This window comes from Erinaceus europaeus, chromosome 7 (genome assembly GCF_950295315.1).
Source record: "Erinaceus europaeus chromosome 7, mEriEur2.1, whole genome shotgun sequence".
NCBI lineage: Eukaryota > Metazoa > Chordata > Mammalia > Eulipotyphla > Erinaceidae > Erinaceus > Erinaceus europaeus.
In genome coordinates this window covers 26022910-26167088 of record NC_080168.1, presented here as the reverse complement: position 1 = coordinate 26167088, position 144179 = coordinate 26022910, and the positions used below count along the sequence as shown (strand labels likewise).

General features: G+C 41.8%; 5 protein-coding genes and 1 pseudogene across 13 annotated transcripts; all 6 read right to left on the bottom strand.

Annotated features, from left to right (window-relative positions):
- Positions 1-795: 795 nt before the first annotated feature.
- On the bottom strand, positions 796-3441 carry LOC103110971 (gamma-crystallin D). The gene is made up of 3 exons (XM_060193424.1): positions 3338-3441; positions 3009-3251; positions 796-1131 (listed from the first exon to the last, which is right to left on the bottom strand). Exons 1-3 carry the CDS (start codon positions 3344-3346, stop codon positions 859-861), a joined length of 525 nt encoding a protein of 174 aa, XP_060049407.1. The 5' UTR covers positions 3347-3441; the 3' UTR covers positions 796-858.
- A 7213-nt stretch (positions 3442-10654) lies between these two features.
- On the bottom strand, positions 10655-13183 carry LOC103110969 (gamma-crystallin C). Of its 2 annotated transcripts, none has more exons than XM_007520178.1 (3): positions 13175-13183; positions 12745-12987; positions 10655-10930 (listed from the first exon to the last, which is right to left on the bottom strand). In XM_007520178.1, exons 1-3 carry the CDS (start codon positions 13181-13183, stop codon positions 10655-10657), a joined length of 528 nt encoding a protein of 175 aa, XP_007520240.1. The 2 variants fall into 2 exon arrangements, with proteins under 2 accessions (XP_007520240.1, XP_007520242.1); XM_007520180.1 differs by having other exon boundaries at positions 10655-10927.
- A 7191-nt stretch (positions 13184-20374) lies between these two features.
- Positions 20375-24831, bottom strand: LOC103110968 (gamma-crystallin B). The gene is made up of 3 exons (XM_007520177.1): positions 24823-24831; positions 24484-24726; positions 20375-20714 (listed from the first exon to the last, which is right to left on the bottom strand). The coding sequence occupies exons 1-3, from the start codon at positions 24829-24831 to the stop codon at positions 20439-20441; spliced, it is 528 nt and encodes a 175-aa protein (XP_007520239.1). The 3' UTR covers positions 20375-20438.
- Positions 24832-47781: 22950 nt separating this feature from the next.
- Positions 47782-49942, bottom strand: LOC103110989 (gamma-crystallin A-like; annotated as a pseudogene).
- Positions 49943-50926: 984 nt separating this feature from the next.
- C7H2orf80 (chromosome 7 C2orf80 homolog) lies at positions 50927-85998 on the bottom strand. Of its 5 annotated transcripts, none has more exons than XR_009550650.1 (9): positions 85842-85998; positions 82439-82520; positions 80018-80100; positions 76747-76834; positions 74482-74547; positions 73580-73704; positions 56928-57015; positions 56266-56387; positions 50927-51539 (listed from the first exon to the last, which is right to left on the bottom strand). XR_009550650.1 is itself a non-coding variant. In XM_060194025.1 (8 exons), exons 1-8 carry the CDS (start codon positions 85692-85694, stop codon positions 51531-51533), a joined length of 582 nt encoding a protein of 193 aa, XP_060050008.1. In that variant the 5' UTR covers positions 85695-85815; the 3' UTR covers positions 50927-51530. The 5 variants fall into 5 exon arrangements, 3 of the variants coding, with proteins under 3 accessions (XP_060050008.1, XP_016042369.1, XP_060050009.1); XR_009550649.1 differs by lacking the exon at positions 85842-85998 and adding an exon at positions 85654-85815; XM_060194025.1 differs by lacking the exons at positions 56266-56387; positions 85842-85998 and adding an exon at positions 85654-85815.
- A 29059-nt stretch (positions 85999-115057) lies between these two features.
- IDH1 (isocitrate dehydrogenase (NADP(+)) 1) lies at positions 115058-142030 on the bottom strand. Of its 4 annotated transcripts, none has more exons than XM_007520176.3 (9): positions 141910-142030; positions 136849-136986; positions 130116-130407; positions 126957-127062; positions 124823-125000; positions 122340-122491; positions 119970-120110; positions 117170-117332; positions 115058-116000 (listed from the first exon to the last, which is right to left on the bottom strand). In XM_007520176.3, exons 2-9 carry the CDS (start codon positions 136968-136970, stop codon positions 115910-115912), a joined length of 1245 nt encoding a protein of 414 aa, XP_007520238.1. In that variant the 5' UTR covers positions 136971-136986; positions 141910-142030; the 3' UTR covers positions 115058-115909. The 4 variants fall into 4 exon arrangements, with proteins under 4 accessions (XP_007520238.1, XP_016042380.1, XP_060050006.1 ...); XM_016186894.2 differs by having other exon boundaries at positions 141852-141987; XM_060194023.1 differs by having other exon boundaries at positions 141801-141954.
- Positions 142031-144179: the final 2149 nt, after the last annotated feature.

The window sequence follows — 144179 nt, the reverse complement described above, 5'->3', positions numbered from 1 at the left end:
TCTTCCTCCCTCTCCCTTCCCCCTCAATTTCTGGCTGTCTCTATCCAATAAATAAAGATTAAAAAATAAATAAAAAATTTAAAAATGTCCTTTCTGTCATTCCAGTTCAGAAACCCTCCTTCAAAAAGTAGGTCACATTCAGTCAGATCTCTGAGTGTCTGTATCGTTTCAATTTTAGTAGACGTGTAGCCGAAGTGAGCACAGATCTCTGAGTCTCAATTTTCATTCCTCAAAGGAAAGCTAATATCTAGACAAATTTCTAGTAGTTTGGTTTGAATCAGAAACGTGTTGAAAGTCCAAAGAATTAAAGGGAATAATGTGTTGGTTGTGTGTTTCATACTATAAACTCCTGATTCCTGTAAAGGCGTATTTCCAGAGTGAAAATTTTATTTGTTACCAATGGATCACACTCTTTTTTTTTTTTTTTAATTGTTACCAGGGTTATTGTTGGGGCTCTGTGCCTGCACAGTGCTGCTCCTGGTGACTTTTTTTTTTTCCTTTATTTGATAGGACAGACAGAAATTAAGAAGGAGAAAAAGATGAAGAGGGAGAAAGACAGAGATATCATGCAGTACTTGCTTCACTGCTCATGAAGCTTCCCTCCTGCAGGTGGAGAGCAGGGGCTTGAACCCAGGTCCTTGCACACAGTAACATGTGCACTTAACCAGGTGCACCAGTATCTAAACCCTAGATCATACTTCTTATTTCTATTTGCATGGTGTGTGTGTGTGTGTATGTGTATGTGTGTAAATCCCAAAACAAAAGTAAGGTGAAAGAAAGGCAGAAGCAAACCAATGCCAGGAACACACAGGGAATATTTTATTAATTTCCAGATTGAAAAATGGTGAAGAACATACTTCAGTAGAAATCCATGACTCTCCTCAAAGAGCCCACCCGGGCACTCACGGCCCCCCAGTCGTGGTAGCGCCTGTAGTCCCCTGGCCTCAGCAGGTACTGGCGTCCCCGGTAGTTGGGCATCTCATAGAGGATCCAGGAGCCCTCGAGCACGTTGAAGGAGTGGATCTCACCAAATTGGAAGCGGTCCTGGAGTGAGGAGCAGTCCTCTGTGATCTCCACCATCTGGCCTCTGTAGTCTTCCTTCTCATAGAGTCTGATCCTGTGAGAGCCAGCCTGGGAGACAGGGAGTTGGAGAGAGGAGAAAAGCAAACTATGAAGACAGCAAAATCACTCATTTGACCCACTGGAGGAAGCTTAGGTTCTCTCTCTCTCTCTCTCTCTCTCCAGGGTTATAGTGGAGGTTGCTGCCAGTACTATGAATCTAGCACTCCTGGTGTCCATTTTTTCCTTTCTATTTTATTTGATAAGAAATTGAGAGGGGGAGGAGATAGAGGGGGAGAGAGAAAAATAGACACCTGAAGACCTGTTTCATCTATCATGAAGCACCCCTCTGTAAGTGGAGTGCAGGGGCTCGAACCTGGATCCTTGCATTTTGTAAACTGTAACTCAGCCAGGTATACCACCTCCTGGCCCCTCTCTGTCTCTATCTCTATCTGAAAAATGTCCTCCTGAACCAGTGAAGCCTGTGATGACCAACAAACAACAACGAAATCATGAAATGACTCTACCACATTTGTGTAATTCAGTCTGGTGAGGGTTAGGTTATGCCATTTTAAGATACAAGGTAAAATCCAATCAACTCTTTTTTATTATTATATTTATTTATTTATTGGTTAGAGACAGTTAGGAATCGAGAGGAAAGGGGAAGATAGGAAGGAGAAGAGACAGAAAGATACCTGCAGCACTGCTTCACCATTTACAAAGCTTTCCCCCTGCAGGTGGGGACGAGGGACTTGAACCCAGGCCCTTATGCATTGTAGCATGTGCACTCAACCAAGTGCACCACCATCCGCCCCTTGATCAACTCTCGGTCTTTACATACTTTCCATTTCTGAGGATGGATATCCATTACCTTTACAGGTCATCAAGTATAACTGAAATACTTAATATAGATGTAATATATTCAAATGTTTAGTATAGTCAAACATTTTGCAGGATGAAGCATATTAGCCATGCTCAGTATTCCACACCACAGAGAGTTAGAGCTCCAACCGCTTCTGAGTGTTCTTGCCAATTTAAAGAAATACTTGGAATTCATAAGCACATATCTTTTTGAATAACTAGGTCCATTTGTGAACTTAATTATCCAACATTGAGTTTAAAATGCATATTTCTTTTCTCTCTCTCTTTTTTTAACTGGAGCACTGCTCAGCTCTGGCTTATTGTGGTGCAGGGGATTGAATCTGGGACTTTGGAGCCTCAGGCACAAGAGTCTCTTTGCATAACCATTATGCTGTCTACCCCCCTCCCCAAAAAATGCATCTAAAGGAATACACCAAGGACTTAGATATTTCTGTTTCTATGGAAAGCTAAGTAAACCATTTTAAGTTTCCTAGACAACAACTGATTCTCATTCAGTGATTTATGCACAGAATGTGGGTAAGTAGAAATGAAAAAATCACTTAACCCAAGGACTCATTTTGTCAAGAATGTTATTTAACACACATATATATGCATATGTGACACAGATAATCTTTCTATATTGCTCTCTGCTGAGGGAATATACTTTTTTATTTGTATAGGTTGAGAAAAACCAAAATATGCAGGGATCAAGCAAAAGAACATTAAAAAAAAACATACCCTGATAAGTTTTCTTTTCAACTACTGTGTGTAGTAACTACCATACAGCCTAGCTCTACAGAAGAAGCGAATTACTCCTCTATTATCCTTCGGTGGTTTTCCTACACCACCATTTTAACTAATTCAAGGACAGGATCTATATCTCAAACATATCCAGGGCAGATTAATAAATATCTGTTGACTAACCTTAGTTGGTGGTTCTTTATTCTCGTCTATAAAAACTGGATAGAAGCCATCTACTGCAGCTTATCTTTCTTCCAAACTCTTAACTACTCTGAAAGGTCCCAACTGCAAATAATAAACATTTGCCTGAAACCATTGGTTCAGGTTCTCTTAGGGCCTGAACTCACGTGGGGGATGAGGCGGCAGGAACGAATGGAGTCACTGAGCCCCATCCACTGCTGGTAGTCAGGGTAGTCCCCGCGCCTCAGGAAGTACTGGCAGCCCGAGTAGTTGGGCTGCTCATACAGCATCCAGCAGCCACTGTCCACACGCACAGAGTTGCAGCGGCTGAGGTAGGGCTGCAGGTTGGAGTGGTCACTGCTGCACTCATAGTGGCGGCCCTGGAAGCCGCGCTCCTCATAGAAGGTGATCTGCAAGGCAGGCAAGGAAGGGGCTCAGAGGCCTGTCCCCCACCCCTGCGGGCCGCGGTTCCCCCAGGCTTGGGTGCTGGGCTCACCTTCCCCATAGCTGGTGGCTGGTAGCTGGTGGCTGGAGTTGTGGAGGGGCGGGTAGTGCGCTGGGCTATATAGTGGGAGGGCTGCTGCGTTGGCAAGAACCACACAAAAGGGGCCCCCGCAGGCGAGGAGGGGAATTTCGTGATCTGTTTTCTCTATTTGCTGTAGTAGTCCCTGGGGTTCATTGTGGGGTTTGGTCCCATTCTCTCTGGAGTTTTCGATTTGCTATCACTGGTTGATGCCATGGAGATCAGTAATTTGAAATAAAAGTAATTTGGGACATTGTCTATTTAATAAAAGAAGTAGAGCCTCAGCCATTTTATATATCGTCCACATTTATTTATAAAGGTGTAGGAAAAACAATACAGTGTAAATGATGAAACAAAAAAAGGCAGCCTACTATACTAAATATAAAATTGATCTGTAAGAACTAGTACGTTACTTATGTGCCACAACGTTGAACACTAAGTGTTATTAAGATGGAAGTAATTTAACCGACTTGAAAATCTCAAATGAAAAATGTCAGATGTGCTTTACGACTGATTACTTCTTCATCAAAAGGTTCAGAAAACTGGCATGTTTTGCCCCGGGGAGGTCGCGGGCAGTCACCTCATCAGTGTAGTCATGTCATAGCAAGTCTGATCTTCAGTCTTTACCTTGATTGTTGCTGCAAGCATGCAGGTTAGTGAGCTAGCAGACCAGGGAACTGATGTTTGAATTTTAGCTCATTCTAATTCAAAAAGGAGAATACTTATTAAATGTTCAGTCTTGGAAAGGAAAACAAAAAAAAGAAAAAAAAGATGAAATGTCTAAGTTGAAGGAAATAAGAAAAGTAATACAAGCAAAACAGAAAAATAGTGTTCACTTCAACTATAAATATCCTAAAATAGAAACTATACTGAGTCCTGTGCAAGACTGGCATGCAGGTTCACAGGGAAGATCATATATATATATATATATATATATATATATATATATATATATATATATATATATAATTTGCCTCCGGGGTTATCGCTGGGGTTCAGTGCCTGCACTAAGAATTCCACAGCTTCTGTCAGCCATTTTTCCCCATTGTTGTTGCTCTTACTATTTTGCTGCTGCTGCTGCTGCTGCTGCTGCTGTTGGATAGGACAGAGAGGAATTGAGAGAGGAGGGGAAGGGGGGGAGAAGAAATACACCTGCAGACCTGCTTTACCGCTTGCAAAGAGAGCCCCCCCATGCAGGTGGGGAGCCGGAGGCTTGAACCAGGATCCTTGAGCGGGTCCATGAATTTCGCACTATGCGTGCTTAACCTGGTGCGCTACCGCCCCGCCCCAGGAAGATCATATTTTTTTAAATGACTTTTTTAGAGTATGATAAAACCAAATTCTAAAATTAAAAAAAAATTGTGTTAGGACCTAAATAAACCATTGTTCCCTGGTGGAACAAGTACACGTAGGGTTCTTGATGCAGAGAAAATTGATCGTGTGATCACAAAGAGGAGTTAACTAAGTAAGTCGAGAAGCTGACACTCAAGGAAAACTTTAGAAAATGTTTACCAGTTCAGAAGAGAAGATACCAGTGGACCGGAAAGAACAATGGAGTGGAAATGACCTGTGCCTTTAACCTCTTTCCTCTTCAAAGAAATATTTCTAGCCCTGGTGTTGACTCGCAGAAATAATTTGGCTTGATTTAGGGATGCAAGTCTTTATTATAAATTCTTTGCGAATCAGATACCAACAGCACACATATGATGATTTCAATTCCTTAATTTCTGGCTTTTTAAAAAATCACTGTGTGGAAGTAGGTGTTTGCACTGTTAGTTATATCCACTTAGTGGAAAATAAGCAGTCAGACTTGAAAGAATAAAGACTATTGTTTTAATTATAAATTTCAGAGTGTGAGAATGATAAAAATTAATTTTATAAAATCATCATTTTGCTCAGTTGTTTCTTTCTTTTTAACATCCTCCTCCTCTTTTTTTTTTTTTTTTTTTTTTTTTTACCGGAGCACTGATTAGCTCTGGTTCATTGTGGTGCAAAGGAGGTCTCGAAACTTTACATCAGGCTCAACCTGACGCTGTTGGCTGGCTACGGAAGAAGGGCAAACGCTAGAAGAAGAAGAATTGTGGCACAAGGGATTAAATCTGGGGCTTCAGAGTCTCAGGTCTAAAAGTCTCTGCATAAACATTATGTTATCCACCCCTGCCCTCAGAGTTGTTTTTTAGGGAAAAGAGTCTGGTGGATGAAAATAGTAAAATGTGCAGCCTGGGAGTTGGCTCAGTGGCTACAGTGTTAGACCTGAAAATAGTGCAATGCTAGAAAGAACTAGAAGGCAGAAGAGTCCCAGAGATGGTGGTGGGAGGCCTGTGGCAGCCCCAGCTTACATGCAGCCGAACTGAAATTTCACGTGCATCTAGAGGACCAGGACAAGAGGAATTTGTGTTTTTTCTGATTGTTTTGTTTTCATTAACAAGGAAGAAAGACACCCATAGTTCAGCCTGGAAGAGGAAATAGGAATGGGAGAGAACCCTTCTTACAGAACTGAAAAGTGGATAACTTAGAGGGTCAGGCACACATTTCAGAAGCATGCATGCAGCCCCAAGTTCAATACCTGGCACTGAATAAGCCACAGCTGAGTTGTGCTCTCATATCTCCCTCCCTCCCTCCCTCTCTCTCTCTCTCTCTATCTCTCTCTCTCTCAAAAATGAATAAATAAGTTCAGGGAAAATATGTTCACACCTTACCATATGTGAAGCTAGGACTGAGACCTAGTACCACACAAGAGCACGATGCATGGCAGAGAGGTGCTGTGGTGTTTCTCTTTCTTTCTCTGCCTCTTTTCCTCTATCTGTATAAAATTTAAAATGGATTGTGGGAGGGGGTATAAAGTTCACAGTAACAGTATTGCACATATGGGAGGTTCTTGCACAGAAAGAAAAAAAAGTGAATAGCTTTGGGCCAGCATATGATATGGATTCAATTTTCCAAAGCAAATTGTAAGAGTGAGAAAATATGTGAGAAGAACTAAGGCCCCAGTTATACTTTGTGTTGGTATGTACTTTGTGTTGGTATATACTTTGTGTGCTAAGAGAACATAAGACTGTAGTACAGATGCAGAATGCAACATCAGTTGCTGGGAATGACTGATGGGGACTCGTTTTGGATGGAGAGCAAGGGTTAAGTTACAGATATTCTACTTCTCAGGGCTCTAGTTGCAGAAAAGCCCTTGCCACTCCTTAAATATTAGGGATATTTCAAACCAATGTGAAAGCAAACAAAACTAGTTCAGTTAGGAATTTTTTCCACATGGATCAATGAATTTTATAGTTGCTGTAAATGTCACATTACAAAATGAAACATACAGAGAGAGAGAGAGAGAGAGAGAAAGGGACAGAAGGGTGAGGGTAGATATCATAATGGTTATACAAAGAGACTCTAAGGCCTAAGGCTCCAAAAGTCCCTGGTTCAATCCATCATACCACCATAAACCAGAGCTGATTAGTGCTCTGGTAAAAAAAAAAAGTTTCAGAGAGAGAATAGTACTTTCTTTCCTTGTTTGTTTGTTTATTCATTTATTCCCTTTTGTTGCCTTTGTTTTATTGTTGTAGTTATTGTTGTTGTTATTGATGTCATCATTGATGGATAGGACAGAGAGAAATGGAGAGAGGAGGGGAAGACAGAGAGGGGGAGAGAAAGACAGACACCTGCAGACCTGCTTTACCACTTATGAAGTGGACCCCCTGCAGGTGGAGAGCTGGAGGCTCGAACCTGGATCCTTACGCCAGTCCTTGCACTTCACGCCATGAGCATTTAACCCACTGCGCTACTGCCCGACTCCCCCTTTCCTTGTTTTCTAAAACTCCAAGTATTTTTTCTTTCTATTTTATTTTGAGAGGATAGAGAGAAATTGAGAGAAGGGGAAATAGATAGATAGATAGGTAGATAGATAGATAGATAGATAGATAGATAGATAGATAGATAGATAGATAGATAGATAGATAGATGTTGCTGGGGGTTGTGGAGTGATGCAGACAACAAATCCCTGGTAGTCAAAAAAGTCCTTCTGAAAGTATTCCATAGTGGCTAGGTGGCAGCACATCTGGTAGGGTACATGCATTCCTATGCTCAACAACCTGCTTTCAAGTCACCCAAATTCCCACCTGCAGGAAGAAGGCTTCGTGAATGGTGGAGCAGTGTGGTAGCTGTCTCTCCCCTCCCTCTTTCCTTCTCTATCTCTTACCCTCTGTCAAAACAGAAAGAAAAAGACTATTTGAAGCATGTAGGTACTGAGTCCCAGCAATAACTGGTGGCAAAAAAAAAAAACAAAAAAACTCTAAGTTATTGCATATGAATTATTTAGCACTTGGGAAGTACTTGGTTTAAGAAAGTGATAATGTATTTATTTAGCATTAGTATTTAGTGTTATTTCTGTGTACAGTTCTGTGTTAATAAGACCAATACTTTTTTTGTGGCCCAGAAAGTGGTGCAGTGGATTCTTAAGCTAGAGGACCCAAGTTCAAGCCCCAGTAGCACATGTGATGCTCTAGTCTTCTCTCTCTTCTCCACCTCTTCCTTCTCTCTCTCTCAATAATAAATAAATAACTCATAACAAAAGAGTAACAATACCGTTAATTTTTTTTGTTACTTGATTGTGGTTTTATCTCAAGTGACGCATCTGTGATGAGTGTGTAGTATGTGGTTAATGAAGCTTCTAATTTAAAGAAGTTCAAGTCTCTGGTGGTTAATAACTGGGTAGTCTTGCCTTTCAGTCACCAAGTTGCAGATGCTACTATGATTCCATTCTGAACTCCCTGGGCAGAAGACTTTACCAATTTGCCTTGGGACCTCACCTCTCTAGAACACTATCCCACCACGGAAAGATAGAAACAGGCTGGGGTATGGATTGACCTGTCAATACCCACATGCAGTGGAGAAGCAATTACAGAAAAAAAAAAAAAAGTAAGTCAACCCATATCTTGTGAAGTGACTCCCTGCAGGTGGGGAGCTGGGGGCTGGAACCGGAATCCTGTACTTTGCACCATGTGCGCTTAACCCACTATGCTTACTACCCAGACCCCACTTTTTAAAACTAATTGAGTTTCCAATGGAAGGAATGGGAACACAAAACTCTGATGGTAGGAGTGGTGTGGAATTATACCTGTTATCTTATAATTTTGGAAGACAATATTAAATCACTAATAAAATTTAAAAAATTTATTTATAAAAAGGAAACATTGACAAACCATAGGATAAGAGGGGTGCAGCTTTGCACAATTCCCACCACCAGAACTCTGTATCCCATCCCCTCCCCTGATAGCTTTCCTATTCTTTAACCCTCTGATAATAAAAACTTTTAAAATAAAAATAAATAACTGGGTAGCCTTAATAAAATAAAACAAGTGCTATGAACAGGCAGTCTCATGTGTAGGTCTCTATTCTCTAGATACTGTGATTGTAAAGATAAAAGTATATGAACAGCAACAACCACTGCAGCTTCATCTGTATAAACAAATCGGAATTGAAATTGTATAAGCAACACTGGAAAAGTCCAATCACCATTGTTAAATGGAAACATAACCTGGGAGACCTTAAAGCTACAGCACACAATGCATCCATTCAAAAAAAATAAGGCATTGTGGTCTGGGAGGTAGCGCAATGGATAAAGCACTGGATTCTGAAGCATGAGGTCCTGAGTTCTACTCCTAGTAGCACATATACCAGAGTGATATCCGATTCATTCTCTCTTTTCTCCTGTCTTTCTCATTAATAGATAAATAAAATCTGAAAAACTTAAAAGAGAAGAAAGGAAAAAAAATAATAAGGTATTGTGCTGGGTATGTGTACATGTCACATGACATTTTAAAAGGATTTGCAGACTAATACATACATGATTATTTTTGTCAACATGCAATGCTGAGAAATGAATGGAAGGCTTCCGGCATGGCAGTACTGCTCAGTGGCCTCACTTGTTCAATTTTCATTCAATATTGGCAGGGGCCATTAAATCAGTCCTACAACATCCATGGAGTTCTGTCTGCTCTAGCCCTAGCCCTAGCACTCACTGTTCGTGGAGCTCTCTATGGAGACTCAAGGATGGGACTCAGGGTCTCACACGTGAAAGATAGGTTCTATACTACTGAGCTTCCTCCTGAGTTAGCATGACTGATTTTTTTTTTCTATAGTGAAAAACAAAACATGTTTTGTGAGATCTCTGTAGAGATGAAGGAAAACTTTAAGAAGGGTACTCATCAAGATGGATTAAGAACGAATAATGGGATTATTTGATGGACTATATGTGCATGGGAGGGTATGGGCAGTTGGTACAATGGCCATGGATGTGGTATGGTTACACATAGTTTGAAAAAAAATTAAAAAGGTGAAATTGTGGGCTGGAGAGATAGCATATTGGCTATGCAAAAAAATCTTATGTCTAAGGCTCTGAGATCTCAGTTTCAAATGCCCAGCACCACCATAAACCAGAGCTGAGTAGTGAGATCTTTGGTCTCTGTCTCTCTCTTTCTCATTAAAATAAATAAAAATAAAGTAAATAAAATTTTAAAAAGTGCAATTGTACCCCTACAACATATAAATGTATATGTAACTGGGATCCTTATGCTGGCCCTTGCACTTTGCACCATGTGCGCTTAACCCGCTGTGCTACTGCCCAACTCTGGGACGCTCCGATGGATAAAGATTTGAACCGCCCCGCTGCCACCAGCTGGATTCCTGGGTCATCTCTCTCATGTCGTCACTAGCCCGACACCCAGAGGCAAAGTTCTAGAATGCTGTTCCTCTTCCCTTCTCATGAGTTACCTTGTCTTGTTTCTTTTTAATTTTGTGTATTATTTTTATTTATTGGATAGAATCAGCCAGAAACTGAGAGAGAAGGGGGTGATAGGGAGGGAGGGAGAGAGACAGAGAGATGCCTGCAACCCTGCTTCACCACTCACAAAGCTTCCCCACTGCAAGTGGGGACCCAGGCCTTGAATCTGGATCCTTATGCACTGTAACATGTGCGCTCAACCAGGTGCACCACCACCCAGCTCCCCTTGTCTTGATTCTTTAGCTTTGCTATCCCTTTCTTTCCCAGTTTATCTCATCCCACCTACTTCTGAGCCTTGTTTAAGATAGGAACTTCCAGACCTGAATTTCTTCTAGACTAGACCCTCTCCTCCCTATTTAGCTCACCCCCTTAACCTTTAACAGAGAACACTGACAGATGAATTGTCACACAATGAAAGAAAATCAGAAGCCAGATTTTTTTTTTTTTGCCAACAATACAGACTAAATACTTTATTAGGTTCCAAATTGAGAATATGGAAGTTTTAACCGATTTTAGTATAAATCCACAACTCTCCGCAAGGAGCCTGCCTTAGCATCCATGGCCCCCCAATCATGGTAGCGCCTGTATTCTTGGGGTCTCAGCAGGTACTGGAGTCCCCGGTAGTTGGGCATCTCATAGAGGACCCAGCAGCCCTCCAGCACATGCAGGGAGTGGACCTCACTGAGGTGGAAGCGGTCCTGGAGGCAGGAGCAGTCCTCGCTGAGCTCCATCATGAGACCTTTGTGGTCTTCTCTTTCATAGATTCTCAGCCGGTGAGAGCCAGTCTGCTAGGACCACAAAGAGAAAGAGTGGAAGAAGCAACCAAACAACAAATGAACTCAGTGTGTTAATCTGTGGGACTGTTAATTGGTCAAAAACTGAGTCTCAGAAATAACCTCTAATGCTATGTGCTGTCCTGTGTTCTACTAGCATTTCACAGATACATACAGTTTCATATTCTGTTTATTTTTTATTATTTATTTTTATTATTGGATAGGAACAGAGAGAAATTGAGAAGGGCAGGGGAGATAGAGAGGGAGAGAGACAGAGAGACATCTACAGCACTGCTTCAACATTTGTAAAGCTTTCCCCCTGAAGGTAGGGACCAGGAGTTTGGACCTGGATCCTTGAACACTGTAGTGTGTGTGCTTAACTAGATGCACCACCACCTGGTCTCCTATATTCTATACAGGAGATGGACATTTTTTTTTATAGGACAGAGAGAAATGGAGAGAGGAGGGGAAGATAGAGAGGAAGAGAGAAAGAGAGACATATGCAGACCTGCTCACCGCTTGTGAAGCAACTCCCCTTGTGAAGCAGGTGGGGAGCCAGGGGCTTGAACTGGGATCCTTACGGCAGTCCTTGCGCTTTGCGTCACTTGCACTTAACCTGCTGCGCTACCGCCGACTCCCGAGATGGACATTTTTTTAAAGAGGTTGTGGGTTCAAAGTCCATCAAGAACTCAAATACCTTAATTCCCTAATACTTTCTGTTAACTTATGCCTATGTTTTGAGGAAAATGTATTGTATCAGCTTTCTTTGCATACAGGCAGCGCTGCCCAAATTTGCATACATAAAAAGTTACTACTAAAATAGAATTTAAAGATTATATCCTTCTTGATGATCACAGTGTAGTAGATTCAGAAGTCAAAGCATGTTTTACACTTGACATATACAGTACTACAATGTTTGCTTCCTAAAAATGTTTATTTTTAAATGGTTTTATTTTACTTTTTTTACTCTGGGAGAGGGTAAACCAGACCACTTTTCAGTTCTGGTTTATTTTCCAGGGATTAAACCTGGGATCTATTCTCTGATGCTGAGCTACCTCCCTAACTAAATTAAGTAAGTCAATAAATTTTAAAGCACAAATGTCAGCAGAGCATTGGTTTGAATAATGACTTGGAACTAAAAATCCAACCAATTTTCTTTTTTAAAAAACTCATTTTATTATTTATTATTGAATAGAGAAAGAAAGAAATTCAGAAGAGAGGAGGAGAGAGACAGAGAGAGACACCTGCAGCTCTACTTCACCACTTGTGAAGCTTTCCCCTTGCAGGTGGGGACCAGGGGTTTGAACCCAGATCCTTGTGCACTGGAATGTGTGCCCTTAACCAGGCACGCCACCACCTGGCCCCCAAATCCAACCAATTTCCCAAACTGATGCAAATTATCTTTTCCCAAAGGTAGGCACTACCTCTGACTACCCTATATGCTCTGACCATCCAAGGTTTACATTTTGATTTGTTTATGGTGGAACCCATCTACCTCAGTCATTATCAATTCCTTTGCTCTAGATAAAAAACTTATTTTGTTAGAAGTGCTGCTTTCATATAGGCCCAACCAACTCCCCATTTGCAAGTTCTCTTTTCATATCCTATTATCATATAAAATATTTGTTAAAGACAGCTTTTGATCCAATAAAGTATAGCCAGAATTAAAAAATAAAAAGGGTTCTTCCCCCCAGGTGAGTTGTTTCTTATAAATCTCTTGCTGTTTCTGTGCTTGTATCTATGTGGATTTTTAAAAAGGAGCCTGTTCCTCACTCTGACTCCCAATAGAGAGGACACTCAGGACACCAACAGAATCAAACCACACTCACGTGGGGGATGAGGCGGCAGGAACGAATGGAGTCACTGAGCCCCATCCACTGCTGGTAGTCAGGGTAGTCCCTGCGCCTCAGGAAGTACTGGTGGCCCTGGTAGTTGGGGCGCTCATACAACATCCAGCAGCCACTGTCCACGCGGATGGAGTTGCAGCGGCTGAAGTAGGTCTGCAGGTTGGGACAGTCGCTGCTGCACTCATAGCAGCGGCCCTGGAAGCCTCGGTCCTCGTAGAAGGTTATCTGCAAAGCAAGCAAGCAAGCAAGCAAGAAAGAAAGAAAGAAAGAAAGGGAGAGAAAAAGAGAGAAAGAGAGAGAGAGAGTGAGAAAGAAAGAAAGAAAGAAAGAAAAAAAGAAAATCACATCATTTGTGTCCCCCCCCCTCCCCCCCATAGATGTGGCATAAATGTGTTGCTTGTGTTCCACTCACCTTCCCCATGGCTGGTTGACACGGTGATGCGAGTTCACTGCGCTGGGCAGCATTGAGGCGAGTCTATATAGTGGGAGGGCTGCTGCGTTGGCAAGAACCACACAAAAGGGGCCCAGCGGATGAGTAAGGGGATTTTATAGATCCCTTTTATATGCAGCATTTGGTTACAATGCCTGTAGAGTTTGCCCTCATTCTCTGGTATATTCTAACGCTGTTCTGCATGTATCTAGATGAGTCCCGACCATTGCTTTTATCTGTATTCTTAGTGTTTTCAGATTAAACTTTGGAACTAAAATCCAGGTTTCTGCACAGATGACTCAATTATGTTCCCTGTATTTTTTGCGGTGGTGGTGGTGTGTGTGTGGTGGTGGTGGTGGGTGATCTATACCTTTAAAGAAGCATCCCAGTGTACTGATACTTCTAGGAATAGACATTGGTTCTCCACCCACCCACCCCCCTTCACCTCCCAAGTACTCTCCATGCCCCCTTCCAGGTGAAGATATAAGGAGACTTCTACAAATCAGGAAATAGACTTATAGACACTAGGTCTGTAAGCTCCCTGACCATAAACCGCACAGTCTTCAGAACTGTGAGAAACAAGTGTCAGTTGTTTTAGACATTTAGTCTGTGATATTTTGTCACAACAGCCTGAACTAAAACAGTCTCTCACCTGATTGAAACATTTTGATGACTTCTATCACCTCCAGAATCATGTTAGCATGGTCCACCCGTCCTGACCTCCACTCGGTTGCCACGCTTTTATGTCTAATCACAGGAGTCCGTCACCTGTTTTTTTTTTAACTATCTTTTTTTTAATTTGATAGCTACAGCCAGAAATCAAGAGGGGAGAGAGACCGAGAGACACCTGCAACACTGCTTCACCACTTGCAAAGCTTTCCCCCTGCAGGTGGGGACCAGGAGCTTGAACCTGGGCTTGAGCATTGTAACATGTACTCTCAACCAGGTGTGCCACCACCTGTCCCCAAGACTACCATGAACCAGAGCTAAGCAGTGCTCTGATAAAAGAAGGAGAAGGAGAAGGAGGAGAAGGAAGGGGGGGGCGGGCGGTGGTGCACCTGGCTGAATGCACATGTTACAATGTACAAGGACCCAGGTTTGAGTTCCCCAGTCCTCACCTGCAGGGGGAAAGCTTTGTGAGTGGTGAGGCAGGGCTACAGATATCTCTTCGCCTCTCTCCCTCTCTGTCTCCCCCCATTCTCTCGATTTCTAGCTGTCTCTATCCAATAAATAAAGATAATTTAAAAAGAAAGAAAGGAAGGAAGGAAAAGAAATTCATCATTGTAATGCTCAGCACATATGATTATATTAGACACAACATCAGCATTGTGTATGCAAAACTTTCAATGTGTAGGATGATACAAGGAGCCTGATCTACCAATTTTTTCCCTTTATAATAGGAGGGCCTTGGAGTAAGCAAAAAATAGAAATTGTAAATGTTGTATTGTATTGTCCCTAGACCTTCCACTCTCAGGTATTCTAGTGTTTATGCCTCCAGAGATGTGAAATCCACATTGCAACAGCAGGAGCCAGCCCCAGAGTTTACTAATATCTGGGGTTCAGTCACTCCCTTACTGCTTTCTAGTCATAACTGGATCATTTGCAATGAACATGTGTTTGGGTAAAGGAGAGGTCATAGATTGGCTGTGAGGGAGACCAAACTATTCCCAAGGGACTGAGTAAGAGACCACACAAAGGTCACCATCATAGAACCAGCCTTTGATTTTTCTTTCTCAGCTTGTCTTTGATGGTTGATCCATATGTGACAAGAAGACAGTTAGCAACAGATGACCCACCCCCTTAATTTTTTTTAAAGATTTTATTTATTTATTAATAAGAAAGATAGGAGGAGAGAGAGAAAGAGCCAGACATCACTCTGGTACATGTGCTGCCAGGGATTGAACTCAAGACCTCATGCTTGAGAGTCTGATGCTTTATCCACTGCACCACTTCCTGGACCACAATTTTTATATATATATAGAAAGAGAGAGCCAGAGAGAGTGAAAAAGACCACAGTACTGAAGCTTTCTTTAATGTAGTGGGACCTGGGCTCGCACCTGGGCCACACACATGGCAAAGCAGCCAGTGAACTATTTCACCAGCCTGATCCCCCCTTTTATGTCATGACTCATAAATAGACCTTGAACTTTAAAAAAATGATGCATTTCCTTTTGTTTAAGAAACAAGTGACTCTAATGGTTATTTTTGCTTTGACTGGTCAATCCATAGAGAATAAAATGTTAACTTCGAACATCCAGAAAGGGTAGGGTAAGCCATATACTGACATCAGATCTGATCCTGTGGCAGTAGGACAGAAAAACTGGGGAAGGTAACCGTAATAAGAACTCCCTGAGGTTGTTATTGTTTTGAATTTTTTCTTTTTTAATTTTTTATCATCTTTATTTATTTATTGGATAGGGACAGACAGAAATTGAGAAGAGGAGGGGAGATAGCGAGGGAGAGAGACAAAGAGATACTCACAGACTTGTTTCACCACTCGCAAAGCTTTCCCCCTGCAGGTGGGTACCGGGAGCTCGAACCTGGGTCCTTGTGCACTGTAACGTGTGCTCAACCAGGTGCGCCACCATCTAACTGCGGGCTTTTTTTTCTTTATCGGGGGGATTAATGGTTTATAGTCAACAGTAAAATACAGCAGTTTGTACATGTGTAACATTTCTCAGTTTTCCACATAACAACTCAGCCCCCTCTAAGTCCTCCTCAGCCATCATGTTCCAGGACCTGAACCCTCCTCTACACCCCAGAGTCTTTTGTTTGGTGCAATACCCCAAACCCAGTCCAAGTTCTGCTTGTGTTTTCTCATTTTTAAACTTTTTTTTATTATTAGTGATTTACTAATGATTGACAAGATGTAGGATAAGAGGGGTACAATTCCTACAGTTCCCACCATCAAAGTGCCATATCCCATCCCCTCCATTGGAAGCCTCCCTATTCTTCATCCTCCTGGGAGTATGAACCAAAGATTTCTATGGGGCACAGAAGATCAGATGTCTGGCTTCTGTAATTGCTTTTCTGCTGGATCAAGACATTGGCAGGCCAATCCATACCTTCAACCTATCTACCTTTCCCTAGTGGAGTAGAGCCCTGGAGAGGTGGGATTCCAGGACACATTGGTGAGGTCGTCTGCCCAGGGAAAGCAGGTTGGTGTCATGGCAGTGTTTTTCAACTTCTGTCTATGAGTGGTATCATCCCATGTTCATCCTTCTTTTTCTGACTTATCTCACTTAACATGGTTCCTTTCAGCTCCATCCAAGAGATGAAGAAGGTGAATTCATCATTTTTAATAGCTGAGAAGTATTCCATTGTGTATATATACCACAACTTTCTCAGACACTTATCTATTATTGGACACCAGGGTTGTTTCCAGGTTTTGGCTATTACAAATTGTGCTGCTATGAACATAGGTATACATAATTTTTTTTTGGATGAGTATGTTTGATTCTTTAAGATATATCCCCAGGAGAGGAATTGCAGGGTCATAAGGTAAGTCCACTTCTAGCCTTCTGAGGGTTCTCCAGACTGTTCTACCACAGGGCTTAGAGCAATTGACATTTCTGCCACATTTCCTTTGCCCCCACAACCTCTCCAGCATTTGTTGCTATTACCTTCTCAGGAGTGAGGTGGTATCTCATTGTTGTATTTATTTGCATTTCTCTGATAATCAATGACTAGGAGCATTTTTTCATGTGTTTGTTGGCCTTTTGGATCACTTTTGTGGTGAATATTCTGTTCATATCCTCTCCCCATTTTTTGGTGGGGTTATTTGTTTTTTTGTTGCTGAGTTTGCTGAGCTCTTTATATATTTTGGTTATTAACCTTTTGTCTGATGTATGGCATATAAAGATCTCCTCCCATTCTGTAAAGGGTCTCTTTGTTTGAGTGTTGGTTTATTTTGTTGTGCAGAAACTTTTAAATTTGATGCAGTCCCATTGGTCTATTTTTGTTTTAATTTTCTTTGTAATTGCATTTGTATCATTGAAGATGCCTTTAAAATTTAGACCGAAAAGAGTTCTGCCAACATTTTCCTCTAAGTATCTGATAGTTTCTGGTCTAACATCCAAGTCCTTGATCCATTTGGAATTTACCTTTATGTTTGGTGAAATATAATGGTTCAATTTCATTCTTCTGCATGTTTCAACCCAATTTTCCAACACCATTTGTTGAAGAGACTTTCCTTTCCCCATTTAGTGGTCTGGGCACCTTTGCCAAAGGTTAGATGTCCATAGGTGTGGGGCTTCCTTCTGGGCTCTCAATTCTATTCCACTATTTACTTTCCAGTACCAATCAGTTTTGATTACAGTAGCCTTATAAGGTAGTACCATCAGGTAGGTTTTTCTCCCATTCCACTCTCAGAAGCTATCTCTGATAGTACTGAGTTTCACTCCACTAAAACAAGTCAACAACTGGAGATAATATGTGTTACCCTACATATCCTATGCATACTAGCTTGTCCTATATATCTCACTTTGTAATAATGAGTCACAATTATTTTCTTCTTTTCTTTATTCATTTTTCTTTATTTTTTAAAATTTTTATTTATTTATTTATTCCCTTTTATTGCCCTTGTTTTATTGTTGTGATTATTATTGTTGTTGTTATTGATGTCCTTGTTGTTGGATAAGACAGAGAGAGGAGGGGAAGACGGAGAGGGGGAGAGAAAGATAGACACCTGCCGACCTGCTTCACCACCTGTGAAGCGACTCCCCTGCAGGTGGGGAACCAGGAGGCTCGAACCGGGATCCTTACACTGGTCTTTGCGCTTTGCACCACGTGCGCTTAACCCACTGTGCTATCACCCAACTTTCTTTATTTTTATTTTATTTTACTTTTATTATTTTTATTTTTTTAACCAGAGCACTGTTCAGTTCTGGTTTATGGTGGTGCCGGGGATTGAGCTTGGGACTTCGGAGCCTCAGGCATGAGAGTCTGTTTGCATAACCATAATGCTATCTACCCTCTGAATTTTTCTTTATTTTAAAAAACATTTTATTTATTTATTTATTTATTTATTTATTTATTTATTTATTTTCCCTTTTTGTTGCCCTTGTTGTTTTTATCATTGTTGTGGTTATTATTGTTGTTGTTGATGTTGTTGTTTCGGGCTAGGACAGAGAGAAATGGAGAAAGGAGATGATGGGGATGGGGAGAGAAAGATAGACACCTGCAGACCTGCTTCACCGCTTGTGAAATGACCCCCCCCCCCCCCCCCGCAGGTGGGGAGCCGGGGACTCAAACCAGGATCCTTATGCAAGTCCTTGAATTTCCCACCAGGTGCTCTTAACCTGCTGCACTACAGCCCGGCCCCCTATTTTTATTTTTTATTTTTTTAACCAGAGTAGGGATCAGCTCTGGCTTATGGTAGTGCCAGGGATTGAACCTGGGACTTTGGAGCCTCAGGTAAAAGAGTCGCTTTGCATAACCATTCTACTATCTACCCCCCACCCTGTTGTTTCCTTTATTAATTTCTCTCTTTGAAACCATAAGTTCTTCTAACCTATCTTTCCTAGTAAAAGTACTAACAAGTGAAGCAGCAGGAAACTATTCTAACATCTGACCCTTTCAATAATGTCAAGTTCCAATATGGGCTTTAGAGAGAGGAGGGATAAACAGGAAGGAACTTGATCTATCCCCTTGATCATGTCCCTGTGTTAGTTAGAACCTAATCTATCCCCCTGATCATATCACTGTGTTAACTTTTTTCTTTTAAGTTGAGCATAAATAAAGGATACCCTTCTCCTTGCCAGTGTCCTAAGAATGAAAGAAACTAATATTACTTAAGAAGAAAGACTTGATCAAGGGGTAGGGTGTTGGTGCACTGGGTTGAGTGCACATGCTACAATGCACAAGGACCCAAGTTCAAGTTCCAGGTCCTCACCTACGGGGGGGGGGGGAGGGGAGAAGCTTCATGAGTAGTGAAACAAGGCTGCAGGTGTCTCTCTGCCTCTCTGTCTCTCCCTTTCTTCTCAGTTTCTAGCTGTCTCTATCTAATGAATAAGTAAAGGTTAGAAAAAGAGACTTGATCATCCAGGGATGATATTTTTGTTTCCAGTCTAGGTGTTTAAGAATAATTTTCCCATCTAAAGTGCATGATTTTGTCCCTATTAAGATAGTGATGTAAAATGTCTGCAGTCTAATATGCTTTTGGATTTCGAGTTTGTGTTTAACTATTATTATTGGTAGACAGAGGACTCTTAGGTATTGCTTTCAGCAAGTCACATTAGCACTGGAAATATTAGTCATGAAGAACTGAGATTTAGGAATAACTGGCATAAAAACATTAAAGAATCTGACTCTGAGCAAGGAATCTTTATAAATAGTCTAGCCTTATACCAGTTTTCCAGAAACTGTTCTGGTTATTGTCTTTAGTCACAATATAGTCATTAAGAGCACATAGATTTAATCTTAAAAGTGACTCAGTTTTAGCAACATTACATACTTGCTCTGTTTAGAAGCTACTTTGCTGGCAAATATGGAGATCTCTAGACCAAGAGAGGAAAGGGGATCAGAAAAAAATGAACAACTGGGGCTTGGTGGTGGCACTCCTGATAGAGTTTACCAATTGCCACGTGAAAGCCCTGGGCCCAAGCTCCTGGTCCCCATCTGCAGGGGAGAAACTTCATGAGTGGTAGAGTAGTTCTGTAGGTGTCTCTCTCTCCTCCCTCTCCCCCCGCCCCCAAGAAGGAAAATTAAAAGAAAGTTAAAGAAGAGAAGAAAAAAACCACTAGAAGTTGTGCAGTCACCCTGCATGCACTGACCCTAGATAGAACCCTGGTGACAAAAAGAACAGAAAATGAACAACCATGTTGGTACAACTAACAGTTGAGGCACAATGAAAGGAAAGAAGATAAGGCTCTTCATCTAGAGCAGGCTCGTTTAGTATTTCACTTGCTATTGTTGTGCTTTCTTGATCCTTTAAACTTATCTCCTATCAAATCAGTGTGGTACTCTGGGTGAACTGGAGTTCAGGGTGTATTTCAGAGAGCAAGATGACCCGTGATAGGTAACAAGGCAGGAGCTGAAACTGACAATAATATCCAGTACTTTGTTCCCCTTCAGAGATGTTGTCTCCCATCTTGAAAGCACATCATTATGTCTCACCAAGTACCCTTATGGTTGGTAAGAGTAGTTAAATGTAGATGTAAAGAGAGGCAGAACTCTGTTAAGTGCCAGAAATCCAAACTAAATATTTTATTGGATTCTAAAGGAGAAAAGTGGAGAAAGTAAATATTCAGTAAAAATCCATGACTCGCCTAAAAGAACCAGCTTTGGCATTCACAGCCCCCCAATCAAGGTATCTTCTGTATTCTTGGGGTCTCAGCAGGTACTGCCTTCCCCTGTAGCTGGGCATCTCGTAAAGGACCCAGCAGCCCTCCAGCACATTGAGGGAGTGGATCTCATTGAGGTGGAAGCGGTCCTGAAGAGAGACGCAATCTTCTGTGATCTCTGACATTTGTCCTCTGAAGTCATCTCTCTCATAGATCCTCATTCTATAAGTGCCGGAGTGCTGGGTGGCAGACAGAAAAGATATAAATGAACATCCATAGATGGGAAAGTTCTAGCTCCCCACCTTCCTGGTCACACCCACCCTGAAGTACTTGCAGTCTGTGTTTGCTTTCAGAACCCAGCTTTGTTACAGTGTTAAAGAGCCTTTATAGCCTCAGATTGCCCACTGCAGTGAGTCTCATGATGGATGACTACAGCTAGATCAGAACTCAGCAGCCCTCAACTTCTTCCCATCAGCCTCAGGTCCTTGGAAATTAAGGTTTCACCAAAAAGAAAATGGGTTACTCCAGTGCTATTATTAGAGAAGATTTTTTCCAAAGGAGAAAAGTGAAAGTCATTGAAAAGTTAATTTATTAGCTGTATTTATTACTCTGCTTAAAAAAGGTATTTGATATGCGGACTCTCTCAAAAGCCTAGACCAACTAGATCAGAAGCATCCAATAGCACAGCTATATACAAGATACTGGGTACTGTACAGCAAACCCTAACAAAAGGACTTTTCAAAGTTAACCCAATTACCAAATAATGTGATGATAACGTTAACTATCGATTGTCTTTTTGAACCCTAAGACAGCAGGAACCTCACATCTCCACTATAGAGCCTCTACTTCCCCCAGTCCTAGAACCCTTGGATAGGGCCCATTTTCCCGCATGCCTCTCCCAATCCATATCAAATAATATTGCATCTGCCGATCACAACCTAATCAACACAACGATTGCCACCTCAACATGCTTCACTTCAGACTGTGTCCAGAGACTTCACGTGTGGAATGACAACCCTTCAGCTTCATTACTCGGGTGAGACCTTTCCTTTCATAGTATACTCTAATTTCATCTCAGGTGGTTCACTTTCTAACAAAGTCCCAAAACCTAGATATACACCAGTTTCTGTGAGAGAGAGCTTATGTTCACATGTATCCGTAAACTACTGCAAAATATATACCTGAAAGCAGAAGTACACTAGAGTTTGCAGTGAGTACCTCCCTAACACTTCCTCTCCACTATTCTAAGCTTTGGGTCCATGATTGCTCAACAATTTGTTTGGCTTCGTATGTTAACTCTCTTTTCAGTCACCAGGTTCCAGATGCCATCAGGATGCTGGCCAGGCTTCCCTGGATTGAAGACCCCACCAATGTGTCCTGGAGCTCAGCTTCCCCAGAGACCCACCCTACTAGGGAAAGAGAGAGGCAGACTGGGAGTATGGACCGACCAGTTAACGCCCATGTTCAGCGGGGAAGCAATTACAGAAGCCAGACCTTCTACCTTCTGCAACCCGCAATGACCCTGGGTCCATGCTCCCAGAGGGATAGAGAATGGGAAAGCTATCAGGGGAGGGGATGGGATATGGAGATTGGGTGGTGGGAATTGTGTGGAGTTGTACCCCTCCTACCCTATGGTTTTGTTAATTAATCCTTTCTTAAATAAAAATTAAAAAAAAAAAAGGTATCAACAGCTAGTGATTTTTTTTTTTTTTTTTTTGTGAAATGGGTGTTTTGGTTCCTTGTATATTATGAAAACCGGGGTTTTTCAGGCCTGTAAATACTAAGATGATGGGTTTTCTTTTCTTTTGCTTTCATAACCTCCATTTCAATTCTGTTTACCTCTTCAACTTTCTTTCTGGCTTCCTTTATTTCCACTTTATTTCTCTAAGCTGCAAGAATCATTTCCATTAAGTTCTGTTTAACATATTATTTATCTATTTTTGGATAGAGACAGAGAGAAATTGAGAGGGGAGAGGAGATAGAGATGGAGAGAGAGACACACACATCTGCAGCACTGCTTCACCACTTTCCCCCTTGCATATGGGGGCCAAAGGCTTGAACCTGGGTCCTTGAACACTGTAACGTGTGAGCATAACAAGGTGCGCCACCACCTGGCCCCTTTAAGTTCTCTTTAAAGAACACTATGTCTCATGCCTCCCACATTCCAGTCTTTAAAGAACTCTGCAGTCACTCACTCTCTGTCAAACTTGACTTTGGGATTTGGTCTTTCCTCTGTGAGCTAACAGGCATTTACCAGCAGGTTAGAGTAGACACCAGAAGACAAGGGTCTGTCTTCTCCAAGAAGAATCATCAAATAGAACAGTAAGCCAAGACTATGAAAAGAACCCTTAGATTTTTTTCCCCCAAATACTAATTTTGATATATTGAATTTCTGAGTTGGTCAGATTGATAACTTTAGGGAGTCGGGCAGTAGTGCAGTGGTTAAGCGTGGCTCGAAGTGCAAGGACCAGCATAAGGATCCCGGTTCGAGCCCCTGGTTCCCCACCTGCAAGGGAGTCGCTTCACAAGCAGTGAGCAGGTCTGCAGGTGTCTGTCTATCTTTCTCTCCCCCTCTTTGTCTTCTTCTCTCTCCATTTCCTCTCTGTCCTATGTAACAATGATGACATCAATAACAACAATAATAACTACAACAATAAAAAAACAAGGGCAACAAAAAAGGAAAATAAATAAATATAAAAAATGAAAAAAAAAGAATGATCACTTTAAGAAATTATATCTTGAACCAAAAGTGACTTGTCTTCCGTATGTCTTTCGCTTCCTTAATCAGTCATGCGTTACAATTAAAATATAAAATCTGGGAACACATATTCTCAAAATTAAACACCACAGAGCACATCAAGACTGGTCTTCCACCTCAAATAAATCCCTCTCTCCATTGTTACTAGTCATCTCCATCAGGAACAACACAATAGACCCCTTTGTGGGCCCCCATAGGAACTTGCCCTCAACTTGGGTCAACAATGGTAGAGAATGTTCCATCCTCCAAAGGGAGGCTGGACAATATACTCTATGTTACACCTGAGGAAGATGGGTCCTGATATTGGGGCAGCTTGGAACATTCCTATAGGAAGCTATAATCTATAGGGATGCAAAGGTCACATAGGCTCCTAGGCTGAATATGGGCCTCAGATCACAGCAAATCAATGGGGTTTACAGTAAATAATATTTATACATCTTTCCTATATTTGGGAGCTACTCTTCCCTGACCCATTTTTCTGGTCCTTCTGCCAGCCACGACATCATCTCCCCAGACAATAATTAGGATCCACCTGCATATCAGATTTCAGGCTCAGGCAAAAAACAAACAAAAAACACTAGTATAGCCACAGGCCCTTTGGAATATAACTAAAAATGCCTACTAGCTATCTACAAAACGGAGACCCCCCCCAACTCTTCATCTGCACTATTCCAGCCTTTAGGTCCATGAATGGTCAACAATTTGTTTGGCTTTCTGTGTTAACTCTCTTTTCAACTACCAGGTTCCAGATGCTAGCATGATGCCGACCAGACTTCCCTGAACAGACAACCCCACCAATATGTCCTGGAGCTCTGCTTCCCTAGAGCCCTTCCCCACTAGAGAAAGAGAAAGACAGGCTGGGAGTATCGATCAATCTGTTAATGCCCATGTTCAGTGGGGAAGCAATTACAGAAGCCAGACCTTCAGCCTTCTGCATCCCACAATGACCTTGGGTCCATAATCCCAGAGGGTTAAAGAATAGGAAAGCTATCAGGGAGGGGATGGGATACAGAGTTCTGGTGGTGGGAATTGTGTGCAGTTGTACCCCTCTTATCCTATGGTTTAGTCAATGTTTCCTTTTTATAAATAAAAAATAAAAAATAAAACAGAATGGTCTTCCATCTAGGACACCCTTCTAGAAGGACAGGAGACCCTTGGTTGGTTTCTGCCTTCTGCTCTGCAGTAAGGTTGACATTTTTAAGGAGACTCTTTTCCAAAGAGACCCAGGACAGAGTCAGAACTACACTCACTTGGGGGATGAGGTGGCAGGAACGAATGGAGTCACTGAGCCCCATCCACTGCTGGTAGTCAGGGTAGTCCCCGCGCCTCAGGAAGTACTGGTGGCCCTGGTAGTTGGGGCGCTCATACAGCATCCAACAGCCACTGTCCACGCGGATGGAGTTGCAGCGGCTGAAGTAGGTCTGCAGGTTGGGACAGTCGCTGCTGCACTCATAGCAGCGGCCCTGGAAGCCTCGGTCCTCATAGAAGGTGATCTGCAAAACAAAAGATAGGAGAACAAGGAACACTTGGACCTCCCACTGGAGAAGCTGCAAAGGAGCAGAAATGAAGTTTAGATATCCAGCACTTACCTTTCCCATGTTGGAAAGAATGAGTGGGAGGTGGGTGGTGCTCAGAGCTGGGCGCTGTGTGGGAAGTGGGGAAGCACTCTCAGTATATATAACAGTCCTGACTGCTGCCTCCGCAGGAAAGCACACAAAAGGGGCCCATTTTGGTGCGTAAGGGGATTTTGCAAGCTCCAGGCTCCCCCTCCCGCTGGTGTTTGGGGTTAGCTGAACGATTTACTCTCATTCATTCTGGTAGGTTCGGGTTGTTCTAATTCATTAAAGTTGTTGCTGTCACCAAAATTCTGTCTTTACTCATTGAGTTGAACGAAGGTATGAGCATAATTCTGCTCCCAACCTGCTTAGCTAGACCCCTCAAAGATAATAAAACTAAGATATACACACACATTTTCCCCCCTGGGGCCTGTGCTTGATTTTTAAACTTCTTAGAAGCCAGAATTTAAGGTTGGGAAGATAGAATGATGGTTATGCAAAAGACTTTCATATCTGAGACTCTGAAGTCCCAGGTTCCATCCCAGGACCACCATACCAGAGATGAAAGATGCTCTAATCTCCTTTTCTTTCTTTCTTTCTTTCTTTCTTTCTTTCTTTCTTTCTTTCTTTCTTTCTTTCTTTCTTTCTTTCTATCCATCATCTATCTATCTATCTATCTATCTATCTATCTATCTATCTATCTATCATCTAATCTTTCTCTGTATCACTCACTTGAAAATAAATAAATATCTTAAGCCAGAATTTAAATAGTAAGGGATCTTAAAGAAGAAGATAGGGAGTCGGGCTGTAGTACAGCGGGCTAAGCGCAGGTGGCGCAAAACACAAAGACCAGCATAAGCATCCCGGTTCGAACCCCGGCTCCCCACCTGCAGGGGAGTCGCTTCACAGGCGGTGAAGCAGGTCTGCAGATGTCTATCTTTCTCTCCTCCTCTCTGTCTTCCCCTCCTCTCTCCATTTCTCTCTGTCCTATCCAACAACAACAACAACAACAATAATAAATACAACAATAAAAAAACAAGGGCAACAAAAGGGAAAAAATAAATAAAATAAATACACAAAAAAAAGAAGAAGATAGAGTGGAAGTGCTTTGAGATGTGTTAGTTCAAAAACAAGATTCTGTCATCACTATTCTCTTAAAAAATTTTTACTTTTTACATTTTTTTGGATGGAAGCCAAGAGAAATCAAGAGAATGAGAAGGAGAGAGAGAGAGAGAGAGAGAGAGAGAGAGGAAGAGAAAGAGGGAGAGGGAGAGGGAGAGAAACCTCCAGACCTGCTTCACTACCCCTGAAGCTTTCCCCCTGCAGGTGGGGACTAGAGGCTTGAACCTGAGCCTTTAAGTGATGTTACACATATGCTCTAACAGGTAGGCCACAGCCTGGCCCCAATATTGTTCTTTAGGGGGTTAACTTAAGAAAAATTCCTTCCACCTTCTGCATCCCAAAATGACCCTGGGTCCATACTCCCAGAGGGATAAAGAATAGGAAAGCTATCAGGGGAGGGGAGGGGATACAGAGGGTGATTGTGTTATGTAGAAAACTGAGAAATTTTACACATGGACCAGTAATTGTACTTTAATGTAAATCATTAATCCTTCCCAAAAAAGCTCTGGAAGTACATAATATACTCCTTTGTTCTTTCAACATTAATGATTGCATTTTGTTGCCCCACAAATAGATGTGTGTTGTTTAATAGGGAAAGTTGATGCAGAATTTTGAAAAAAAGGTTTCACATTTCATTGGTTACTCAGCTAGAGTATGACACATTATGATTTTGCTAAACTAGTAGCAATCCCTCAGGTCTTCTGCATATTTGCTTTTTTAGTTAGAGTCAAATCTTTTTGTTACTAAGTGTAGGTTCATATTTATAGTTTATCCACATATTTCTTCAACAGAAAGAAATCTTTTTTTCAAAGAATTTTGCATAAGTTTCTGTACAGAGGGCAAGAAGGTAGATAGCATAACGGTTATGCAAAGAGACTCTCATGCCTGAGGCTCCAAAGGCCCAGGTTCAGTCTCCCATACCACCATCAACCAGAGCTGAGCAGTGCTCTAGAAAAAAAAAAGTCCTGTGCAGGCTTTAAAAAAAAAAAAAAAAACTTTATTGAGGTGTAATGCACACCTTGCACAACTCAGTCATTTAAGGTGTACAGTCCAGTGGTGAATTGTATCTATTCACATGTGCCATCATTGTGATCTTTTTTTTTTTTTTGCCTCCAGGGTTATTGCTGGGGCTAGGTGCCTGCACTACGAATCCACTGCTCCTGATGGCTATTTTTCCTTTTTGTTGCCCTTGTTGTTTTTGTTGATATTATTGTTGTTATAGTTGTCATCCTAGTTGGTTAGGAGAGAAATGGAGAAAGGAGAGGAAGAGAGAGAGTGGGAGAGAAAGACAGAAGCCTGCAGACCTGCTTCACCGCCTGTGAAGCGACCCCCACCCCCCAGGTAGGGAGCCTGGGGCTTGAACAGGGATCCTTATGCTGGTCCTTGCACTTTGCAACATGTGCTCTTAACCCACTGCACTCTGCACTACCACCCGGCCTCCCATTGTAATCAATTTAAGACATGTTCATTATGGCAAAACCTCCTTTTCTCTCTAGCTATCATGTTCTTATTTGTTGGGAAATTGTGCAGATGTGGTTGAACATTGGCAGGGCCCACAAACCACCATATTTCCATGCGAGTATTATTATTTACATATTAATCTTCTGCCTTGTGTTAAAAATGACTCCTCCACCACATTACCCCCTCAGGGTATCGCCCATTGCCTCTCGAGCTAAAACCCTAGCAACCATTGATACGGGAGCTTTTTTTTTTTTAATTTATTTCTTTATTGGGGAATTAATGTTTTACATTCAACAGTAAATACAATAGTTTGTACATGCATAACATTCCCCAGTTTCCCATTTAACAATACAACCCCCACTATGCCATTTATCATCCTTCATGGACCTGTATTCTCCCCACCCACCCCAGAGTCTTTTACTTGGGTGCAATACGCCAATTCCATTTCAGGTTCTACTTGTGTTTTCTTTTCTGATCTTGTTTTTCAACTTTGGCCTGAGAGTGAGATCATCCCATATTCATCCTTCTGTTTCTGACTTATTTCACTCAACATGATTTTTTCAAGGTCCATCCAAGATCGGCTGAAAACGGTGAAGTCACCATTTTTTACAGCTGAGTAGTATTCCATTGTGTATATATACCACAACTTGCTCAGCCACTCATCTGTTGTTGGACACCTGGGTTGCTTCCAGGTTTTGGCTATTACAAATTGTGCTGCCAAGAACATATGTGTACACAGATCTTTTTGGATGGTTATGTTGGGTTCCTTAGGATATATCCCCAGGAGAGGAATTGCAGGGTCATAGGGTAGGTCTATTTCTAGCCTTCTGAGAGTTCTCCAGACTGTTCTCCACAGACGTTGGACCAATTGACATTCCCACCACCAGTGTAGGAGGGTTCCTTTGACTCCACACCCTCTCCAGCATTTGCTGCTGTTACCTTTTCTGATGTATGACATTCTCACAGGAATGAAGTGATATCTCATTGTTGTCTTTATTTGCATTTCTCTGACAATCAGAGACTTGGAGCATTTTTTCATGTGTTTCTCAGCCTTTTGGATCTCTTCTGTGGTGAATATTCTGTCCAAGTCTTCCCCCCATTTTTGGATGGGGTTATTTGTTGTCTTGTTGTTGAGTATGGCAAGCTCTTTATATATGTTGGTTATTAAACTCTTATCTGATGTATGGCATGTAAAGATCTTCTCCCATTCTGTGAGGGGTCTTTTGGTTTGGGTAGTGGTTTCTTTTGCTATGAAGAAGCTTTTTAATTTGATGTAGTCCCATAGGTTTATACTTGCCTTAGTCTTCTTTGTAATTGGATTCGTTTCATTGAAGATGTCTTTAAAAATTTATGTGGAAAAGAGTTCTGCCAATATTTTCCTCTAAGTATCTGACAGTTTCTGGTCTAACATCCAAGTCCTTGATCCACTTGGAATTTACTTTTGTATTTGGTGAAATACAGTGATTCAGTTTCATTCTTCTGCATGTTTCAACCCATTGTTTCCAACACCATTTGTTGAAAAGACTCTGGTTTACCCATGTAATAGTCTGGGCACCTTTGTCAAAGATTAGATGTCCATAGGTGTGGGGCCTCATTTCTGGGCTCTCAATTCTATTCCACTGGTCAGTGGGTCTATTCATGTTCCAGTACCAAGCAGTTTTGATGACAATGGCCCTATAATACAGTTTGAAATCTGGGAGTGTGATGCCTCCAGTTCTATTCTTTTTTCTCAAGATTGTTTTGGCAATTCTAGGTCTTTTCTGGTTCCAGATAAACATTTGTAGCATTTTTTCTATTCTCCTAAAAAATGTGCTTGGGATCTTGATGGGGATAGCATTGAATTTGTGGATGGCTCTGGGTAATATATTCATTTTGATGATGTTAATTCTTCCAACCCATGAGCATGGAATATCTTTCCACTTCTTTGTGTCTTTTTCAATTGCTTTGAGTAGTGACTCATAATTTTCAGTATACAAGTCTTTCACTTCTTTGGTTAGGTTTACTCCTAGACATTTTATTGTTTTTGTTGCTATAGTAAAAGGAATTGATTTCTGGATTTCAATTTCTTCTAACTTAGTGTTTGCATAGAGGAATGCCACTGACTTTTGAATGTTAATTTTATAGCCTGACACATTACTGTATTGCCTGATGATTTCCAAAAGCTTCTTGCTGGATTCCTTAGGTTTTTGTATGTATGCTATCATGACATCTGCAAATAAGGAGAGTTTGACTTCTTCTCTTCCAATCTGTATCCCTTTAATTCCTTTCTCCTGCCTGATTGCTATGGCAAGAACTTCCAACACTATGTCGAATAGTAATGGTGATAGTGGGCTGCCCTGTCTAGTACCTGATCTGAGGGGAAATGCTTCCAGTTTTTCACCATTGAGTATGATGTTGGCTGTAGGTTTGCTATATATAGACTCCACTATCTTCAGGAATTTTCCATCTATTCCCATTTTTTGTAGTGTTTTGATCATAAAGGGATGTTGTATTTTGTCAAAGGCTTTCTCTGCATCTATTGATATGACCATGTGGTTTTTGGTCTTGCTTTTGTTGATGTGGTGGATCACATTGATTAATTTACGTATATTAAACCAACCTTGCATGCCTGGGATAAACCCACTTGGTCATGATGAACAATCTTTTTGATATAATGCTGTATCCGGTTGGCTAGAATTTTGTTCAATATTTTCGCATCTATGTTTATCAGAGATATTGGTCTATAGTTTTCTTTTTTGGTTGTGTCCCTGTCTGCTTTTGGTAGCAAAGTGATGTTGGCTTCATAGAAGCTGGAAGGGAGTATTCTAGTGTCTTCAATCTTCTGGAAAACTTTTAAAAGTAGAGGTATTAGTTCTTCTTTGAAGGTTTTGTAGAATTCATTTGTAAAACCATCTGGTCCAGGACTTTTATTTTTGGGGAGATTTTTGATAACTGTTTCAATTTCATTAGCTGTGATGGACCTGTTCATGTTATCCACTTCCTCTTTACTTAGTTTTGGAAGTTGGTAGGTATCTAGGAAATCGTCCATTTCTTCCAGGTTCTCTAGCTTGGTGGCATATAGTTGTTCATAGAAGTCTCGCATGATATGTTGAATTTCTGAGGTGTCTGTTGTGATTTCTCCTCTTTCATTTACTATCCGAATTATTTGGGTCTTCTCCCTTTTTTGTTTTGTGAGTCTGGCTAAAGGTTTGTCAATTTTGTTTACTCTTTCAAAGAACCAACATTTACTTACGTTGATCTTTTGTATGGTTTTCCTATTCTCAATGTTATTTATTTCTGCCCTAACTTTAGTAATTTCTGTCCTTCTGGTTGCTTTAGGGTTCCTTTTTTGTTCTTCTTCTATGTCTTTAAGATGTGCAATAAGGCTGTTTATTTGTGCTTTTTCTTGTTTCCTAATGTGTGCTTGTATAGCTATGAACTTCCCTCTTAGGACTGCTTTAGCTGTGTCCCAAATATTTTGATAGCTTGTATCTTCATTTTCATTTAACTCTCGAAACATATTGATTTCTTCCTTGATTTCCTCTTTGACCCAGAAGTTGTTAAGAAGTGTACTGTTGAGCTTCCACATTTTGGGACTGTTACTAATCTTTTGTTGATTGTTAAGTGTTAGTTTAATTCCACTGTGGTCTGAGAAGATGCTTGGGATGATTTCAATGCTCTTGAACTGGCTGATGCTCTTTGTGGCCTAACATATGGTCTGTCCTTGAGAATGACCCATGTGGATTTGAGTAAAATGTGTATTCCAGTTTCTTGGGATGAATGACTCTGAAAATGTCCAATAGTTCTAGTTTATCTATCTCTTCATTTAGCTCCTTTATGTCTTTATTGATTTTCTGCCTGGATGATCTGTCAAGTTGGCAAAGTGGGGTGTTGAAGTCCCCTACTATGATTGTGTTGCTGTTAATATATTGCTGTAGCTCTTTCAGTAAAAGTTTGATGTATTTAGATGGCTACTCATTGGGTGCATAGATGTTAATAATTGTTAAGTTTTCTTGATTGACTGATCCTCTGAGCATTAAGTAGTGTCCATTCCTATCTTTTTTAATCTTATCTATTTTAAAGTCTATCATGTCAGATATGAGAATAGCTGTTCCTGCCCTTTTCTGTGGGCCATTGGCTTGTATGATAGTTTTCCATCCTTTCACTTTAAGTCTGAGTTTGTCTTGTTGAGTTAGGTGGGTTTCCTGTAGACAGCATATTGTTGGGTTGTGTTTTCTGATCCATCTTCCTACTCTGTGTCTTTTAATAGGTGAATTCAGGCCATTGACATTTATTGATATCAAAGATTGAAGATATTTTAACGCCATTCTTGTAGAGTTTTAGAGTGTTCTGATATATGTCCTATTTATGATGGTCTGACTGTTTATAGATGACCTTTCAGAACTTCTTTCAGGGCAGGCTTGGTGATAGTTGAGTCCTTCAACTGTTGCTTGTCTGAGAAGGTTTTGATGCCTCCATCTAGTCTGAATGACAGTCTAGCAGGATATAGTATTCTTGGCTGAAAGCCTTTCTCATTGAGCACTCAATAGATATCTTGCCATTCTCTTCTGGCCTGTAGTGTTTGTATGGAGAAATCTGCTGCTAATCTTATGGGTTTTCCTTTGTAGGTGACTCTTTGTTTTTCTCTTGCAGCCTTGAGGATCCTTTCTTTATCCTTATTCCTTTCCATTCTAAGTATGGTATGTCTTGGTGTCTTTAGGTCTGGGTTAATTCTGTTTGGGACCCTCTGGGCTTCTTGAATCTTTATGTCTTTGATGTTGTCTAGAATAGAGAAGTTTTCAGCTATTATGGCCTGGAGAATGCTTTCTTCCTCTCCTTCTCTTTCTTCCTCTGGTTTGCCAATAATGCATATATTGTTTCTTTTGAAGTCATCCCATAGGACTCTGTTGTTGTTTTCAGCATCTCTTAATCTCTTTTTGAGATCTCTTACTTCTTTTTTAGTTGTCTCTAATTCATCCTCAATCTTGCTAATTCTGTTTTCAGCCTCATAGATTCTATTCTCTCTGCCCTATACTGTCTTCTGGAGTTCATCTATTTTGTTGCTCTGCTCTGATACTGTTTTAGCTTGTTCAGCTAATTGCATTCTTAGCTCAGCGATTTCAGCTTTCAGCTCTCTAATAACCATGAGATAATTAGTATTTTCTTCCATATTCTCATTTGTTGTTCCTGCATTTATGATTACATTTTTTTCAGATTCTTTACTCACTCCTGTTATTATTTCCTTAGCTAATGTTTGGATGTTGAACTTGTTATTTTGTGCTTCACCCTCTGGAGGACTTTTATCTGGACTCTTGTCCTGGTTCAATTCTCCAATATTTTTTCTTGTTGTTTTAACCATTTTATATATTATGTTATGAGTTCCCTTTATCAGTATTTTTCAAATTATTGATCACTATTGCCTGGATTGATTTGTGTCTAAGTAAGTTAATTAAAGGGTTCACAGTGGTGGAAGTTAACAGTTGTTTCAATCCCTGAGTTGGAGCTCAGTGGTTTAAAAGCCTCTTTTTTTTTTTTCTTCCCTGTAGACGATGGGAGCCTGAGGGCTTTTAAACTATCAATAGGCTTCTTAGCTTAATCACTGACTCCTGACCAAGAGATAAAGCAGGGTGTGGGAGAGATACTCCAGTGGTTATGCAAAGAGACTTTCACAGCCCTTCAGCTATGCCACTGAGGTATAGGTCTTCTCCTGAGTTTCCCGGTTAGATCTCTGTCCCCTGGTGTCCCTCCCTGTTGCTGCTCCAGATTCTGAGGGTAGTAGCAATGGAGACTCAGAGTTGCACTTGGTGAGTCTCTGGGGAGTCCTCTCCTCCCTTCAGCTGTCCCCTTGTTGGTGGAGCAGACTGGAGGTGGTGTCTCAACTGATAAACTGCTGAACTGTTAGCAGTCACTTAATCTCTCCTTAAGTTCCTCTCTCCTTTCTGTCACCAGCCACAGGTGTTTGTACTCACCGGCGATTTACTGGGTTACTGTGGTCATTCTAGTCCTGTCTTGTTTCGGTTCCAGGTGGTCTCCTTTGGTATTCCTAGTTGATCCGGGAGAGGAGAGGAGAAGCTTTCTACCTTCCCAGAGTGCCTTGTTTTCTCCACCCCCTTTTCTAGCCAATCCCATTCCCGACTTGCCACTTCCAGAATTCTCCTATAAAAGTCACTCCTGTTTCCTCTCTCTCTCTCTCTCTCTCTCTTTCTCTTTCCCTCTTTCTCTCTTCTTCCTCCTGACCTGGAGAAGGGCTGGCATGCAGAGTGGGAGGTGGCCATTTTGATAGCTCCACATGGCCTAAACCTGTTGTGCTCGCACCCAACTCTGGGGCTCCCGCAGCAATAAAGAATTGCATTACCACGCCGCCACTAGTTCCTGGTCTCTTCTCTCTCCCATGATGCAACTCAGCACTTATTTACCTCTTCCCCTCGCCCCAGTACTATCTATTCACTTTCTCTGTGCTGGACTAGCATGGGGGTGCCTCCTCTCGTGCGCATACTCTCTGGGTTGGAGAGAACTCAACTGGAGCCAGCCTGGGTTGCTACTTAGTGACATGAGAGAGATGACCCAGGAACAGAGCTCATGGTGGTGAAGTGATTCAATCCTTTATTTATTAGAGAGCCAAGGCTTCTTAGAGTCAGACCCAGAAGTGACAAGTTGGAAACAGAAATGGCTAGGAAAGGGGCAGAGAAAGGCAAAAGGGAGCTGGGAAAGATAGGAACTTCCTTAGCAGGGAGCAGGCCATAGTATCAGGAATGCAGGGTGCTTTGCGAGGCAGGGAGTCTGATAAGACGAGGCAAACCTTGGGGAGTTTTGTCCCGCCTTGCTCCACCTTTCAGTAGAGAGAGACTGACAGGATGGTTGTCCCCTCAAGTCAAGCCCTGCCAAGCTCAACCACATCCTCACAATTTCCCGACACTCTGTAGATTTGCCTATTCTGAGAATATCCCAGAAATGGAACCATATACTCTGTGGTGTTAAATGACTGGTTTGTTTCACTTAGCACGGTGTTTTCAAGGTACAGCCATGTTGTAGCATGAAGCAACCTATCATGCTTTGTATGATCAAATGATATTATATAGTCTACATTTATCACATTTCACTTACCCAGTCATCCATTGGTGGACACTTTAATTATTTCTTTTTATATATTTATTTATTTAATTTTATTTATTCCCTTGTGTTGCCCTTGTTGTGTTATTGTTGTATTTATCATTGCTGTCATCGTTGTTGGATAGGACAGAGAGAAATGGAGAGAGATGGGGCAGAGAGGGGGAGAGAAAGACACCTGCAGACCTGCTTTACCTCTTGTGAAGTGACTCCCCTGCAGGTGGGGAACCGGGGCTCAAACTGGGATCTTTATGCCTGTGCTTGTGCTTTGTGCTACCTGCGCTTAACCCGCTGTGCTACAGCCCGATTCCCTACTTGAATTATTTCTAACTTTTGCCTATTGTGAACATTGCTACTATAAAAATTTGTGTATAAATTTGTGTTTGAATGCTCTTCTCAATTCTTTTGAGTACATATGTGTAATAAGCATGGAGTTGATAAGTTTTTTTTTTTCCTCTCAGGGTTATCTTTGGGAATTGGTGCCTGCACTACAAAACCACTGCTCCTAGAAGCATTTTTTTCCATTTTATTTGATAAAACAAAGAGAAATTGAGAGGGGAGGAGAGATAGAGAGGGAGAGAGAATTGACCTGCTTCACCACTTTTGAAGCATCCCTGCTATAGGTGAGGATCTGGGGCTCAAACCTGGATCCTTACGTGGGTCCTCTTGCTTAGTTCTATGTGCACATAACCAGATGCATCACACTCAGCCACCGAATTGATAAGTTCTATGATAATTCTTTTTTTAAAATATTTTATTTATTTACTAATGAGAAAGATAGGAGGAGAGAGAGAAAGAGAACCAGATATCACTCCGGTACATATGCTGCCGGGAATTGAACTTGGGACCTCATGCTTGAGAATTCAATGCTTTATCCATTGTGCCACCTCCCTGACCACACAAGTTCTATGATAATTCTATGTTCAACTATTTGAGGAATTTACAAACTATTTTCCACAGTCACTACAGTATTTTACCTTCCCACCAGCAACTTGTGCAAGTTCTATTTCTTCACATCCTTATTAAAACTTCTCATTCTGTCCTAAAACTATTGTGATCATCCTATTGTGTATTAAGTTTATTCCTTTATGGTTTTGACTTGAATACACCTAATAATAAATTATACTGAACACCTTTTCATGTGCTTGCTGGCCACTATTCCTAAAAGTATTTTTCTTTATTTTCTTCCTTCTTCTCTTTCTTTCTTTCTTTTTTTTTTCCTTACCAGAGTGCTTCTCAGCTCTAGTTTATGGTGGTTCTAGGGGATTGAACCTCGGACCGCAGAGTCTCAAACATGAGAGTCTTTTGCATAATCATTATTGTATCTCCCCCACCCATGTTGACCACTTGTACATCTTCTTTGGATTGATGTATACTCCATCTTTTGCCCAGTTTTAAAATTACATCATCAGTCTAAGTCATACAAATCCTTTATTCTGGAAACCAGGACCTTATAATGTATATAGTTTGTGAATATTTGTTTCTCACTATCTGAATGATAGTGCCCTTTGGTTTGTAAATGGTTTTAATGTTGATAGAGTCCAATTTATTTTTTATTGCTTATGCACTTGGTGTTACAGTTAGGAAATTTTTGCCTAATAAAAAATGATGTACATGTATGTCTATGCTTTCTTCTCAGTATTATTGAGTTTCGTTATTTTTGTATGTTTGTTTTTGTTTGTTTGTTTTGTTTTGTTTACCAGAGCACTGCTCAGCTCTGGTTGATGGTGTGGGGGATTGAACCTGGGATTTTTGGAGCCTCAAGCATAAGCATCTCTGTGCATAACCATTATGCTATCTCTTCTGCCCTAATTGAGTTTTTCATGCTAAAGATTTTGACCTATTTCAAATTAAGTTTTATACGTGGTGTGAATATGGGGAACAACTCCATTCTTACTCATGTAGAGACCTGGCATTTCCAGAGTATCATTTGTTGAAACGTTCATCTTTCTCCTGTTGAATGGCATTAGCATCATTGTCAAAATTGGTTCAGCACAGACACCTGAATTTTTTTTCTAGATCTCAAGACTACTTTATCCTTTTATATATCTACCCACATGTCATTACCTCACTACTATCCTGATTATTATTACTTTGAAGTTAAATTTTGATCTTTAGAAGTGTGAATACTTCTACTTTGCTCATTTATCTTATGATTATTTTGGGGTTTTTTGTGATTACTCATATAATTTAAAAGCAGCTTACTAATTTACACAAAGATGTTAACTGGGACAGAACACTACTTCTTTTCTATTCTTTCTTCTTTTTTTTGTTTCTTTACCAGAGCACTGATCAGCTCTGGCTTATGGTGGTGCAGGGGACTGAACCTGGAACTTCAGAGCCTCAGGCAGGAGAGTCTCTTTGCATAACCAATATACTATCTACCCCCACACAAATTTTTCTTATACAAACTTGGAAAAGTAATTAGTATCTGGGGCTGGGTGATGGCATACCTGGTTGAGAGCACATGCTACAATTTGCACAAGGGCCTGAGTTCAAATCCCAGCCTCTACCTTCCAGGGGAAAACTTCCCAAGTGGTGAAACAGTGCTGCAGCTGTCTCTCTGTCCCTCTTCCTCTCTATCTTCCATTTCCCTCTCGATTTCTCTCTGCCTCTACCCAAATAAATACATAAAATATTAAAAAGAAAAAGAAAAGTATCCTGGGAGAGCTCTAATATAGAGGGAAATGGAACAGAAGTTTGCAGTATAAGAAATATTCCGGATTCGACTTCCGGAGGCAGAGCTACGAGCAGCAGATCACTTTCTCTCCTCTCCTCTCCTCTCCTGGATCAACTAGGAATACCAAAGGAGACCACCCGGACCGAAACAAGACAGGACTAGAATGACCACAGAAACCCAGTAAATCACCCGTGAGTACAAACACGCGTGGCTGGTGACAGAGAGGAGAGAGGGGCCTAAGGAAAGATTAAGTGACTGCTAACAGTTCAACAGTTTATCAGTGGAAACACCACCTCCAGTCTGCTCCACCAACAAGGGGACAGCTGAAGGGAGGAAAGGACTCCCCAGAGACTCACCAAGTACAACTCTGAGTCTCCATTGCTACTACCCTCAGAATCTGGAGCAGCAACAGGGAGGGACACCAGGGGACAGAGATCTAACCGGGAAACTCAGGAGAAGACCTATACCTCGGTGGCATAGCTGAAGGGCTGTGAAAGTCTCTTTGCATAACCACTGGATTATCTCTGCCACACCCTGCTTTATCTCTTGGTCAGGAGTCATTGATTAAGCCAAGAAGCCTATTGATAGTTTAAAAGCCCTCAGGCTCCCATAGCCTACAGGGGGAAAAAAAAAAAGGCTTTTACACCACTGAACTCCAACTCAGGGATTGAAAAAACTGTTAACTTATATAAAATGGTTAAAACAACAAGAAAAAATAATGGAGACTCGAACCAGAACAAGAGTCCAGCTAAAAGTCCTCCAGAGGGTGAAGCACAAAACAACGAGTTCAACATCCAAACATTAGCTAAGGAAATAATAACAGGAGTGAGTAAAGAATTTGAAAAAATTGTAATCAGAACTGCAGGAACAACAAATGAGAATATGGAAGAAAATTCTAATAATCTCATGGTTATTAGAGAGCTGAAAGCTGAAATTGCTGAGCTAAGAAGGCAACTAGCTGAACAAGCTAAAACAGTATCAGAGCAGGGCAACAAAATAGATGAACTCCAGAAAGCAGTAGAGGGCAGAGAGAATAGAATCAATGAGGCTGAAGACAGAATTAGCAAGATTGAGGATGAATTAGAGACAACTAAAAAAGAAGTAAGAGATCTCAAAAAGAGATTAAGAGATGCTGAAAACAACAACAGAGTCCTATGGGATGACTTCAAAAGAAACAATATACGCATTATTGGCTTACCAGAGGAAGAAAGAGAAGGGGAGGAAGAAAGCGTTCTCCAGGCCATAATAGCTGAAAATTTCTCTAGTCTAGACAACACCAAAGACATAAAGATTCAAGAAGCCCAGAGGGTCCCAAACAGAATTAACCCAGACCTAAAGACACCAAGACATGTCATACTTAGATTGGAAAGGAATAAGGATAAAGAAAGGATCCTCAAGGCTGCAAGAGAAAAACAAAGAGTCACCTACAAAGGAAAACCCATAAGATTAGCAGCAGACTTCTCCATACAAACACTACAGGCCAGAAGAGAATGGCAAGATATCTATCGAGTGCTCAATGAGAAAGGCTTTCAGCCAAGAATACTATATCCTGCTAGATTGTCATTCAGACTAGATGGAAGCATCAAAACCTTCTCAGACAAGCAACAGTTGAAGGAAGCAACCATCACCAAACCTGCCTTGAAAGAAGTTCTGAAAGGTTTCCTATAAACAACCAGACCACCACAAATAGAACATATATCAAAACACTCTAAAACTCTACAAGAAAGGCGTTAAAATATCTTCAATCTTTGATATCAATAAATGTCAATGGCCTGAATTCACCTATTAAAAGACACAGAGTAGGAAGATGGATCAGAAAACACAACCCAACAATATGTTGTCTACCGGAAACTCACCTAACGCAACAAGACAAACACAGACTTAAAGTGAAAGGATGGAAAACTATCATTCAAGCCAATGGCCCACAAAAAAGGGCAGGAACAGTTATTCTCATATCTGACATGATAGACTTTAAAATAGATAAGATTAAAAAAGATAGGAATGGACACTACTTAATGCTCAGAGGATCAGTCAATCAAGAAGACTTAACAATTATTAATATCTATGCACCCAATGAGAAACCATCTAAATACATCAAACTTCTACTGAAAGAGCTACAGCAATATATTAACAGTAACACAATCATAGTAGGGGACTACAACACCCCACTCTCTCAACTTGACAGATCATCCAGGAAGAAAATCAGTAAAGACATAAGGGAGCTAAATGAAGAGATAGATAAACTAGAACTATTGGACATTTTCAGGTCATTCATCCCAAGAAACTGGAATACACATTTTACTCAAATCCACATGGATCATTCTCAAGGATAGACCATATGTTAGGCCACAAAGACAGCATCAGCCTATTCAAGAGCACTGAAATCATCCCAAGCATCTTCTCAGACCACAGTGGAATTAAACTAACACTTAACAATCAACAAAAGATTAGTAACAGTCCCAAAATGTGGAAGCTCAACAGTACACTTCTTAACAACTTCTGGGTCAAAGAGGAAATCAAGGAAGAAATCAAAATGTTTCAAGAGTTCAATGAAAATGAAGACACAAGCTATCAAAATATTTGGGACACAGCTAAAGCAGTCCTAAGAGGGAAGTTCATAGCTATACAAGCACACATTAGGAAACAAGAAAAAGCACAAATAAACAGCCTGATTGCACATCTTAAAGACCTAGAAGAAGAACAACAAAGGAACCCTAAAGCAACCAGAAGGACAGAAATTACTAAAGTTAGGGCAGAAATAAATAACATTGAGAATAGGAAAACCATACAAAAGATCAATGAAAGTAAATGTTGGTTCTTCGAAAGAGTAAACAAAATCGACAAACCTTTAGCCAGACTCACAAAACAAAAAAAAGGGAGAAGACCCAAATAAATCGGATAGTAAATGAAAGAGGAGATATCACAACAGACACTGCAGAAATTCAACATATCATGCGAGGCTTCTATGAACAACTATATGCCACCAAGTTAGAGAACCTGGAAGAAATGAATGATTTCCTAGATACCTACCAACTTCCAAAACTAAGTAAAGAGGAAGTGGATAACATGAACAGGCCCATCACAGCTAATGAAATTGAAACAGTTATCAAAAATCTTCCCAAAAATAAAAGTCCTGGACCAGATGGTTTTACAAATGAATTCTACAAAACTTTCAAAGAAGAACTAATACCTCTACTTTTAAAAGTCTTCCAGAAGATTGAAGACACTGGAATACTCCCTTCCAGCTTCTATGAAGACAACATCACCTTGATACCAAAAGCAGACAGGGACACAACCAAAAAAGAAAACTACAGACCAATATCTCTGATGAACATAGATGCGAAAATATTGAACAAAATTCTAGCCAACCGGATACAGCAGTATATCAAAAAAATTGTTCATCATGACCAAGTGGGGTTTATCCCAGGCATGCAAGGTTGGTTTAATATATGTAAATCAATCAATGTGATCTACCACATCAACAAAAGCAAGACCAAAAACCACATGGTCATATCAATAGATGCAGAGAAAGCCTTTGACAAAATACAACACCCCTTTATGATCAGAACACTACAAAAAATAGGAATAGATGGAAAATTCCTGAAAATAGTGGAGTCTATATATAGCAAACCTACAGCCAACATCATACTCAATGGTGAAAAACTGGAAGCATTTCCCCTCAGATCAGGTACTAGACAGGGCTGCCCACTATCACCATTACTATTCAACATAGTGTTGGAAGTTCTTGCCATAGCAATCAGGCAGGAGAAAGGAATTAAAGGGATACAGATTGGAAGAGAAGAAGTCAAACTCTCCTTATTTGCAGATGACATGATAGTATACATGGAAAAACCTAAGGAATCTAGCAAGAAGCTTTTGGAAATCATCAGGCAATACAGTAATGTGTCAGGCTATAAAATTAACATTCAAAAGTCAGTGGCATTCCTCTATGCAAACACTAAGTTAGAAGAAATTGAAATCCAGAAATCAGTTCCTTTTTCTATAGCAACAAAAACAATAAAATATCTAGGAATAAACCTAACCAAAGAAGTGAAAGACTTGTATACTGAAAATTATGAGTCACTACTCAAAGCAATTGAAAAAGACACAAAGAAGTGGAAAGATATTCCATGCTCATGGGTTGGAAGAATTAACATCATCAAAATGAATATATTACCCAGAGCCATCTACAAATTTAATGCTATCCCCATCAAGATCCCAAGCACATTTTTTAGGAGAATAGAACAAATGCTACAAATGTTTATCTGGAACCAGAAAAGACCTAGAATTGCCAAAACAATCTTGAGAAAAAAGAACAGAACCGGAGGCATCACACTGCCAGATCTCAAACTATATTATAGGGCCATTGTCATCAAAACTGCTTGGTACTGGAACATGAACAGACACACTGACCAGTGGAATAGAATTGAGAGCCCAGAAATGAGGCCCCACACCTACGGACATCTAATCTTTGACAAAGGGGCCCAGACTATTATATGGGGGAAGCAGAGTCTCTTCAACAAATGGTGTTGGAAACAATGGGTTGAAACATGCAGAAAAATGAAGCTGAATCACTGTATTTCACCAAATACAAAAGTAAATTCCAAGTGGATCAAGGACTTGGATGTTAGACCAGAAACTATCAGATACTTAGAGGAAAATATTGGAAGAACTTTTTTCCACATAAATTTTTAAGACATTTTCAATGAAACGAATCCAATTACAAGGAAGACTAAGGCAAGTATAAACCTATGGGACTACATCAAATTAAAAACCTTCTTCACAGCAAAATAAACCACTACCCAAATCAAGAGACCCCCTCACAGAATGGGAGAAGATCTTTACATGCCATACATCAGATAAGAGTTTAATAACCAACATATATAAAGAGCTTACCAGACTCAACAACAAGACAACAAATAACCCCATCCAAAAATGGGGGGAGGAATTGGACAGAATATTCACCACAGAAGAGATCCAAAAGGCCGAGAAACACATGAAAAAATGCTCCAAGTCTCTGATTGTCAGAGAAATGCAAATCAAGACAACAATGAGATATCACTTCACTCCTGTGAGAATGTCACACATCAGAAAAGGTAACAGCAGCAAATGCTGGAGAGGGTGTGGGGTCAAAGGAACCCTCCTGCACTGCTGGTGGGAATGTCAATTGGTCCAACGTCTGTGGAGAACAGTCTGGAGAACTCTCAGAAGGCTAGAAATGGACATACCCTATGACCCTGCAATTCCCCTCCTGGGGATATATCCTAAGGAACCCAACACATCCATCCAAAAAGATCTGTGTACACATATGTTCTTGGCAGCACAATTTGTAATAGCCAAAACCTGGAAGCAACCCAGGTGTCCAACAACAGATGAGTGGCTGAGCAAGTTGTGGTATATATACACAATGGAATACTACTCAGCTGTAAAAAATGGTGACTTCACCGTTTTCAGCCGATCTTGGATGGACCTTGAAAAAATCATGTTGAGTGAAATAAGTCAGAAACAGAAGGATGAATATGGGATGATCTCACTCTCAGGCCAAAGTTGAAAACAAGATTAGAAAAGAAAACACAAGTCGAATCTGAAATGGAATTGGAGTATTACACCAAAGTAAAAGACTCTGGGGTGGGTGGGTGGGTGGGGAGAATACAGGTCTATGAAAAATGATGAATGAAATAGTGGGGATTGTATTGCTAAATGGGAATCTGGGGAATGTTATAAATAAATAAATAAATAAATATATATATAAATAAATAAATAAGAAATATTCCATGTGGCGCAAAGAGCAAGGACCAGCATAAGGATCCCGGTTCAAGCCCCCGGCTCCCCACATGCAGGGGAGCCGCTTCACAGGTGGTCAAGCATGCCTGAAGGTGTCTGTCTTTCTCTCCCCCTCTCTGTCTTCCCCTTCTCTCCCCATTTCTCTCTGTCCTATCTAACAACGATAACAACAACAACAATAATAATAACTGCAATAACAATGAAAAACAACAAAGGCATCAAAAGGGAAAATAAATAAATAAATACATTGAAAAACAAAAAGAAGTATCCATGAGGGTCAGGTGGTTAAGTACATATGGCACAAGGTGCAAAGACCAGAGTAAGGACCCCGGTTTAAGCCCCCAGCTCCCCATCTGCAAGGGAATCGCTTCACAGACAGTTAAGCAGGTCTGCAGGTGTCTGTCTTTCTCTCCCCATCTCTTTCCATTTCTCTCTGCCCTATCCAACAACATCAAGAACAATAATAACAATAATAATAACAACAACAAGAGCAACAAAGGCAACAAAAATAGGAAAAAAAAATGGCTTCCGGGAGTCGGGCTGTAGCGCAGCGGGTTAAGCGCAGGTGGCGCAAAGCACAAGGACCGGCACAAGGATCCCGGTTCGAACCCCGGCTCCCCACCTGCAGGGGAGTCGCTTCACAGGCGGTGAAGCAGGTCTGCAGGTGTCTGTCTTTCTCTCCTCCTCTCTGTCTTCCCCTCCTCTCTCCATTTCTCTCTGTCCTATCCAACAATGACAACAACAATAATAACTACAACAATAAAACAGCAAGGGCAACACAAGGGAATAAATAAATAAAATAAATATTTAAAAAAAAAAAAAATGGCTTCCAGGAGCAGTGGATTCGTAGGAGCCCCAGCAATAACCCTGGAGGAAAAAAAATCCAGACCTCACTCTGCAGAATTGAATTTCTGACAAATGATTTTCTTTTCTTTTCTTTTCTTTTCTTTCTTTCTTTCTTTTTTTTTTTTTTGCCTCCAGGGTTATTGCTGGGGCTTCTACGAATCCACTGCTCCTGGAGGCCATTTTTCCCATTTTGTTGCCCTTGTTGTTATTGTTATTGTTATTGTAGCTGTTGTTGGTGTTGTATAGGACAGAGAGAAATGGAGAGAGGAGGGGAAGACAGGGGGAGAGAAAGATAGACACCTGCAGACCTGCTTCACTGCTTGTGAAGCGACCCCCCCCTGCAGGTAGGGACCTGGGGGCTCAAACCTGGATCCTTATGCTGGTCCTTGCACTTTTGTGCCATGTACGCTACCGCCCAGCCCCCCCTTTTTTTAATAGGCTTTCCTTTTTAAAAAAATTATATTTATTTATTTACTGGATAGAGACAGCCAGAAATCAAGAGGGGAGGGAATGACAGAGAGGAAGAGAAACAGAGAGACACCTACAGCCCTGCTTCACCACTCGCAAAGCTTTCCCACTGCAGGTGGGGACAGGGGGCCTAAACCTGGATCCTTATGCATTCTAACCTGCACTCAACCAGATGTGCCACCATCCGGCCCTTTGCTTTTTAGTGTGATGTTAGAAATTAGTGGTGATGTTAGAAATTAGTGGTGATGGGGAGTCGGGCTGTAGCGCAGCGGGTTAAGCGCAGGTGGCGCAAAGCACAAGGACCGGCATAAGGATCCCGGTTCGAGCCCCGGCTCCCCACCTGCAGGGGAGTCACTTCACAGGCGGTGAAGCAGGTCTGCAGGTGTCTATCTTTCTCTCTTCCTCTCTGTCTTCCCCTCCTCTCTCCATTTCTCTCTGTCCTATCCAACAACGACAACAATAATAATAACTACAACAATAAAAAAAAAGGGCAACAAAAGGGAATAAATAAGTAAAATAAATAAAATTAAAAAAAAAAGAAATTAGTGGTGATGTTAGAAATTAGTTTTAGGGTCTCGTACACACAAAGCATACACACTGAGCTACATCTTGGGATGATAACTGATTATTTTAAAAATTCACATTGGAGTCCAACTAAGGGTAATATATAGTAGTGGATTTAAGGGAGTACTGAAGATATATTCAGTCATTTAATTGTGTAGGTGGGGAGACATTTCTGTTTTTTTAATGTGATATCAGGTATCAGAGCTAGGACTTCATGCATGTGAGAGATGTGAGAGACATGCTGTACTGCTCAACCACCTCCTCTGCCTAGGATGTAGTCATTTCTTCTCTCTTCTTCTTTTCTCTTCTCTTCTTTCTCTTTGTCTCTTTTCAATTATTTTTTATTAATAGTTTGTTTCTCTCCATCTCTTTTTCTTTCTTTCTTTCTTTCTTTATTTGTTTATTTATTTATTTATATTTTTTGTCTCCAAGGTTATTGTTGGGGCTCCGTGCATGTACTACGAATCCACTGCTACTGGAGGCTATTTTTTCCCTTTTGTTGCCTTTGTTCTTTATTGTTGTTATTGCTATTGTTCTTATTGCTGTCATTGTTGTTGGATAAGACAGAGAGAAGTCAAGAGAGGAGAAAGACAGAGAGGGGGAGAGAAAGATACCTGCAGACCTGCTTCATCACTTGTAAAGTGACCCCCTACAGGTGGGGAGCTGGGGAACTGGGATCTTTACACCAGTCCTTGAGCTTTGTGCCATGTGTGCTTAGCCTGCTGCGCTACTGCCTGCCCCCGCTTTTTTAGAGCACCACTCAGCTGTCTTATGGTGGTGATGGGGATTGAACCTGGAACTTTAGAACAAGAGTCATTTTGAATCATCATTGTGTTATTTCACCCCCTCCTTCTGCTTTAATTTCTGCAACTTTTTCTTTTTTAAAAAATAAGTATGTTGTATTTGTTTTAGTAATAGAGACAGATAGATTCATATATCTATGCTGGTCCCTGTTAGGGCCCCAAATGCTGGGCTAGCTTCACAGGCGGGAGATGACCAGGAACTCATGGATGAGCAGGAATGCAATCCAATGTTTACTGATTAGACAAAATTCCTTTTATATCTTCCCAAGGGGAAGTGGCAAGTGGTAAAAGGAAATGACTAGAAAAGGGGGTGGAACAAAAAAGGGCATGAAAGCTTAGCAACTGTTGTGAAGGTTCTAACCAGTTGGGGATTAAACCAATACCCTGCAGGCAGGGTGGGTCTCAGGCAAAACAGTGATTATGTAAATAGACCACAGCATCAAGCAATGGAAGGGAACCTGGCGTAAGGACCAACACAGATAGAAACAGAAGCAGAATTAGCCAAAGGAGAAATGATGACCAACATATCTATATTGGGGAGGGGGAGAGACCAGAGCACTGCTCAGCTCTGGATTATAGTAGGGCACTTTGGAGCCTCAGGTATTAAAAGTCTTTTTGCATATATCAAAGTGTGTGCACTAACTTTCCCCACATTATTTCATCATAACTATCATGTGATAATTCGTAAGGGCAGAGTTTATCATTGGTTATAGCTTTCAGTAACGTAATTTGGTAACTTGCTCAGAAAGTTAAGTTAATAAGCTAAGTGACCAACCATCTGGGCTTTTTAGGATATAGAGTTCTGAGTGTGAAAACTGGGAAAGTCCTTGGGAAACCGGACTATCATTAGTAACTTCACTGGTAAAGAGCAGTAAGATAATAACTCAAGCCCTTTTAGTTTAACTCTTTGTATCCGATATGCCCTTATCAAGTGGAAAATCTTAAAACTCTTCTTTTCACAGTTTTTCTTACTAATCCTGAGACTCCAGAAAATTCCTTGTCTTTGGCATCCTAGATACAACTGATTCTGATTCCATGTTCCCTTAAAATGTATTCCATGTCCTTCTACATTCAGATTGTGGGTAGAAGTTAGAACTTTTTTATTCCTTCCCATGACATGAGTGGGGTCTCTTCAGTACTGATGCCTGACCACCAGGAACTAAGTAGATATTTAGGAAAGCACCAAGGAACATTTCTGCTTAGAAGTACCATGTTCAGGGCCAGGCAGTAGTGCTGTGGGTCAAGCCGCACATGGCACAAAGTGGAAGGACCTGAGAAAGGATCCCAGTTCAAGCCCCTGGCTCCCCACCTGCAGGAAGGTGGCTTCACAAGTGGTGAAGCAGGTCTGCAGGTGTCTTTCTCTCCTCCTGTCTGTCTTCCCCCTCCTCTTTCCATTTCTTTCTGTCCTATCCAATAACAAGGACAGCAATAACAAGAACAATAATAATAACAATGATGGACAACAAGGGCAACAAAAGGAAAAAAACAGCCTCCAGGAGCAGTGGATTCATAGTGCAGATACTGAGCCCCAGCGATAACCCTAGAGGCAAAAAAAAAAAAAAATGAAGAAGTACCAAGTTCAATCCCCTGTACTACCACAAACCAGAGATGAACTTCACAACTTGTAAAGCTTCCCACTTGTGTGTATGTTTGTGGGGGGGCTATCATGCCCTGTGCAGGTCTTTGCACCTAATACTATGTGTGCTTAACTGGGTGTGCCACCATCCAGCCCCCTAAAAAAATCTTCATAAATTAAATTGTATTTATTTATGAGAGAGGGAGAAAGAACCAAAGCATCACTCTAGCATACGTGATGTGGGGGATCAAACTCAGGACCTTGTGCTTGAATGTCTAATACTATATCCACTGAGTCATTGTTTGGGCCCCAGATAAATAAACATTAAAAGCCCAAACAAACAAGTGTAGGAGACAGCATCACTGGTAGAGCAACAGACTTCCATGTCTGAGGCACCAGAGGTCCCAGGTTCAGTCCTTGAAACCTGGTACTCTGAGCAGTACTTTGGTAAGAAAACAAATGCTTGACATTCAGGGTTAGGTTAAGCTGGCTGAGGGGAAGGAGAGTGCCATATTGATGTCACTGTTGACTTGAATTCTGTTATAACTTAAAGATAAGCAGAAGTTGCTTAGTACCAGGAAACAACATGCATATTTATTTTCTTTTTATGTGGATCATGGTAAGAAAAATAGCTTAATACAAATCGATGACTCTTCTCAAAGAGCCCACTCTGGCATCCATGGCCCCCCAGTCGTGGTAGCACCTGTAGTCACCTGGCTTCAGCAGGTACTGGCGCCCTCAGTAATTGGGCATCTCGTAGAGGATCCAGCAGCCCTCCAGAACATGCAGGGAATGGAGCTCATTAAGCCAGAAGCAATCATGGATGCAGGAGCAGTCCTCCGTAAGCTCAGACACCAGGCCCCGATAGTCGTCTCTCTCATATAGCCTCATCCTGTGAGAGCTGGTCTGTATGATAAAAGGAAGAAAATAAATTTGTGTATCCTTGATGCCAGCAGAAATAATTCGCCTGCCTCCCAATGAAGATTAACGGTTAAACCAGCCTGGTTTGCTTTTCTTTTCTACACTCTCAATATTTCTGGCCTAACAAATTAGGATGAATACTAAAGTTAAATGGACCTGATTGAGGACTGTCTAGTGGAAGGAGAACAACATTTAGAGAAAGTAAGTTGTAGGTGTTCCTTTGTAAGAAATTATTTGTCACCACGGCATTTAATGACACTGCCTCAGGGACTTTAATTCCCTTTTCCATTCTGACTGTATTTAACCAAGTCCTGTCAAGTTTATATTGAGTTATTTTTATGCTCTTGGTTCAAAGTAATTCATATGCACAAAGTCCACACATCTGACATTCTGCCAAGTCATTTATGCCATTACTAAGTAATCTCTGTTTTGTCTGTATCTTTTTGTATCTACAAATTTCTCTGGCCCAGTTTTGGTTCCAATTCTGAAATCTGCTTGTCACATTTACATAACTTGGTGTTATCTAAAAGCAGAAGCACATATCACATGATCATTCACATGATCACAAGTAGTATGTCCCATTGAATCATCATTAGATCCCTCTAAGAAACTAATTGACGATGACTCCTTAGAAGACAAAAAATAACTTGCTTTTAGAAATATATTGCTCTAGTTTCTAGATGATATGACAAATGATGTACAATGTAGAGAGTGTATTAGAAGCAATCCCCAGGGGAGTTGGGCGGTAGTGCAGTGGGTTAAGCGCACGTGGTGCAAAGCACAAGGACCGGTGTAAGGATCCCTGTTTGAGTCCCCGGCTCCACACCTGCAGGGGAGTCACTTCAGAGGCGGTGAAGCAGGTCTGCAGGTGTCTATCTTTCTCTCCCCCTCTCTGTCTTCCCCTCCTCTCTCCATTTCTCTCTGTCCTATCCAACAACGACAACAATAACTACAACAATAAAACAAGGGCAACAAAAGGGAAAAATAAATAAACATTTAAAAAAACAGTCCCCAGCACAGTAAGAATACATTATTTCTATATTCCTTTCCCACAACCTGTTAGTGTTTTTATCATTACAAACTGTATCTAGATATACTCACTGAAGCTAATTTTCATTAATAAATTAAGGACCAGGGGGCCAGGTGGTGGCATACCTGGTTAAGCACACACATTACAGTGCATAAGGACACAGGTTCAAGCCCCTAGTCCCCACTTGCAGAGGGGAAGCTTCACTAGTGGTGAAGCAGGGCTGCAGGTTTCTCTCTCTCTTTCCCTCTCTCCACTCCCTCTCAATTTCTCTGTCTTTATCCAATAATAAATTAATAAAGTTTTTTTTAAAAAAATTAAGGATCAGATACATGCTGCCAAACTTAATTTTAAAGACTACATTTACAACTTCTTATTTCCCTAAAAACTATTCTGTGGTCTATAAGAAAGAGTTATACAAAAGTATACTCAGAATTTTAAAAATTTCTGACAGGGAAGCATTGCCACCCTGAACACTAATCTTAAGTAAGAAGCAACTGACTTCTATAAGCAGCAGTTTATTACTATGGATCAAACATGGTTTCTCAGCAGTCAGAGTGAAGCAACTCACATAAGGGATTGAGCGGCAGCAACGAGTGGAGTCACTGAGCCCCATCCACTGCTAGTAGTCAGGGTAGTCCCCGCACCTCAGGAAGTACTGGTGGCCCTGGTAGTTGGGGCTGCTCATACAGCATCCAGCAGCCACTGTCCACGCGGACGGAGTTGCAGCGGCTGAGGTAGGGCTGCAGGTTGGGACAGTCGCTGCTGCACTCACAGCAGCGGCCCTGGAAGCCTCGGTCCTTGTAGAAGGTGATTCAAAGTGCCAACATTGTCTTTCGTCACCCCATTGTCTTTTGTTACCCCATGTAAAAAGATGAACCTACTGTCAGGCATCACAACCCACAGATGGACTCTTAAAATGTTATCCAACCAGAGCTAGCACAATGCCTGCTGTAGAGCCATTTGTGAAAATTCTTTTTTAAAATATTTATTTATTTATCCCTTTTGTTGCCCTTGTTGTTTCATTGGTGTAGTTATTGTTGTTGTTATTGATGTAATCATTGTTGGATAGGACAGAGAGAAATGGAGAGAGGAGGGAAAGACAGAGAGGGGAAGAGAAAGAGAGACACCTGCAGACCTGCTTCACCACTTGTGAAGTGACTCCCCTGCAGGTGGAGAGCCGGGGGGCTCGAACCGGAATCCTTATGCTGGCTTTTGTGCTTCGAGCCACGTGCACTTAACCCACTGTGCTACCACCCAACTCCCCATTTGTGAAAATTCTAAGGCAGCATGTGAAGCAAGTGTGTAAATATTAAATGGGGGAAACAGCAATAATTACACACACATACACACACACACACATGCTCCATCACAACATAGCAGAGCACAACAATAAAAAACTACATAAAGTTTCACAAAGCTAGACATGAGGCAGGCTGTCACTGATACATAGACATCTGTCTCCCACCTAACGTTCTAGTAAATCTTAGTTACAGCCCGGGTGGAGAAGATAGCATCGCTCTCCACAGTTGCATCGACCTGAATACAGATATCAAATGCAGCTTCAGTTAAGTCAACAGACCACACTTCCTTTTATACATATTTTAATAAGATGTTCAAAAGAAAAATGGCACATCAACTCAGTAGGAAAATTAGTATCTGTACTCACATTCACTTGGTGAAATTGTTACTGTACATATTCATAAGCAAAATGCCTGATCAGCATTTTGGAAAAGAAACAAAAGACAGGAAAGTTTCCTTTCCTCGCAGCTATTATAATCTGAAAGAAGACCTCCAACTATGATTCTACTCGTGTTTTATTAAAATGATTTTGAGTATTTCCATATGATGACATAGTGAACACACTCAATGACAAACTTATATTATTTGGATTGACAGCTTGGAAAACTGCCACCAACTCTACCACTCTGCAATATTTGGTGGCAAAATTCACATTGTACAAAGGTTAGTACAAAGTTAGTTGGCCTTGACATAGAAATATTTTATGTTCAGGCAGGGGTAGATAGCATAATGGTTATGCAAAAAGACTCTCATGCCTGAGGCTCCAAAGTCCCAAATTCAGTCCCCTGCACCACCATAAGCCAGAGCTTACAGTACTCTGGTAAAAAAAAAAAAAAAAAGAAAGAGAAACAATTTATGTTCTTGAAGTTCCCCAGTTAACAGTCTCCAAGTCACAATTAAGTAACTCAAGATACATGTTTTAAAAAATAATAATGCAGTCATAAAGTACATGCCTAAAAAAAGAAAGCACAACATCAGAAATAACACGTCAATGTAGTTGACTGTAAAGAAAAAAGCGCTGGCAAAAGGTACAGCTTTAAGATGCTTCTTTTCTTCTCCTAGAGCCTTTACTGTGAAGTTCCATGGTGCAATTTCGATTGTTTATGTGACCTGAAGAATGAAAATGTGATTTTAGTATCAATCATATGAATTTAACATGGGTACAGAAATCTATCAGATACTATATCACTAATCAATATAGGTTAAATAAATCTAGGTGAAAAAAGTTCATGGAACTGTTCTGAGACATTTGAAAACGGCATTATATTTTATTTCGCCTTTCTTTCTTTCTTCCTTTCTTTTAATAGAGCACTGCTCAGCTCTGGTTCATGGTGGTGCAGGGATTGAACTTGGGATTTTGGAGACTCAGGCATGAGAGTCTCTTTGCATAACCATTATGCTATCCACCCCATCTCTGAATTATATTTCTCAACAAAATACAACATATGGTCCCATGTGGATCCTTTACTGAAGGAAGAATGTCTAAAAGGGACATTGCTGGGTCAATGAAGAAAACTAGTTAAGTTACAGCTGCTACTATGGTTCCATCCTGACTTCCCTGGGCAGACGACCTCACTAATGTGTGCTGGAACCCCAACTCCCCAGAGCCCTACCCCACTAAGAGAAGATAGAGGGAGTGGGCAGTAGCACAGTGGATTAAGTGCATATGGCACAAAGCATAAGGACTGGTGTAAGGATCCTGGTTCGAGCCCCTGACTCCCCACCTGTAGGGGAGTCGCTTCACAAGCGGTGAAGCAGGTCTGCAGGTGTCTATCTTTCTCTTCCCCTCTCTGTCTTCCCCTCCTTTCTCCATTTCTCTCTGTCCTGTCTAATAACAATGACATCAATAACAACAATAACTATAACAACAATAAAAAACAAGGGCAACAAAAGGGAAAATAAATAAATAAATATTAAAAATTTAAAAAAAAAAACAGGAAGGAAGGAAGGAAAGAAAGAAGAAGATAGAAACAGGCTGGGGGTATGGATCCACCTGTCAACATCCATGTCCAGTGGAGAAGCAATTACAGAAACCAGACCGCTGACTTTCTACACCCCATAAAGATCTTTGGTCCGTACTCCCAGAGGGATAAAGAATCAGCAACCAGGCAGAGGGTAGATAGCATAATTGTTATACAGCCATACTCTCATGCCTGAGGCTTCAAAGTCCCAGGTTCAATCCCCCACACAACCATAAACCAGAGCTGAACAGTGCTCTGTAGAAAAAAAAAAAATCAGAAAGCTTTCAATGGACAGGATGAGATACAGAAGTCTGGTGGTGACAATTGCATGGAATTGTACCCATCTTATCTCACAATCTTGTCAATCACTATTAAATCACTAATAAAAAAAAAGAAAGAAAGAAAACTAGTAGATAAGTGTCAAAGTTGATAACTTTTTCAGCTACCTAAGAATGTATCTTTATTCTTAGAAAATACATGCTGGGGGGGGGGGCAGGCAATGGTGCACTGGGTTAAGTACACAAATTACTATGCTCAAAGACCTGGGCTCAAGCCCCCAGTCTCCACACGCAGAGAAGAAGCATCAAGAGTAGTGAAGCAGTGTTACAAGTCTGTCTCTCCCCTTCCCACTTCCCCTTTCCCTCTTGATTTCTCTCTGTCTCTAACCAATAAAATGAAAATATATATTAGAAAAGAAAATACATGATGAATCATAGAGAGGTAAAGTGGTAAGATGTGTATAACTACTGATGGCTCATAAAAATTATATAACTATGCTACTTTTGCTTTCTTTTGATTAATATTAGTATGGAATATTTGTTCTATCCAGCTACTTTAACTTATTGCCTTTTAAAATTAATTAATTAGTTAATTAATTTCATTTCTGGATCTTACCTATTTACTTTTAATCTATCTATACATTTATTTATATTTAAAGTAATTTTCTTTTTCTTTTAAAATTTTTTTTCTTTTTTCTTTCCTTTTGTTGCCCTTGTTGTTTTATTGTTGTAGTTATTATTGATGTTGATGTTGTTGTTATTGTTGGATAGGACAGAGAGAAATGGAGAGAGGAAGGGAAGACAGAGAGGGGGAGAGAAAGACAGACACCTGCAGACCTGCTTCACCACCTGTGAAGTGACTCCCCTGCAGGTGAGGAGCCTGGGGCTCAAACCGGGATATTTATGTCAGCCCTTGCACTTTGTGCTTTGTGCCATGTGTGCTTATTCCTCTGCACTACCGCCCTACTCCCTTTTTAAATTTTTTTATTCCCTTTTGTTGCCCTTATTTATTGTTGTAGTTATTATTGTTGTTGTTCTTGATGTTGTCATTGTTGAATAGGACAGAGAGAAATGGAGAGAGGAGGGGAAGACAGAGAGGGGGAGAGAAAGATAACTACAGACCTGCTTCACTGCCTGTGAAGCGACTTCCCTGCAGGTGGGGAGCTCGTGGCTCAAACTGGGATCCTCATGCCAGTCCTTGTGCTTTGCACCACCTCCGCTACCGCTCGACTCCCTAAAGTAATTTTCTATAGAGAGCATATAGTTGCATCTTGCTTTTGATCCAATCTATGTATTTCTTTATTTATTATTCATAATCTTATTATGAAAATTTTCATACAGAAAAGTTGAAATAATTATGTACAGTCTGGTTTGCTACACTTGCTTTAACTCACCCATCCATGAATCCATCTTGTTCTTTGATGTACTTCAAAGTAAGTGGTCAACAGCAGAAGACTTTATCCTTAAGTTTATGTCTATAAGTCAGGCATCCCTCCTATCTCAGCTTCTTTCAAAATTTTTTTCTTCATATTTCACTATCAGGAAATTGTGAGGATGTCGTAGAGCCTGGCAGGGCTTGACCTGAGGAGTGTGTCTATCCTGTCAGTCTCTCTCCTACCAAGAGGTTGAGCAAAGAGGGACAGGAGTAACCCCTTTAAAGGTTTGCCCCGTCTTATCAGACTTCCTGTCTCACAAAGCACCCTGCATTCCTGATACTATGGCCTTCTCCCTTATTATCTGCACATTGTTTTGCCTGAAAGATCCCCACCCATTCCATTCCTTTGATCTATCTTCTTTCTATTCTCAAGACCCTCCCTGCCTGCAGGGTATTATTATTTATCCTACCAGTTAAAACCCTTGCACCAGTTGCTAAGGAAGTTACCTTTCGCAGCCCCCTTTTGCCTTTCTCTGCTCCTTTCCAAACCATGTCAAGCCATTTCTGTTTCTGATTTGCCACTTCCGGTCAGACCTTTAAAAGCCTGGGCTCCCTGATCAATAAAGAATTGAATTGCCTCACACCATGAACTCTGTTCATGAGTCATCTCCCTTGCTGAGTGAATAGCAACCCAGGCAGGTTCCGGTCACATTCTCTCCAACCCAGAGAGTACGTGCCCAGGAAGAGGCACCCAGACGCTAGCCCAGCATTTCACACTTACTGAAGTTTGAAAATGACACACTGGGGGTCAGGTCATGGCACGCCTGGCTAAGCCCACACATTACAGTGCTCAAGGACAGGATTGGAGGCCCTGGTCCCCACCTGCATGGGGAAAGCTTCACCAGTGGTGAGGCAGGGCTACAGGTGACTATCTTTTTCCCTCTATCTTCCCCTCCTCTCCCAATTTCTCTCTGTCTCTTTCCAAAAAATAATAATAAATAAAAATATTTAGAAAAAGAAAATGGCACACTGAGGTATAGTGGGCAGGGCATGACATCTACCATGTTTGGCGTTCTCTGAACTTCCTGAACCTGTGGTTTGGTGTCTTACATTAGTATGGGGCATTATTGTTTCAGATATTTTTTCAGTTCCTTTTTTCTCTCTTAGTATTGTCATTATACTAATTTCACACTTTTTTTATACTTGTCTAAAAAGACAGTCTATAGTAATTTTTTTTCTTCTTCTGATGTTCAGTTTAGGGAGTTTCCTATTAAACTAAACTCACTATCAGAGAATCTCCCCTTACTGATGCTCAGCTTTAATATAAAGCATTATTCATTTATTATAGTTTTTATTTGTTTTCTGCTTCCAGAGTTGTTGCTGGGGCTCAGTGCCGGCACTATGAATCCACTGCTCCTGGTGGACATTTTTTTTTTAATTGGATAGGACCAAGAGAAACTGAGAGAGGAGAGGGAGATAGTGAGAGAGAAAGATAGACACTCGTAGCTCTGCTTTACCGCTTGTGAAGCATCCTCCCCCCCACCCCCACGCCCCACAGGTGGGGAGCCTGGAACTTGAACTATATGGAATTATGCCCCTGTTATTTTATAATCTTATTAATCACTATTAAGACGTGGGAAGGGGAAGCATCCTGTGGTACTGTGATTAGGTCTAACTCACTTAGTAAGCCAATGTCTCAGCTTCATGTCTGCTTCTCACTTTTTCTCCCCTATTCCCGCACCTGAGCCAGAATGATTAGAACTGCCTAGTACCAGACATTTACCTTGGTCAGTTAGCCACTAAGAAAACCTCAGTAAGCTAGCTCTGGTTAGTTAGCCACCCCCCACCCCCAAGGGACCACAGTATCCACTGTTTCAAGGTAGTTCTTGGTATATAACAGGCTTCAGATTCAAATTCAGAGCAACTAATTCCAACAATTAATGTATCTTATTTTATTTTTGGTGGTATGGAACCTCATGCGTGAGCAGTTTCACTCATTGAGCTAAAGAGACAGAGAAAGGGGGAGACACCATATTCCTGAAGCTTGGCCCACTGCCTTAGCACTTCCCATCTGGGGTTGGGTTGAACCTGGGTCCTGTGCATAGTCAGGGTCACTCCCTACCCTGTAGGCTCTCTCTGCAGTCCCAAAACCTAGTTTTTTTTTTTCCATATTAAAAGAAACATCTGGCGTAAGTTTGACCAATTTGTATTGTCTAACCTACTTTGTTCTTTGACTGTGTATCCAAAGATAAGTTTTTTGGTGACTTCCATTCCACCACATTTGCTTCTCTTGTAGGGTTATGGGTGTCATTTTTATTCATTGTTTTCCTTCTTGACTTGATACCTGGAGACACATATAATAACCATTCATCAACATATATATTATAATTTATTTATTTATTTTTATTTATTTATTTTAATGAGCCCATCCACAGTTTCAGATCCTTCTCTTATAGGGTGCTTTGCTCCCATTACAAAGTATCTGAGATGGGGCCGGTGGTGTTGCACCTGGTTGAGCACACATGGTACAATGTGCAAGGACCCCAGTTCAAGGCTCAGGTCCCCACCTGCAGGGGGAAAACTTCACAAGTGGTGAGGCTGATCTGTCAGTGTCTCTCTGTCTCTCTCCTCTCTGTCTCCCCCTTTCATCTTGATTTCTGTCTCTATCCAATAAAGATAATTTTTTAAAAAGAAAAAATAAAGTACAAAGCATCGGAGATATAAAATGTCCCTCACTTTGACAGTGAAATCATAGATGCTCCTAGTTCTTTTTAATTCAGCCAGAGACCTGTCTTAGAAGCATAACAGCATTGACCTTACTGTATGAATTGCCCCTCCTCATTTTCACTTCAGTCTCTGAGTAGGTGGAAACAGACGGACTTACTCTGTTTGCGGGCATACTCTGCTGCCTTGGGTGCTGTGAGTATGGCAAAGGGGTGCAAGGAGAGCTGGAAAGGTGGAGCTCGGCGAACCTGCAAGGAAATAAGCTTTCTTGTAAGGGTCAGACATGCTGTGTGCTGTTATACCTGCCAGTTTTAACCATCAGTCTATTCAACCAGTCATCCCACTAACAGTTCACAGACAAGGCTCATATTCCATGTGTCTTGAACCTTCACACATTGCCTCTTGGGGCCGGGTGGTGGCGCACTTGGTGACAGTGCACAAGGACCTGGGTTCAAGCCCCTGGTCCCCACCTACAGGGGGAAAGCTTTGTGAGTGGTGAAGCAGGGCTGCAGGTGTCTCTCTGTCTCTCTCCCTCTCTATCTCCCTCTATATCTCCCCCTTCCCTCTCAATTTCTGGCTGTCTCTATGCTATAAATGAATAAAGATCATTTGAAAAAAAAATTCACACATTGCCTCTTTGCCCCTTTTCCCTAAACTGCCTATCACCCCCTGAGCTCTGTACAAAATTCCCTTTATTGGAATAAACCATCATTTCCTTTTCTGCCTGAGGCCTAGGGCCCCCATTTTTCCTTTGAGACATAATTCCTCTGTAAATCATGCTCTCTGAGAAGCTTACCCCACTTGTCTCCCCATCTCCATTCTCACAGCTGGCCAACTGCTGCCCCCACCCTCAACCCTGCCACCCATAGCAAACACACAGCAAAATTACTGACTCACTCATCTGTGAACCTTAAGCATATTGTCACATAGAATAGTGTGTCAATTATATAGGTCATCTGCTTCACAACACTGGAAAGTTCTTTACGTTTCCCTTGATAGCTAAAGTCACCCCTTCATTCATTCTTTGATTCAACAAGTTTTCAAGGAACACCCACCATGGGCCAAGCACTGTAGTTAGCAAGAGAGATAAAAACAAGCCATTTCTGGGCCTGAGTGAGGAAAGACAAACAATAAATGAATAATGACAGGACCAGGTGAATTATACTCTGTGGTAAGTTTAGTAACTAAAGATGATGTGCCAGGGAGCTCCTGGACAGTAGCCAATTCAGACAGAAAAGAAAGAGAAAGCTTCTAGAAGGTTGAGAAGTTTTAGCTGAGGCTTATAGGATGAGCAGCTGCCAGTCATGGAGAAAGCTGAAGGGAAGTATTCTAGGCACGGAAAATGAGATTTTCTTTAAAATATCTCAAAACAGTGTGGCTATAGGAGAAAAGGGCAGATGAGATGAAGAGAGGCAAAACCCAGATCACGTTGGTCCTTGTTGGTCAGGGCACAAAGTCATAAATTCTATTGATTCTAGGCAACAATAGAAGTCACTGAAATATTTGATGACAAAGTCTAGTTAAAAATATTTTACGCAAGGACTGGATCCTGGTTCGAGCCCCCAGCTCCCCACCTGCAGGGGAGTGGCTTCACAGGCGGTGAAGCAGGTCTGCAGGTGTCTACCTTTCTCTCCCCCTCTCTATCTTCCCCTCCTCTCTCCATTTCTCCCTGTCCTATCCAACAATGACGACATCAAAAGCAATAATAACCATAACAACAATAAAAACAACAAAGGCAACAAAAAGGATATAGATAAATATTTTTTTAAATATTTAAAAAAATAAATAAATAAAAACATTTTAATGTTCACTCTGACTACTATATACAGAATGAATTAAGAGTGTGGTGGAAAAAAATGATTAGCTAGTTATTAATCTCTTATCATTAGTGCCTTAGAGAGTCTTTGCCACACAGTAGATCCTCAAGCAGCTATTACTATTTGTTTTTTTATATTTATTTTATTTATTTATTTCCTTTTGTTGCCCTTGTTGTTTTATTATTGTAGTTATTATTGTTGTTGCCGTTGTTGGATAGGACAGAGAGAAATGGAGAGAGGGAGGGGAAGACAGAGAGGAGGAGAGAAAGATAGACACCTGCAGACCTGCTTCACCGCCTGTGAAGTGACTCCCCTGCAGGTGGGGAGCCGGGGTTCAAACCGGGATCCTTATGCCAGTCCTTGTGCTTTGCGCCACCTGCGCTTAGCCCGCTGTGCTACAGCCTGACTCCCGCAGCTATTACTATTTGAATAAGTACTTTCCAGTCAAGGTAGTAGTGATTAATGGACTTACGTATCAAACCGGCAATATTTGTATGCAGTTGGCACCATCTATAAGATATGTAGTTATGTGGGAGTCAGGCTGTAGCACAGCGGGTTAAGTGCACGTGGTGCAAAGCGCAAGGACCGGCGTAAGGATCCTGGTTCAAGCCCCCAGCTCTCCACCTGCAGGGGAGTCGCTTCACAGGCGGTGAAGCAGGTCTGCAGGTGTCTGTCTTTCTCTCCCCCGCTCTGTCTTCCCCTCCTCTCTCCATTTCTCTCTGTCCTATCCAACAACAATGACATCAACAACAACAATAACTACAACAACAAAACAACAAGGGCAACAAAAGGGAAAATAAATAATAATAATAATAAAAAGATATGTAGTTATGGACATATCACTTCCTTCACTTCCCCAGACCTGTTTCCTCCTGGGATAATACTAGTACTCGTAAATACAGTATATGGTAGAATTACAGCATCCGCATGTGAAAAATACTTCGACTAGTATTTGACACACAGTACAATATATTACCTATGACTATAATGAAAACTAATAAGATTTACTCATACATCAACATCATCATCTTGCTCTCTGATTCAGTTTTTCTTTTCTTTTCTTTCTTTCCTTTTTCAATTTTTCTTATTGTGAAGAAGTTACCTCCCACCTGCATGTTAACTGTTGGGCTCAGTAAAAAAAAATTAGTAAAGTCATGCATCCCATGGAATATACCTAAAGTAGACTTCCTAGCTTCTTCCAACATGAAGACTCCAAATCTGTTCTATTCTTACCTTTAGGTTTCTAATTATTAAACAATTTGTTCTGCTTTATATCTTAATGCATTTCAGCTATCAAGTTGCAGATGCTACCATGATACCAACCTGACTTCCCTGGAGAGACAATCTCAGCAATGAGTCCTGGAACCCCACATCTCCAGAGCCCTCCCCCACTAGGGAAAGACAGAAATAGTCTGGGGGTATGGATCAACCTGCCAATACCCATGTTCAGCCAGGGAAGCAATTACAGAAGTCAAACCTTCCACTTTCTGCTTCCCATAATGATCTTTGATCCATATTCCCAGAGGGATAAAGAATAGAGAAGCTTCCAGTGGAAGAATGGGAATATGGAATGCTGGTGGTGGGAATTGTATGGAATTGTACCCCACAATCTTGTCAATAATTATTAAATCGCCAATAAAAAATATTTTTAAAGAATTTCCCTCACCTATGGAAGCTCTTTGACCATGCAGCCCCCTCTCACCCCCTACCCTGTTTTCTTAACAGAATCCTGCTTTCTCATCAGCGAAAAGCTGAATGAATCACAGACAAATCACTCATCAGAGTCAAGAGGTCTGAAATATTTAAAATGCTTCTACAACACCAACGATTTTCTGCTTTCTCACTGAAAAAGTTTCAGAGTTTAAGTTTCTTATTACTAAGAAGAATAAAAACTGATTATATAATTTATACAAATGCATTTCAGGAAATAAGTCATTTCATCTTTAGGGCATGCATCTAAAAAAAATTATTTGTTCACTAACTAATGAGAGGAAGAGAGAGAACCAGAGCATCATTCTGGCATATGTAATGCCCATGATTCTACTCAAGACTTCATGCTTGAGAGCCCAAGGTTTTATTCACTGTGCCTCCTCCTAGGCCACAACATTAATTAATTAATTAATTAATCAGTTAATTAATTAAAATGATAGGAGAGTGGTACGAGAGGTGGCGCAGTGGTAAAGCTTTGGACTTTTAAGCATGAGGTCCCGAGTCTGATCCCCGGCAGCACATGTGCCAGAGTGATGTCTGGTTCTTTCTCTCTCCTCCTATCTTTCTTATAAATACATAAAATTAAAAAAAAAAAAAAAGGAAAGAAATGATAGGAGAGAGAGAAAGAACCAGACATCACTCTGTTACATGTACTACTGGGGATTGAATTTAGGACCTCATGCTTGAGAGTCGAATGCCTTATCCACTATGCCACCTCCCAGACCACTACATTTATATATATTTTTTAATATTTATTTTATATCAGGCTTGGAGAGAGAATCCAGAGCACCTTCACATGATATATAACACTGAAGACCAAACTGGGGGCAGAGGGAAGATAGCATAATGGTTATACAAAGAGTTTCTCATGCCTGAGGCTCCAAAGTTCCAGGTTCAATCTGCTGCACCACTGTAAGCCAGAGCTGAGTAGTGCACCGGTAAAAAAAAACAAAAAAAAACACAAAAACCTGGTAACATTAGGCATACAAGTCCTGTGCTCTATCAGGTGGCATATTTCCCTGAAGTCACTCTCAAAGGACGTGTAACTTCAACAAATACCAAAAAGCTAAGTGTGATGAAACAAATACTCATCCCTCTTATCCTGTGGACAATGCTGGTCATAATTAAATCAGTAAAAAAAAAAAAAAAAAGAAAGAAAGAAAGAAAGAAAGAAAGAAATTTAACAAAAACAACAACAACAACAAAAAAGAAACACACTGTGCTGGGAAATTGTGCAAATGCAGTCACATCTGCCATGTTATCCCCTCAGGCTATTGCCAGTTCCTGTGAGAGTTGGGACATTCTCAGAGTGCCTTTCCCAATCCTGTCTCAGCTTGTCACTCCCATGTTTTGCCCTATAAAGCCCTTCTTCTTCTGCCCCTCGTTTACTTTCCCACTTTTCATTTCGGTGATTGGACGCAGGGAAGGTTGCTGCGCAGGGCAACCATTTTGGCTAGCTCCACGTGGCCCGAACCACTGCACTCTCATCCAACTCTGAGGTGCCCGTGCTAATAAAGAATTGTATTCCCTCTCCGCTCCAGATCTCCTCTCTCTTTCTCTCTCCTCCGCATCATAGTACGACAACACTGAACATAAAGCATACACTATTTAGAATTAGTATCAGATTTTTAATCATGGTCTGTTTTATAAAGTATCTCTAATGTCATTGTAATTATTATTAACTTTAGTTCACATTGGCATGACTTTTGCAAGTAAATATGTGTAGCATCAAAAACAATTAGAAGTCAAACTCCTTGAGGTTAGGTATTAGAAATTATTACCTTAAATGACCATGTATCGTACAGTAGGTTATGTGATATCTCTTATAATATTATCCACATAGTAGGCATATACTCTGTTTGCTGAATGAACAAGGAAATGTGTAATGAGAAACATACTAAAAAAATATTTTAAAAAAAAGAAGGAAGAATTTAAGGGAAAAAATACTCATTTTCAGATTTCTAGGTCAGTAAAAGATTTTCTATTCTGTAGTTTTCAATATTTTATTAATTAAGTTTGGATAGAGACAGAAAGAAATTCAGAGGGGAGGGGAAACCAGAGAGGGAGAGAGGAAGAGAGACACCTTCAGTCCTGCTTCACTTTTTGTGAAGGGTCCCCTCTTGCAGGTAAGGACTGGAAGCTTGAGCCTGAGTCCTTGCACACTGTAACATGTGTACTCAACCTGGTGCACCCCTGATCAGCCCCCCTATTCTATTTTTATCACCCAATGTTCTAGGGTTTTTTTATTATTATTGCTGCCAGAGTTATTAGTGGAGCTGTATGCCAACACTATGAATCCATCCTCCAAGGGAGTTGGGCGGTAGAGCAGCGGGTTAAGTACAAGCAGTGCAAAGCACAAGGACCAGCATAAGGATCCTGGCTCCAGCCCCCAGCTCCCCATCTGCAGGGGAGTCGCTTTACAGGTGGTGAAGCAGGTCTGCAGGTGTCTATCTTTCTCTCCCCCTCTCTGTCTTCCCCCCTCTCCATTTCTTTCCGTCCTATCCAATAATGACGACATCAATAACAACAACAAAAATAACTACAATAATAAAACAACAAGGGCAACAAAAGGTAATAAATAAATAAATATATAAAAAAGAACTTATTTAAAAAAAAAAAAAAGACTCCATCCCCCTGGCAGCCTTTTTTTTTTTTTCTTTTTCTCTTTTCTTTGGTAGGACAAAGAAAACTTGAAAGGTAAGGGGGAGAGAGTAGATAGCACAAAGGTTATGTAAAGAGACTATCATGCCTGAGGCTCCAAAAGATCAGATCCAGTCCCCTACTCCTCCATAAACCAGATCTGAGCAGTGCTCTCCTAAAAAGGCGGGGGGAGGGGGGGATACAGAAGGGGAGAGGAAGAAAGACACCTGTAGACTTGCTTCACCACTCTGAAGTGCCCTCCTCAGGTGGGAATCAGGGCTCAAGCCCCGGGTTCTTATACTTAGTAACATGTACACTTGACCAGCTGTGCAACCGCTCACCCCCTGACCCAAAATTCTTGCTAAAAAAAAAATTTTTTATCGTTATCGTGGTTATTATCATTGTTGTCATTGATGCCGTTGCTGTTGGATAGGACAGAGAGAAATGGAGAAAGGAGAGGAAGACAGAAAGGGGGCGAGAAAGACACCTGCAGACCTGCTTCACCATTCTTGAAGCAACCCCCCTGCAGGTGGGAAGCCTGGGGGGGGGGGGCTCGAACAAGGATCCTTAACACTCGTCCTTGCACTTAGCGCCATGTGCGCTTAACCCACTGGGCTACCTCCCAATCCCCGATAAAAATATTCTTAATGATCAAGCCGCTATAAAAACGATATTCCTTCAGATTAAATTTAAATCACTACTTGGACAAGAACTTGGTCTCTAGATTTGTACAAGGGTTTTACTTTGTGTGTGGAGGGCTTTTTAAAAAAAATTATTTATTTATTCACTTTTGTTGCCCTTGTTTATCATGGTTGTTTCGTTATTATTGTTGTTGTTGCTGTCATTGTTTTTGGATAGGACAGAGAGAAATGGAGAGAGGAGGGGAAGACAGAGAAGGAGAAAGACAGACACCTGCAGACCTGCTTCACCGCCTGTGAAGCGAACGCCCTGAAGGTGGGGAGCCAGGGAACAGGGGTCCTCACGCAGGTCCTTGTGCTTCGCACCACCTGCGCTTAACCCGCTGAGCTACCGCCCAGCTCCTGGGGGTTGTTTGTTTTTACTACGGACATTTTATTATTATTGTTAGCTTATGATTTGCAACAGAAATGACTGAGCAGAGAGACTGGAAGAAGCCTGTGTTCCTGCCAACTCTGCAGAACTGTGTAGTAACAGCACCCCCCCCCCCCAGACTTTGTTTTCCTTTATGAGGATGAGATTTCGGTTGTATCATATGGAGAACACAGATTGAACAACAAATAAGGTTGTATTCTTTATATTAGCAGAGCAGTTTAGAGCCACCTCAGTGTGGGCATATTCACATTTGACGTTGGTCTTTTAGTCGAATGGCAAAAATACTTACTGATTTTACTTCATGTTCAACACTGTAAAGAATTCAATGCAAGCAGAAAGATAACCTCTAAACTTGGGAAGTATATAATCTCGGGTGGGGGTAGATAACATAATGGTTATGCAAAGAAACTCTCCTGTCTGATGTTTCTAATCCTCTACATTGCTGTAAACCAGAGCTGATTAGTGCTCTGGTAAAAGAAGGAGGAGGGGGAGGGGGAGGGGAAAAGGGAGGAGAGAGGGAGGGGAGGGGGGAGGATCTGGGGGAGTGGTGGAGCGCGGGAGGGGGAGTAGGGGGGAGGGGAAGAGTCGAGGGGGAGGGGACGGGGAGGAGAAGAAGAAGAAAGGAGAAGTACATAATCTCTTCAGAAAGATGACCCTAAAACAGAGGATAACTGAAAGGAAACTTTCATTTTTGGATAAAGATAGCCAAATAGAGACAGGGAGAGAGAGAGAGAGACAGACAGACACCTGCAACAGTTTCACCACTTGCAAAGCTTTCCCTCTGCAGGTGGGGACCCAGGGCTTGAACCCACGTCCATGTGCATTGTAACTGGCACTCAACCAGGTGCCACCACCACTCAGACCCAAAGGAAACTTTCTAACTGTGGAACAACTACAGCTTTGATCATGGGCCTTCAGGACAAGGAGTGCTAAGTATCAGAAGCACTAACTCATACATCAATCCTGGTGCACTTACAAGATGCAAGATCAGTGTTAGTTTCCTCTCCAATGGGAAGGAAGACAGAATCTGATGTCAGATATAGATACAGAATATGGAGAAAGAAAAAGAGAGTGAGAAAAGGAGAGATACCATAAACTGCTTCTCCAGTGTTATGCTTCTTTATGGTACCAAGACTGGGGCTTCATTTATGATTAGGTGTATTCCTTACCTGGTAAGCGATCTCTCAGTCCCTAAGTCCAATGATTCTAAAGATCATTCCAGTTCAAATATGCTATGAACTTTTGAGTGTGATAATCTGATGACTATGGAAGCAATTAATGTAGCTCCCTTTGTGACGTATATAAAAAATTATTATTTAGAATAAAGTTTAGGTCTCAAAGCTACAGTTAATCATATCCTTTTTTTTTACTTTTAAAATTTTTTTAAATTATTTATTTTCCCTTTTGTTGCCCTTGTTTTTTATTGTTGTAGTTATTGTTGTTATTGATGTCGTCATTGTTAGGACAGAGAGAAATGGAGAGAGGAGGGGAAGACAGAGGGGGAGAGAAAGACATCCGCAGACCTGCTTCACCGCTTGTGAAGCGACTCCCCTGTAGGTGGGGAGTTGGGGGCTTGAACCGGGATCCTTACGCTGGTCCTTGCGCTTCGCTCCACCTGCGTTTAACCCACTGTGTTACCGCCCGACTCCCTTTTACTTTCTTTTTAAAGATGTATTGATTTGGGGGGCCACATATACTGAAAGCTCCATCATGGACTTGACTTACATGGTCTCAGAACACACTAATGTGTCCATACAGCTACACTCAGGTGTAATTGTGGTGATACATGTGTAGGGGAAATGGGAACTAGAGAAACTCAACAACTCTTCCACATCTAGGAAGTCACAGACCTAGGATTAGGCACCATCTTATTTGCCTCTGACCACTGTGGTTTGGAAAGGATATATGTCTGGCTGGGACAGGATGGTGTCAGGTCAGAAGTTGAGGTACGAATTCAGGAAGAGTGAAGGGAGGTAGAGGTGTTGAAATTTCCTTCTTGTTGTTTCCCCTCTGCTGCATCAGTTTTTAATTTCTCTGCCTCCCTTTCCTTCTCCCCTTTATCTCTGTCAAAATGGCACTGAAGGCTATTTTTTATTGCTTGCTTCATGTAGTTGAAGATTTATGTTCTTGGGTTTTTGTTGTTGTTGTTTGTTTGTTTGTTTTACCAGAACACTGCTCAGCTCTGGTTTACGGTGGTGTAGGGTGCCTCAGCCTCGCGTGAGCTTAATGTGCAGCTTGGCGATACGAGAATCCGGCATGAAGCCCAGCCAGTCTGTCTTGGCGTTACTCTCAATCGCACTCTGTCATTTCACGAACATCTCATAAAAACTGCAGCAAAGGTGGGCGCGAGGAATAACATCATTGCAAGACTGGCCAGCTCCTCATGGGGCGCGAGCACTTCCACACTACGATCATCATCTCTGGCATTATGCTATTCCACTGCAGAATACTGTGCCCCAGTATGGTTCCGTAGCCCCCATGTCCACTTGGTCGATTCCAAATTATATTCCTCCATGAGGATAATTTCTGGAACCATCCATTCCACCCCGGTTCCATGGCTGCCAGTTCTTAGCAACATCGCCCCGCCAGATATTCGTCGGGATGCGGCATCATCTAAGTTCATTTCCCACGTCTACGCTCGACCGGACCTGCCAATATACGCGGATATCTTCGCCCACCCTGTCCAACGCTTGATGTCTCGTCACCCAATCTGGTCCCCTATGCCTACACTGAACTTCTCTGTTCCAGTCTCTTGGAAACAGAGTTGGCAGTCAGCTGAGGTAAAGAACAAACACCTCATCGCAGACCCCTGCAAGTGTCAACCCGGCTTTGACCTAGCACCTTATAATTGGGCCCTCCTCAATAGCTATCGAACAGGCCATGGCCGGTGCGCCGCTATGTTCCATCGCTGGGGAGCCAGAGACGACCCGAACTGCCCCTGAGGCTACAGACAGACTATGACCCACATAGTCAACGACTGCCACCTCTCCAGATTCAAAGGAAGTCTGAAACTTTACATCAGGCTCAACCTGACGCTGTTGACTGGCTACAGAAGAAGGGCAAACGCTAGAAGAAGAAGAAGGGTGTGTTTTGTTTTGTTTCTTTTTTTTTTTTTTAACCAGAGCACTGCTCAGCTCCAGCTTATGGTGGTACAGGGTTGGGGTAGGGGATTGAACCTGGGACTTTGGAACCTCAGGCATGAAAGTCTCTTTGAATAACCATTATGCTATACCCCCATTGCTCTTGTTTCTTCAGTTTAAAATTGTGCAGGACCTTTTATATTTATTGAAAGTTAATTACAAATAACTTGTTTGTGTGAGGTCCTTGGGTGAATTTTTCCTTCTTTCTTTCTTTTTTTTTTTTTTTAAGATTTTATTTATTTATGAGAGAGATAGGAGGAGAGTGAAAGAACCAGACATCAATCACTCTGGTACATGTGCTGCCTGGGATCGACCTCGCAATCTCATGCTTGAGAGTCCAAAGCATTACCACTACGCTGCCTCCCGGACCACAGGGTGAATATTTTTCTATAGGCCTGTGGTTCTCAAAAGAAAATAGCTCCCTGTCAGCAAAAAAAAAAAAAAAAGTTTCATGTCAAAAATCAGACTTGAAGTTAAAATGCGGCCTATGGGGTTTCTCTGACACAAGGTGGCAGCAAATGGTCCTAAAGAAAGTCCGTAGGCCTATATCCACTCAAGTCTGGCAAATTCCAGTGAATGAAGACTATATAATCTGATTAGTATTCAGCAGAGCTTTAAGCTTCTACTTGGAAAGGCTTCCCACATGTTGCTAAGGAGACATTTCCTCCAAGGAAACCAAAGACACATGCTTCCAACCAAGAAAAAATTCCGGCAATCCTTTTTGTTTAAATAACTAATCGCCTATTAAAAGCATTTTTTGAAAAAATAACAATAAACATTTTTTGAAATCATTTATGTTAAATCCCGAAGGACTGTTTAAAAAATAGCTTCTATAATTTAATTTTTGAAATTAAATATTTCTGACATATCGCTGATTTTTTGTATAGGATGTAGGGATCTCTTCAGATGCAGAGAATGGAGACGCAGGCTCACAAAAAGACATGTGCCGGCATAAGGATCCCGCCGGTTCGAGCCCCCGGCTTCCCACCAGCAGGAGGTGGCTTCACAAGTGGTGAAGCAGGTCTGCAGGTGTCTATCTTTCTCTCCCCTTCTCTGTCTTCCTCTCCTCTCTCCCATTTTTTTCTGTCCTATCCAACAGTGACAACATCAATAACAACAATAATAACTACAACAGTAGAACAACAAGGGCAACAAAAGGGAATAAATAAATTTAAAAAAAAAAAAAAGACGTGCTAGCATGGGAGGTGAAGGGAAACTTGTGAGGGCACCCAGAGGCAAAGAGCCTCAGATTCATATATTATAGTTCAAACATCTGTTGGCATTTTGGTTGTCACAGCTACTGACACCTAATGGATCGCAGTCAGGGATCTACTAAACTTCCCACAATGCACAGGACAACCCGGCCACATTCCCTTCACACACAACGAAGAATTGTCTGATCTAGTATGTTGAGAAACACTGATGTAGAAGAAATGAGAGGAAACCTTTTATCTGGCTCCTGTGTACCAGAACCTTCTAGGGAATTTCATGGTATGCACACACTTCAGGTCCCCATAACAACTTCATCTTGGGAATCCCTATTTTTTACAAATAAAATTGAGGCAGACAGGTATCATGCTTAGGATTATTCTACTTCAAGCTGATGGATTTAGCTCAAATTCAGGTAGCCTAGCCATAGCATCTTCATGCTTAGTTTTTATACAAATTGTTCTTCACATTAAAAAAAAAATCAATAATTGGACCAGGTGGTGGTGCACCTGGTTGAGTGCACATGTTACAATGTGCAAGGACCCAGGTTCAAGCTCCTGGTCCCCATCTGCCAGAGAAATCTTCACGAGTGGTGAAGCAGGGCTGCAAATATCTCTGTCTCTCTCCTTCTCCCTGCCCCCTCTCAATTTCTGGTGGTCTCTAGCCAATAAATAAAGATAATAAAAATTTTAAATCGATAATTGAGTTGATACTTATAATTAATAGCAATAAATAAAAACTTTTGAAGAGAGAGTCAGGCAGTAGCACAGTGGTTAACAGCGCATAGCGCCAAGCACAAGGACCAGCATAAGAAGAATCCCAGTTCAAGCCCCCAGCTCCCCACCTGCAGGGGAGTCGCTTCACATGTAGTGAAGCAGGTCTGCAGGTGTCTATCTTTCTCTCCTCCTCTCTGTCGTCCCCTCCTCTCTCTATTTTACTCTGTCCTATCCAACAGTGATGACATCAATAACAACAACAAATAACTACAACAAAATAACAAGGGCAACAAAAGGGAATAAATAAATAAATATAAAAAAAAGAATAAAAAAAACTTTTAAAGAAAATGTCCTTTCATAAAGATAGTATCATATCTTTTCTTTCAGAAATGATCATTATGTCATCTGTATACAAATATGGGCATTTTGTTACTGATTTCTAGCTGTAAGAATATAGGTTATATGTATGTAATGAACAGAGAAAACATGAAAAGAACTACTTGATAAATGTGTAGATGACAAGAAAAATTAGATAGATTAGCCAACCAACCTCTAAATTATATCTCTTCCCAATCTCGTTCCTTCAAATCAACCTGGCTTATCCAAATTACTCAGATACTCAAGATTGAAAACATTCTTGATTACTGAGCCTGCCAAGAGTAAAGAGATCCACAAGGTCATTCCAGCCAGCATGCGATTTTATGTATTTGCCTTGTGGCCAAGTGAGTTGAAATCAACAGCTTGAATGTGTCTGATACCTGTCCAGGGCCTCCCCCAGGCACCAGAAAATGAGAATGCAGTGTCACCCAGGTGAGTCAAATATACATCTACAGGGGACCAGGAGGTGGTGTACCTGATGAGTGCACCTGGTTTAGAGCCCCTGGCTGAAAGCTTCACAAGTGGTGAGGTAGTGTTGCAGGTGTCTCTCTGTCTCTCTCTCTCTCTCTCTGTCTTTATCACCCCTTTCCCTCTCAATCTCTAGTTTGTCTCTAGCCAATAAACAAATAAATATAATTAAAAAAAACATACCTTTATAGGTGTGAACCTAAGCTCCTAAAATTTTATAATATCGAAAACCATGTTAAGTCAATAATAATAATAGAGTATGATGAATAAAACAGAGGGGCTTGGGCTCAGATATTTGTGTAAGAGTTGGTGATTGAGACAAGGAGAAGACTGTATTGGAGGGTGGGGAGGTAGAAATTAAGTAATGTGACTTGCTGGCTCTCCAAGAAACCCAAAGAACTGGACGTCTTCTTTTTTTTTTTTTTTACTATTTTTTTTTAATTGGGGAATTAATGTTTTACATTCAACAGTAAGTACAATAGTTTCTACATGCATAACATTCCCCAGATTCCCACATAACAATACAACCCCCACTAGGTCCTCTGAATCCTTCTTGGACCTGTATTCTCCCCACCCACCCACCCCAGAGTCTTTTACTTTGGTGCAAGAACTGGACTTCTAAAAGCCAAAAGCAACTTGTCCTCTGAATGATGTGAAGTTTATGGCTTATATCTCAACCAAGATAAAATTATCAGCTTCATCTAAGATATAAGGGATAGGGAGTCGGGCTATAGCGCAGCGGGTTAAGCGCAGGTGGTGCAAAGCTCAAGGACTAGCATAAGGATCCCGGTTCGAACCCCGGCTCCCCACCTGCAGCGGAGTCACTTCACAAGTGGTAAAGCAGGTCTGCAGGTGTCTCTCTTTCTCTCTGCCTCTCTGTCTTCCTCTCCTCTCTCCATTTTCTCTCTGTCCTATCTAACAACGATGACAACAATAAGTAACTACAACAATAAAAAGAAACAAGGATAACAAAAGGGAATAAATAAATATTTTTTTAAAAGATATAAGGGATAAACAGTTAATGACATTTATATATTTCCCTCATGTTTGGGAGCTACTCTCTCCCCTAATCAAACTTTCTAGCCCTATTCTGAACTCTGATGCCATTTTCCAAGATAATACTTTTAATACACTTGCATGTTAACTATCCGGTTAAGGCAAAAATTACTGAAGTCATGGACCCCTTGAAACATACCTAAAACAGACTTTCTAGATTCTTCCCACACTAAGACCCCTATTTTCATCTGCTCTATTCCTACCTTTGAGTTCCTGTTTATTAAATAATTTGTCCTGCTTTATATCTTACTGTCTTTCAACCACCATGTTGCAAATGATATTAAGATTTCATCCTGACTTCCCTGAGCAGATGACCTCACCAATGTGTCCTGGATTCTCACCTCTCCAGAGCCCTACCCGACTAGGGAAAGATATGCAGCAAATGACCCCATCCAAAAAAAAGCAAATGACCCCATCCAAAAATGGGCAGAGGATATGAACAAAACATTCACCTCAGAGGAGACCCAAAAGGCTAACAAACATATGAAAAACTGCTCTATGTCACTGATTGTCAGAGAAATGCAAATTAAGACAACACTAAGATACCACCTCACTCCTGTAAGAATGGCATACATCAAAAAGGACAGCAGCAACAAATGCTGGAGAGGTTGTGGGGACAGAGGAAGCCTTTTACATTGCTGGTGGGAATGTAAATTGGTCCAGCCTCTGTGGAGAGCAGTCTGGAGAACTCTCAGAAGGCTAGACATGGACCTTCCATATGATCCAGTAATTCCTCTCCTGGGATTATACCCCAAGGACTGCATAACACCCAACCAAAAAGAGGTGTGTACTCCTATGTTCATAGCAGCACAATTCATAATAGCTAAAACCTGGAAGCAACCCAGGTGCCCAACAACAGATGAGTGGCTGAGAAAGCTATGGTATATATACACAATGGAATACTATGCAGCTATCAAGAACAATGCACCCACCTTCTCTGACCCATCTTAGACAGAGCTAGAAGGAATGATGTTAAGTCAGCTAAGTCAGAAAGATAAAGGTGAGTATGGGATGATCCCACTCATCAACAGAAGCTGAGTAAGAAGATCTGAAAGGGAAACTAAAAGCAGGACCTGACCAAATTGTAAGTAGGGCACCAAAGTAAAAAACCTATGGTGAGGGGTAGACATGCAGCTTCCTGGGCCAGTGGGGGGTGGGAGTGGGTGGGAGGGATGGGTCACAGTCTTTTGGTGGTGGGAATGGTGTTTATGTACACTCCTAGTAAAATGCAGTCATATAAATCACTAATTAATACGAGAAGGGGGAAAATTAATTGTATGTCTCAAAGTTTTTCAAAACATAATCTAAGTCTTTTTAATATATAGGCTGTGTATTTGATATGCGGACTCTCTCAAAAGCCTAGACCAAGTAGATCAGAAGCAACCAATAGCACAGCTATATACAAGATACTGGGTACTGTACAGCAAACCCTAACAAAAGGACTTTTCAAAGTTAACCCAATTACCAAATAATGTGATGATAACATTAACTATCGATTGTCTTTTTGAACCCTAAGACAGCAGGAACCTCACATCTCCACTATAGAGCCTCTACTTCCCCCAGTCCTGGAACCCTTGGATAGGGCCCAGTTTCCTGTATGCCTCTCCCAATCCACATGAAATAATATTGCATCTGCTGATCACAACCTAATCAACACGATTGCCACCTCAACATGCTTCACTTCAGACTGTGTCCAGAGACTTCATGTGTGGAATGACAACCCTTCAGCTTCATTACTCGGGTGAGACCTTTCCTTTTATAGTATACTCTAATTCCATCTCAGGTGGTTCACTTTCTAACAAAGCCCCAAAACCTAGATATACACCAGTTTCTGTGAAAGAGAGCATACGTTCACACGTATCCGTAAACTACTGCAAAATATATACCTGAAAGCAGAAGTACACTAGAGTTTGCAGTGAGTATTCCCCTAACACTTCCTCTCCACTATTCCAAGCTTTGCGTCCATGATTGCTCAACAATTTGTTTGGCTTTGTATGTTAACTCTCTTTTCAGTCACCAGGTCCAGATGTCATCAGGATGCTGGCCAGGCTTCCCTGGACTGAAGATCCCACCAATGTGTCCTGGAGCTCCGCTTCCCCAGAGACCCACCCTACTAGGGAAAGAGAGAGGCAGACTGGGAGTATGGACCGACCAGTCAACGCCCATGTTCAGCGGGGAAGCAATTACAGAAGCCAGACCTTCCACCTTCTACAACCCACAATGACCCTGGGTCCATGCTCCCAGAGGGATAGAGAGTGGGAAAGCTATCAGGGGAGGGGGTGGGGTATGGAGATTGGGTGGTGGGAATTGTGTGGAGTTGTACCCCTCTTACCCAATGGTTTTGTTAATTTATCCTTTCTTAAATAAATTAAAAAAGAAAGAAAGAAATGGACTGGGGGTGGTCCGGGAGGTGGCGCAGTGGATAAAGCACTGGACTCTCAAGCATGAGGTCCTGAGTTCAATCCCTGGCAGCACATGTACCAGAGTGATGTCTGGTTCTTTCTCTCTCCTCCTATCTTTCTCATTAATAAATAAATAGAATCTTTAAAAAAAAAAAAAAGAAGAAGAAGAAAGAAAGAAATGGGCTGAGGGTATGGATCCACCTACCAACGTCCATATTCAGTAGAGAAGCAATTATGAAAGCTGGGTCTTCCGCCTTCTGTACCCCATATGAAGGTGATGGGACACAGAACTCTGGTGATGGGAACTGTATGTAATTGTCCCCTTGTTATCTTGAATCAATAATAAAAATTTTTTAAGGGGAGGGATAGATAGCATAATGGTTATGCAATGAGGCTTTCATGCCTGAGGCTCCAAAGGCTCAGGTTCAATCCCCCTGCACCCCAACTTTTTAATTTTTTAATATTTATTTTATTTATTTCCTTTTGTTGCCTTTGTTGGTTTTTATTGAAATTATTATTATTGTTATTGCTGTCATCGTTGTTGGATAGGACAGAGAGAAATGGAGAGAGGAGGCAAAGACAGAAAGGGGGAGAGAGAGACACCTGCAGACCTGTTTCACCACCTGTGAAGCAACTCCCCTGCAGGTGGGGAGCCGGGGGCTTCAAGCAGGATCCTTAGGCAGGTCCTTGCACTTTGTACCACATGTGCTTAACCCACTGTGCTACCGCCCGGCTCACCCCTCCAAAATTTTTTTTTAATTTTAAAAAGATATGAGACCCATGAGAAAAAGCAAATAGCCTGAAAGTACATTTTAATTTTTTTATTATCTTTATTTATTTATTGGATAGAGACAGCCAGAAATTGAGAGGTATGGGGGTGACAGAGAAGGAAAGAGACAGACACCTGAAGCACTGCTTCATCACTCGCAAAACTTTCCCCCTGCATGTGGGAGCTAAGGGCTCGAACTTCGGTCCTTGTGCATAGTAACATGTGCGCTCAACCAGGTGCGCCACCACCTGCCCCCCTGAAAGTACATTTTAAATTTATAAAATAAAGAAATTTTTCTCTAAAAAATCTCTTAGTAGATAATTCCTGGTCCCTTTTACCTTGGATGAATTGACAGAAGAATCAGCCCCATAAATTTTAAAGATTTCTTCAATTGAGATGCTGTTCTGTTAAACAAAAACAACAAAAATTATTATAACACTTTATAATACCATAGGTTTTTTTTTTTAAATTATCTTTACTTATTGGATAGATAGCCAGAAATAGAAAGGGAAGGGGCTATAGAAAGGGGAAGAGACAGAAAGACACCTGCAACACTACTTCACCACTCATGAAAGTTTCCCCTGCAGGTGGGGACCATGGGCTCCAACTGGGGTCCTTGCCCCCTGTAACACGTGCACTCAACCAGGTGCGCCACCACCCAGCCCCTGGATTTTCTTTTACTACAAAATAAAGCTAGTATAGCTCTAATGTGTCTAGTATGATGTCTGGACATTGTGGTACTAAGTAAATCACTTCTGGATATCCGAGTATCTAGATACCAACTATTTACATGTTTCATTTTAATTTTCCCCTTTAAATAAACAATACAATGTAAAAATAAAAACCTTTTAAAAATATTTATTTCCCCTTTTATTTCACTTTTTTATTGTTGTTGTAGTTACTATTGTTGTTATTGATGTCGTCGTTGTTAGATAAGACAGAGAAATGGAGAGAGGATAGGAAGACAGAGAGGGGGGAGAGAAAGATAGACACCTGCAGACCTGCTTCACTGCCTGTGAAGCGACTCCCCTGCAGGTGGGGAGCCTGGAGCTCCAACCCGGATCCTTATGCGGGTCCTTGCACTTTGTGCCATGTGCGCTTAACCCTCTGTGCTACCGCCCAACTCCCAAAACCTTGTTTTTTTTATTATTGTAGTTATTGTCGTTGTTATTGCTATCGTGTTGGATAAGACAGAGAGAAATGGAGAGAGGAGGGGAAGACAGAGAGGGGAAGAGAAAGACACCTGCAGACGTGCTTCACCGCCTGTGAAGCGACTCCCCTGCAGGTCGGGAGCCGGGGGCTCGAACCAGGATCCTTATGCGGGTCCTTGCACTTTGTGCCACGTGCGCTTAACCTGCTGCCCTACCGCCCGACCCCCAAAATAAAAATCTTCTTTATTTTTATGTTTATTGCCACCAGGGTTATTGCTGGGGCCTAGTGCCTGCAGGATGAATTTACCAGCACTCCTAGTGGGTGTGTGTTATGCATATATGCATATATATTTTTTATAGAGACAGAAGGAGGAGCCAGAGAGGGCCAGAGGATGAGAGGCAATTGCAGCACTCCTTCACTGTTCCCCTACAGTTGGGGACCAGCGGCTCAAAGACGGCTCCTTAAATATGGTAACGTGCTTGCTCTACCAGGTGTACCACTGCCTGGCCCCATAAAAGTCCTCTTTATTATATCATTTTTTAATTTTTTTTTTTTCACCAGAGCATTGCTCAGCTCTGGCTTATGGTGGTGCGGGGGATTGAACCTGGGATTTTAGAGCCTCAGGCATGAAAGCCTGTTTACATAACCATTATGCTATCTACCCTCACCCCTTTATTATATCTTTAAAAATGATTTAATCTTCCCCACCTGCAGGCGAGTCGCTTCACAAGCAGTGAAGCAGGTCTGCAGGTGTCAATCTTCCCCCCCCTTCCTCTCATCTCTTCATTTCTCTGTCCTAACAGCAAAATCAATAACAACTACAACAATAAAAATAACAAGGGCAACAAAAGGGAAAATAAATAAATATTTTCAAAAATTGTTTTTAATGATTAGCAGTCCTAAGCATTTAGAAACATTAGCAGTCCTAAGCATTTAGGTCGAAGAATAAAAATTCAAGGACCAGTGGTGGTGCAAAGAGAGCAGTTCATGAGTGGTGAAGCAGGTCTGCAGGTGTCTCTCTTTCTCTCCCCATCTCTGTCTCCTCTCCCCTCTCAATTTCTCTCTGTCTTGTCAAGTTTAAAAAAACAAAAAGTTGCCAGGAGCAATGGATTCATAGTGCAGGTACCAAGTGTGATCAGTCATCCTGGTGAAAAAAAAAAAGAAGAAAAATTCATTGATGGGGCCGGGTGGTGGCACACCTGAATGAGCACACGTATTACAGTGAGGACCCAGTCCAAGCCCCTGGTCCCCACATGCAGGGGGAAAGTTTGCGCGTGACGAAGCAGTGCTGCAGGTGTCTGTCTGTCTCTCTCCCTATCACCCTCTTGATTTCTGGCTGTGTCTATCCAATAAGTAAAGATTAAAACAAAAAAAAAAGAAAAATTCATTGATATCAACATGTGTTTAGTAGATATAAAATTTCCATATGCAAATAGTGTTCTTCTCCTTACCATTAAGATTCCAGCATAAGATGATAAAATCATTGCTTCTCGTTCTCTGCGGTTTGAATATATAGGTTTGCCACAGAATGGCTTTTTCCTGAGGAGAAAATATGAATAAATGAGAATAAACTGTTTGTCCTTGTTCCTCTGTTTCGGCATCTGCTAAAGCTATGTTTACATTTCTTTTTCTTCTTTCTTTCTTTTTTTTTCTTTTTCCTCCAGGGTTATTGCTGGGGCTTGAATTCACTGGAGGCTTTCCCCCCGCCTTTTTGTTGCCCTTGCTGTTATTATTGTTTTTGTTGGATAGGTCAGAGAGAAATGGAGAGAGGAGGGGAAGACAGAGAGGGGGAGAGAAAGACACACACCTGCAGACCTGCTTCACTGCTTATGAAGCGAACCCCCTGCAGTTGGGGAGCCAGGGGCTCGAACCAAGATTCTTGAGCTGGTCCTTGCACTTCACGCCATGTACGCTTAACCCACTGTGCCACCACCAACATTTTTTAAATAAGGGAGCCAGGTGGTGGCGCACCTGGTTAAGTGCTCATTACAATGCATAAGGACACCTGCAGGGGGAAAGCTTTGTGAGTGGTGAAGCACTGTTACAGGTGTCTCTCTGTCTCTCTCTCTCTCCCTTCCCTTTCGATTTCTGGCTGTCTCTATCCAATAAATAAATGAAGATAAAAATAAATAAAATTAAAAATCATTTTGTAAATAATAATAAAACATAATAAACAGAAAATTGGGTGGTCCAGGCACAGTCATTAGGGCATTGGATTCTCAAGCATGAGGTCCTGAGTTCAGTCCCTGGCAGTGCATGTGCCATGCATTCTCTCCCCTCCTATCTTTCTCATTAATAAATAAATAAAATCCTTAAAAACAAATAAATAAAATCAGTATGCATGACCTATCATTTGAAAATTACACACTTTGAATTTTGAGTAATTTGACAATTCTAATAAATTGGCCTTGTATCTATGGCTTCTCAGCTACAGAAATTTGGCAAACTGGCCACTATTGTGAATAAATTTATTTGTTCTGACCTAAATATCCTTTGGTTTTTTTCATGGAAATTTTCTTGGGGGGGACTGCCTTACCCCACTGCAAACTTGTGTGCTTCTAAGGAGATTAACCCCACCCATACATCCCCCCAAATAGAGAACTCATTGCAGTAAAATTAATGTATTCCATCCTCTCCCCTCCACCCCTGGATAAGTCAGACATTGGTCACTGAGACACAATTCTATGATTTATTTTTAATTCATTCACCACTGGACTGAAAGTTATGAGAATTAGGTCCTGGTGACATAATTTGAGATTTGAATTAAACCATGCTTAACACAGATCTGTCAATCCATGTACTTTTCAGATACAAACGCAATAAATCCCCCTAGGCTTTGTTTTTTTTCTGCTTATGTCTGTTAAAACTGGATTTTCTACTTATTGTAATTAGCGCCTAACTGACCCAACCAGCCAGGACCAGGTGTGTGTTATAAGGTCACAGAACAGGAAAAATAACTGACCTGTGGAATAAACTGGTCTCATTCATTTCATGTTACCAATTGAGTGAGTCTGTCTTTCACTTACAGCAAAAATGCCAAAAATGCTGGAAAGGATTCAAACTGCTACGATTCATCTCAGTTCAGATCCAAAACTGGTTCAGGGGTGGGGGTAGATAGCATAATGGCTATGCAAAAAAACTGTCATGCCTGAGGCTCCGAAGTCCCAGGTTCAATCCCCCACACCACCATAAACCAAAGTTGACCAGTGCTCTGGTTAAAAAAAAAAAAGCCTCAGTGCTTAAGAATTTGTGTTTGAAGTGCAAGGACTGGAGTGTAAGGATCCCAGTACGGGGCCCAGGCTCCCTACCTGCAGGGGGGTCGCTTCACAAGTAGTGAAACAGATCTGCAAGTGTCTATCGTTTTCTCCCCCCCCCCCCCCCCCCCGTCCCCGTCCCCGTCTTCTCCTCCTCTCTCAATTCTTTCTGTCCTATCCAACAACAATGACAACAATAACAAGAACAATAATAATAACAATGATAAACAAGGCCAACAGAAGGGAAAAAATAGCCTTCAGGAGCAGTGGATTCGTAATACAGGCACCGAGCCCCAATGATAACCCTGGAGGCAAAAAAGGAAAAGAAAGTAAGTAAGAAATTGTGTTTGATAACTCTCAGGGAAAGACTGCAGCCTTTACCTGTGGAATTAATTATTTGAAAACCTGTGACATACATATGATAAAACACAGTCTTCTTTCTTTAACTGGGGGGATTAATGGTTTACTGTAAATACAGTTGTTGCTACATGTGTAAAATCTCTCAGTTTTCTGCAAAATACTTTCATCTCTAGCCTAAGTCCTCTTCCACCATCATCATATGCCAGGAGCTGCAAGCCCGTCCCCCACCTCCCGAGACCCAGAGCCTTTTACTACGGTGCAATACACCAAAGCTCAGTCTTCTTTATTTTTTTTAAATATTTATTTATTTATTCCCTTTCTGTTGCCCTTGTTGTAGTTATTATTGTTGTTGTTGTTGATGTCATCATTGTTGGATAGGATAGGACAGACAGAAGTGGAGAGAGGAGGGGAAGACAGAGGGGGAGAGAAAGATAGACACCTGCAGACCTGCTTCACCACCATGAAGCGACTCCCTTGCAGGTGGGGAGCTGGGGGTTCGAACCGGGAGCTTTACACTGGTCCTTGCACTTGGCTCCACGTGCGCTTAACCTGCTGTGCTACCACCTGACTCCCTCAGTCTTATTTCTAAGGGAGAACATTCTATGCAAGAAAGCTCTTCATCAGACAGAAATCAATTTACAGAAATGGAAAACATGCAAATAGGTCAGGCGGTGGGGGGGGGGGTAGACAGCATAATGGTTATGCAAAGAGATTCTCATATCTGAGCATCCAAGGATTCAATCTCCTGCACCATCATAAGCCAGAGCCAAGTGCTTTAATCAAGCAGTGGAAAGAAAAGAGAGAGAGGGGAAGGGAGGGGAGGGGAGGGGAGGGGAGGGGAGGGGAGGGGAGGGGAGGGGAGGGGAGGGGAGAGGAGAGGAGAGGAGAGGAGAGGAGAGGAGAGGAGAGGAGAGGAGAGGAGAGGAGAGGAGAGGAGAGGAGAGGAGAGGTGAGGAAAGATGCAAATAGGTATATGATTTCCCTGAGTGGACAACTATAAGGTTTAAGTTTTTAGTTTTCTTCAAATCAGAGTGCCTCACACTGGAAGACACCAGATGGAACTTCCACTGTTGTTATTCAGTTAGACATTTAAAACATTTCAACTTACACTTCCTCCTTCTCCAGCCAAGTTAATTCTTCTGAGTGATCAAGCCACTGCAAAGCAACACTGATGGCCAAGTCATAGTGGGCCTGGAAACAGGAAGCACAGAGATCAACCTGCTTAGACTTGCCTCATGTAAAACACATGGGCCCAAGGAAAACGGCACCATAAACCTAATCTAATTTATCATGTCTACTATGTGAGAATCAACTATATCCAGTAGCCCAATGTTCAGACAGAAGGTTTAAGAGTCCCAAGTAAAATGTGTGTGTGTGTGTGTGTGTGTGTGTGTGCGTGTGCGTGTGTGTGTAAGAAAGAATAGATTCTTGAAAAGAACACTAAACTGGGAATTATACAAATCTGGGAAGAAATTAAGACATTGCCAACAACTCATGGTATGTCTTTTGGTGAGCAACTGATAAGCTCTTGAGCCTCTGTTATCTAAAATTTCAAGAGGGAGGGTAGAAGATAGTAGGGGAATACAGCAAGTACCATTTCAAAAACAAGAAATGCAGAGTATCAGAACTGCATTTCTTGGGACTCAGGAGCTTTGTCGGGTGTTCACCAGAGGAGTTAGAGAAAATTCTAGGAGGTTCCAGAAAGCAGACTTCATTGGAGCCAGGCCTTAAAGATTTCTACAGGCAGAGAAGATTCTCCCAAGTGGAAGGATCAGGAGAGGACTGAGAGAGGACTACAAAAGGTGATTTGCTAAGTCTTTTGAACAATAAAAAAAGGAAGACCAATTAGAACGTTCATTGCAATCCTACTGACCACCTACTTATTTGTAAGCATCCACAGCATTTGTCTACCGAAACACTCTCTTCACCACACCCACCCTAGAAAAGAAAAAGACAGTTCTGTGCTTTTGGATGGCTTATAACCTCAACATTCTCTAAGCAATATAATTATTTCCTCTAATGATTATTTTCTCTAGTGATTGAACAAAACTGAAACAAGAAAAAAGGAGCAAAGCAAATCAATGCAAAGCACAGCAAAGCACAGCAAAACTACGATTGCCTACTGAAACCTAATCCCGAATTGTACATAGGAGCCAGAAGCACTGGCTCATTAAGAATGTGAATTCCCACCTCTGCCTCAGACCTCCTGAATTAAGTTAGCCTTGTAATAAGACCTCATTAAAGTTTGAGAAGCAGGGCCAAGATAGCTTATCTGGGCTGATGCCTGATTTAACAGATTTGAGCCCAGTCCTCAAGCAAGCAGGGGAAGCTTCAGTGTTGTGGTCTCTCGTGGTCTCTCTCTCTGTCTCTCTCCATCCCTTTCTCCCTCCCTCTTCTCTCTCCTGCCCTGAAAATACCAGGTTGCAGCAGTGATAGCATAGAAAAAGTCTAAGAAGCACTTGTTCAATTGACATGATAATGTACACAGAGAACTTCTTCATAATTCCAAGGCTTAACTGCATATTCAACCCCAGGGGAGTCAGGGAGAGGGAAGGAAAGGTCCTATCCTCAGAAGTGTGGAAAAACTTAAGTAAGCAAAAACCAGCTAAGAGCTTATTCATTTCTTTTAAGTTAATCTTTCATAGCATCTTTAATTTGTGTGAAGTAAGCTTCCATAACATAACATGGTGACTCAACATAAATAGCAAACCAAAGGATTGTAGACTATTCAATTATTTGGTCCCTTCTCTTCATGAAAATGGTCAAGGGGGAGGGAGTGTTGTATTTGAAAACTATATGATAGTTGGTGTTACCAATTTTTTTTTTTAACCAGAGCACTGATAAGCTTTGGCTTATGGTAGTATGGGGACTGAACCTGGAACTTCATAGCCTCAGACGTGAGAGTCTGTTTGCATAACCATTATGCTACCTAACCCCACTCTTTTTTTCCTTATTATTAGTATCATGTACTGAATCATGCACTAAACTTATTTTTTTATCTTTTCTCTCCTACTAGTAAATCCCAAGTTTCATGACATTCATTTTCTCATTCTTTTTGTTTTCAGTGTAATGTTTCGTGAAAAGATATAGGGAGTCGGGCAGTAGCGCAGCAGGTTAAGCGCACCTGGAGCAAAGCGCAATGACCAGCTGAAGGATCCCAGTTCGAGCCCCCGGCTCCCCACCTGCAGAGGAGTCGCTTCACAGGCAGTAAAGCAGGTCTGCATGTGTCTTTCTCTCCCCCTCTCTGTCTTCCCCTCTTCTCTCCATTTTTCTCTGTCCTATCCAACAACAACGACATCAGTAACAGAAATAATAACTACAACAATAAAGCAACAAGGGCAACAAAAGGGAATAAATAAATTGTAAGAAAAAAGATATTATGAACAAGCCCAGGATGAGAGATGAGGTCGAGGACATTCTGAAGTGGGGAACAGGCTGATCCCTGTCTACTACATAATCAGCTCCTTGTTCTGTCACCCTCATACATATAACACACATATGTGACTCACGTCAGCTTGACTTTCCTTACCATATCATCTAGAAGGGTGAGTTGCCTTCTTCCTTTTGGGTCAAATTCATTTTCTCGGAGTTTGATGCCAATATAATCTCCCCTTAAAAGCAAGAGAGTAGCTCTGAGCCTTTGGGAGGGAGTGACAAGGGAACTCAAATTGCAGAAAGCAATTCCTTCCCAACTCCTCCCTCCTCCACCAAAATGCCAAGGAAGGCTTGTTGTTCTTATTTAAATGATGATTCTGCAAGGCTACAGTGTCAAGGTAACTTAAATCCCACACATCTAAAAAACTGAACTCACAGGGCTGGAACCGATTTTAAAGAAAAGCAGAATTCCCACACACAGAAAATCTTTTATAAAACGGCAAAAGATTGAGACCCACTGTTTAAAGACGCCCTGGTTAGGTGGGTGTAGATAGCATAAAGGTTATGCAAACAGACTCTCAGGCCTGAGGCTCCAAAGTCCCAGGTTTGATCCCCTACAACACCATACACTAGAGCTGAGCAGTGCTCTGGTAAGCTAAATAAATAAATAATTTTAAAAATCTTAAAATAAAAATGTCCTTGTTGTCCATATTAAACATAATAGATGTCCCAAATGTTAAATTTTCAGGCATTTAATATTCCAGACAGATGGATTCTTTTGCCCTAAGGGTTTTCCCCCTTCATTTACAGTGCAAGTGCCCCTAGGAGAAGTCATGCATTATAATACATTATTAATATCCTTATCATATAGGTGATTTTTAATGAGAAGAGCATAGATTAAAAGTCCTAGAGAGGAGAAAAAAAAAAAAGGGAGGGATACTCTGGGGAAGTCAGGATGATAGGTGCAGGAAAAGGATTCTGGGATCTCCATAATTTTACCTAAGGTCACTTCTGACTATCAAGGTCTTTCTCACACACTGGGCAAGTTATTCTGTGGAGAGTAAGCTTGTTTCTGGCATTTAGGTCACTAAATCTCTCTAGATTAATAGCAAAACTCTCTTAATTTTTGCTTTGTGAGTCCAAAATACTTTATTTCCTATAGTCTAACTGTATTCTGTGGGTCTAAAAGTATACTTCTATCTGTTTTAAGATTCCAGTTCTATGGAAGGTTTAACATTGTATTTTTGACACCAGTGATGTGAGAAACAGCCCAGTTGGTTGTAGCCTTTTCACTGATGTTTATCGATCCAGTCTGACTACAGACCCCTGACCCTTACACGTCTATGTGACTACAACTATGCTTTGTTTTTCTTTAAAGTTATCTTAAACTTCCCGACCCCCTCCTCACTCTTCCTTTCCCATCCTAGTCACATTGTAATCTTAAACTCCCTGGCCTCCCCAGCCTCCCTGGCATCCCCGGCCTCCTCCTTGTATCCATTCCCATTCCCTTCCTCCCCCCACCCCCAAACACGGTTAGACTGTGAGCCAATTCCCTTTAGACAAATGGGAAAAGGACAGGTTGTTCCCATTGTCCTAGTAATGTATAAAAAGGCCCTGAAGATTACCCTTGGCGAGCTTGCTGGCTTACACCCTTGCACCCATATATATGTAAAACTTTTGCCTTGCTTATGACTCTTGGTGTTTCAGTCCTTGTTTTAAGGCATAGACAGAGTGTGTTTTTGCACTGTTTCCCACAAATGATGTATTTTTTTTTTTAACAACCTTGATATAATGATTCTGCCATCAGTGAATTTATGAGCTGCTGTTCCTGGTTATAGCTTATTTTTTTTTACTTTGACCTCCCTACACATACTAGCAAAATTATGTGAATTATATGTAGTTCATTCCAACATTTTTTTTTTCTTTAGCTGTCAGGACTTTGTAGGACCTTTATCCCTGCATGATTCCACCACTTCCAGTCTGTTCCTTTTTTTTTTTCCAGGTAGAGGATAAGAGACAGAGAGTAGGAGAGACAACACAGTGCTACTTATCACTGCTTGTGAAGCTTCCCTTTTGCATGGCACTCCCATGTGGTGCCAGGGGCTCAAACTCAAGTCTTCAGGCGGAGTAAAGTGTGAATTCTATCTAGTGAATTACCTCCTGATCCCACCAGAGTTTCTTAAGGGGGTTGTTAAGAGATAATGGTCTTAGTAAGTAGCAAAAGGGCCTTTGATGGAGACTGTGCTAAAATCTCTGATGAAAAAGTTTTTACAAGCAAGGTTAGATAGCATATGGTTATGCAAAGAAACTCTCATGCCTGAGGCTCTGAAGTCTCAGGTTCAATCCACTGCACCACCATAAACCGGACCTGAGTAGTGTTCTGGTAGAAAAAAACAAAAAAATCCTGTGGTCTGGGAAGTGGCACAATGGATAAAGCATTGGATTCTCAGCCATGAGTTCAGTCACTGGCAGCACATGTACCAGAGTGATATCTGTTTTTTTTCTCTCTCCCCTCCTATCTTTCTCCATTAAAAAAAAAAAAAAATCCTGTGTCGCACATGAACTAGAACATCTTTTCCCTTCTTTTATACTTTCTGTTGATTACATCAGCCTTTTAAAAATGCACCAAGTTGGGAGTCGGGCGGTAGCACACTGGATTAAGCGCACGTGGCACAAGGTGCAAGGACCGGCTTAAGGATCCCGGTTTGAGCCCCTGGCTCCTCACTTGCAGGGGAGTCCCTTCACAAGCGGTAAAGCAGGTCTGCAGGTGTCTTTCTCTACCCTTCTCTGTCTTCCCCTCCCCTCTCCATTTCTCTCTGTCCTATTCAACAACGACATCAATAACAACAACAATAATACTACAACAATAAAACACCAAGGGCAAGAAAAGGGAATAAATAAATATTTAATTTTTTTTTAAAAAAAAGGTACCAAGTCACAGAAAAGCTATCACAGAGGAAAACATTTTGTTTGTTAAGAAAAATTTCAGTTGGCAAGAAAAAGATGATTAATTAGTTGATAAAACAGACAATAATAAATTTTTTTTAAAAAAGCAGAGACTGCAATTTAAACACCAGTCATTTTGGAGCCCCCACCCCCACCCCATCTTTATGGTATGAGAGCAGGTGTCTTTCAAAGACAACCTTGCCCAGCACAGGCTGGCTGGGTTTAGGGCTCATCCTTTTTAAGCTCTGGAATGGATGTGCACTGTGTTGGCAGAATTCTCCTCCCAAGAGGTTCTGCAGCAGGAGACAGTGGCCGCACCAGCTGGCTTTCGACTATAGTCTAGGCATCGATTCTTAGGTTTGTAACCCCCACCAAATACTGGACTGGGCGTAATGAAGGAAAGTTACCCTCAGTCATACTCACAGAAGCTTTTTCATTTCCTTCTTCAGGAGCCTTCTCTCCATGATCAGAGGCTGATGCTACGGAGCAGGTATCTGCAGCTTCCACAGCACCTGATAGCCTTTGGGCAGAAGATCCAGCCTATCTGAGCCTACAAGCTACAACAGCAAATCAGAGAGAATTTGAGTTAGGAATGCTATCATTCCAAATACCTGTCATGGAGTTATGGGCTCTGGAAGGGATCCGAGGATGTGCAATGCTCAGGCCTCTCATGTAGCAGCAGGTTCAGGGCAGAAAAGCGTGGGAGGCCAGTACCTACCAACTGGCTCTTCCTATTCCTTCCAACATTCATCATTAAATTGCCCTTGCTATTCACTAGTGAGAAAAACAGACATGAGTCACATACTACTGAGTGAGGCTGCTTGGGCAGGACCAAACAGGTAGGATTTGCCACCTGAATATGTATGATGCTGGCTACCTTCACTCGCATTCACAGGGGAAGGCATGACCACTCATAATTGGTTTTTTTTTCTTTTTTCTTTTTTTTTTTTTTCCTCCAGGGTTATTGCTGGGCTTGGTGCCTGCACCATGAATCCACCGCTCCTGGAGGCCATTTTTCCCCCTTTTTGTTGCCCTAGTTGTTGCAGCCTCGTTGCGGTTATTATTGCCATTGTTGATGTTGCTTTGTTGTTGGATAGGACAGAGAGAAATGGAGAGAGGAGGGGAAGACAGAGAGAGAGGGGAGAGAAAGATAGACACCTGCAGACCTGCTTCACCGCCTGTGAAGCGACTCCCCTGCAGGTGGGGAGCCGGGGGCTTGAACCGGGATCCTTAAGCCGGTCCCTGCGCTTTGCGCCACGTGCGCTTAACCCACTGCACCACCGCCCGACTCCCCATAATTGGTTTTTGTAGGACCCATCTACAATTGCCTATAGACGAGGTCTTTGGAAAAAAAAAAAAAGCTGGATGGCAGAGATAACAAAAAACTTTCATGTTGGGGCCGGGTGTGGCACATTTGGTTGAGCGCACATGTTACAATGTGCAAGGACCTGGGTTCGAGCCCCCAGTCCCCACCTGCAGGGGGAAAGCTTCACAAGTGGTGAAGCAGGGCTGCAGGTGTCTCTCTGTCTCTCTCCCTCTCTATCTCTCCCTTCCTTCTCGATTTCTGACTGTCTCTATCCAATCAATAAATAAAGATTAAAAAAAAAAACTTTCATGTCTGAGGCTCCAAAGTCTCAGGTTCAATCCCCAGCACCACCACTTTAAGCTAAATGGTGCTCTGGTACAAAACAAAACAGGAGCATGCATGTATAAAAGCATGTCTTCAATTTTCATACCTAAACTAGAAATTGAAGTTCAGATGATGAGGCCATAAGGAGCTAGATGTCACAACAAAGGTTTGTACACACACACACACACACACACACAAACACACACACACACACATATTATTGAATCAGAGTCTCCAGGGAGAAGTATGAAAGGAACATAAATTACATCTGCAATATTTTATTTCTTTAAAAAGGATGTAAAGAAAAATTTAATGGTTAGTTTTATGTCAGCTTGACTGGGTCATTGTGTCCAGATAGATATCTGATTAAACAGTATTCTGAATATATCTATAAAAGGGACTTTGAAGTGAAATAAACACTTGTGTCAGTGAACCCTCAATTCCATGGATAGGTCTCATTCAATCAGTTGAAGACCTTTGTAGAACAAAGACTGACTTCTCTAAACAAGAAGGAATTCTGCTGGGAGACTTCTTCTGAATTCAAACTGCAACTCTTGCCTGAACCTCCAGTCTGCAGGACAACTTCTGTAGACACTGAACTTGTCAAATGGGCAGGGGTAGATAGCATAATGGTTATACAAAGAAACTCTCATGCCTGAGGCTCTGAAGTCTCAGGTTCAATCCCTCACACCACCATAAATCAGTGCTGATTAGTACTCTGGTATTTAAAAAAAAGATTTGGGGGGTGTCCAGTGGTAGCTTAGCAGGTTAAGCACACATGGCGTGAAGCTCAAGGACCGTCTCAAGGATCCCGGTTGGAGCCCCCGGCTCTCTACCTGCAGGGGGGTGGCTTCACAAGTGGTGAAGCAGGTCTGCAGGTGTCTGTCTTTCTCTCCCCCTCTCTCCCTCTTTGTTTTCCATTCTTCTCTCGATTTCTCTCTGTCAAAAAAAAAAAAAAAAAAAAGATTTGGAGTGATCCGGGGAGGTGGCACAGTGGACAAAGCGTTGGACTCTCAAGCGTGTGTTCTCTCCCTCTCTCTCTCTTTTCTGTACTATTTTCTTTTTAAATTTAATTAAATTAATTAATTAATTTATTTTTTAAAGATTTTATTTATTTATGAGAAATATAGGAGGAGAGAGAAAGAACCAGACATCACTCTGGCACATGTGTTGCTGGGGATTGAACTCAGGACCTTATGCTTGAGAGTCCAAAGCTTTATTTACCACTGCGCCACCTCCCAGACCACTCTATTTTTTTTTTTTTTTTAACCAGAGCACTGTTCATTCTGGCTTATGGTGGTGCAGGGGATTGAATCTGGGACTTCGGAGCCTCAGACATGAGAGTCTCTTTGCATTACCATTATGCTATCTACTCCCCTACCCCACAATGGTGTTATCCAGAGAAGAGAAAATGGCCTCCTGACCCAGAGGAACGTCAGACTCTGGATGCAGAGGCTGTGGTTGCTGCTTTACCCCCCTCAGCAGTGAAACAGTGAGTATTTCTCTTGTGTCTGCAGCCCAGACTCTAGTATTGCCTAAAAATGAGCAGGTTTTTTTTTTTTTTTTTGCCTCCAGGGTTATTGCTGGGGCTTGGTATCTGCGCTAAGAATCCACTGCTCCTGGAGGCCATTATTTTTTTCCCATTTTGTTGCCCTTGTTGTTGTCCTTATTGTTATTGTTGCCATTGATGTTGTTGTGGGATAAGACAGAGAGAAATGGAGAGAGGAGGAGAGAAAGAGAGACACCTGCAGACCTGCTTCATTGCTTGTGAAGCCATCCCCCTGCACGTGGGAAGCTGGGAGCTCCAACAGGGATTCTTACTCGGGTCCTTGTGCTTTGTGCCACATGCGCTTAACCCGCTGAGCTACCACCTGACCCTTCCCCCCCCCTTTTTTTTTTAAATATTTGACAACTCCATACAGGCTGGCATGCAGGCTTTATGCTTATTATCATTCCTAGGTTAGTGCTTTGGAAAATAATTTGTTGATTTAAAAAAAAAAGTGTCTAGGACTAGGTGATGGTGCACCTGGTAACACATGTTACCATCATAGGGACCCGTGTTCAAGCCCCTGACCCCCACCTGCAGGGGGAAAGCTTCATAAGTGGTGAAGCAGGGCTGCAGGTGTCTCTGTCTCTCTCTATCTCTCCACTCTCCTTTTGATTTCTCTCTATCTCTACCCAAATAAATAAATAAAAATGTAAAAAAAAAAGTGTACTGTCACCACTCCTTGGCTAGGGGATAGATTGTGTTAGTTTAGACAATATTTTAAAAAGCAAAAAGCCTAGCATTTGTCTGTTGTTTTACAATTCAGAATTATTTCTTTGAATTTCAGACTTGCAAATTATGAAATTTGCCATCTCTCGGTTGTGACAGCATCCTGTCAGACCCTACTATTTCTCTTCCCTATGACTATTCAAGATGAAATACTATGCAAAAGTCTAGACCTTGAAAAATGGGGGCATTTCTCACCACCAAACCACTAAACCGGAGGTCTGAAAACATTGCCAACTACATTACCCTGGACAGGTGAACATGCATTTCTGTTTCCTGCACAGTAAAACAAATGTGGGGTTCTGTCTGGAGCAGTGGGTCAGTACAGCAGGTTTGTAGTGACGCCTTCAAATTGAAGACTTTGGTGACTCACATGCACTGAATAGCTATGGCTGGTTGAAAGAGAGCTGTTTGCATAAACTCTGCTCTGGTTAGATTTGAATTCAAGCAGTCACCCTTCTTTTCTGTCTATAGAGCTTCCAGGAAAACAAGACTTGTTGAAAATATCCTCAGAAGTACTAATGAAATGTCACCAGATGTTGGCAGTCGGGCGGTAGTGCAGTGGGTTAAGTGCACCTGGCACAAAGTGCAAGGACCGGCATAAGGATCCCAGTTCGAGCCCCCAGCTCCCCACCTGCAGGGGAGTCGCTTCACAGGCATGTCTGCAGGTGTGTATCTTTCTCTCCCCCTCTCTGTCTTCCCCTCTTCTCTCCATTTCTCTCTGTCCTATCTGACAATGACGACATCAATAAGAATAAAAAGGGCAACAAAAGGGAAAATAAATAAAATATTTTTAAAAAAAGGATGTCATGAGATATCTCTAGCTTTAGTTCTTTCAGAGAAACAAGCCCCCAGTAGTCACAGCCCTGTCATCATAGGAACATTCTGCAGAATATGCCCAGACTCTGGGGACCCTCTGCCCTCTGGAACTCCTACATCTGTACATCTGTGACACAGCTCTCTCAGACTGAGCTCTACCAGGTGCCATAATAATAATAATAATAATAATAATAATAATAATAATAATAATAGCCTGTCAGGATCCCTCACCAACAGGAACCAGATTCCAGTGCTTTCCTTCTCTTCCTACTTCCGGAGGCGAGCTTGAGCATCACTGACATTGGGAAAACATGCTTTTTTTTCTCTCCCTCTTTGGTTGCTAGGAAACAGTGGGTTTTAAACACCCCCATTCACCATGAAAGGGAAAACACAAAGTCATATATTTGGATCAGGATTGTGGTCCTGACCCGGAGTTCACATATCTTTTTACCTGAGTAGGCTCCAGTTTCCGGTCTAAATAATTAATGGAAAAGCCGAGAGGATGAAGAAGTCCACCTCCCCAAGGGGGTTGTATAGAACTTGACTGCTGACCTGGGAGTCAGCCAGGATTTCTGGGGAAGCCAGTGAACATTGGCTTCCCACACATGTGGGCTGTCCCAAATGAGTGAGCATGATTCTGCTTGGTGACAGTCTCAGAGCCATGGAAATCCTGGAGAACGATCACCCTGGTTGGTGCAAAGCTTCCCCACCTCTCTCCTGCTGAGTGCTCTCCTAACTCACACACTTGCTCGCTTATTTCAAACGCTTTCTCCCTTGCTTACAGTTCACTGATGGTTTCCTGTTGTTCCTTCAATAGAGCCTAGACTCCTAACTTATGTCTGTGAGTGGGTCTTTTTCATACTCCTGGACAGAGGTTGTTTGTTACCAGTCTAGGCCTGGGTAACCGGTATCCGTATCACTGAGTCTCATTTTCACTCTTCATCACACCAACCAAGTCTCTTGAGTACCTGATATCTCAAGTGTTCTCTGAGTGACAGCAGAAACTGTAGACTTTGGATTTGTATAGACTAGTTCACTTTACATTGAATTTACACTATGCCTACCTAGTAGAGTCTATATTCAGTAAGCCCTGAGTTTATACAATTTGGAGACAGTATTATAAGAAATGGCCCGGTTGGTAGTAGCCTTTTCATTGATGTCTATCAATCCAGTCTGACTACAGACCCCTGACTTTTACATGTCAACATGAGTACAACCATGCCTGGTTTTTCTTCAAAATTAGCTTAGACTTCCCTGCCCCCTCCTCACTCCTCCTTTCCCATTACAGCCATATTGTCCCGGCCAAAATCCCCTTCCTCACATTTCCTCTCCCATTATAGTAGACTCCTGGCTTCCTCTTAATATCCGCTTCCATCCCCTTTTCCTGAATGTGGTTAGATTGTGAGCCAATTCCCTCTCACCAAAGGGGAAGAGGACAGGTTGTTCCCATGTCCAGTAAATGTAAGGGCTACAAAAATTATATAATGATTATGCAAACAGCTCTTATGCCTGAAGCTCCAAACACCACCATAAACCAGTTAGAAGCACTCTGATAACAAAGAAAGAAAGAAAGAAAGAGAAAGAAAGAAAGGAAGGAAGGAAGGAAGGAAGGGAAGAAAGGAAGAATTTCTTTTTGAATACAAAATTGTGTTAGGCCCATTAACTTTCACAGATTAGTTTTTTTTTGTTTGTTTTTGCTTTTTGCCTCCAGGTTTATGAAAGCTTGGTGCCTGAACTGATAATCTCCTCCTGGAGGCCATTTTTTCCATTGTTGTTGCTGGATAGGACAGAGGGAAATCGAGAGAGGAGGGGTAGACAGAGAGTAGGAAAGACATCTGCTGCAGACCTGCTTCACCCGCTTGTGAAGCAACCCCACTATAGGTGGGCATCTGGAGGCTCGAACCATGATCCTTGTGTGGAACCAGGATCCTTGTGCAGGTCCTTGCGCTTCGTACTATGTGTTGCTAAGCGTTCTCATTACAGGGCACAAGGACCTGGGTTCAAGCCCCTGGTTCCCACCCAAAGAAGAAAAGCTTCATGACTGGTGAAGCAAGGCTGCAAGTGTCTCTGTCTTTTTCCCTCTCTATATCCTCCCCCCTCGATTCTTCTCTGTCTCTATCCAATAATAAATAAAGATTTTTTTTCAAAAGAAAATTTAAAAATACAGAAAAAGGCACTAATATTTTCTCAGAATGCTGACTAACATACCCTAAATTTGGGCAGGGGTAGATAGCATAATGTTTATGCAAACAGACTCTCATGCCTGAGGCTCCAAAGTTTCAGGTTCAATTCCCTGCACCACCATAAGCCAGAGCTGAGCAGTGCTCTGGTAAAAAAAAAAAAAAAAAAAAACCAAAAAACCAGGAGGGAGCTGTTTTATTGGGGGATCAGGCAGTGGTTCTCCCAGCTAAGTGTACACATTACAAAGCAAGAGCACCATGAGTTCGAGCCCCTGCCCCAACCTGCAGAATGCTTTACAGATGGTGAAACAGGTTTGTAGAAATCTCTGGGAGTCCAGTGGTAGTACAGCAAGTTAAGTGCAGGTGGTGCAAAGTGCAAGGGCCAGCCTAAGGACCCCGGTTCGAGGGCCCAGCTCCCCACCTGCAGAGTAGTCACTTCACAGGTGGTGAAGCAGGTCTGCAGGTGTCTATCTTTCTCTCTCCCTCTCTGTCTTCCCCTCCTCTCTCCATTTCTCTCTGTCCTATCTAACAACAATGATATCAATAACAACAACAATAATAACTACAACAATAAAAAAAGCAAGGACAACAAAAGGGAAAATAAATAAATAAATAAATCTCTCTCCCTATTTCCCCTCCCTTCTCAACTTTTTTTTCCCTGAAGGTTATTTTTTTTTACCCTTTTGTTGCCCTTGTTGTTCACTGTTGTTATTATTATTGTTGTTGTTATTGCTGTCACTGTTGTTGGATAGGATTGAGTGAGGAGGGGAAGACAGATAGACACACCTGCAGACCTGCCTCACAGCTAGCTCATGAAGCATCCCCCTGCAGGAAGGGAGCCGGAATCCCTAAACCGGTCCTTGAGCTTAGTGCCATGTGTACTTAGGCAGCTGCCCTACTGTCCAGCCCCCTACCCTCTCAATTTCTACTATCTGGGCGGAGGGTAGATAGCATAATGGTTATGCGAAGAGACTGTCATGCCAGAGCCTCCAAAATCCTAGGTTCAATCCCCCACACCACCATAAGCCAGAGCTGAACAGTGCTTTGGTAAATTAATAATAATAATAACTAAAAATTAATTAATTAATTTTCTAAAAAAGGAGGAGAGAGAGAGGGGGCAGGGGTAGATAGCATAATGGTTGCTTCTGTAACTGATCTAACTCAGCCAAGTACTGTTTATTTATTTATTTTTATTTATTGGATAAAGACAGCCAGAAATTGAGAAGGAAGGGGGAGATAGAGAGGGAGAGAGACAGAGAGACACCTGCAGCCCTGCTTCATCACTCACAGAGCTCGTCCCCTGCAGGTGGGAACCAAAGTCTCCAACGCAGGTGTTTTAGCACTGTAACATGTGCACTCAACCAGGTGTGCCACTGCCTGGCCCCAGCCAACTACTGTTAAAGCCAGTGTACTTATCTGCAGTTTTGGTCCTTGGAGACAAAGATGGGGTCTGAATGTTCACTGGTCTGTCAGGGGCTACTTATTGTCAAAAAAAAAAAAAATCAAGGGGCCAGGCGGTAGTGCAGCGCATTAAGTGCACATGGCACAAAGGGCAAGGACCATCGTAAGGATCCCGGTTCAAGTCTCTGGCTCCCCACCTGCAGGAGAGTCACTGTGGTGAAGCAGGTTTGCAGGTGTCTATCTTTCTCTCCCCCTCTCTATCTTCCCCTCCTCTCTCCATTTCTCTCTGTTCTATCCAACAACAACAACAGCAGTAACAATAACAACAACAATAACAAGGGCAACAAAATGGGAAAAATAATCTCCAGGAGCAGTGGATTCATAGTGCAGTCACTGAACCCCAAGTGATAACCCTGGAGGCAATTAATTAATTAATTAAAAAAGAAATAAAAAATCCAGTGGTCCCAGAGTTGATGCAGTGGATAAAGCACTAGACTCTCAAGCATGAGGTCCCAAATTTGATTCTCAGTTTTTTTAATGTTTTTAAAAAATATTCTATTTATTTATTAATGAGAAACATAGGAAGAGAGAGAAAGAACCAGGCATCACCCTGGTACATGTCCTGACAGGGATTGAACTCAGGACCTCATGCTTGAAGAGTCCAATGCTTTATCCACTGCGCCACCTCCCGGACCACGCAAGTTTGATTCATAGCAGCACATGTACCAGACTGATGTCTGGTTCTTTCTCTCTCCTACTGGCAGAGGCAGTCAGGCCTGCTGTATAGCACAGTCCCCAGCAGGCTAAGACTGACTGCAAAGTAGACAGACAGTCCTGGACTAAACTGAAGCTATTCATCCTCTTGTTTCCAATCACATTGATAATTTGAGAATTTACGGGGTATATTGAAAGTACACAAATGTTACCTGAGGACAATGGCAGAGGTGAAGTCACATCTGCTGTATGGCACAGTTCCCAGCAGGCTAGGACTAACTGCAAGGTGGGAAGTCCTAAGACTAAACTGAAGCTATTCATCCATATATTGATAATTTGAGGACTTATTGGCTATATTGAATATACACAAATATTACCTGGGAGAAGAGATCCCCAGGGGAAATATATAGTGACAACAATTATGGCAGTGAGTGTGACAAGACCAAAAATGGCCTAGGAGCAGAAGATGCTGTACTCATTGAAAGGCTTTCAGAAAAAGAGCTACTTGGTCACCACTACAGCTTCTCAATTAGCTGGACCCAGACCAAAAGCCAGAATTATGGGTGGCTTATAGTATGAGTGGCAGACTGTGGTCTTCACCTAGTTATATAGAGGCTCTATTGCTTGCCCTTCCCCACAAGTCCCCTGCTTCACTTGTAGGCATCTATGATATATAGAGAGGATATGTAGTTAATAGCTGATGTAAGGGTTTATGGGTAGAAGTTAGTAAACTTTCATATAGGTGAAAGGTAGTGAACCCTCATATATGCTAAGGTTAGTCAGAAGAGAGCCCCCATGGTATGTGCTTACTTTTCAATAGAAGATTTCTTTAAGTAGACAGTTTGCTAAATATTAGAAAAGTGTGGGGCCGGGTGGTGGCACCCCTGGTTGAGTGTACATGTTACAGTGCACAAGGACCTGAGTTCAAGCCCTCAGCCCCCACCTGCATGGGGAAAGCTTCACAAGTGGTGAAGCAGTGCTGCAGGTGTCATTCTGTCTCTCTACCTCTCTATCTCCCCCGTCCTCTCAATTTCTGGCTGTCTCTATCCAATAAGCAAATAAAGATAATAATTTTTTTTAAATATTAGAAAAGTGTAACTTAGACCCATCCAAGAATGGGTTAAGAAGAAAAACTATGAGGGTCAGGCAGTAGCTCAGCGGATTAAGCACACCTGGCGCAAAGCACAAGGACGGTGTAAGGATCCGGGTTCGAGCCCCCGACTCCCCACGTGTGGGGCATCGCTTCACAGGCCGTGAAGTAGGTCTGCAGGTGTCTACCTTTCTCTCCCCTTCTCTGTCTTCCCCTCCTCTCTCCATTTCTCTCTGTCCTATCCAACAACGATAACATCAATAACAACAACAATAACTACAACAATACAACAACAAAGGCAACAAAAGGGAATAAATAAATAAATATTTAAAAAAAGAAGAAAATCTATTAGACTGAGCTTCATAAAAGATATGCTAACCCAACACAGACAGCAGAAACACAGGGAATAATGTATAAAGTTAATTTGGCGACACCAAGGCCACACAGATGATCAAAACCTAGGGGAGGGGCAGGCTGTTTCAAGACCAAAGAAACTTTCAAGGAGAACATGCCTATAAAGATAATAATGCCTGGAGTTATTTTTAATGTTAATAAAAATAGTCTTGCATGATGTCAACTGTATCCAGGTAAAAAGTGTTTAAATAATAAACCTCTGCAGACAGAGGACAGAGATGCCTCTCTCCTTTCCTTCAGAGGACACTAATAACCTTCTGGGGCTAGCTCTTGGCATTCTACCTTATAAATAAAAAAATTAATAAATGCCTTTATTTTTTTAAAAAAAAATCCATGCACATGTAGTACATATGGTAAACAGAGCATATATGAGCATAGTGTTTCTACATGAAAAAAAAAAAAGATTAGATTAGATCATTTATTTCTGTGAGCACAAGAAACCCACTGTTCTAGGGAAACAAGCCTATGCCTGTGTTGATCTGTATTGGGAAATTGTGCAGATGTGGTCAAACATTGGCAGGGCGCACAAACCACTATATTTCCATGCAAGTATTATTTACAGATCCCCAACACGTTATCCCCTCAGGGTATTGCTAATTCAGTTAAAACCATTGCAACAGGATGCTTCCACCTTCCCAACATGCCTTTTGCCTCTCTCCACCCTCTTTCCTAGCCAATCCCATCCTGACTTGCCACTTCCGGAATTCTCCCATAAAAGCCTCTCCTATTTCCGCTTTCGCTCTCTTTGCTCTTTTCTCTTCCGCAACCTGACCCAGAGAAGGGCTGGTGGGCATAGTGAGAAGCGGCCATTTTGCTAGATCCACGTGGCCTGAACTGCTGTGCTCACACCCAATTCTTGGGTGTCAGAATAGCCTTGCGGACGGGAGAGAGAGACGACCAGGGACTCATGGCTAAGCTAGGAAGCAGTATCTCTTTATTGACGAGCGGAGATGCGGTTCAACAATCTAATCTCTTCTAATCACAACACAATTCTGTCCTGCATCTCCTGAGGCGGAAGCATCAGGAACAAGGAAGTATGTAGGATAGGGGGTGGGGAGAAGGGAAAAGCTCAAACCAGTGAGGATTAAACCAATGTCCGGAGGCAGGGGGGTTTTCAGTCAACAGTGGCTATGTAAACATCGTAAGTAATACAAGCGAACCTAATGTGATGATCAAACAGAAGGTCTTATAAGCAGGATTTAGAAGCATACCAACACTTGGACGTCCACGTGAATAAAGATTTGTATTCCTGCTCCACCACAAGTTCCTGGTCTCTTCTCTCTCCCCTGAGAAGCAACCTGACAGATCTGAGGCTTTAGACATGTCTGAACATATCTGGACAAGTCTAGTGAGTGAGGGGTTGTGTGGTATATTTGCATCAGTGGTTTTCAACATCAAATGTACTTTGAAATCAGCTAAGGAGCTTTGCTTATTCCCTGGAGTAATTAATTAAGAATATCTGGGGGGGGGGTATTATCTAGATGTCCTTATCCTTCACATTTCTCAAAGGCATGCAGAACATTGAGGGGAAGTTAGGTGGTGCCTCTGTAACTTTACATTATAATTTTTAGTTTGAGGAAAAGTTTTCTTTATTAAAAAAGAATCCAGATGGTAATGCACCTGGTTGAGTTCACACATTATTGTGCACAAGGACTTGGGTTCAAGCCTGCCAGTGTCCATCTGTGGGGAAGGAGGTGGCAGGCGGGGTGGGAAGGGGCTTCAGAATCAGTGAAGCAGTACTGCAGCTGTTCCTTTTTTGTTCTTCCTCTCTTTCGACTTTTCTTTTCTTTTTTTTAACACCAGAGCACTGTTCAGCTCTGGTTTATGGGTTTATGGTGGTGCAGGGGATTGAACCTGGGACTTTGGAGACTCAGACCTGCAAATCTCTTTGCACAACCATTATACTATCTACCTCCACCCTCTCTATTTCACCCTCCCATACCAATTTCTCTCTGTCCTATCAAATAAAAGAAATAGTAAAAAATAAAATTCTGAGTAGTGATTTCTGACCTTGGCTCAATCACTAAAAGAGAAGGAGGAAGAGTAGAAGGAGGAAGAAGAAGAGAGTGATGGATCTCTTATTTTCCTTGGGTCATTTTCATACTAAATAGGATGGGTGAAACTGTGGCAGTCATGAGACTACTATGTCAGTGACCAGACCAAAGAACGTCCAGTCTTTTTTTTTTTTTTTTTTTTGCCTCCAGGGTTATTGCTGGGGCTCAGTGCCTGCAGCACAAATCCACTGCTCCTGGAGGCCATTTTTTCCCTTTTATTGCCCTTAATTGTTTTATCATTGTTATAGTCATTATTGTTGTTGTTGTTGTTATTGTCGTTGTTGTTGGATAGGACAGAGAGAAATGGAGAGAGGAGGGGAAGACAGAGAGGGGGAGAGAAAGACACCTGCAGACTTGCTTCACAGCCTGTGAAGTGACACCCCTGCAGGTGGGGAGTCAGGGGCTCAAACTGGGATTCTTACACTGGTCCTTGTGCTTTGCGCCATGTGTGCTTAACCTTCTGCACTACCGCCCAACCCCCTCCGGTTATGTATTTTAAGGTCTCAGTTTTAAGACTGAAAAATCGCATGCAAAGTAGAGTATGTGTCTTACCATGTATGTGGACCTCTGTTCAGGTCTTGGTACCACTTGGAAGCTCTGTGGAAGGCATCCAGGAAGCTCCATGAATGGCAAGAGTGGTGCTGTGGTGTGACTCCACCCTATCTATCTGTCTCTCACTCCCTTCTCTCTATTTTTTTTTCTTCTGAATTTTTTATATTTATTTATTTATTTTCCCCTTTGTTGCCCTTGTTTTTTATTGTTGTTGTTGTTGTTATTGTTGATGTCATCGTTGTTAGGACAGAGAGAAATGGAGAGAGGAGGGGAAGACAGAAAGGAGAAGAGAAAGATAGACACATGCAGACCTGCTTCAATCCTTGTGAAACGACTCCCCTGCAGATGGGGAGCCAGGGGCTCGAACCGGGATCCTTAAGCAGGCCCCTGAGCTTCGCACCACCTGCACTTAACTGGATGCACTACTGTCCGACTCCCTTCTTCTTCCTCTTCCTCTTCCTCTTCCTCTTCCTCTTCCTCTTCTTCTTCTTCTTCTTCCCCTTCTTCTTCTCCTCCTCCTCCTCCTCCTCCTCCTCCTTCTTCTTTTTTTACCAGAGCACTGCTCAGCTCTGGTTATGGTGTTGCAGGGGATTGAACCTGGGACTTTGAAACCTTAGGCATGAGAGTCTCTTTGCATAAAGAGGGGGGAAAAAGAGGAGGGAAGAAGAGTGGGGAAGATGAGGGGAGATAGTGACTACACAGGAAAAGGGGGTGAAGGTGGAGGTGCCAGAGGCTGCATGAAAGAAACAGGGAGATGGGCTAAGGAAAGAATTTCCATGGATCAAAGGTTGTGGTGGTAGAGTGGTGTGAGGAATAGATAGGCAGCTATGTAGAAACAGGGAGTGTTAGTGCTGGCAGGAGACAGTCGCTGGTTTTATTCTTGGCAATAAGTGACTGCTATGACATGGTATTTCCTGTCACTTCTTTTTTTAAAAAAATTTATTTAAAAAAGGAAACACTGACAAAAACCATAGGATAAGAGGGGTACAACTCCACACAATTCCCACCACCAGAACTCCATATCCCATCCCCTCCCCTGATAGCTTTCCTATTCTTTATCCCTCTGGGTGTATGGACCCAGGGTCATTATGGGGTATAGAAGGTGGAAGGTCTGGCTTCTGTAATTGCTTCCTCACTGAACATGGGCATTAGTAGGTCGATCCATACTCCCAGCCTGTCTCTCTCTTTCCCTAGTGGGGAAGGGCTATGGGGAATCGGAGCTCCAGGACACATTGGTGGAGTTGTCTGTCCAGGGAAGTCTGATTGGCATGATGGTAGCATCTGGAACCTAGTGGCTGAAAAGAGGGTTAACATATAAAGCCAAACAAGTTGTTGACTAATCATGAACCTGGAATAGTGCAGATGAAGAGTTGCAGGGGTCCTCCGTTTTGTAGGTAGCTAGTAGGCATATTTTAGTTCTATTCTAAAGGGCCTGTGACTATACTAGTTTTTTTGTTTTTTCCCTGAGCCTGAAATCTGACATGCAGGTGGATCCAAGTTATTGTCTGGGGAGGTGACTTCATGGCTGGAAGAAGGACCAGAAAGCTGGATCAGGGAAGAGAGTAGCTCCCAATATGGGAAAGGTATATAAATATTGTTGACTGTAAACCCCATCAATTTGATCTGATCTGGGGCCCATATTCAGCTTAAAAGCCTATGTGACCTCTGCATCCCTGTAGATCTGAGCTCACATTCTGTGGTCAAGAGAAGGAACATACCAAGCATATAGAGTATGTTGTCTAACCTCCCTTTGGAGGATGGAACATTTTCTGCCATTGTAGATCCAAGTTGAGGGCAAGGTCCTATGGGGGCCCACAAAGGGGTCTATTGTGTCGTTCCTGATAGAGATGACTGGTAATATTCGGGAGTGGGATTTATTTGAGGTCTAGGCCCATCATGTCTGTTTGGGAATCTCAGGACTCCCCGAATATGGCCCCAACTGATAGGGTGGCCTGATAATGACTAGAGTCATCACTAAAGTATGCCAATCTCTTGCCCTTATTCAGCTTTTGCAGTCCTTGCTTTGCTAAGGTTAGCTTTGGAGTGAGTGAGGGAAGTGTGATATGAAGTAGGTGAGGAGGGTATCTAAGTCTAAATAGACACTATTTCATTATGAACTTTATACTGACTCACTGCAGACTATTGTGTACTTTTGCTTTCAGGTATATATTTTGCCCTAATTTATGGATACATGTGAACATATGCTCTATCTCATGGGACCTGGTCTATATCTAGGTTTTGGGACTTTGTTAGGAAGTGAACCACCTGGAATGGAATTAGAGAATACCATGAAAGGAAAAGTCTCACCTGAGTAATGAGGCTGAGGGGTTGACATTCCACCCCTGACGTTTCTGGACACAGTCTGAAGTGAAGCATGCTGAGGTGGTACTTGCTGATATATGTTAAATATCTTGAGATCATCAGATATTCATCAGTTTGCATCTTGGCTGTCAAGCTTCAAAGTCACACATAGAAAAATATCACTAGCCACTAGGAACATGAAAGCTGAACGCATAATGAAACATCATTTCACACTCACTAGAAGAGGTAAATCAATAGACAAAAATAAATGTCGATGAGGATGTGGAGAAATAGAGATTCATGTAGATACTGCAGGTGACCATGTAAAGTGGGGTAGTGTTGGGGGAAAGCAAGGGAAACCTCTCAAAAAGCAGAGTCACGGCATGACCACGACTGGAAACGTGCGCGCGAAACGTACAGGTGACTGAATATTCATTCACAAGAAGGCATGGAACACCATCCATGGGCCAACAAAGACAAACCCTAAAATGATTATGCTAAGTGAAAAGCAGTCAGTCCCAGGGAGATGTGTTAGTACTTCCAGCAGCAGGAGACTCCACAATGGGCAACTCCATGGAGACATAGTATGGTGAGATTTATATTTTGTCTACTACGTAGTTAGACAACTCACTTACTGGGGAAATTTTGCCTTCCCCTGATTTTTAAAAAATAAATTGTTGTCAGGGCCGGGTGGTAGCACACCTAGTTGAGTGCACGTTACAGTGTGAAAGGACCCAAGTTCAAGTCTCCAGTCCCCACCTGCAGGGAGAAAGCTTTGTGAGTGGTGAAGCAGTGCTGCAGTGTCTCTGTCTCTCTCTCTCCCTATCCCCCCTTTCCTCTTGATTTCTGGCTGTCTCTATGCAATGAACAAAGATTAAAAGAAAACTTGGGGGGGGCAGGCAGTAGTGTAGTGGGTTAAGCACACATGGAGCAAAGTGTACGGATGGGTGTAAAGATCCCAGTTCGAGCCCCCAGCTCCCCACCTGCAGGGGGGGTCACTTCACAAGAGGTGAAGGTCTTCAGGTATCTATCTTTCTCTCCCCTTCTCTGCCTTCCCCTCCTCTATTTCTCTCTGTCCTACCCAGCAACAGCAACAGCAGTGACAACAATAATGGACAACAAGGGCAACAAAAGGAAAAAAATAACCTCAGGAGCAGTGGGTTTGTAGTGCAGGCAGCAAGCCCCGGCAACAACACTGGAGACCAATAAAGAAATAAATAATACTGGAAAGAAATTTTTTAAAAATTAGAGACTTCATGGGGCTAGGCAGTGGCGCACCTGGTTAAGTGCACACACTGCACTGTGCAAGGACACAGGTTCAAGCACCTGATCCCCACCTGCAAGGGGAAAGCTTCACAAGTGGTGAAGCAGGGCTGCAGGTGTCTCTCTGTCTCTCTCCCTCATTATCTCCCCCTCCTCTCTCAATTTCTCTCTGTCCCTATCCAATAAATAAGTAAATAAATAAAAAAAAATTTAAAAAATGAGAGACTTGGTCTTGGTAGTTTTGATCTTCCAGAACCAAGTATGTTCAGGGGGCTTTATTTTCTCTTCTCTCTTTATGCGGCATCATCTAAGTTCATTTCCCACGTCTACGCTCGACCGGACCTGCCAATATACGCGGATATCTTCGCCCACCCTGTCCAGCGCTTGACATCTCATCACCCAATCTGGTCCCCTACGCCTACACTGAACTTCTCTGTTCCAGACTCTTGGAAACAGAGTTGGCAGTCAGCTGAAGTAAAGAACAAACACCTCATCACAGACCCCTGCAAGCGTCAACCCGGCTTTGACCTAGCACCTTATGATTGGGCCCTCCTCAATCGCTATCGAACAGGCCATGGCCGGTGTGCTGCTATGTTCCATCGCTGGGGAGCCAGAGACGACCTGAACTGCCCCTGCGGCTACAGACAGACTATGACCCACATAGTCAACGACTGCCACCTCTCCAGATTCAAAGGAAGTCTCGAAACTTTACATCAGGCTCAACCTGACGCTGTTGACTGGCTACGGAAGAAGGGCAAACGCTAGAAGAAGAAGCTCAGCTCTGGCCTTCACTTTTTTGCAGGAGAATGAATCTGAGACTTTGTAGTCTCTTTGCACAACCATAATGCTATCTGGTTGCAGAAAATTGAACCTAAAACTTTGTAGCCTCAGGCATCAGTCTCTTTGCATAACCACTGTGCAATCTACCTGCCCCCTCCAACCTGCAGACCTGCTCTTCTGATCATGAAGAGTCCCACAGCCCAGGTGGTGGGAAAGGTGTGGAATTATACCCCTGTTATCCCATAGGTTTTTAATTTTAATTTTTTAAATATTTATTTATTCCCTTTTGTTGTCCTTGTTTTATTGTTGTAGCTATTATTATTGTTGTTGGATAGGACAGAGAAATGGAGAGAGGAGGGGAGACAGAAGAAGAGAGAAAGATAGACACCTGCAGACCTGCTTCACCGCTTGTGAAGCGACTCCCCTGCAGGTGGGGAGCTGGGGACTCAACCAGGATCCTTATGCTGGTCCTTGGGCTTTGCGTCATGTGCCTTTAACCCGCTGAGCTACCGCCCCACTCCCAATCCATAGTTTTGTAAATCAATATTAAATCACTAATTTTTAAAAAATGCATAAAAAGCCACCCCTCCCCCATTCTGGCCAAAGAGGTGAGCTCCAAGAGGTTACCTGTAGGCAGGCATCCTGAGGCTAAGGGACCTTTCCGGGTGTGGGTTTTGGGAATAAAAAACTCAAAAGCATTTGGGCTTTGCATAGTAAGGAAGCCTTCCTGGAGGAGGGGGGCACAGGTTTTAACAGAATTGTGAGGACTTCAGCAGGAAAGAGATAATGAGAGGTATGGGGGGTGGCTGGGTGGGTGGAAAGAAGATCAGTGAGCCGTAGGGAAGCCCCCCAACAGCAGGGGAACGTGATTTCTGCCTTGTCTCTGCCCCCTCCATCTCTGGGTCGGTGTGTGGCAGGACAGGCCCTGGAGAGGCGGTGGGCGGGGTCCCAGCACTTCCACCCCCAAGTAGCTTACCCTTCCCTGAGCACCCATGGGGCTCAGTGTCTGCACCACGAATCCACTGCTCCTGGTGGCCATCTTTTTTTCTCATTGTTGTTATTACTGTTCTTGCTTTTCGATAGGACAGAGAGAATGAGAGAGGAGGGGGAAATAGAGAGGGGAAGAGACCGGCAGACCTGTTTCACTGCTTGTGAAGTGATCCCCCTGCAAGTGGGGAGTTGGGGGCTCAAGCTGAGATCCTTCCCTGGTCCTTGCGCTTCCTGTTATGTGTGCTTAACTGGCTACCACCTGGCTCCCTTTTCTTTTTTATTCTCCTTCTTCTTTTCCTTTTAAGGCAATGCAGTCCCTGTCTGTCTTAGAATGCTTGTTTTTGGAGCCTGTGATGCAATGGGGAAGTTAAGTCTGGGCCACATGGAGATGTCACATGCCCGGTTGTGGATGAAAGCCCTACCTCAGGTCCTAGTCAGCAGACACATGAGTTAAGAAACATTAAAGATGTGGTCCGAGAGGTGGCGCAGTGAATAAAGCATTGAATTCTCAATCATGAGGTCCTGAGTTCGATCCCTGGCAGCACATGTACCAGAGTGATGTCTGGTTCTTTCTCTCCTCCTATCTTTCTCATGAATAAATAAATTCTTAAAAAAAAAAGAAAGAAAGAAAAGAAACATTAAAGATGGCACCAGCCATAGCATGTTGAGGGAAAAGGTACCACCGAGAAAAAGGAATGGTTACAGGTGTGGCTTGGAAGGTGTAGGCGGGGCTTTGGGTTTACATCCGGGAGTTTGAGGGTTTCCTGGTTGTTTGGCCCAGACTGTAACTTCTCAAATCACGAGAGGGAAAAATGGTGCAGTTATTGCTATTTTTAAAAAATATTTATTCCATTTTGTTGTCCTTGTTGTTTTATTATTGTTGTTATTGATGTAGTTATTGCTATTTTAAGTGAGTTTTGAGGTAATTCAGTGTGACAAAGTTGAACCAAATCTCCCATCAGTAGAATCTGAGCACTTTTGTACCTCAATTTCTGTATAAAATGAAGAAAGTAACAGTACCTGGCAACACAGGGTTATTGTTCCCATGAAAGGACTAATCAAGAATCTATAGTAGTGTTTGTACGAAGTCAATAAACACCAGCTAAACTTATTTATGCTGTGTAATCAAACTATGACAAAGGACAAGCAAGTTCACTGGAACAGTTGATTTAGTTCTGGATCAACTCCAAAATGACACTAAATGACTCATCTCCTCTTATCCTCAGAGATTGAAAGCCAGTCACAGGAACTTGGCATCAGAGTGGCTTCTATCTTGAGCAAACCCTTAGCTGACCTATAGCCTCTGGCTTGTCCATGGGGACAAATGTAAGTCTAAGTAAATGGTGGTTGTATTAAGTTATTCTCCCCACACACACACACCACACACACCACACACGCACACACACACACACACACACACACACACACTTTAAAAGAAATTTTTTTCTTTTGTACTGATGAAAATTTCTCAGAACTGAAAGTATTCATGGGTTCAATCTGCTTCTTGTGTTCAAAGAATATTCTTCATGGAAAATATCTGTTTCTGGAATAATACTAGAGCTATTTTGGGAGTCAAAGTTACAATCAGCAGCATTATAGACGGACTAACCTCTCTTTTTTATCAGCCTGGGCACAGTATGCTGAATTAAAAGTTCCTTCAGACAACCTTCTCATTATACCATTTTAAAAAATATTATTTTAGAGTTTTTCTCATAGTACAACCATCTTTTATTTTTTCCTTTATTGGGGGATTAATGTTTTACAGTCTCCAGTAAATACAGTAGCTTGTACATGCATAATATTTCTCAGTTTTCCACATAATAATACAACCCTCACTAGGTCCTCTGTCATCCTTTTCCAGGACCTGTACTCTCCCCCGCCCCACACACACACCCCAGAATCTGTACTTTGGTGCAATACACCAACTCCAGTCCAGGTTCTGCTTAGTGTTTTCTCTTCTGATCTTGTTTTTCAACTTCTGCCTATGGATGAGATCATCCCATATTCATCCTTCTTATTTTCTGACTTATTTCACTTAACTAAAAAATATTATAATTCCCATCATACAATTAGCTCTTGACCAGTAGTCAGTTGTCAATTTCTTTTTGGTTAAAATCATAAGGTGGCCTTTGGAGAATTGACCAGAGGCAAGACAGAATTAACTAGATGGAATTGGGGTTGGTTTTGAATGGTTCTGAGATGCGAAATTTCCTTCAATTTTTAGTTCCTGGTCAAAAGTCTAGGAAAAGCTATTTCACCCTTAGTGTTAGTTTCAGCTGCTTGGTTGAGAAGGACACACTTCTGTAATAAAAACCCTCAGGCAACATTTGGAAAATTACTTAGAACTTCAGACTTTGGAAAATTCCAAATCATTAACTCATAGGTTCCAGTTCTTGCATCTGATCTGTAGAGGTTGTTTCAGGTTATCTTGCAAACTGGATTCACTGTGGCTAATTTAGCCTGTCAACTTTGTCTGTAATACTTAATCCCTAGCAGGAGAGAAGTAAGAGATAACACCAATGTGGGTTGGTGGGAGGCAGAGGGCTAGACACACACACACACACACACACACACACACCATTATCATCATTAATTGAACTTTGTTAATCTGGGTTATCACAAGAGCAGCACTAAACATAACATGGATTCACACTTTTCCTGATACAGCTGTGACAAGAGTGCAAAGGTACATTTTATCCAGGAAAATCTAGGGAAAAGATCACAGAGATGCCAGAAAACTAGGACAAATATCCCAGCAGCTAAGAATCAAGAACTCCTGACTTATAAATGACCCAGCCTTTTCTTTTCTTTTTTCTTTTTTTAAATATTTATTTATTATTTATTTTCCCTTTTGTTGCCCTTGCTTTTTATTGTTGTAGTTATTATTGCTATTATCGTTGTTGGATAGGACAGAGAAATGGAGAGGGGAGGGGAAGACAGAAAGGGGGAGAGAAAGATAGACACCTATAGACCTGCTTCACCGCTTGTGAAGCAACTCCCCTGCAGGTGGAGGACCCTGCATACTTACTCGAACCCGCATACTTACTCCGGTCCTTGCGCTTCGTGCCATGTACACTTAACCCACTGTTACCACCTGACTCCCAGGTGACCCATCTTTTTCAAGGACCACAGTGACTCTGCTATTCTCTTGACCCCACTACTGGGAGTTCTTAAAGGAACAGCAGTGACTCCAAAACTGGTGCCAGGTTGGTTATTTGAGCCCAGATTAGCTATATGAGTCTACAAATTCAGAAAGGGAGTAAAAGAGTGATTTAAAAAAAATTTTTTTGTTGGTATTATCTTTATTTTTTTATTGGCTAGAGAGCCAGAAATTGAGAGGGAAGGGGGTGACAGAGAGGGAGAGAGACAGAGAGACACCTGCAACACTGCTTCACCAGTTGTGAAGCTTTTCCCCTGCAGGTGGGGACTGGGGACTCGAACATGTACGCTCAACCAGGTGTGCTACTACCCAGTTCCTTGTTGTTATTATTATTATTTTAAATATTTACTTTATTTATTTATTCCCTTTTGTTGCCCTTCTTGTTTTATTTTGTAGTTATTATTGTTGTTGTTGTTGGATAGGACAGAGAGAAATGGAGAGAGGAGGGGAAGACAGAGAGGAGGAGAGAAAGATAGACACCTGCAGACCTGCTTCAACCGCCTGTGAAGTGACTCCCCTGCAGGTGGGGAGCCGGGGTTCGAACCGGGATCCTTCTGCCGGTCCTTGTGCTTTGCGCCACCTGCGCTTAACCCGCTGCGCTACAGCCCGACTCCCTATTATTATTATTTTAAGGAAAAAACTGAGATAACAGTTTGGACGTTGGGACTCAGGGAAAGTCTCCAACAAAAAAAAAATTTGCTGATATCAGCAAGGGGCATAAAGTAATCACTATATCTTAAGTTATACCCATTAGATACTACTTGTATCACCATCATCATCACCATCATCATTCCTCTCTCTTTCATTCTCTCTTTGTAGAACTGATGTCTTGTGTATGAGTGATTTCTCCACTCCAGGTTGCTTTTTCAGTCAGAGAGGGCAAGATACCATATCACTGAGGCTTTTAGTGGAGCCATAGCACCTCCCACAGGGTGCTGGGGTTAGAATCTGGCTGCACAGGCAGCCTACCCGTCAAGCTGTTTTTCCTGCGCATATATCTATATATATAGATAGATAGATAGATATAATTTTTTCCCACCAAGGTTATTGGTGGGACTTGGTGCCTGCACAACAAAGCTACCATTCCTGGGTGCTATTCATTCCTCTCTCTTTTTTTTTTTTTTATAGGACAAAGACAAACTGAGAGGGGTGGGCAAGATAAGAGACCTGCAGCATTGCTTTACAGCTCATGAAGCATTCCCCCTGTAGGTGGGGACTGGGGGCTTAAACCTGGGTCCTTACACATGGTAACATGTGCGCTCAAACTGGATGTACTACTACTACCTGAGTGACATCAGCCAATCAAAGCTTTTTGCAAACTTACTGTATCTTACTATATCAAACTTACTGTATCAAACTTACTGTATCTTACTGTAATTTTTTTTTGCCTAATTAGAGTCTATGGTTCTCACATGTAAACATTCATAAGAATCAACTGGGAAGCATGCTAAGCTCTAAAGGCCCTGACTTCAGAGTATGAGTCCATAGGAGATAAAGTCCAGGGATCTATATTTAATCTCCAGCTAGGTGTTCTGTCTGTTCCTGGTGAGTCTTTATGGTTATCTGACTTCTTTATTTTGCTACTCACTAGCTGACCCTAAACAGATCACTTTTATTCTCTGGATTTCATCTCTGTGTGAAAAGCAGCAATTGCTTGTGGGTGTTAAAAATGCAGGCAAAGGTCAAGACTCAAAACTGTCAGTTCCTTCAACCTTGACCCTAGTTGGGAATTGAAAGCTAATTACATTGCTTCCACAAGAAACTGTCTTAGTACCAAACAACTCACTTATGCAAAGTTTTGAAACAGAGTTCAGTTTGCAGGCTTGCAATTGGAACTGAAATTAGTTTAACCTTATTTACAGAAAACCATGTTATAATGCTATAAATGTTAAGGTCATTAATTGTGTGTAGAACTCAGCTGATACTGTTTTCCCACTACCTACTCTACATATGTTTAGAATGTCACCTTTCACCACCTCCGAACACAGTAGGGATGCATCCTTTCATTCTTTAGTCTTCTCTACCCCCACATGCCATTAGCTGTGATTCTCATCAGGTTAATACCTAGCAGATATGATTACGTTAAAATAAGACTTTAGAGTTGCCCACCCACTTGATCTTGAATAAGCTCTGGGTAATTCCTGTAACTATTGAGATATTTGTCTTCGTGGTTGTGGAGGTGGTGCAGTGGATAAAGCACTGGACCCTCAAGCATGAGGTCCCAAGTTCAATCCCCAGATGCACATGTATCAGTGATATCTAGTTCTTTCTCTCTCCTCCTCCTATCTTTCTCATTAATAAATAACTAAAAATCTTTTTAAAAACTGATTTATCTTTGTTATAAAAGTTGACAGTATAATTTATGTTGGCCCCAATGATAATCAAAAATTATATATCATATTTTTAGTTATGTAACATGCAAGTGCACTACTAAGCTGAAGGGAGACAGGGCCAAGTCTAACAAATGTGTCCGTTTTTCAGGTCAGTTCTTGGTACTCGGTGGATCTTTAAAATCCTTCTGGAGGGAGTTGGGCAATAGCACAGCAAAGCGAAAGGACTGGTTTAAGGATCCCAGTTCCAGCCCCCGGCTCCCCACCTGCAGGAGGGTTGCTTCACAGGCAGTGAAGCAGGTCTGCAGGTGTCTATCTTTCTCTCCCCCTCTCTGTCTTCCCCTCCTCTCTCCATTTCTTTCTGTCCTAACCAACGATGATGACATCGATAACTACAACAATAAAATAAAGGCAACAAAAGGGAGTAAATAAATAAATGAATATTAAAAAATCATTCTGGAATATTCATTTCCAGGTTTGGAAATTCTACAGAAGTTGAATTTTTCTTTTATTTTTAAATCTTTTATTATTAACTGGATATAGACAGAAAGACATTGAGAAGGTAGGGGAAGATAGAAACAGAGAGACACCTGTAGCTCTGCTTCAATGCTTATGAGGCTTTCCCCCTGCAGGTGGGGACTAGGGGCTTGAACCCAGCTCCTTATACACTGTAATGTGTGTGCTTAACCAGGCATGCCACTGCCTGACCCCAGAAATTGAATTTTTATTAGAGCTTTACTTATTTATGTGATGGCCTTTATCTTGTTCCCTTGCTGATAATGACATTATTACATTTTTCAAGATGATTTTTCCCTGGTTTTATTTATTTGCACTTTTAAAGATTTTATTTATTAATGAGGAAGCTAGGAGAGAAAGAACTAGATATCACTTTGGTACATGTGCAACCAGGGATTGAACTCAGGAATTCATGCTTGAGAGTCCAGTGCTTTATCCACTATACCACCTCCAGGACCACTATTTGCATTTTTTAAATATATATATATATATATATTTTTTAATTATCTTTATTTATTGGATAGAGACAGCCAGAAATCAAGAGGGAAGGGGGGATAGAGAGGAAGAGAGACAGAGAGACACCTGCAGCACTGCTTCACCACTAGTGAAGCTTTCCCCCTGCAGGTGGGGACCTGGGTCCTTGAGCATTGTAGCATGTATGCTCAACCAGGTGCACCACCACCGGGCCCCTTGCATTTTTAATTTTAGGGTTTTTTTGTTGTTGTGGCACTGGGATCATAATTATAGGTTTAATAATTTTACAAGATTATAAGATTACAGGAGTATAATTTCATACTATACCCACTACCAACATTCCCAAGACCGCCCCAAGGTAACCACTACAGTTCTCACAAAGCGTTAGAGACAGTTTGGTCACTTTTTTGTTACAAATTCATGTGTTTCAATTCCCTGTATTGCACATATGAGCAGAGTCATGTTATAGTTGTCTTTCACTTCCTTCCTTATTTCATTAAGCATGATCACCTCCAGTTTGTTTAAGGTGATTCTTAATGAATTACAAAAGTATCTATTCAGAGGATGGAAATGTGATATGCCTCATGCAAATGAGCAAAAGAGACACTTGAAAATCTTAAGACCAACTTTTCTTCTCACTTTGACACCAACCTCGCCTGTCTTTGAAGTTGTTCGCTCTTTGTCTTAAATTGTTTCTTTTCACTATTGCTAAAGTTGGCCAATCAGTGACTACCCATTGTTCTCATTTTGGCCAATCAGTGACTACCCATTGTTGTCATTTTGGCCAATCAGTGACTGCCCATTGTTCTCATTTTCTGTTCTTTCTCAGAGCAGATCTACTTCCACGGCTTTAGACACTCTACATCTTGGGGGTAGAGGACACAGGCTGTGCAGCACAAGGGCCCGCTTAAGGATTCCGGTTCCAACCCCGTGTAGAGGGGACACTTCACTAGCAGTGAAGCAGGTCTACAGATGTCTATCTTTTTTTCTCCCTTTCTTTTATATATATATTTTAATATTTATTTATTCATTTTCCCTTTTTGTTGCCCTTGTTTTTATTGTTGTAGTTATTATTGTTGTTAGAACAGAGAGAAATGGAGAGGAGGGGGAGACAGAGAGCAGGAAGAGAAAGACAGACACCTGCAGACCTGCTTCACCGCTTGTGAAGCAACCCCCCTTCACGTGGGGAGCCGGGGCTCAAACCCGGATCCTTATGCCTGTCCTTGTGCTTTGCACCACGTGCCCTTAACCTGCTGCACTACCACCAGACTCCCTTTTTCTCCCTTCCTACCTCCCCCTCCTCTCTATTAGTCTGTCCTGTCCAATAAAATGGGAAAAATGGCTGCCAGGAGCAGTGGGTTCAAAGTGCAGGCATGAGCCCCAACTAAAACCCTGGAGGCAAAAGAAAAGAAAAACAACAACAAAAAACTACATCTCTGGCTTTGACTTAAAGCCTTCATTTTCAAAGGCTGCTCAGCATCTCCCCCAGTGGGTGTTCTGCCTCTTTCAGATTCATTGTGTATCTGGCCAAAAATCTTTGGCTTCAAGCCATCAATCCTCTTGGTATTTTGTAACTTTCAACGATTTAAGTAGTTTACATATCCAGAATTTTTTTTTTTAAATAGTGATTTTGAAAATGCATTTTCGGATGTGAGGGCGATATGGCTGCGACATCTGTCACCGGGGTTGATCACTGGGGTTGAAAATGTATTTTCTTAAAGTTGGATTTTTGTTCAAGTTTTTTGACCTAGGGGAATTAGGAATCAGGTTCGGTATATTTTTCCACATACTCAAAATAACCAATGTGGTAGGGGAAGTGACTCAGCAAGTAGGGTGCAGGGCAAGCACGTGTGAGGCCCCAAATATGACCCTGGAACAGTATATGATTGAGTGGTGTTCCTCCCTCCTCCCCCCCTTTTTTTAGCAGGGCACTCATCAGCTGTGGCTTATGGTGGTGCGGGGGACTGAACCTGGGACATTAGTGCTTCAGGCATGAGAGTGTTTGCATAATCATTATGCTATCTACCCTCTGCCCCAGCTTTTTTTTTTTTTTTAAAGATTTTTATTTATTTATGAGAAAGATAGGAGGAGAAAGAACCAGACATCACTCTGGCACATGTGCTACCAGGGATCAAACTTGGGACCTCATGCTTGAGGGTCCAAAGCTTCATCACTGCGCCACCTCCTGACTTTTTTATTTTCCCTTTTGTTGCCCTTGTTGTCTTTTTATTGTTGTTGTAGTTGTTATTGATGTCTTCGTTGTTAGATAGGACAGAGAAATGGAGAGAGGAGGGGAAGACAGAGAGGGAGAAAGACACCTACAGACCTGCTTCACCGCCTGTGAAGCGACTCCCCTGTAGGTGGGGAGGCAGGGCTCAAACCAGGATCCTTATGCTGGTCCTTGCCCTTTGTGCCAGGTGCACTTAACCCGATGTGCTACCCTCCAACTCCACCCCCCCCTTTTTTTTTAAAGAATTCCTTTATAAGTGGAGGTAGATAGCAAAATGGTTATGCAAACATACTCTCATGCCTAAGGCTCCAATGTCCCTGGTTCAATCCCCCGCACCACTATAAACCAGAGGTGAACAGTGCTCTAGTTTAAAAAAAAAAAAAATCTCAAACTATGAAATAAAACCTCTAATATTTGAATGGTAATGACAACACACAATTCCTACAAAAACACAAAGTTTCCGTAATATTTTTTACCTTGATTGTCTAATCTTTTTCCATTAATGGGAAAAGGCAAGACCCTTGGGGCTGGGTGGTGGCACACCTGTTTGAGTGCACAGTGCAAAAGGCCCCAGGTTCAAGCCTCTGGTCGTCACCTGCAGGGCTAACCTTTGTTGAGTGGTGAAGCAGTATTGCTGGTGTCTCACCCTCTTTATCACCTCCACCCTCTCAATTTCTGGCTGTCTCTATCCAATAAATAAATACTACTACTACTACTACTAATAATAATAACAAAGGAAATGAAGACAGAGCCATAGAAATGAATGAAATTGGGCAAAGAATTATAAAAATAATCTTTAAGTAGCTATCAAGCTATGAGGGGAAGGGATATGGAGATCTGGTGGTGGGAATTGTGTGGAGTTGTAACCCTCTTATCCCATGATTTTGTCAATGTTTCCTTTTTATAAATAAAATAATAATAATAAATAATATTTAAGTGAATGATGACATTCTGCAGACTTTGTTAAAAATTCTACCTAAAAGACAACACTTATAGCTTAGAGACTATTTTTTTTTTTATCTGGAACTATCTTTTCCTCTGTCCCTGGATCCTGCCGACTTACAATGTTAAGCTGAACAGCACTCAGTTTCCAGGTCAACAATTCTGACCCTGATGTTTTTGCAATATAAATCATTAGCTTCTGGATGTATTGGTCAGCAGTTGCTCATTTTCATAATGTTAACTATTTCTTGGCTTTGCTGCCATGAATACTCATCTGAGCAGCTCCTGGGATGTTTGAATGGTGATGAAACTATAAGCTGCTACGATGTTGTTCCATATGATCCTTTCTTTTTCATTCAGACTTGAACTATGAAGACTCCTTATTCAGCTACTGGAATTCCTGGGTTCCAGGCCTAAATAGCCACTCAATGTCTCAAATTTCTTCCCACTGATAATGCTGAGACGAGCACCAGACATTCCCCACGTGTGGAGTCAGAAACTGGGGGAACTCTAACCCCCTCACTCCCATCCCACTTCCTAGGACCCACCAATCCCTACCAACTCAATTTCTTTTTTCTGGATCCATATCTTCCTCTGTGTTGCCACTGTCACAGTCTCAGCTCAAACCTTTACCATTTCCTACCTAAATTATTCTAACAGCCTTGTAAGGAGTCTTCATTCGCAACTGTACTTGTTCCCCACTAGCTGCCCAGAGGGGGCTGGGCGGGCAGTAGCACATCATTTAAACGCACATAGTGAGAAGTGAGAAGCACAAAGACCGGTTTGAACCCCAGGCTCCCCACCTGCAAGGTGGGGTGGGGTCACTTCACAAGTGGTGAAGCAGGTCTGCAGGTGTCTTTCTCTCCCCACCTTCCCCTCCTCTCTCAGTTTCTCTCTGTCCTATACAAAACAACAACAACAAAGGAAAAAGATGGCTTCTAGGAGCAGTGGATTCATAGTGCAGTGCAGGCACCAAGCCCCAGCCATAACCCTGGTGGCAGAAAAAAAAAAAAAAAAAAGGGAAAATTGCATGGGGAGATTAAAAATATATATATTTATGAGGACTGTCTTGTAAATCATTTCCCTAATGAAACAATAAAAAGAAGTTAAGAAAAAAGTATTTAAAAAATAAAGTTGCCCAAAGTGCTACTTTCTTTTTCCTCCTATCCTGTTTTTTTTTTTTAATTATCTTTATTTATTTATTGGAATAGAGACAGACAGAAGTCAAGAGGGAAGGGGATGATAGAGAGGGAGAGAGAAAGAGAGACACATGCAACAGTGCTTCACCACTTGCAAACCTTTCCTCCTGCAGGTGGGGACTGAGGGCTCAAACCTGGGTCCTTGTGCACTGTAACTTGTGTGCTCAAGTAGCTGTGCCACCACCCGGTCCTCAGAGTGCTATTTTCTTAAACAAAAATATGATTATGTCCCTACCTTCTGAACTCTTCCTGGGTTCCCTATCAGCGTCTATGATAGCACTAAACTTTAGCTTATGTATAGACTCAATCTTCTAATATTCCAGTCACTCCCTTGACCTTTACTTTGGTCCCTCTGCCCCTCTCCACTGTAGAATCCACATCGTACTGAATGTTCACTTACCTACTTACCCGCAGAGCAGGGATTTAAAAAAAACAATCAAATTCCTATTCCTAAGCCATATAGCATGATGCCTAGAAATCAAGGTGCACAAAGTGTAAAATAAAAACTCAGCGGAATAGTCATTAGCACTTAATTTTAATTAAGCTTAGGAGGAGAGGCCTAGTGTTTTTTAAAATCAACATATGAAAAAAGATCATATTTATATAAAAGAAATACAAGAGGCCAGCAGGAGTTTCAAAAGGGTGCAGGTGGTATTATTGCACCTGGGTGAAAGATGCTACTTGTAGTAGCAGAACACGTAGGCCGCACAAGGCCAGGAGGAGTAGACAAACACACAGGACAAACCTCCAGGTAGATTTGTTTGGGACTCCAAACTCTCCTGTGACCTCAGAAATGTTTAGCACTTTTGAAACATTCAACTAGAGCTCTTTACAGAAATGACCGCAGCCCTTAACACATCTTAGTCACACCCATGTTCTTCACTGATTACAGTCAAGGAAATCAGATGCAAATTGAACCTGCAGCTCTCCCTCACAGAATGGGACACCAAACCACTTAGCATCCTCAACCATGTGAAGCGGGAAACGAAGTCTATTTCTACTTGACACGTTTTAGGGAACAATACCACTGCTGCACTTTCAGCCTTTCAAGCATTCTTCATTTTGGTCATTGGTATCAAAAGATCAGAAAAAGTGACAGTGATCAGGGATGAACACTGAAGTAATTCCTAGGCCAACTAGTAGAAAATACAAAAGGAATTTCTGTCCCTGCCACATTCACGAAAGTGGCATTAACTGCATGTGTAAGAAAAAGGCTGTAAACTTATAGAAAAGAGAAGTTCAGGCTTCCAAACAAATTAAAAACTGATTCTGCCTTTATCCTTGAGTGTTACGTTATGCAGAAAAATGCAAACCACTGGACCTAGCTACAAAAAAATATAGACATGTGCTCCTAACCAAGGGATGACTTCAAAGTTTGGCTTGAGCTAATTTTATCTTCAGGTTTTCTCCAAGTTTGTCCATGAACTGAAAGGTATTCAAGTAGTCAGAAGGTTTCACACTAAGAGGAGAGAAAAAGAAAAGCAAATTTAGTTTGTCTCTCATATGGTAGCAGATAAAGGAAGTTTCGTGGGCACATTATTTAAATAGTAGCATTTACTATTAAATTAATTAATGTTAAGCTACATATATATATATATATATATCTCCAGTGAATATGTTAAAAGCTCAAGAAGCTGGTCCAGGTTATAGGTAGTGTGCATGGTGGATGAGTTCCTTCCCCCCCTCTGACTTCCCAACACACACACACACACACACACACACACACACACACACACACACTTCCTCGTCATGTAGCTTTGAGGGTTAAACTATCACAGAGCTTCAATTCAGACTAAGACTGAAACCATCCCCCTTTTTATTCCTCATTTTTATAACAAAATCTATATTTTTAAAATATTCATTTATTTCCTTTTGTTGCCCTTGTTTTATTGTTGTAGTTATTATTGTTGTTGTTATTGTTGGATAGGATAGAGAGAAATGGGGAGAGGAGGGGATGACAGAGAGGGGGAGAGAAAGACAGACACCGCAGCAGACCTGCTTCAACCAACGTTGACGTGTGAAGTGACCTCCCCTGCAGGTGGGAAGCCGGGGAATCCTTAAGCCAGTCCTTGCGCTTAGCTCACTGTGCTACCATACAACTCCCACAAAATCTATTTTTATAATAACAAAAGTAGTTTTTACCTACTTCCCTATGAAAAAGTCCGGTGGTGGTGGTGGGGGATTGAACCTGGGGCCTTCGGAGCCTCAGACATGAGAGTCTCTTTGCATAACCATTATTTGATCTACCCAACCCCTAAAAGGGGGTGTTTAAAAGAGACTCTCATGCTTGAGACTCTGAAGTCCCAGGTTCAACCCTCCACACTACCATAACAGTTATGTATAGTGTCTATTTTTCGCTCCCCCTGTCTTCCCCTCCTCTTTCCATTTCTCTGTATACTATCCAACAACGATATCAATAACAACAATAACTACAACAATAAAAAAACAAGGGCAACAAAAGTCAATAAATATTAAATAATAATAATAATAAAGTACTGATAGTATCCACTGGCCCCTCAACTGGAAGATGAATAGCAGTCAACTTATTTTCAAAAAGTATTGATGTTTTTTGAGCCTACTGAGGATAAGTGGTGATTTTCCACAAAGCTCAGGGCATCTTATACTTACTTGGGTAAACCTTTAATACAAGCGGCCAAGTCCTTGGTCATGAAGCCAGCCTCAATGGTTTCAATACAGACTTCTTCCAAAGCTTTTGCAAAGAAACTGAGCTCTTTATTATTATCGAGCTTGGCTCTGTGAGCTAATCCCCTTGTCCAGGCAAAAATGGAAGCTAAGGGAGAAAAAAAGTACACTTCAACCAGATCATTTAGAGGAACTCTCAAATGGTTCACGGTTCTTAAATATAAAACAGTTTTTTGCTTACGTGAGTGAGACTATTAGACACTATCCATATGGGCTGTGAGTTTCAGAAGATGTGGAAATATTTTAACAAACAGAAACTTTAAAAAGTGTATTTTTGTAGAGGAAATGCTTTGGGTTTTGTTATGTAGTAAAGCATGCTTTCATGGTGTAGTGGTCGTATTTGAAGCTTATGGCATCTACTAATTTGGAAAAGGTCACAATCTCTTCCCTTTTCTATATTGGTCTCTTCTCTTTCCCAGCTGTGATCTTTTTAAAGTGTTGTCCTTGAAACCTGGCTAGAAGGATCTGTGACCACAGAATGTGAGCTCAGACTGACAGGGATGCAGAGGTTACACAGGCTCCTGTGCTAAATACGAACAGACATGGGCCTTAGGTCAGATGGATGGGGTTTACAGTTAACGGTATTTATAGACTTTTCCCATATGTGCGAGCTACTCTCTGCCCTGATCCAGCTTTCCAGACCCATTCCCAACTCTGACACTATCTTCTCAGACAATACTTTTAGCTCACCTACACATTAGCTGTCTGACCCAGGCAAAAATTAGTAAAGTCATGGGCCCTATGAAATAGACCTAAAGTAGACTTCCTAGCTTCTTCCAACATGGAGACCCCAAATCTGCTATACTCTTACCTTTAGACTTCTAATAGTTAAACAGCTTGTTCTGCTTTATATCTTAATGCTTTTTAGCCACCAAGTCACAGATGCTACTATGATTCCATCCTGACTTCTCTGGGCAGAGGACCTCACCAATGTGTCCTAGAATCCCACTTCCCCAGAGTCCTACCCCACTGTGAAATAGAAACAACCTCCTGCATCCCATAATGATCCTGGGTCCATGCTCCCAGAGGGATAAAAATTAGTAAAGTTTTCAAGACAGGGGATCAGATACAGAACCCTGGTAGTGGGAACTGTATGGAACTGTACCCCTCTTATCCTATGGTCTTGTCAATATATTTTTTAAATAAATAAATGAAAAATAATAATAATAAAAGAAAAGATAGAAATAGGCTGGGGTTATGTACAGATAGACCTGTCAATGTCTTTGTCCAGTGGAGAAGCAATTAGAGAAAGCAGACCTCCCACCTTCTGCACCCCACAAAGATCTTTGGTTTATACTTCCAAAGGGACAAAGAATAAGGCACCTTCCAATGGATGGGATGGGACACAGAACTCTGGTGGTGGGAATTATGTGGGATTTTGTATCCATCTTATCCTACAATCTTGTTAATCATTATTAAAATCACTAATCAAAAGAAAGGGTGGGGGGGAGATAGCATAAGGGATATGCAAAGATACTCTCATGCCTGAGGTTCCGAAGTCCCAGGTTCAGTGCCCCACACCACCATAGGTGAGAGATAAACAGTGCTCTGGCAAAGAAAAAAAAAAATCTATCCACTGTCTCTTAAGAGTTTTAGTTATATGTGACACATCAACTGTACCAGAGGAAAAGGAAAATGTATGTTGATACTACCTTCTCAGTAATGTTTACTTTCCCAATGGAAAAACATATTTCAAGAGACATAAGAAAACAGTTCTTGGGGGTTGAGGAGATAGCATAATGGTTATGCAAAAACCTTTCAAACCTGATGCTCTGGGGTCCCAGGTTCAATCCCCAGCACCACCATAAACCAGAACTGAGCAGTGTTCTGGTCTCTTTCTTTCTCTCCATATCTTTCCCTCTGTATCTATTCTTTCTCATTAAAATAAAATAAAATAAAATAAAACAGTTCTTGTGGTGGTGGTAGCTAGTATAAGTGTTATACAAAGAGACTCTCATGCCTGAGGCCCGGGGTACACTGCCATGAACCAGAGATGAGCAGTGCTCTAGTAAGTAATATACATAAGGTAAATATAAAAGAAAAGGTTCATGTGTGTCGGGCAGTAGCACAGCTACTTAAGCACATGTGGCACAAAGCACAAGGACCACGGAAGGATCCCGGTTCGATCCCCGGCTCCCCACCTGCATGGGAGTCGCTTCACAAGCAGTAAAGCAGTTCTGCAGGTGTCTATCTTTCTCTCCCCCGTCTTCCCCATCTCTCTCCATTTCTCTCTGTCCTATCCAATAACGACAACATCAATAACAACAACAATAACTACAACAAGAGCACCAAAAGGGGATAAATATTTTTTAAAAAGGTTCTTTTTTTAATATTTATTTTCCCTTTTGTTGCCCTTGTTTTCATTGTTGTAGTCGTCGTTGTTAGATAGGACAGAGAGAAACGGAGAGCGAAGGGGAAGACAGGGGGAGAGAAAGATAGACACCTGCAGACCCGCCTCACCGCCAGTGAAACGCCTTATCGGCAGGTGGAAAGCCAGGGGATCGAACCGGGATCCTTCCACCCGTCCTTGTGCTTTGCGCCATGTGTGCTTAACCCACTGCGCTAGCGCCCGACTCCCAGAAGAAAAGGTTCTTATCTGTAGTACAAATCACTTGTTTGGTGAAGATTTTGCACACAAAACACTGGGCAGCCAAATAGGACGCTTCTGACTTGGGGGAATTCCACTTACCAGTTGAAAGCAACATGGCAGTGAACAAAGCCTTACCAATGGGGTTGGTGGATGTCTCCTGTCCATTCTGATGCATGCGATAATGACGTGTTACAGTTCCATGGGCAGCCTCTGCTTCTACTGTTTTCCCATCTGGACAAACTAGCACACTGGTCATCATGCCAAGAGAGCCATAGCCTATAAGTAACAACATAGCATACTGGGGTCAATTACATAAAGAGTCAGTACTGAGTCTTTCTGAGTGAAGACCAAAATTACTTCATCTTCAAAGTCCTCAGTAAACAGAATGATCATGAATACATGATGTTCTCAATAGTTCTACCTTTCAGAATCTAGGGTTAGTGCTATGAATCTTGCAGTCAAGGAATCCAGAATGGCCGTACTTTTTCCGCCCTCATGTATCTACGTCAAAGGCACCTGCTTGGTAATACAGGGCTCAGGGTCTGATGGCCTACATTCCACCCTTCTTCTTCCTGTGACTCGCTAACTACTGTGGCTCCCTGCCCCACACCTTTAAAAACAAACAAACAAACAAAAAAAAACCTGTGAAATAAGAGATAGTAAAGGCAGCTACTTATTTCACTGGGTTGTTGTGTGAATTAGGTGAGTACCCCCATATCCACATATGTATATGAAAAGAACATAGACTTATATGCCTTGGCGTACCACCTACCACAGGCAAAATTCAATATGTCTCTGCTAATCTTGCATGCAAATGCCCTGCTGTTGTGGGGAAATAATTAGTCAATGGGTACCTTATTGTTCATTGACTTGGTTGGATAGGGAAGAAAAGGCTGGCTAAAAACAGGATGGAACAACCCATTGCCAACCTCCCCACCACACACACACAAACACACTTTTTATATCCCCAACAAAATAATTCTATTTTTGTGATTTCCTATTCAGAGAACCGCATTATAACTTTCAAGTTCACACATTTAATCTTTCTTTTTTTATTTGCTCTTCTCAACTGGAATTGAAAGAATACGTTTCTCCATGTTTTTGTTGTTGTTTCTACCTCCAATAGTATAGTATAGAGTTTACAATAGGCAGACACTGTTCTTTTTTTCTTATCGAATAAGAAAACACTCCCCACCCCCAGCTTTGAATGCAGCCAGAAATGTCTGTGTGGGTTTATCATCTCCTTTCATATCATTATATTGGTCTAAGGTTTCAACAGACTCGCAAATATTTGAGAATATCATGACCACACTTGGGTTGAGTTTATCTATTAGTACTAGGAGATACTAGCTGATACCACTGTCAAAATAGAGACCAAAAATGACCTGTTTGATGTTAGTCCAAAGTAGTTCATGCCTTTAGATAAGTGTGAAGGGCGGGAAGTGGCACAACAGGTTAAGCACACATAGTACAAAGTGCAAGGACCCACACAAGGATCCTGGATCCAGCCCTGTGCTTCTCACCTGCCAATAGGGGGGAGGGGATCGCTCCACAAGTGGTGAAGCAAGTCTGCAGGTATCTATTTTTCAATCTTCCTACCCACCTCTTAATTTCTCTGTTTGCTATATAATAATAATAAATGGAAAAAGTGGCCACCAGGAGTAGTGCCAACCCTAGCCTCAGTAATAACCCTGCAGGGAAAAAGGAAAAAAAAAAAAAAAAAGGTAAGTGTGAACATGGAGACAATCCTGTTTCCTTTTAGTCTATGTTTAACTGCCTAAAGGTCATATTTATCTTTGAGTCTTGCCCAGACACAGAGCCTTGGTTCTAGGTACACAGTGTACTATTTAACACTGCATTCAAATTTGTATTTCAGTATCTACCAGTCATCACAATATTCCTTCGTCTTTGTGTTCAGTACAGACAATCTGAAAGATCTAGAGAAACAGAGAGGTTAAAAGAATTGCAAAACTTATCCATCCATCTGACATCAGAGTTATTTTTATCAGCTGATCTATTAGCTTTTCCTCTCTCCCTCCCCTCCATCCATCCATCCTTCCTTCCTTCCTATTGAGATTTTTTAGATCTACTCAATTCCACTGTTGCTGGTAGACTATTTTTTTAGATTAAAAAAAAATTTTTTTTTTTACTCGCCACCATGGTTATTACTGGGGCTCATGCCAGTGAATACACTGGTCCTAATGGCCATTTTTCCTTTTTTAAATTTAATTTTATTTTATTAGATAGGGCAGAGAAATCAAGAAGGGAAAGGAAAATAGAAAGAAGGAGAGGAAGAGAGACACCTGCAGACTTTCTTCAATGCTTGTTAAGTATATTTCCTGCAGGTGGAGGGGAGACTCGAACCTAGACCCTTGTGCTTGGTAATAAGCACACTTAACCAGGTGCATCACATTCTGGTACCCAAGAACTCCCCTTTCTAAACTGTGATATGACCTATCTGCCACAAAGCAGGTTTCACTTCCTCAGGGTCCACTAACTCCTTACCTTGGGCCACGGAATCCGACTGCACGTCACCATCATAATTCTTACAGGCCCAGATGAAGCCTCCCTCTGACTTCATAGCTTGGGCCACCATGTCATCAATGAGCCTGTGTTCATAACAGATGTTTTTGGCTTCAAACTGAGATTTGTACTGCCTGATAATTGAGAGAAAAAGAAAATTAAGAAGGAAAACTGGTTTTGTTAGGGATATTATCTATCTTTCCTAAAGGAGTGGGGTGGGGTTGGAAACAGCACTTTTTAGTTAGATGAACTGACAGGCATGGGCTCAAATTCCTGTCCAATCCTTTTTGAAAAGGGTGTCTTTATCCACTTTTCAGAAGGGTAAAAAAAATAAGTGACACACACTTTCTTTCTTTCTTTCTTTCTTTCTTTCTTTCTTTCTTTCTTTCTTTCTTTCTTTCTTTATTCCCTTCTGTTGCCCTTGTTGCTTTTTATTGATGTCATTGTTGTTGGATAGAACAGAGAGAAATGGAGAGAGGAGGGGAAGACAGAGAGGGGGAGAGAAAGATAGACACCTGCAGACCTGCTTCACCACCTGTGAAGCGACTCCCCTGAAGGTGGGGAGCCAGGGGCTTGAACCAGGATCCTTATGCCTGTCCTTGCTCTTTGTGGCACCTGCGCTTAAACCACTGTGCCACCGCCTGACTCCCTTTTTTTTTTTTAAATCTTTATTTATTGTGGTCCGGGAGGTGGTGCAATGGATAAGGCTTTGGACTCTCAAGCATGAGGTCCCGAGTCCAATCGCCAGCAGCACATGTCCCAGAGTAATGTCTGGTTCTTTCTCTCTCTCCTATCATTGCTCATGAATAAATAAATAAAATCTTAAAAATAACTTTATTTATTGGATAGAGATAGTTAGAAATCAAGAGAGAAGGAGGTGATAGAGAGACACCTGCAGCACTGCTTTCACCACTTGTAAAGCTTTCCCCTACAGGTGTCTCAAACCCAGGTCCTTAAGCATTGTAATACATGCACTCAACCAGGTGCGCCACCACTCGGCTTCAGATATACACTTTCATAGTCTGCAACACACTAATGCTTAGACAGGATTTCAGTTTAGAATTATATACTATGGAGGAAAAGAGACTATTCTGCTTGACCATGCAGGAAAGGGCTTTTATCTTTGGTTTGGTTAGAGAACAGGACGTGGAATTAAAAGATATTGAAGGGAGTTGGGCAGTAGCACAGCGGGTTAAGTGCAGGTAGCACAAAGCGCAAAGACCAGCATAAGGATCCTGGTTCAAGCCCCCAACTCCCCACCTGCAGGGAAGTCACTTCATAGGTGGTGAAGCAGGTATCTTTCTCTCCCCCCTCTGTCTTCCCCTCCTCTCTCCATTTCTCTCTGTCCTATCTAACAATGACGACAACATCAATAACAACAATAATAGCGACAACTGAAAAACAACAAGGGCAATAAAAGGGAAAATAAATGAATAAATAAAAAAAAGGGCAGCAAAAGGGAATAAATAAATAAATTATTTTAAAAAAGATATTGAAGGGGGTCAGGTGGTGGTGCATTTGGTTGAGCGCACATGTTATAGTGTGCAAGGACACAAGTTCAAGTCCCCAGTCCCCACCTGCAGAGGGAAAGCTTTGTGAGTGGTGAAGCAGGGCTGTAGTTGTCTCTCTGTCCCTCTCTATCTGCCCCTTTCCCTCTTGATTTCCAGCTGTCTCTATCCAATAAATACATAAAGAAAATAAAAATAAAAATATTGAAAATGTGTGCCCTGGAGGGCAAAGCGGTGGTGTTCCTGGTAGAGACACAAGTTACAATGTGCAAGGACCCAGGTCAAACCCTTAGTTGCCTCTGTAGGAGAAAAGCTTTACTAACTGTGGAGCAGTGCTGTGGATGTCTTCTCTCTCTCTTTCTCTCTCTTCCCTTTCCCTCTTGATTTCTCTGTCTCTAGCCAATACATGAATATTTAAACAAAAACTCATATTAAAACAAATGTGCACCCTGGTCTGAACATTTGCACATAGGAGTTATGTCATACACAACACATATTTACATATCATTGAATCCAGTGTTGTTACAAATATAAATTTAATTTCAAGTGACTACACTAGAGTTTTAAATCATGGTGGGCTTCTGAAAGAATGGGGGAGAGACTCGTATTTCCTAGGGAAAACAAACATAATTAAAGGTAACTAAAAGAAGGAGAGATTTAACTCAGAAACTCATCTTTGAAAAATTAGAACTCTCTGTTACTGACAGTAGTTTTAGCCCAACATTAAACAACTCTAACTCAATAATCAGTAAATGGGACCTTTACTTGAAATCACATTTGCTTCCTAAAAACAACTCAGAATGATTATAATTTTGTTTTAATTTTGCTGAATCTCAGTTTTTGCCCTGATGTTAAAAACACAGGGATGATTTTCATTCACTTTTTTTTTTCCTAGAACTAAAGGAAGAAAGATGCAAATTCCATCCTATAAGTACCAATGTCAAGAGTCATAGTTACTTCTCATATATATCCTGAAAGATGTCTTTAAAACGCCCATCATATTTCTTTAGGATAGTGTTCTTGGTGCTCAGATACAAAGGCCAACTCTTAGACAGAGCCATCTGGAAAGAACTGTGTGCAAAATCTTCTATTGACTTATCTTGATTGTACATCCCCATGGCAACACCACCACCATCTGTTGAGGGACACCAATGAGAAAAGAAAAAAAAAGAGAGAGGTCAATGGGATACAGTTGTAACAGTCCAAATCCATCCACCCCGGTCTCCACTTGTAGTGGGAAAGCTTCACAATTGGCAAAACAGTGCTGCAGGTGTCTTTGTAATATTTGCACTTGGTAGTATGTAAGCTTGACCTGGTATGCCACTGCCCAAGCCCCCCCCCAGGTGTCTCTTCCTAACTCCCCTCCAATCTCAATTTCTCTGTCTCTACCCCCTCCAAAAATAAATTTGCACATATGTATTTAAATATTCTTATCTTTATTTATTGGATAGAGAGAGCTAGAAATTGAGAGGAAAGGAGGAAACAGAAGGTCTGGGGAGGTAGCATAATGGTTATGCAAAGAGCCTTCCATACCTGAGGCTCCAAGATCCCAGGTTCAATCCCCAGCAACACTCTAAACTAGTGCTAAGCAGTGCTCTAATGAAAAAAAGGAAAAAAAAAATTGAAGGGACTGGGTGGCAGTGCACCAGGTCAAGCACACACATTACAGTGTGCAAGGGCCCAGGTTCAACCCCCAGTTCCCACCTGCAGGGGGAGAGTTTCACAAGTGGTGAAGCAGTGCTGCAGGTCTCTCTCTGTCTCTCTCTCTCTCTCTCTCTCTCTCTCCTTATCACCCCTTCCCCCCTTGATTTCTGACAGTCTCTGTCCAATAAATAAATAAAGATAATAAAAAAGTATTTTTAAAAAAAGGAAGGGGGAGATAGGGCCCTCTAAACATGTATTTTAAATATTGAGTCCACTTACTCTGTAGTAGCTGAACAAAATCTCAAAGACTGAAAATTCTTGGGACCAGGGGAGATGGCAGACTTTCACATCTGAAGCCCTAAAGGCCCCACATTCACTCCCTCCTACTACCACATGCCAGAGATATGCAGTGTTCTGGTCTCTCTCTCACACAAAAATGAATGCTTTAAGATCTTGGAGGACAGTGAATAATTATGCTACACATAATCACCAGTATTTCACAACTCTTATTAGTTGAACTCTGTTATTACTAAAAGACTTGATTCTGTGCCACTGCCAAGGCTTCAGGATGTGAATGGAGCTGAAACTGGCAGAACTGGATTCCATTAAAATGATATGATTTAGAAGAGGCGAGGAAAAAGCTAGCTTAAGTATACGGTTCAAGTTTTTGCTGGTGTGAGCGCTTTCAAGAATTTCAGCAGTGGAGGGAGAGGGCCCTCTGTTCCTTCAACAACTTTCAGGAGGGGCATACCACAAACGGACCTTTGAAGTAGCAGGATGGGATGAATGCAAAGGCAAAACTACTCACATAGAATTAATACTCAGAAGGACAAGAAGAAATTTTCAGCGAATACACAATGCAACCATTTCCAAATACCAATTTTATAAGATCAAAGAGCAGGATTCTAAGACAGGTGATTTGAAGCTATTAACGCAGACTTGATAGAATTAGTGAACAACAGATTAGTGCCAACTTTTCTCTAATTTCGAGAGAAGTGTATGCTTATCTACTTGTCTTTGTTCATTAAGTTAACTTGTAACAAAAGTTGTCCAGTTAGGTAGTGAGTTTCTTTATGCTTTTATCCATGCCATGGAAAAGTATGGAAGACAATTACTTTATTATTATTATTTTAAGATTTTTGTGTATTTATTTATTCTTGAGGGATATATGAGGAAAGAGAGAAAGAATCAAACATCATCCTGGTACATGTGTTACTGGGTATTGAACTTGGGATCTCATGCTTGAGAGGCCAATGCTTCATCCACAGACCATCTCCCAGACCACAAGGCAATTACTTTTTAAATTAGATTTTAGGCCCAGTAGAGTTGACACAGATTCAAGTTGTACTTTCAGATAGCCACACAACTAACTTAAAAAAAAAATTAATAATGTCTAGATGCTCCACAGAGAAATGAAGAATGTCGCTCAGTATGGACATATACATACCTTCAAAGTTATGTACCAGGTAAGTCTGTTTTTCAGATCCATCACTAGGTGTGTAGGTTATCTCTACTTTTCCAGGTCCAGGAATGACAAAGTCTGTTGCTCTGTACTGTGTGTAGAAGGGAGAAAAGGTATAAACATAATATTCTAACAGGAGTTATAGAGAAGTTTTTAAAAAATATCAGAAAACATAAAGCTGGAAGACATGGAGACAAACTGGGCAGTGAAGTTCGCCTTTTATTTTAAGCACAATGTTCTCAAGAGTTCCCCAAACTAGTTCATGGTGGGACATACTAAAAACCCCTATTTACTGGGTGCCTACCATATTAGGAATAGTTTTCTGAGCACTGATTCCTGAGCACTGATATGGATCACACTGCTTTTAAGGATGATTGGATTTCAGTGTCAGGAGTCCTTGCTTTTAAGGTTCATTCAGGAGATAAGCCACTTTCTATAAAAGTTGGAAACCTCACTTTCAGTACAGAATTTTGACTTTGTTTAGCTAGTGGTTTTGCTGTTTGGTTTGGCAAGGAGACTACTTGTGGAGAAGTACAGAAACTATGTTGTTGTTGTTTTTTTCTTTAGAAGGATTTTTCTTCCCTTGGTAGTTCTTATACCAGGAAGTCAACACTTAATTCAACTATTCATTTCCATAATTATAAACTGTTTTATAATTATATCTGCTGACTTCAAGTTTAATTATTCTATTTTAAGTCTGAAGAAAATGATTGCTTAGGCGAGAAAGATATGGTTATATATACAGATTCTCATGCCTGAGGAGTCTTTGGTTAAATTCCCCAGTCTAACTAATTCTAGTGTTCCGGCGGTGGGCAGAGGGGAGCAAAAAAGAAAAAAAAAAGATTGTTTTATTAATTAACTAATTATTACCAGAGCACTAACCTGAGACTTTGGTAAGTCTCTTTGCATAACCATTATGCTGTCTCCCCTGTGAAGATAACTGCTTTATTAAGCTGAGACTTTACAATTACACTGACATAATATTTAGGTTTTCTTTAATATTTATTTATTCCCTTTTGTTGCCCTTGTTTTTTATTGTTGTAGTTATTATTGTTGTTGTTATTGATGTTGTCGTTGTTGGACAGGACAGAGAGAAATGGAGAGAGGAGGGGAAGACAGAGAGGAGGAGAGAAAGATAGACACCTGCAAACCTGCTTCACCACTTGTGAAGCAACTCCCCTTGTGAAGCAGGTGGGGAGCTGGGGGCTCGAACTGGGATCCTTATGCTGGTCCTTGAGCTTTGCGCTACCTGCGCTTAACCCGCTGTGCTACTGCCTGACTCCCATAATGTTTAGTTTTAAGTCCTACATTATCCCTTCATGTTGTCCAGTCTCTCCCAGAGGCCCAGGAGAGGGGATGCAAATCCAAGCTTGGTAAGGAGAAACTTATTTTGAGAAACAAGATCACTTCTTAGTAAGTTTGACAGAAACAGACTACTCATTTTCATTTGTGCTCCACTGAAGACATTACTGTTTATATAATTTTTAAATAACCCTGGTTATTTCCAAAATATTTTCCACATCTACAGCAAGTCAGCAAAACTACTGTCCGGCATCTTTCTGCTCTGTAACACAGGCTACACGCAGACCAGCTAAGGTGATCGTGAAAGGATATAGTAGGCAAAGACCCACTGTGGAGGGTCATCCATCCCTACCCTCTGTACAGGGGAAGCAACAAGTCTTCTTTGCCCTGGTCATGTCCATACTGGAGCAAAGGTCTATAAGGATGATACACTACCAAGCCACCACCCCTTAGTTCTAGAAGGTAGAGTTCACACTGTAATATATGGTTCATTCTATATGGAAGTGGCTTTGAGAAAGCATATGAAAATTTTGTTAGTACAGAAGTAGCAGGAGAAATCAAGCTTGTATTTGAGACTTTCTCTACTTTTTTTAAAAATATATATATATATTATATTATTTATTTATTATTGGATAGAGACAGACAGAAATTGAGAGAGGAGGAGAAGGCAGAGAGGGAGGGAGACAAAGAGACACCTGCAGCCCTGCTTCACCAATCATGAGGTCTTCCTCCTGCAAGTGGTACCAGGGGCTTGAACCTGGGCCCTTGCAGACTTTAATGTGTGTGCTTAACCAGGTGAGTCAGACTTCTCTATTTTTGATACTACAAACATACATGTAGGCGCCATTAACATAGGGTCTATACTTCTCAGGGAATACCTGTCACAGAGTCTCTTGCAGTAGACTGTGGCACTGGTGATAACTTGTTATTTTAATTTAAGACTTTTTTTTTTTTAACCAGAGCACTGATAAGCTCTGGCTTATGGTGGTGCAGGGGATTGAACCTGGGACTCTGAAGCCTTAGGCATGAGAGTCTCTTTGCATAACCATTATGCTATCTTTTTTTTTTTTTTTTTTTTTTTAATCAGAACACTGCTTGTTTCTGGCTATGGTGGTGTGGGGGACTGAACTTGGGACTTTGGAGCCTCAGGCATGAGCTCTACCAAAGGTTTCTTGCCATGGAGTACAGATCCCCTAATAGAAATGAAGATGCTTCAGCCCGTGGAGTGGCCATAGACCCAGTCCACCCGGTAACTGTGCTCCTTGATCTTAAGAAAAGAATGTTGGAAAAAAAGTATTTGCAGCTACTAAATCAGTTTCTCCTTTTATGTGTAGAATGATAAAGTTCATCATAATCCAGGGTGTTGCTCAACTCACCCTCCCCAATAGGATCATGTAGCAAGATTCAAAATGCTTGAGCCCTAGAGAATTCCGATTCAGCTGGGGACAAGTGGAGGATAAAGCCAGCGGAATTAAGACAAACAAACAACAACAAAATAAATACATAGTCACAGACTTGGATGAACCGACCACAGGAAGATATCTCTTTAAAAAAAAAAGTGATAATATTATATATTTTTATGTAAAGTAAGATGAAGGGAGGAAAAAAAATGTCTGAAGAAAGTTCTTTGTATTGAAACAGCTGCACACCTGTAAGATTAATGTATTTACTTCTAAGTAGGTACAAATATACAGATATACAGGCATATGCACCTTGCACCTCAGTTTTGCACCTTGCTGCCTGCACTGAGAGATAATGATAAAACATATAAATCAGAACTGCTGGGCAGAAAAGACCAGGGGAAAACAATGTGGAAAATTAAATCGTGCCAGTCTGACTTACTTGGTCTCCATAAGCATGGCGGCCTATGATGATGGGTTTTACCCACCCACTCACAAGCCGGGGGATATTTTTGCAGATAATAGCTTCCCTAAAGACAGTGCCACCCAAAATATTTCGGATGGTGCCATTTGGCGACTTCCACATCTGCTTCAACTTGAACTCCTCCACCCTCTTCTCATCCGGGGTGATGGTAGCACACTTGATACCAACATTGTACTTCCTGATAGCTTCTGCAGCATCCTTGGTGACTTGATCATTGGTGGCATCCCGATTCTCTATTCCTAAATCATAGCTGGAAGGGGAAAATAATTTTTATTAATGAGTGATTTAATAATGATCATCAAGACTGTAAGATAACAGAGGTAATTTCCACAACTCCCACCGTTAAGAGTTTCATGTCCCAGCCCCTCCACTGGAAGCTTCCTATTCTTTATCCCTCTCTGGGAGTATGAACCAGAATTCTCTCTCTTTTTTTTTTTTTAATTTAAGAAAGGAGACATTAACAAAACCGTAGGATAGGAGGGGTACAACTCCACACAATTCCCACCACCCGATCTCCAAAGAACCAGAATTATTTATGGGATGCAGAAGGTGGAAGGTCCGGCTTCTGTAATGGCTTCTCTGATGGATATGGACATTGGCAGGTCAATCCATACTGCCAGCCTGTTTCTATCTAGGAAGAGGAGAATTTTAAGTGAGAATTTTTTTTTTTTTTTAGAAACTGATGACTGACTGAGGAGTTACCATTATTGTATGCGTGGTTCTGGCCTCCATAGCTGGCACTGAGGGAAATGAAGCCCTGAAGCCAACTCGATGTGTAAACCCGGAACATAGATGATGGCTGCTTGAGAGTTGGGACGTAGTGCAGCGGGTTAAGCGCAGGTGGCGCAAAGCTCAAGGACAAACTTAAGGATCCAGGTTCGAGCCCCCGGCTCCCCATCAGCAGGGGAGTCGCTTCACAGGCGGCGAAGCAGGTCTGCAGGTGTCTATCTTTCTCTCCTCCTCTCTGTCTTCCCCTCCTCTCTCCATTTCTCTCTGTCCTAGCCAACAACGACGACATCAATAACAACAATAATAACTACAAGGACAAGAGGGAAAAAAAATGGCTGCCAACAGCAATAAAACCCTTAAAGAGGCCGCACTGCTGGGTTGTGCCTGTGTCGGAAGAAACTAGCTAGAAGGAGAAGTAAATGAACACCACTGTGCTCTAGCCCTTTGCCAGATCCTCATAACACACAGGCAACCTGCACAGGAGCAATTTTTTCGCAGACTTCCATCTATAGAATTAGCGTGTGGGCTGCGCGGTGGCGAAGCGGGCTAAGCGCACTTGGTGTAAAGCGCAGGGACTGGCGCAAGGATCCCGGTTCGAGGCCTGGCTCCCCACCTGCCGAGGAGTTGCCTCACAGGCGGTGAAGCAGGTCTGTAGGTGTCTGTCTCTCCTCCTCTCTGTCTTCCCCTCCTCTCTCCATTTCTCTCTGTCCTATCCAACGACAACAACAGCAATGTCAACACTAACATTAACAACAACAAGAGTAACAACAAGGGCAACAAGATGGGAAAAAATAGACTCTAGGAGCAATGAATGCATAGTGCAGGCACTGAGCGCCCCAGTAATAACCTTGGAGGCAACAACAACAACAAATATATATATAAACAAACAAAAAATTAGCATAAGATGTAACCTACAACAGCATTTTACATACAGCTCAGAGGGTACAAAGGACTGTTGTGTTCTTTGGCACTATAGTGGTGGAAGTTAAAGATGTGGCAGTTGGTGCCAAATATGCTAACGAGTTTTTCATAAATGCTGGTTACTTCACATGATGACCCTTGCCCTAATTCCCAAGCAACTGTCTTTGTTCTGAAAACAAGCTTGTGATTTAATTGGATGTGTAATGGAATACAGTAGTGGTTGTATATGCTCCAGAAAGATATAGCTTATTACACACCAACACACACATTCAGAACTGGGCAGAATGTTGCTTGTTCATGGCACACTAAAAATGTTTGTGGGCTGGCAAGACTGCATAATGGTTATGTAAAAAGGCTTTCATGCCTGAGGCACCAACAGGTTCAATTTCCAGCACCACTACAACCTAGAACTGAGCAGTGCTCTGGTAAAATAAAGACAATCATTAAAATAAAATCCTAAAACTTAGTTTAAGTATGTTATTTACTGAAAGCAGTAAATCCAAAGCAGTAATGAAGCAGTTTATTCTTCAGGGTCAAAAAAAAAATTTTTTTTTCAGCTTTCAAAACCCACTACACCATTAAGCTTATCTATTTCACTTTTTAGCTTATATAGGTTACTTTCCTTAGATATTGCAAGTTATGATGCAAATACAAAGACAGCATACCTGGGGCAAGGCAGTGGCACAACTGGTAAAGCACACAAGATACCAGGTATGAGGACCCCAGTTCAAGCCCTGACTCTCCACCTGTGGTGAGGAGATGGCACTTCACAAGTGGCAGAGCAGGTTACAGATCTCTCTCTCTTTCTCTCTGTTTCTATTATATTAAAAATAAATAAATAAATAACTTCTAGAAAAATTTCTTAAGTATTTATTTTCCCTTTGGTTGCCCTTGTTTTTTATTATTGTTGTAGTTATTATTGTTGTTATTGATGTTGTCGTCGTTAGATAGGACAGAGAGAAATGGAGAGAGGAGGGGAAGACAGAGAGGGGGAGAGAAAGATAGACACCTGCAGAACTGCTTCACCACTTGTGAAGCGACTCCCCTGCAGGTGGGGAACCGGGGGCTTGAACTGGGATCCTTACGCCAGTCCTTGTGCTTCGCACCACGAGCACTTAACCCGCTACGCTACTGCCAGACTCCCAAGTAACTTTTTTTTAAAGATAGCACTCTTGATGCATTTACAAGTGAAAATAATTCTGGAGGGCTGAGAAACAGTTTATCTTGTAGAACACAAACTTAATCATGCACAAGGACCGGAGCTCGAGTCCCCAGTCCCTACATGGGAGCACCATGCAGAGAGGATGTTTCACAAATGGTAGAGCAGTGTTTGGAGTCTCACCTTCCTGCTCTGCCTCTCTCCCCTTCTCATCTTCTATTTTTTAAAAATATTTATTTATTTATAAGAAAGATAGGAGGAGAAAAAGAACCAGACATCACTCTGGTACATTTGCTGCCAGGGATTGAACTCAGGACCTCGCGCGTGAGAGCCCAACGCTTTATCCACAGCGCCACCTACCACACCACTTATTTTCTATTTAAAAATGACAGAGAGAGTGGGGATCGGGTGGTGGTGTGCCTGGCTGAGTCCATATATTACAATGCACAAGCACCCAGGTTCGAGACCCTGGTTCCCACCTGCAGGGGAAAGCTTTGCATAGGTCTCTCTCCATCTCTCTTCCTCTCTACCCCTCCTGCCTTCCTCTCCATTTCTGATAGTCTCTATCCAATAAGTAAAGGTAATAAATTAAAAAAAAAAGACTGACTACCAGGAGTAATGAAATTATGAAGGTGCCAAACCCTAGTGAAATACTTGGTTGAAAAAAAAAGTTCTAATCTGTTTAGACAGTTTATAGATTAAATCTAACAAAGTCTGAGGTCAGGCCATGGCACAACTGGTTAAATGCACACATCACAGTGCATAAGGACCTGGGTTCAATCCCCTGGCCCCCACCTGCAGGGGGAAAACTTCATGTGGTGAAGTAGGGCTGCATCCGTTTCTCTGTTTCTTTTTTTTTTCATTATTATTATTTTAAAAATATTTATTTATTATTTATTCCCTTTTGTTGCCCTTGTTTTATTGTTGTAGTTATGATTGATATCATTGTTGTTGGATAGGACAGAGAGAAATGGAGAGAGGAGGGGAAGACAGAGAGGGGGAGAGAAAGATAGACACCTGCAGACCTGCTTCACCGCCTGTGAAGCGACTCCCCTGCAGGTGGAGAGCCAAGGGCTTGAACCGGGATCCTAAGGCAAGTCCTTGCGCTTTGCGCCACCAGCGCTTAACCCGCTGTGGTGCCACCCGACTCCGCTCTTTCCCTCTGTTTCTTTTCCCTCTTCCCTCTCAATTTCTCTGTTTCTATCTAATAATAAATTAATAAAAGTTAAATCTAAAAATCTATTATTTTCTGGCACAGGGAATGCTAAAAATCTATGCGTCTAATGCTAAATCAAGAAATGCAGTTAGAACTTTCCACATTCATAGAACCCACTTTTCACTAGAAAAGTCTATCAGCATATTAATGGATTATTTTATTTTATTTGTATTATCTTTATTTATTTATTGGATAGAGACGGCCAGAAATCAAGAGAGGAAGGGGCGATAGGGAGAGAGACAGAGGCACCTGCAGCCCTGCTTCACCACTTGCCAAGTATTCCCCCTGCAGGTGGGGACTGGGGACTCGAACCTAGGTCCCTGAGCACTGTAACATGTGTGCTCAACCAGGTACACCACTGCCTGGCCCTAAATTAGTGGATTTTTCACTTGGCTTCTAAATTGATCCTGCCCGCCCCACTTTTTTGGTAGAGACAGTGAAAGAGACCAGAGCACTGAAGCTGCCTTCAGTGAGGTGGGGTCAGGGATTGAACCTGAGTTCCACATATGACTTCTTAACATTTCTTTTTATTTATTTAATTAATTAATTTTTTACCAGAACATTGATCAGCTCTGTATTATGGTGGTGCAGGGGATTGAACCTGGGACTTTGGAGTTTCAGGCATGAGAGTCTTTTGCATAACCATTATGCTATCTATCCCCCTACTTCTTAACATTTCTAAATGAAAAGAATGAATAAATATATCATTTGGACCACTATCTAGTTTATAGAAAATGGACCAAATTGCTTCATTTCCATCGCAAAGAATAAGTCATCTAGTAGTAGCAAGTTTGTAATACCTAAATTCATTTGAGCTTCCAAAAATTCTTTAGTCTGTTATCTTGGGATTTTTCTTTCTAGGCATAGTGTGTATCTTTTAAAAGTTCTCTCTCTCTTTTTTTGCCTCCAGGGTTATTGCTGGGGCTTGGTGCCTGCACTACGAGTCCACTGCTCCAAGGAGGCCATTTTTTCCCATTTTGTTGCCCTTGTTGTTGTCGTCGTTATTACTGTTATTGTTACCACTGATGTTGTTGTTGGATAGGACAGACAGAAATCGATAGAGGAGGGGAAGACAGAGGGGGAGAGAAAGACAGACACCTGCAGACCTGCTTCACCGCTTGTGAAACGACCCCCCTAGCCCCTGCAGGTGGGGATCCTTATGCTGGTCTTTGAGCTTTGCGCCGTGTGCGCTTAACCCACTCTGCTACCGCCCGACCCCCTTAAAATCTCTTATGCTTCTAGGTTAAAGACTTTTTGAAAAGCATCTCTGTGGTTATCACATTGGCAAGAACACTACAAAATCATATACTGCTCTATAATAGAACATTACTTATAAAATCTTTAATCCACCAGAATGGTGTTTTTATACTTCATAGCCTATATGTGTGTTATCAGTCCTTTGTATGGTTCAATATAGACACTGCCAACAGTTTAGACCAAGAAGAATTGAAGAGTGCCTAAGAACACTACGTAAATTTAATGTCCAGGGGCCAGGTGGCAGCATACCTAGTTAAGCACACATGTTACAAAGGGAAAGCTTTGCAAGTGGTGAAGCAGTACTGCAGGTATCTCTCTCCCTCTCTATCTCCCTCTTCCTTCTCAATTACTGGCTGTCTCTATCCATTAAATAAATATACTTTAAAAATAATATTAATAAAAGAAATTTATCATCCATACCCAAGCAGTTAAGTCCTTGAGATACAGTCTGAATTATTCTGGGTGAAGGCGAACACGATTATCCTTGCTAATAATCTGACTGAAATTGTTACTCAACATTACTTTGCCCATGAAAAAACAAACAAACAAACAAACAAAAAACCTCGCCTCTATCTAGTTTAAATATATGATGAGTGTGAACAAGTTTATGAAAAGCAAAGGGAAGGAGGAAAGAATCTCATGAGAACTTTCCTATCATTTCAATCACTTGGCAAAGTTTCAAGTCTGTAGGACACAGACAGAGGAAACTTTTACAGAAAGATAAGAATTGAATTAAGTAACTAGAAGGGTTCCTTCTGTGTCAAAGGGGCAAAGGCAAGGAATAAAAAAAAGGGGGGGTGGAGGCAGAAAGACGAGAGGTCCACTGACTACTTCAGCAGTGTTGTAGAAAAGAGCTTGAAACGACAAAGACAAACTTCTAGGGCGGGAGGAGATAGCATAATAGTTATGCAAAGAGACTCTTATGCCTGAGGCTCTGAAGTCCCAGGTTCAATCCCCCAAACCACCATAAGCCAGAGCTGAGCAGTGCTCTGGTGTTTCTCTCTCTGAATCTCTCTCAAAAATAAAATAAAAATAAAATACAAAAAAAAAAAAAAAAGGACAAACTTCTGTTATCTACATTTACTTCACGGTCTAGTGAGTGTATAAGCACTAGTGATACTCCTTATTGGTCAATGATTTATTTATTATCACAAATAACTTCACAAGAAAAAGAGACTTACAAAGAAGAATCACTTTGATCCCAATATTAATTCTTCTCTTTTGTACACTGAGCCTACCAGCCTTTCCAGCAATATGTTAAAACTAAAATAGATGATTCATTTGCATACCTACTCTTCCCTCAAAAGTTCTAATCACAAGACACAGCAATATCTATATAAAATAGTTATACACTGACATCACGCAGGTTATGCTTTGAGTTTTGGTACATGGAGAAGAAATTCACTCACCTGTGCAAGTCCAATTCCACAAAGGGAAAAATGAGTTTTTCTTTAATCAAGTTCCAAATGATCCGTGTCATTTCATCTCCTTGCATCTCAACCACCGAACCACCACGGATTTTCTGAGACATTTTGACTTCAATAAACCTCTACAAAGAAAAAAAAAAAAGATAAGACATATGGCTTATTATTTATTTCATTACTGCATAAAAACAAAATGCAACAGCCTGTGGTGAAGAAATATCAGTGCACAGTTGGGCATGGTGCAGCAACACTTGATTTGAGGAGGTATAAATCTGTACCGCTAAGACAGCCTCGCAAAACACTGCCTCAAAAAATAAATCAATCAACAAAAAAGTCTAAATGATTTGGAAACTACTAAAATAATTCTTAATAGTATGACTGCATAAAACATGAATCACAGCAGTTACAAGTTCGAATTACAACGTTCCCTATAAAAATACTGTGTTGTTTCTTGTGTGGGACTTACTTGTTTACAACAACCCTGAGTGGTGAAATTCTTTTCTCATTTCAGTTTGTTAATAAGATAGCTTTCCCTGGCAGAGAGTAGCAAGATAGCATAATGGTCATGCAAAGAGACTCTCATGCATGAGTATCCAAAGTCCCAGGTTCAATCCCCCCACACCACCATAAGCCAGAGTTGAACAGTGCTCTGGTGGGATGCATTGGATCGATCTTCTCGTGGTGCATCCCGTGAGTACCCATTCATTGGGGAAACTGACGATCCTTCCTAGCCTACTGAATCCACATGGATCCTGGATCCCAGTCACTTTCAAAGCCAGCAACAAGCAGCTCCTGACAGCTTTCAACCTGACGCTGTTGACTGGCTATGGAAGAAGGGCAAACGCTAGAAGAAGAGGAGGAGGGGGAGGGGAAGGGGAGGGGGAGGGGGGAGGGGGGAGGAGGGAGAAGAGGGAGAAGAGGGAGAAGAGGGAGAAGAGGGAGAAGAGGGAGAAGAGGGAGGAGAAGAAGAAGAAGAAGAAGAAGAGGAGGAAGGAGAAGGAGAAGGAGAAGGAGAAGGAGAAGGAGAAGGAGAAGGAGAAGAAGAAGAAGAAGAAGAAGAAGAAGAAGAAGAAGAAGAATTATTGCTCTGGTAAAATGAAAAAAAAAAAAATTACAAGATAGCTTCCCCAAGGACTAGGGCAAGGCCAGGGCATGGGGATGGTGCCTGACCCTGTAATGTGCTCTCGATAGCATAATTATCACATCATTTTCACAATGTTACAATTATTAGAATACTTCTATCCAATTCATTTGACTGGGCCATCAATGTGAATAGAATGTTGAATGCTAATATTTTCTCTCATTTAAGAGGCCATTTTAGTTAAAATAACTAGCCTAGAGATTCAACTTTTGCAACCCACGTTGGGAAAGCTAAGTACCACACAAGAAACAAGCCTATAAATGAAAGATGAAGAATTCCTTCCTGGCCAGGTGGTGGCACACCTGGTTGAGTGCACATATTACCATGTGGAAGGACCTGGGTTCAAGCCCCCGGTCCCCACCTGCATGGGGAAAGCTTTGCAAGTGCTGAAGCAGTGTGGCAGGTGTCTTGTTTGTCTATCACTCTCTTCCCACTTGATTTCTGGCTGTCATTATCCAATAAATAAATAAAGATAATAAAAAATTAAAAATAAAGAAGCTTAAAAAAATTTTTTAAATTCCTTCCTGGTGAAGCATGGTGGATAAAGAGGTAGCACAGTGGATAAAGCATCAGACTCTCAAGCATGAGGTCCTGAGTTCAATCCCCAGCAGGACAGAGTGATGTCTGATTCTCTCTCCTTCTAGCTTTCTTATTAATAAACAAAGATCTTTAAAAAAAAAATTCTGGTAGATAGAATGGGGTGGGGGTAGATAGCATAATGGTTATATAGTGAGACTCTCATGACTGAGGCTCCAAAGTCCCAGGTTCAATCCCCCACACCACCATAAGCCAGAGCTGAACACTGCTCTGGTTTAAAGAAAAAAAAAAATCCTGGTGGAATTTTCCTCGAGATAATAATGGACATTACAGGCGTCAAGCTAAATATAAATCTAAGATGTTCTCAGAGATATCTGTATGTAGAAAAGTCACTGACTGCTCAAGAGCCAAGCTTATCCCTAAAGTCTTTCTTTGTATGTCAACTTTGGAACTGTTGTGGCCACTTGTGGGCGACAGGAAGCTGACAGAGAGCAGGACAGGGAAGCAGAATTGTTCCAGGAGGAACAATTCAGAAAGGTTGGAGTGTCCCCACTGGACCAAGTAAAACTAAGAGGCTTAAAGGAAGGCTATGTTCTGTTTGTTCCCTGAGATGCAGAGAAGCCCGAGACTGCTGTAGCTATCTGCTCCCTTGTAGGATGCTCTAGTACAAATCGACAGCAACACAACCAGCTGAACTGTGCTTATCCCCTTAAAACATAGCTGAACACAGGAAATGAGAGGACTGACTTAAATGCTGTCACTAGTAGACTACAAGCTTCAGCTCCTTGTGACCAATCAGGATATATTCCTAATGCTCAGAACCATTTTCACTTCACACATTTGCAGTTTTAGAATGCTGCTTTAGGGAGGCTGGGCAGTGGCACAGTTGGTTAAGCACACACATTACAGTGCACAAGGACCTGGGTTCAAGTCCCTGCTCACACCTGTAGGGGGAAAGAGTGGGGAAGCGGGACTGCGGTTGTCTCTCTCTCTCCCATCTACCTCCTCACTCTTCTCAATTTCTGGCTGTTTCTATCTAATAAATAATAAGTAAAAGAAAATAAAAAATAGAATTCTGCTTTAGGAGGTCCACTAGACTACCACTGGAGAACCATCTGGAACTCAACCAGAATAGCAGAAGTGAGCAAACTGGTATGAACGAGTCAATTATTTTTCATCTGTAACTTCAAGTAGAATTTACAATACAGATGAACACATATTACTCTGTCAAATGGCTCATACTGGCTGTCACATGCTTTTGCATTTAAAACAAAGCCATAAAAAACAGACAGTAACCTTATCTTGGTCTTGCTACTACAATTCAATGGTTATATCCCTTCAGAACACTATGCAAAAGGTATGACTTGGCCCTTTTTCCTTAAAATGAAATAAATACAGTTAATAGTAAGTCACATAACTGAACTTTCAGCACTTAGTGTTAGTAATTTTAGGTTATTTCCTCTTTAGTCAAAACAAACGTTTCCTGCAGTTATCTCTATATCTCTTCTCTTATTTGAATTCCATGGGATGGGCTCTAGGCTCACTGCATTCACTTCTCTAACTTTGTTCCTCAGACCGCCACCACCCAAAGCCTAGTTACAGGAGGAAAGAGCCTTTCAGTAGGCAGATTCATTTAGTCTCCAAGTTGAGAAATTCCAGTCTCCTGACACACTTGCACAACCTTCCCCCCACCAAAAAAAAAAAAAAAAAACTTGGACAATAGAGTAATATAATGGGAGGAAAAATTAGCCACTCAACCTATAATAGGTATTATTTGTATTTTCATCATTGCCCAGTTTTTAACCTTTTTTAAAATTTAAATTATTTTATTTATTTAGTTTTGAGAGCGATCCAGAGAGGAAGACACAGAGAGAAACACCAGAGCACTGCTCAGCTCTAGCTTATGGTGGTGAGGGGGATTGAACCTGGGACTTCAGAGCCTCAGGCATTATGCTATCTACCCCCGCCCACCTTTTTTTTTTTTCTTAAGCCGAGTTCATGATCTACAATAACTCTGATTCAAAGAAAACAAGGAAGCTGTAGCAAATTATCACTAAGAATATTCCTGACTTTCTCCCTAGCTGCTAGCTGTGCTTCCGCCTATCTCTAAGACCTCGAAGGCCAATGAGAGAAGCAGGACATCAAGAGCAGAACTGGGAGACAGGGCTAACTATCACTTTTCTAGGGAATGGACTTCTAACTACCCCAGTGTCAAACTTGCAGACCCCGGAGGAATGGGACTTCTTTCTTAAAAACAAGAGACAAAACAATAGAAGACTAAACATACAAACACTCCAAGGGCGCGGGGGAAGGGAGAGTTTTTAAAACTGATCCGACTACCCGATGTCTCTGGTCTAAAGTACAGTGCTGCGTGTACCTTGAGGGGGCAAAGGGCAGTCTTGAAACCCTAGACACCTTCCGAATAAAGGTCGCAGGGAGGGCACCAATTTTACACACCCACAGGAGGGTGCGTCCTGGGTTGGGTTGCCGGTCAGCTGGGCTTTGGGTCTGCATGGCCTTAGGGCGCTGTGGCCTGCAGGCTCCAGGGCCAGCGATGCCCTTGAGGTCTAACTGGGCAAGAGGGCTGCAAAGCAAGCCGTATGGGGTGTTCATTTTAGGCTTCCATATTCACCTCGATGTCGTGGGGAGACGGGGGAAGCGAACTTCTAAACCTCAGACAGCAGGAGCAACCGGACAATGCCTTTGAACTCCAGACCACCTCGGGGGTGCGGGCGGAGGCGGAAGTGTGACCCCCTCCCCCAATCCTCTCTGAGGGGCCGCCCCTGGGCTTGCGGACATCCCACTGAAAAGCCCAGGGTTCCGCCCCTCCACACCCCGCAGGCGGACTCCACCAGCTCGACTTCCAGCTGCTCCCAGCGGCCAGAGTCTGCCTTACAGGCCCAAGACCTCCACATTTCTTTGAAGCCCACCCCCACCCACCCACCCATGCCGCACCTCCCCCCCCCCTTAAACCCAATAGTCTGGTTCTCTCCCAGCAACCAACAAACACCGCGGTTTCCTTTCTGCATGCAGACGTGGATTTCCATTTTGCATGTAACTTCTCGCCTCCCAATGTCACCCTCCTGTGCCCAAGAGCTGGCATTGCACAAATCTGCGCACCAAAAGCCCCTGCTTCCTTTGCCTTTCCTGGGCCCAGTACCGGGATCCCTCCCACCCCGCACCCCTCCTTTTCAGCCGCTGCCCCTCGCCGCTAAGTCCCAGCCTCCATAGCCAACATCTTCCTTTTGCCCACCCGGACCTACCCGCAAAGCCTCAGGCCGAGCGGCTTTCAGAGCCTGCAGCTAGTTACCTGCAGCAGGGCGAGACGTGCTGGCCAAGAGTCAGGGGCGCCACTCGCTCCCACGCACCTGTGTCTATACTGGCAATTCCAGCTGATTCAGTTGCACACACCCGCTCTCCAGACACCCAGAAATCAGTTGGGGGCGGGGCTTTTCATCTTCCCACCTTTTGTCCCCTCCGGAGCCAGCCCCCTCAGCCCACCTCCAGCAGGCCCACCCCCTCGGTGCCGCCAATCGCCGTGCGACAACCTCTCCAGGTGGGCGGGGACAGGGGTCAAGGGCGGGGCCAGAAACATGGCCGAGCTGGCGGCGGGGGAAGGGGCCGCACCCCCTGCTGGACTCGCTTAGGCTTTCCTGCCCGGAAGGATGCGAATGCCACCTGCTGGTCAAGGAGAGGCGAGAGTGTATAGATTTGAACTATCCCAGAAGCAACCGTGAGTTGATAGACTGTGAGCGCACTATTACGCATGACTAAGTCTTTAGAGCTTCTGTACCTGTAATTCAAATAATTACTACATACTCTAACTAAACTCAGTTATCGTTTACTTTAGTAAATAAAGATGGTGAGGAGATTGTTATCTGGGTTCCAATGAAGGTGAACTATGGATGTAAGACTTTAGAAAAAAAGTGGACTTAAATTTGCCCCCTACATGGAATTATTAATTATTACTATTATCATGCACTCCTTATAGTTGAAAGGGTGGTGGTGATGGTGTGTAGAGGATTACTTTTATTTATTTTTTTTTTTTGGCTGATTGTTTATTTTACCAGAACACTGATCAGCTCTGGCTTGTGGTGGTACAGGGGATTGAACCTAGGACTCTGGAGCCTGAGGCATGAGTCTCTTTGCATAACCATTATGCTATCTACCCCCACTTGAGGATTACTTTATATTGTGACTTGTAGGATAATAGTATGCTTTGTATAGTGTTGCCTAGGGTTTGGTGTCCCCCGATTTTTTTTTCTTTTTTTTTCTCCTCTAGGGTTATTGCTGGGGCTCAGTTCCTGCACTATGAATCCATTGCTTCTGGAGGCTATTTTCCCCATTTTTGTTGTCCTTTTTGTTGTTATTGCTGCTGCTGCTGTTGTTGTTGGATAGAACAGAGAGAAATCAAGAGAGGAGAGGAAGACAGAGGGGGGAGAGAAAGATAGATGCCTGCAGACCTGCTTCACCAATTCGGAAGCCACACGCCCCCCCCCCCCCCAGCAGGTGGGGAGGCCAGGGGGATCCCACCAGGATCCTCACCAAGGTCCCTGTGCTTCACATGTGCTCTTAACCTACTGTGCTACCGCCCAACCCCTTTTTCTTTTTTTATCTTTTCAAAATTATTGTTTAACAATTATATCTGACATCAAATGACTACAATTACTTAAAAATAAACTAATTTGAAATAAGCTGGGTTGGGGAGATGGCATAATGGTTATATAAAAGACTTTCATGCCTGAGGCTCCAAGGTCTCAGTTTCAATCTACAGCACCACCATTAACCAGAGCTGAGCAGTGCTCTTGTCTTTCTGTATCTTCTTATTAAAATACATTTTTTAATTAAAAAAAAAATCTCACACACACACAGAGTGTGCATTTTGGACTCTAAATGGTACTAATATATTTTTTTCCCAAGAGAAAAGAAAGATGAAAGAATAAACAGATTTGGGGGAAGGGGAGATAACATAATGGCTATGCAAAAAAGTTTTTTGGGGTAGAGCATTTGACTGCAAAAGAGTTTTTTTGTCTGGGGCTCTAAGGACATAAATTCAATTCCCAGCACCACTGAAAGCCAGAGCTTTTTTTTTTTTTTTTTATTGTTGCAGTGCCCTGGTAAAAGAAAAATAAGGAAGGAGGGAGAGGAAATATACAGCATTGTACTTGCTAATTTTAGGGGATGAATAACAGAAAGTAGCAGTCACCTCCGTTTACTTCAGCAGATGTGTTTGTAGAGGTGTGAGTTTGTATCTTCAATCTGTTACTCAGTGTCACCTGGGATTGTAAATTTACATTATATTGGGTTCACACTGTTTATTTTTAATTTTATTTATTTATTTCCTTTTGTTGCCTTTGTTGTTTTATTGCTGTAGTTATTATTGATGGCGTTGTTGTTGGATAGGACAGAGAGAAATAGAGAGAGGAGGGGAAGACAGAGAAGGGGAGAGAAAGATAGACACCTGCAGACTAGCTTTACCATTTGTGAAGCGACTCCCCTGCAGGTGGGGAGCTGGGGGCTTGAACCCAGGATCCTTAGGCCAGTCCTTGCGTTTTACGCCACCTGCGCTTAAGCCGCTGTGCTACTGCCCGACTCCCCACACTGTATATTTTAAATTCCTTGCTCAATAATGAAAGAA

Coding starts and splice junctions, on each gene's coding strand:
- LOC103110969 (XM_007520178.1), bottom strand. Junction 10,931..12,744: donor CCTGCCGCCTCATCCCCCAC/GTGAGTGTGGTT, acceptor TTGTGGTCCTAG/CAGACTGGCTCTCACCGGCT.
- IDH1 (XM_007520176.3), bottom strand. CDS start 136,970: ATGTCTCAGAAAATCCGTGGTGGTTCGGTGGTTGAGATGCAAGGAGAT. Junction 122,492..124,822: donor TTTCAGGATATATATGAGAA/GTAACTATGACT, acceptor CTCAATTATCAG/GCAGTACAAATCTCAGTTTG. Junction 116,001..117,169: donor TGTATTAAAGGTTTACCCAA/GTAAGTATAAGA, acceptor CTCTCCTCTTAG/TGTGAAACCTTCTGACTACT.
- C7H2orf80 (XM_060194025.1), bottom strand. CDS start 85,694: ATGGAGAGAAGGCTCCTGAAGAAGGAAATGAAAAAGCTTCT. Junction 80,101..82,438: donor TCACCCTTCTAGATGATATG/GTAAGGAAAGTC, acceptor TCCTGTTTCCAG/GCCCACTATGACTTGGCCAT. Junction 74,548..76,746: donor CTTATGCTGGAATCTTAATG/GTAAGGAGAAGA, acceptor TTTGTTTAACAG/AACAGCATCTCAATTGAAGA.
- LOC103110968 (XM_007520177.1), bottom strand. Junction 20,715..24,483: donor CCTGCCACCTCATCCCCCAA/GTGAGTGTAGTT, acceptor TCTGCCACCCAG/CACTCCGGCACTTATAGAAT.
- LOC103110971 (XM_060193424.1), bottom strand. Junction 1,132..3,008: donor CCTGCCGCCTCATCCCCCAC/GTGAGTTCAGGC, acceptor CCTGTCTCCCAG/GCTGGCTCTCACAGGATCAG.